The sequence below is a fragment of the Hemibagrus wyckioides genome, linkage group LG02 (assembly GCF_019097595.1).
Source record: "Hemibagrus wyckioides isolate EC202008001 linkage group LG02, SWU_Hwy_1.0, whole genome shotgun sequence".
In the NCBI taxonomy this organism is placed as follows: domain Eukaryota; kingdom Metazoa; phylum Chordata; class Actinopteri; order Siluriformes; family Bagridae; genus Hemibagrus; species Hemibagrus wyckioides.
In genome coordinates, this window is record NC_080711.1 from 9,947,432 (window position 1) to 10,091,610 (window position 144,179).

The 144,179-nt window shown below is 37.1% G+C and overlaps 7 protein-coding genes and 1 pseudogene across 8 annotated transcripts in view; 6 read left to right on the plus strand and 2 right to left on the minus strand.

The window, feature by feature from the left end:
• The first annotated feature begins 25,511 nt into the window (after positions 1–25,511).
• On the plus strand, positions 25,512–27,976 carry LOC131344099 (uncharacterized). Its single transcript, XM_058376069.1, has 2 exons — positions 25,512–25,824; positions 26,426–27,976. Exons 1-2 carry the CDS (start codon positions 25,537–25,539, stop codon positions 27,779–27,781), a joined length of 1,644 nt encoding a protein of 547 aa, XP_058232052.1. The 5' UTR covers positions 25,512–25,536; the 3' UTR covers positions 27,782–27,976.
• A 4,869-nt stretch (positions 27,977–32,845) lies between these two features.
• Positions 32,846–34,291, plus strand: si:dkey-96g2.1 (uncharacterized protein LOC795315 homolog). The gene is made up of 3 exons (XM_058376083.1): positions 32,846–33,003; positions 33,127–33,239; positions 33,420–34,291. The coding sequence occupies exons 1-3, from the start codon at positions 33,001–33,003 to the stop codon at positions 34,021–34,023; spliced, it is 720 nt and encodes a 239-aa protein (XP_058232066.1). The 5' UTR covers positions 32,846–33,000; the 3' UTR covers positions 34,024–34,291.
• Positions 34,292–41,846: 7,555 nt separating this feature from the next.
• On the minus strand, positions 41,847–47,007 carry LOC131370083 (homeobox protein Hox-B9a-like; annotated as a pseudogene).
• A 13,230-nt stretch (positions 47,008–60,237) lies between these two features.
• hoxb13a (homeobox B13a) lies at positions 60,238–64,062 on the minus strand. The gene is made up of 2 exons (XM_058417746.1): positions 63,309–64,062; positions 60,238–63,012 (listed from the first exon to the last, which is right to left on the minus strand). The coding sequence occupies exons 1-2, from the start codon at positions 63,973–63,975 to the stop codon at positions 62,765–62,767; spliced, it is 915 nt and encodes a 304-aa protein (XP_058273729.1). The 5' UTR covers positions 63,976–64,062; the 3' UTR covers positions 60,238–62,764.
• Positions 64,063–70,982: 6,920 nt separating this feature from the next.
• On the plus strand, positions 70,983–73,159 carry eve1 (even-skipped-like1). The gene is made up of 3 exons (XM_058375075.1): positions 70,983–71,268; positions 71,892–72,136; positions 72,351–73,159. The coding sequence occupies exons 1-3, from the start codon at positions 71,265–71,267 to the stop codon at positions 72,831–72,833; spliced, it is 732 nt and encodes a 243-aa protein (XP_058231058.1). The 5' UTR covers positions 70,983–71,264; the 3' UTR covers positions 72,834–73,159.
• A 19,911-nt stretch (positions 73,160–93,070) lies between these two features.
• Positions 93,071–96,793, plus strand: atp5mc1 (ATP synthase membrane subunit c locus 1). The gene is made up of 5 exons (XM_058375521.1): positions 93,071–93,181; positions 95,120–95,167; positions 95,898–95,975; positions 96,053–96,240; positions 96,487–96,793. The coding sequence occupies exons 2-5, from the start codon at positions 95,129–95,131 to the stop codon at positions 96,599–96,601; spliced, it is 420 nt and encodes a 139-aa protein (XP_058231504.1). The 5' UTR covers positions 93,071–93,181; positions 95,120–95,128; the 3' UTR covers positions 96,602–96,793.
• Positions 96,794–99,925: 3,132 nt separating this feature from the next.
• On the plus strand, positions 99,926–110,463 carry ube2z (ubiquitin-conjugating enzyme E2Z). The gene is made up of 7 exons (XM_058374392.1): positions 99,926–100,675; positions 104,264–104,336; positions 104,570–104,757; positions 105,106–105,217; positions 105,906–106,018; positions 108,104–108,194; positions 109,092–110,463. The coding sequence occupies exons 1-7, from the start codon at positions 100,284–100,286 to the stop codon at positions 109,266–109,268; spliced, it is 1,146 nt and encodes a 381-aa protein (XP_058230375.1). The 5' UTR covers positions 99,926–100,283; the 3' UTR covers positions 109,269–110,463.
• An 11,788-nt stretch (positions 110,464–122,251) lies between these two features.
• Positions 122,252–144,179, plus strand: part of igf2bp1 (insulin-like growth factor 2 mRNA binding protein 1) — a 40,198-nt gene continuing 18,270 nt past the window's right edge. Inside the window, exons 1-2 of one of the 2 annotated variants that reach the window (XM_058418787.1) lie at positions 122,252–122,945; positions 124,128–124,188. In XM_058418787.1, the coding sequence (XP_058274770.1) occupies positions 122,771–122,945; positions 124,128–124,188 (236 nt within the window). In that variant the 5' untranslated portion in view covers positions 122,252–122,770. The remainder of the gene's footprint in view (positions 122,946–124,127; positions 124,189–144,179) is intronic. The other variant, XM_058418778.1, reaches the window with a different exon arrangement.

A 144,179-nucleotide genomic window follows, 5' to 3' on the forward strand; every position in this document is an offset into this window, starting at 1 on the left:
TACAGTGGCCAAATAACTTAAACTTTGTTAACCTGTGCTTACGTAAACTGTGTATATATATTTTTTTTACATAACATCTAACTGCACCGACAATTTTTGAGCTATAAAATAATTCAACTCGTCTGAGGAACTACAAGTAAAATATGCTTAACCCAGAACGGTTCATTAAATATTGTATTAAATTTTATTTAATACCAGAAATGCAGTACAGTGTATCTAACGTTTTTGTCAGTTGTGAGAATTAGTGTCGACATTTGCAATTTATATACTTTTTGTGCTCTTGATTTTAGTGACTATTTTAGTCGAATGCAAACCATGTTTCTGTTTAATTGTTATGTGCTAGTAGAAACTTTGGTTCAGTAAAGCAGTGAAAGTTTTCTTTTATTGCAAGTCAGTATCCCAAGTGCACTATTAGTTGTGGTGGCTCAGGTCCTGAGTCACAGATCAGAAGGTTGTGTGTTCAATCCTACCACCGCCAAGCTGTTATCGTTATGTTTTTGGGCAAGACAGTCAACGTTCTGTTAAGTTGTGCGTCAATTGGCAATTCGTTCTCCCTCTTTTTAATTATTAGTTAAATGAGCAAATGTGTTGGATTTCGTTTTAACTTATGCTAGTCTTTTACTGTAAATATGTTTTACAGCGAGTTACTGTAAATTTATCTCTGCTGCCGGTAAATTTTTATAATAACTGTGTTACAGATTGCTTGCTTTTTAGCCCCTTTTTGCAGTAAGCATCAATTTTACCCATTTGATAGTACGTAAGTGTACTCTAGTTTGGGGTTCAATGTTAGCTAGCATCAGATGGTACAGCTTTGTTGCACCACCAAGTCAATTAACCAGCTAATGAAGATATGGGATAATTATAACACGAATAACAAAATAAAAACAAAAGCCTGGTCATCAAAAGGTACAAAGATTAGCAGCAGATAAGCAGAAAAATCTACTTTAGCTATTACATGCTTTTTCGTGTCCAGGCTTAGGTGTCTACTCATTCTTTAAGGACAAAAAAACGTTAAATTTCAAAGTTTAATATAAACTGAGAGTATCCAGCTCTGAAAAAGGGGGATGTTTGCAACAGCACCCTCTCGTTCACTCATCTGCTGCCCGCTATATGCTCTGCTCACAAGCTCTGATAATAATATTCGAATATTTTTGAATGTTTAGTAAAAAAAAAAACAGCTCTATCTGATTCTGTTGCATAGAACTGAATAAAGATAATATTTTGATAATCACAATTAATATATCTTCTGTGCGATTTTTTTCTACTACTTTCAAAAAAGTGTGGTTATTTTATTGGCCTGTGTTTTTTAAAATCGGTATCATTAAAGTTAAATTAAAAAAGTCTGACATTTCTGTAACTAATTAATAACATATTAAAAAAATATTACAAAGCATTTTTGGTTTCGGATTTCTTCCAAGTGCATCCAGAATTTTCGGTTTTGGCCCTGAATTATCATTTCGGTGCATCCCTATTATTCATATTTTTTATTTTTTTATTCTTGTATTAAGGAATTTTATTTTTGTTCAAACTAGTTTTTCTATTTGTCTCACATCTGCCTTGCCAATAAGACTGTCATATGTTTAATGGTTGCAGTCAGTTTAAATGGCATTTGTTTTATAATTATGTGTTTACTAAACTGCAAGAAAAACAAAATAAATTTCAAGGTTTTGATGCACTCGGATTTTTTTTCTTCAAGTCCTAACTGTCTCTCGCAGTCAAACACAAAAAAAATCTAACACGACTAAACAGCAAACTGGATATAATATAAACATATACTGAATCAGAATTTGTTGAAAAATCATGACTCGTGATTAAAAACCGGAAAATCGTGAATCGATTTCTAATCGAATCGTGAACCCAAGAATCGATATAAATCGAATCGTGAGGTCCCTAAAGATTCCCAACCCTAGTGCTTTACAATGTTTTTTATACATTACTTGGGCTTAACAATAACACAGAATAGTACTACGCGCACAATATCGGACTTGGATCAGTCCTGTCTGACCGATAAACGATCCAAATATCACGCGATAGTAATAGTTCAACTTTTGCCACTGCGCTCTGTGAAATGCGCTGAAACCAGCGGCCAGGGCAGCGCATTCATGAGGCGATGACGCGTCATTCCCGCATTCGCGCTCGCGCCCGCCATCACCTCATGTTTGCGGTTGACTGCTGTGGTGGAAAGTTTGTATTACAACTGAAATGAAAAAATCACACAGACACAAGGGTAAAGGTGAAAGCAAAAAAGATAATAGAGGAATGTTATTTTCCCCGCAGCCAAAATTTATCTCTGCTGCCGGTAAATTTTTATAATAACTGTGTTACAGATTGCTTGCTTTTTAGCCCCTTTTTGCAGTAAGCATCAATTTTACCCATTTGATAGTACGTAAGTGTACTCTAGTTTGGGGTTCAATGTTAGCTAGCATCAGATGGTACAGCTTTGTTGCACCACCAAGTCAATTAACCAGCTAATGAAGATATGGGATAATTATAACACGAATAACAAAATAAAAACAAAAGCCTGGTCATCAAAAGGTACAAAGATTAGCAGCAGATAAGCAGAAAAATCTACTTTAGCTATTACATGCTTTTTCGTGTCCAGGCTTAGGTGTCTACTCATTCTTTAAGGACAGAAATGACACCTGATTCATGCCTTCCTCTCTACGCGCACACACACACACAAACACACACACACACACACACACTATCCCTACCTCTGCTGAATTATTTTATCCCCCACTCGCAACATTTTGCATTAGTCTTTTTGAGTTATGACATCTTCATTTGAAATTATATTGAACCAAAAAACTACATTGCCTTGTGAGAATTAGCTTTTCCTCTTCAGGCAAAGATTATTTTAATTACCCCTAACTTATTAACTGTTAGTCTAAAGGCAAGTTTTTAAGTGGATAACTCATAAAAATTATGTTGCTCCAACTGGCTTTACCATATTATTTTAAAGCAATTTTATATGTTGTCTCGTGAATTACTTCAATAATGTATACAACTCTTTAAATAGCAACCATTTTAAAAATTAAGTTGCTCCAATTAGATTTTTTTTAGGTTTCTTTTTCTTTTTGTAGGGTTTTCTTGTTTTTGTTTATAGTAGCTTTTAAGAAAGACATTAGTTCAACCACTATTTTTGTGCAATTAACTTTTTTTTTTTTTTTGAGCTGCAGTTGAGTATTTGAACAAATTATATTCAAATCTTGCAAAAACAAAATGCAAATAAAAAACAAATTCAAATTTCAACTGCTCCTCAAATTATAAATAAAGAACTTGGCCATACTCCCTTGAGAAATTAAGTATTAAACATAATAAATTATGCCATCACAGCAAAGTTAGGTAGAAGTTTATTGGTAGGCCTGACAATTGCATTAAATATTTAAAACCTTTGTAAACATTAATTATGTGTATAGGAAAGTGCAATACATCAGATTTTGAACACACCCAAATACATCTTATAGAAGTGTGACCACCTCAAATCTCCATAGATATAACAGCCAAAAGCCAAGTAGCATGTCATGGAACTTTCCAAGCTGTATATGAGTAAGCCCACATCAGTCATTTTCAAAACACAAAAAAATACATTCTCTTTGAGCTAAAATATGTATTTTTCTTTAAACATCTTTGTTTTGTCAACTTCAAGATTTGTTGAACATAAAGCATAACAAAACTAACCTGACATAAAAACATTCTCAATTTCTTTTTGTCTTCCATTGACTTCCAAATACAAAACAATGTCAAAAAGTGACATTGTGACACTCATCAATCTCACAACTGTGCTTCCTCAAACAGGATTGTAAAATGTCTTTGATGGTGGGACCTGATGCTGAATGGGAGATGAAGTGTACCTTTTCAATAACTTCATCAATACACCTGTTTGATACGTTAATTATGCTCTCCAGTTTTAGAAACAACAATGCTAATCTTTTTTCATTGAGGTTTGATAGATCTCTCACATCGTCATCATCATCAGTAATAGGAAATTCAACATGTTGAACACCCATATCACTGGAGTCATCTAGATTTGAAGAAAATGCATACCTCTTTAGCAGGTCTTCTTTAAAGCCTTTTAGTGAGTGAGGTGTATGCTTTAGGCTTCTGTGGGAGGCAAATGTTTCATAAATATTAGTGCTGAAATTGCAGTTCTTAAAAACACATGTCACAGTCTCATGGTTTTTTAAATGTCGACCAAGGTGTTCAAAAAACTCTCTCTCTCTGTGGATATTGCACAAGTGCTACAACACTGGCAAGTGAAAGAGAGACTTTCTGCAGATCTGACACTTTCCTGAGCTTCATGAGAGTGCTTTTTTGAAAGATGTGATCAAAGGCTACCCCACGTTTTGAAGGAACAAAAACAGTCTTGATGAATACATGGCAGACGTTCCCCACCATGACCATGCCGTAACCTGTAATGTTTTAGCAACTCTGTCTGTGTAGAAGATTCAAATTTACCCATTTTGCACTCACAGCGCATTATAAAACAATATCGACAAACTTATCAAAACACTAATCTAATTAGATTGATAGTATCTATGTAATAACTATTGATGCAAAATCTAAATTTCAAGTAGATACACGTACGCCTGTGTGATACTGTCAGAATCGCATTAACAACATTTTACACATCCTTTAATGTTAAAAATACCACAAATAGACCAGAAAAAATTAAGTTTACATCATTACAATTACATAACTAAAATCTCTTTCAGCAGATTTTATACAGGCAGACAAAATAAAAGAAACACTCTGCTTCTACTACTTTGATTCCTCTCACAGAAATATCAAACTACAATTTGCCTACAGTGGAAGTATACAGCCATCTATGTAAATGAACAAAAGATTTTTTAAAAATTGTGGCTGTGACTGAAATTAGATTTACCTTATGTAGCTTATGGTCACATGGTCAAACGAGCAAAACTTAAATAATGCTTTTCTTATTAGCTCTCTTGCTGAGCACATATCTCAATGAAACTCAAAAACAAGTGCAAATTCATTACTTTAGTAGAACTATTAGATGTAAATTAAATGTTACTCACCATGAAATATTGTTTTTATTGAGTTTGTTCAGCCTACAAGTCTGCTATCACACAATCTTACCACTGGAACATGTCCAGGCGTGTTATGTGGGTAGGAGACGGAACTTGTAATCCTGAAGTCAATGTGGAGAAAATTTAAGTTATCATGCCAACTTTGTTAAGTTAAGACAACTTGAATTTTGTTTGAAACCCATTAACAATGAAATCTGAGTTTAAATTACATGCAAAATTAAGTTGACATAATTACCAACATTATTATTTGATCACAACTTATAAAAAAAAAAGTTTGCAACTTAGAAGGTTCATCTAAATCAATTTTTAACTTGCATCCATGTATTAAATCAAGTGGTGGTAACACATCAGCTGAGTCATTTTTTAGAGTGCCGGTGGGAAGAAAATCCCCCCCCCCAGTCCACATAGTCATTAATGCTTATTCAAAAACAGATTACATAAAATGCCTAAAAATAAACTATGCAAATATTTAAAAATATATATATCTAAGTGAAACGCTTTTAGCGCAAACAATAATAAACCCAGAAATGGACTTTCACCATCAACACTCCCGCTCCGTGTCTAGGACAATACCGCAATCCTCTTACAGTGGCCCTCCATGCACGTCTTTTCGAAGCACCAACTAACAGTCAATGTCAGTGTGAAAAATACAATTAACAAAATAAGCGAAAAATGAAGAGAGTTCAGAGCAGCATATCAGCTTATTTTACAGGACCATCAAGAAAAAAAACTAGAAATTCTGAGAATGAGACTACAGGAGGTACTGTTATAAACCAAGAGAGAAGCTCCCAGGCTGAGGGGAACCCCAATGATGACGCTAATGTGACAAACGATCATGCTAATGATGTGTCTTCTCATGACGACGGAATTATTTCTGCTGCGGCTACGCTAAATCCGTCAAATTGGCCTTCCGATGAAAACGAGCGCACCCTATTTGGGGATGACAGACTTCTCACGTTACACAAGACTCTTGCTGTTGAGGCCACATCAAGTGCCATACTCCTCAAGGAATTCCAGGAATTTAAATGTCATGGTGTCATCGGAGACAATCTGCACAAAGTGCTCACTACTTTCAACAGCTGAGTGTGATCGAGGATTCAGTGCAATGAACCATATTCTTAACGACCGAAGAAACAGAACAAACGTCTCCATGCTGAACAGCCTACTGTTCATTTCAGTAAACGACCAGGGGTTGCCTCAAAGGGGGTGAATTAGGGAGCCTAATTAAAAAAGGATTACATTTTTTTGTTCCACTGTGCTTTGTGATCTGTTCATGAATCTATATATATATATAAAACACAGTAGTTTTCATCATCTGTCAACTCAGGGTCATAGTCTGTCTGTGTAGCATCGGGTAGAAAGTCAAAGTCTTGGAACTGTTCTCTCTATTTATCAAACTGTCCTCCGTTCGTTGTAGGAGCTGATATGCTGTATTCTCAATGAGTGTTGGAGCCATCAGTCATTGCAGGGTGGCAGACATCAACTGACAGATGCATGGAATACACATCAACGCCAATCACAATTTCCTTCGCATTTTGTCTGGCGTTCCTGCTTCAACAGAGGTGTGCTCTCGTCTTCTTTAGGGGAAATAGGTTTACATATGCTGCACCGCTTGAAGTGTCCAAACAGTGTACACAGGAGTGATTTCTTTTCAAATTACACCTTTCTGTGTCTCAGTAGCAGGATACTTAGGATGTCTCTCGGGTGGTTCATGTGAACAGCACCGAACTTTAAGTGAACCTTCACCCTTCTTGATGTATATTGGTGCTCAGAGTGCAGGCATTGCCCTTACGCACTCATCCCACCTCACCAGGGCTTCGGCACACTATCAGTTCAGGTTGTTTTGTGAGTTAATTTCTTGTGGCTAATTGTGGGTCAATTGTTAGGCCACCTGAAATGAAAATTCTTTTTAACCTGGAGCCTTGTCCCAGCTGCCAAATGTTAATCCAGACTTCGAGCCCTAAAGGTTGTAGGCCACGATAAGTTAACCTTTACCAGGAGTTTTCCCGAGCTATTCTTCAATTATTCTCTCTTGAACTTATTTGGAAATTTATATGTGAGTGGTTGGAAGGACTGTGGGTCATACAGGTGTAGTCTTAAGCCATGTTTCTCTGCTTTCGTAGTGATGATGTTAGAGACCTTTCCACTTTCCACTAAAGTAGGCACTAATGAAATTTCTTCCTGTACAAGCAGAGACAAACAGCTCCACCATTCAGAGGTGGTGGGGCTGCTTATCCAACTGATTTTGCGATCATTGTCAATTATATCGGTGACGTCAGTGTGATGGTGTGTGAATTCAGTAACTACCTTTCTAGTTCCTCTCAGGTGATCTTCGACTGGTCTGTTGGTTATTATGGAGACTTCAGCCACTAGCATGTACTTCTGATTCAGATTTCTGTTATCAGTGTTCTGTAGCCTCCTGACAATGACAATTCTTTCCACTACAATGGGGTCTTTTCCAAAAATATAATTTTCCTTTACCGCTGTCAATGATCTCTGACAGAGTAGGATTTCTTCTAAAGGTGGGTGTAGATGCAAGGCTGCTTCTTCTCGAAGTTCACTATGAATCTGTTGCCATAGACTCATGCTCCTTTTCCATAGGTGTCAGCTGATTCGTTCTCTAGATCCTGGCTTGGTACTGGTACTCGTTTGCAGTGGCTGGTGTGGATCCACGTTGCTCTCTCTGCTATTTTCACAGCGGTGGGTGTAGTCAGCAGAATCTGGAATGGTCCCAGCCAGCGCTTGGCCTTCCAATTCTTTCTCCTGAAATCGGACCACAATCCACTCACCAGGCTTCAAATCATGCAGTGTGTCTGAATGTGGTTTTGGAAAAGTGTCCCTCACCAGCCTGTGAATATCAGATAACACAGAGGAAAAGTTTTGCTATAATTTAACATTTCATCTTCACATTCACCAATACTGGGTCTCTGGTTCCTGGGGGACCCACTCCTGTGATTAACGACCTGCCAAAAAGGATTTCAAATGGACTCAAGTTAGACTCTACCTCTACCTCTTGTCTTGCTCATGCTCGCATGTGCATCAACACTATTGGGAGGGCTTTGACCCATGACAAGCCTGTTTCAGTGCAACATTTTGCCACTTTTTTTTTTTTTTTTTTTTTTTAGTGTGCCATTCTCCCTTTCTACTGCTCCACCACTAGCTAGGTGATAGGCACCGTGTTGTTTTAGGTCTTTCCATAAATATTCACTTTTGTAAAGTCTGATTCACGAATGGGGAGCCATTATCACTGCCAATTCTTTCAGGAATTCCCTATTGTGGAATAATTTCAGTGAGTAGCGCTTTTGCTACTGTACTAGTATTTTGCTTAGACGTAGGGAAAGCCTCTAACCATTTAGAGAACATATCTACTATAACCAGACAATACTTCTTACTTTTACTAGGTGAGCTCAATAAAGTCCATTTGTAAGTGTTCAAATGGCCTTTGCAGTGGCGGATGCACGTTCTGAGTAATTGGAATGCCTCTCCCAATGTTTGCTGCACATATCACGCAGCGTTCACAAAATGTTTGGAAGTAATTAGTAAATTGACATATGGTCTTTGAAAAGAAAAAAAGCCCAAGAAGAAGCCTTTGCGTCACTTTCAGGTACATTCATAATCCTGTGAATCTTTTTTGGCTATTGACATTTATAATGTGTTTTAATGTCTGTAATAATTTCTCCACCACTAATGCATCTAACTTAACATACTGAGTTTCCATGTTCCCTCATGAAAATTAACCATGGTTTTATGAATAAAACCAAAAATAAATAAATAAATTCATGGTTCTTGTACCATGGTTTTGTTACTTGAAATATTAACTTAACACTTAATTAATACTTTACAAAAAATAAATAATAACAACAAGAAAGAAAGAAAGAAAGAAAGAAAGAAAATAACAATAGACAGGAAAGAAAGAAAGAAAGAAAGAAAGAGAGAGAGAGAGAGAGAGAGAGAGAGAGATAATTGCAGGGCAGCAATACAGTACAATCAATTGAAATGCACATCATGGCTGCATTCACAGTTACTGTTTGGGACTGACAGCAAACATCTGCTTGAATACATATTTGTATGAATGAACAGCTTAAGTCACAACAGCATTCTGAACACCAGAGCGAAAAAATCAAAAATGGCATCATAACACTGGTAAGTTTTATCACAGTTGACAGCATGTCTTTAAATACATGAGCCCAGTCGAGGCTTGTCCAATCCATCACACAGTTAAACAAGTAACAATGACTTAAGGCTTTCTTTGCAAATGCAGAGAGCGCATTTGGTTCATGGATCTCAGAGCTCATGCGATCTCATTCACAGCACTGCCAGCAGCTCCGGTGGATCTTATGATGAACGTGAATAATTTCTCCTTCTCCGTCTCTGTTGGTGAATTAAACCTGTCATGATAATATAGGCAACTCTAGGTCCCATGCTGTTCCATTCATTCAGCGCGGCTTTGAATGCGAGAATGCGGTTGCGGTTTACAATATAAAGGCATCAGTTCGGCTATCTGAGGCAGTTGTGATGGTTGTATAATAATAAATGCTATATGAATGAAACCGGATTAAGTGATGTTGCTATACTAGCCTTTAGCTTCTGCTCTAGAGTCTTGTTATGTTTTAAACATGACAGAAAAACAGTTTTAAGTAGGGATAACTGCAGGCTCTACAATAATGATTGGTTAATAAATAACAGTCATAAGGTTTCATTGAATAACACTGTTAAAATACATAATGTAATACAAAATAAACAGTTTATGTATGTTACATATTATTGCAAATGCCTGCAAAGGGCACCAAAGTATAGCTCGCATACTATACATTCTAACTGCATACTAACTACCATTGAAAAAGCACGCATTATCCAACACTAAATATCTTAATCAGTGACGCTTTCTGTCACATGATCTCTGCATGATGCTTTCTGGTTACCATCTTTTTACATTTTAACCCATATTTTTAATTCCATATACAGTATTGGATGAATGGATGGATGGATGGATGGATGGATGAATGGAAGGACAGAATGATAGAATGACAGAATGATGGGTAGATGGTGGAATGGAAGCAACCCTAGGATGATGAGGATGGATGGATGGAAGGATGAAAGGATAGAATGATAAAACGATGGATGGATGGATGGATGGATGGATGGATAGGATTATATATAGAATGATGGAAGGATGGAACGACAGAATGATAGAAGGATGGATGGATGGAAGAATAGAATAATAGATAGAATGATGGATGGATGGATGGATGGATGGATGGATGGATAGATAGAACAATGGATGGATGGAAGGACATAATGATAGATAGATAGCTAGTTAGCTAGATAGATAGATAGATAGATAGATAGATAGATAGATAGATAGATAGATAGATAGATAGATAGATAGATAGATAGATAGATGAAACTGTCAGACCATACAAAATCCCTGATGTATACTGGTTTCTTGTGAATGAAAAAATCAGAAAAAGAGATGTAGGCCTCTTATTCCTCACATATAAATAATTCACATTGCCCTTATGTCCTCACCCTCATAAAATTCACAGCTTGGATATAGCAGTTGATGGAATATTCATCTGTGTTGCATAGAGATGCTGTCACTCTTCCTCAATGCCACTGACAATTAAATCATCCCCTCATGTGTATATTTACAAGACCTCTCAGTGTGTGAAAATGATTTCATTCTCAGGGGACAGGATTGATGCCTGTACTATAGTATCTACACTAGGCGCATGCAAAAGAATGATATCTGCAATTAAGCCCAGGACAGCATGCAGGCTGAAGCTCCAGTGTGTGTGTGGTGAAGAGATTTAGAGTCACAACAGGAGATGTGTGAGTGAAGTGCACTGCCTATTACATCTTGTTTTTGTTTTTCCCCATCGAGGCAAATATATCAGGACAACTCCCACTAGTGGGAGAACCACACAAATGAGTAAATTAAGAATGTGAAACATTCATTTCCCAACAGAGGATGTTCTAGTCGCTTAAATAGACTTCTCGAACCCATGCCAAAGGTACAGGTCAAATTCCCATCGACTGAGCAGTATGGAAGCAAGTGCATCTCACAGTTTCAACTCCTAATACAACTAACTTGGCAGTTATAATATATTTTCACTGATGTTGTTGATGACTGTGGAAACATTGTGAATACTGTGATATTTAATGCCATCTCTTATTTAAACACATGTAAAATTGCTTTACTGTTGGTAAGTCGGATTTATGATTTGTTTGTGTCTCTGATTCTGAGTTTAAACTCTCCACTTCATCGAACTGATTCAAAACTTTTCATCAATTATTTAGTTAAATTATTTGAATACTATTTGAATTGATTCAAAACTCAAAGAAGCTCAAATTAGTTCAAAATGTCTGATTCAATTAATCAATTCAATAATCAATGAATCAAATCAATGATTCACTTCAGTTCAAACTGTCCGCTTCAATGAACTGACCTAAAACTCAATGACTTGTTTACATTGATGATTTAATTAAATAATCGGAATAGGTTTGAATTGTCCACTTCAATGAAGTGATACAAAATTAAATTATTTATTTGCCTCAGTGACCCCATTTAATGATTCAAACCAGTTTAAACTGTCTGCTTTAAAAAATTGACTGAAAAGTCATTTTGTTTGCACCAATGATACTGTTCAATGAGTCAAATAAGTTCAAACTGTCTACTTCAATGAATTGATTTAATACTCAAAGATTCATTCATTAAATATTTTGAACCTACTAGGACAAATGGCTGTTTCTTTGATACAATGGGTCCTGATTTAGAAATAAATAAATAACCATTCCAACCCATTTCAGAGTACATGTTCTGAATTATGTCGAAAGGCTGAAAGATGTGACTTAAGCTACATCACCCAGCCTATTCCTATTTACAACATCTGTGAATTTGTGTACAAAATTGTATAACTGGCCTAGGGCCCTTTCCATTTTTGTCTACTGTACTGCATATATTCAAGTATGAGTAGAACACATCCTATTCAACAGTTTTCTCAAGGTCGAGCTTCCTCTTGCGTTTTCTCTGCTCCAATCTCACCTCTCAGAGGGAAGACAACTTGACCCGAGCCCTCACTTGGCACCATCATGCCGTAGATGAATATGGCACTCAGGGCTCCATGCCAAGACAGAAAAACAACAACATCTGTAAGATTGCCAGGAACATAAGCATGGCAGGCAAAGAGGCTTGGGGAAAAAAAGCTGAATGCCTTGTAAATATCATTCAGAAGAAGGCAGATGAGATTGCAGTGTAATGGAAGTTGGTTAACATATCAGAGTTTATCTGATGGCTTATGGCTTATAGCGGTTTTCAGGAGACCGTACATAACAGGGACATGGGATGCCGGAGGAGTGCATCAGGGTTCAACCCTGTAAAGGAGACTTTGCAAGAATGATTGCTCAAACCTGATGTTTAACAGCTGATAGGACCGGGGAATTACACCTAGTACAACAGTACAACAGTACCTAGTACAGTCCCTCTCCAGGTGCCTGAGAACACATAAAAAAGCAGGAACGCATTTACAACACGCAACTTCCTGTCTACCTGTAATTACTCGGGAGCTCCTGTGAATGTCATTCGTCCCCTGAGGATGCCACTTCAACATGGCTGACATTTCTACTCTCAATTAAAATCCCTCTTTTATGCCACATATAAATATTTGTGTGCAGCAGACTAAATTCTGCCAATCATCACTGCGAATGCACAAGCTATTCTATAGAGCGTGCATCAAAAACCTCACATAAGCAGTTTGTTACTGTGCACACCAAGCAGACATGTTTCACATTAAGATCACTGGAACGAGATGCAGCTAAAATGCTGCTAAATGCAGCGGGATGCAAGCCTAATGGCTGGTTTATTTTTAGAAATATATTGCAGGGCCCACAGAGCTTAAAAAGTGTCTGGGTTGACTCATTGCTTACGGTAGAGAAATATGGCAACCATGCAAAGTTAACATTTGGGTCTTTCCACCAAGGACGAGTAGCATGAGAAAGTGATTATTGATACAATAATTATTATCATCAAGACTAAAAGAAGGGGAGGAAAACAGAAATCAAGATTCTCCCTGTGTTAACACGTCTGAATGCATCAGGAAATCACAGCATTTTAGATGCCATGGAGAACTAGAAAAAATGTGATGGAATTAAAGCTTTTGTCTTCAAGAATTTCTGGACGTATGACATAAATAAAAGTCTTCAGACAGAATTCAAGCAGATTGTGGATCATGTTCCGCTGTGAGAGTGTGAATGTGCGTTATACTTGTAAAGGAGAGGGAAACACCCCCACAGACACACACTGTCTGCCTCCACAACAGAATATTACATCTGTTAATTCCAAAACATAATTAATAACAGTAACATGACAGTTCATTTCTTCATTTCTTTCCTTTGTGAGACTGAACTAACATTGACTAAAGATCTTTTTGTTTTGAAATTCAATATGCATAGATAAACTTGAAAATAATCTTTCTTCTCAAATAAAATACTTTGTGCAACTACTTTGGTAAGCTTTGTGTTTAATTTCAATAAAAGAATTCACTAATGCATACACACACACACACACACACACACACACTGATGTGGCTCATAGAAAGTCAAAAGGATGGATATAAGGAGGCTTTGCAGGTAATAATATAAAAGGAGCTTTAATGTGAACAAGACAGATGTAAGGGGTGCTTGTACCGAAAGCATGCTAAAAATACAGTACATGAAACAATTTGCCACACATTTAACATTATGGACTATTACAATAAAGAAAACAGGCTTTAGCAATACAACACATTCTCACTTCCAATTGGGTACCCCTTTGGCGGCATTTTCAATATGCAGTGTACTCCATTAGTTTCAGTGAGAAACCTATGGTTGTCAAAACAAGACACCATAGACAAGAAGAGCATGGGAAATAGGGGAGCATGCCCATAAATTATATTTTGGGGTACAACACTGTCATTGGGACCTATACTGTATGTTGTAGAATGATTTTCAATTTAAACAACCACAATAATTTTATTTACATTACGCTATTACGTAATTTTTGAGCACCTAACCCAAGCAAATACAATTACTGTCATAGTTTAATCAAAAACTCTCACCCAACAGCAAGCGGCAAATCTTGCAGATGGGTTATATCCAGAAGCAGCCAAAGTCGAACACACCTATTCAAAAATGGTCTTTATCCTGAACATCACATGAACAAACAAGACACCAGGTCGAAGTGATACACTATATTGCCAAAAGTATTCGCTCACCCATCCAAACAATCAGAATCAGGTGTTCCAATCACTTCCATGGCCACAGGTGTATAAAATCAATCACCTAGGCATGCAGACTGTTTTTACAAACATTTGTGAAAGAATGGGTCGCTCTCAGGAGCTCAGTGAATTCCAGCGTGGAACTGTGATAGGATGCCACCTGTGCAACAAATCCAGTCGTGAAATTTCCTCACTCCTAAATATTCCACAGTCAACTGTCAGCTGTATTATAAGAACGTGGAAGTGTTCTTATACGACAGCAACTCAGCCACGAAGTGGTAGGCCACGTAACCTGACAGAGCGGGGTCAGCGGATGCTGAGGCGCATAGTGCTAAGAGGTCGCCAACTTTCTGCAGAGTCAATCACTACAGACCTCCAAACTTCATGTGGCCTTCAGATTAGCTCAAGAACAGTGCGCAGAGAGCTTCATGGAATGGGTTTCCATGGCCGAGCAGCTGCATCCAAGCCATACATCACCAAGTGCAATGCAAAGCATCGGATGCAGTGGTGTAAAGAACGCCGCCACTGAACTCTAGAGCAGTGGAGACGCGTTCTCTGGAGTTACGAATCGCGCTTCTCCATCTGGCAATCTGATGGACGAGTCTGGGTTTGGCGGTTGCCAGGAGAACGATACTTGTCTGACTGCATTGTGCCAAGTGTAAAGTTTGGTGGAGGGGGGATTATGGTGTGGGGATGTTTTTCAGGAGCTGGGCTTGGCCCCTTAGTTCCAGTGAAAGGAACTCTGAATGCTTCAGCATACCAAGACATTTTGGACAATTCCATGCTCCCAACTTTGTGGGAACAGTTTGGAGCTGGTCCCTTCCTCTTCCAACATGACTGTGCACCAGTGCACAAAGCAAGGTCCATAAAGACATGGATGACAGAGTCTGGTGTGGATGAACTTGACTGGCCTGCACAGAGTCCTGACCTCAACGCGATAGAACACCTTTGGGATGAATTAGAGCGGAGACTGAGAGCCAGGCCTTCTCATCCAACATCAGTGTGTGACCTCACAAATGCACTTCTGGATGAATGGTCAAAAATTCCCATAAACACACTCCTAAACCTTGTGGACAGCCTTCCCAGAAGAGTTGAAGCTGTTATAGCTGCAAAGGGTGGACCGACGTCATATTGAACCCTATGGATTAGGAATGGGATGTCACTTAAGTTCATATGCGAGTCAAGGCAGGTGAGTGAATACTTTTGGCAATATAGTGTATCTCCAACAGTCCTTCAATTTCCACCACCAGCCAGAGTTTGCTAGCATTTCAGAACCAGGCACAAAGACCATAATGGTGGACAAAACACATCTTTTTGGTGGCAAAGACGGCTGACCCAGGGTCTCTGGTTATATTGTGGTGCAAAGGGACATATTATCTTTGTATGTCCCATCTATGCACCTCGACCTGTGGTGTGTTTCATTCACACTCAAGCTCACATTCCACTTCACTCACCACTGTTGTCAAACTTACTGCCTGTAAATTATTTGTTTCGGTACTTGCCCTCCTTGTCAGCCGACAATTTAATTTTGAGAGAACTGTCATCAACTCCAACTCCAAAACCCACTGAAATCGGTAACTGAAAAGCCACTCAGCCAAAGTCATGTGCGCTGTGTCACCAAGAAACCATGGACTTCCTGGTTCTGGAGCAATCCATGACTGGCATCATATTTGGGCACCCGTGTATCATCAGACACAACCCAGTGCAATCCTGGTCAACAGGAGAGGTCCTGAAGTAGGGCAAGGTTTGCTTTCCTGAATGTTTTTCCAATCTTCCAATGATGCTCCATTTTCTACTTCCATTGAAAGCCCCAGTGAACAACAATCCATGGATAATCCTCCATGTTATGCCCACTTCAATGGGCATTCTGTCCTAAACAGGCTTCAGAACTGCCTCCACACAAGCCATGGGACTGTGCAACTGACCTTCTTCCTGATGAGTCAGTGCCTTGTGGTAAGATTTATTCACTCACCATTCCTGAACAGAAGGCCATGGAGGAGTACATTGAGGAGGCTCTACAACAAGAATGTAGCCATCCCTGAATGTCCCCAGCTGCTTCAAGCTTCTTCGTGGTCAAGAAGGACAGAGGCTTGCAGCCTTATAGTGATTATCAATCCCTCAACAAGACCACTGTGAAGTTCTTTTATCCACTTACCCTCATCCCAACTAACTTAGAACAATTTAGAGGAGCCCCAGTCTTCACAAAGTTGGATCTTCGCAGCGCCTATAACCTCACATGAGGGGGATGAGTGGAAGACTGCTTTTGTGACCCCTACTGGCCACTATGAATACTTGGACATGCCTTATGGACTGGTCAACGCCCCCTTCATATTCCCTCCTTGTGTCAACTGTGTTTTTGTCTACCCTTCCTGAGAAGCGTGTGCTATCCAAGTTTCCCATAGTTTAAAGTAACTGTGAATAAACTATGTTTCTTCTCACCTGAATTCCAGTCTCTGAGTCTGGCATTCCGTAACATCCTGACCAAGAGTTGGGAGTAAGAACATGTTGGCTTTATGCAGTTGGGGTCAGGGGTGTAAAATACTTGAATAATTTTACTTGATTACTGTACTTAATTTATTTTTGGGAATTTAATTTTTGTACTTAATTATTTTATGGGATTTGTACTTTATTCAAGTACAGTTTAAACTGACTACTTGTACTTTTACTTGACTACATTTCTGAAGAAAAAACAGTACTTTTTACTCCTTACAATTTTTATTCGACTTGAAAAATACTGCATTTTTATTTTATCTCATGCACATCAAATATGCTAAATGGATGTTTATATATGTGCACTTGTGCAAGAACCAATGATGTTTGTTTTCATGCATTTCAGCTTCAGTTATAACTTTCATAAGGGAAATTTCTGGCTTCAAATGTTTGAAGTTACAAGATTGAGTGCAAATAAAAGGATTAGAATTTAAATGCAATTCATGTTTTGGTGGGAACGATTGCTATTTTTAAATTAAATGTTTTTAAATCCAAAAAAAGTGTTTAAATGAACATTGTATGTTAAATTAATTGTAAATCACATTTAGTGATGCTCTTACCAGGGAGTGGATCAGTGATATTATGATATATTGAGTAACAATTATAACTGTCAATGAATTATTTTTAATCTAAATAATTACATGATTTGCTCATTAATTAATCTAATTAGTCGCAAATATTTTATATTTGCTGGGAAAAACTCTAAATGCCCCAAATAATCAATTAAAAGATTAATTGTTGTGTGTTTTAATTCTGTCACTTGTTCATCACTAATCATTATTAATTCATCACAAGTTCTTGTATTCTGTCGGCATGTTTCTAGACTCTGCATCAGATCTTGCTTTGCAAACCTACAGCAAAAAACAGTCAGTAGAAGCAACATGACTGAGAGCGAGAGAATGCCAGTGTTCAGCTGTACATATGATCCAGAGTCAGACACAGATGAAGTAGAGACTCTGGCAGAAGAAACAGCTATGAGAATGAACCAGGACATCTTGGGATGGTTATCTGACACATTTATGTACTTGTAGAGTTTTCACAGCCCATTTGCAATGATAGATGAGCAACAAACATACACATAAATATTGTGATAAGGTTCGCTATGCACTTTAACGAAACAGCACGCACACAAATATGGTTAAAACATTAGCTGTTGCATCATGTTCAAATATTACTTCTCGGAAACTATGGTAATGCCGGACTGTCAGCCAGCAGCCGTGGGCAATGCTTTTGCAGTGTGAAGTCACACTGCTCAGAGAATAAAAACGGCATGTACAGTACAATGAGACTGCTTTGGTTTAATAGGGATTAAACAATATGGAGTGGGTTGATTTTTATCATTGTAGGGTGGTTGTGTTCACAACACTGCCAACACACATTTATGTCCAAACACCATGTAATACTGGATTTTTGCATAATAGGTGAAATTATCTCATCATTTCCTCACCCTCATGTTGTCCCAGCTGTATATGACTTTCTTTCTTCGCATGAACACAAAGATGGTGTAAATGATGGTTTTTTTTGTGCACTCTACTGTGCTGCATTTTAATTGTTGTTAAAATAATTGTTGTAAACAATGTTTGACCAGTGTCATTTTGCTCTCTCCCTTTAACTAAACCTGCATGTGTCTGACAAAACATTTTATGCAGTTTATTTGCAAGCAATTTCACTTTGTACTGATGGTGCAATTTGACCTTTTTTCTAGGCTACTTGTACTTTTTAATACTTGAGTACTATTTATAAGCTGTACTTTTTTACTTTTACTTGGGTATATTTTGGGGCAGATACTTATAATTTTAATTGAGTAAAAATTTCAATGAGTATCTGTACTTTCACTTGAGCATAATTTTTGTGTACTGTTTACACCTCTGGGAAAGAATCATTTCGCCAAGTACTTCTATCCAAAGAAAAAAGTGCAGATTCTAGAAAAGAGGAGTGACAGTGAGGATGAAGAAGCACCAATCTTCGTGGACTCACTTGTAGGTGGAAAAACTGCACATATGGATGTAAATATTACTGATGTTTCATTGAAACTAGACACAGGGGCACAGGTAAACATCCTGCCCATAAATGACAATGCAAGACATGGGTAAGGATGCAACTACAAAAGAAGCTATGCACAGTGACTGGGTAAAGGAATATCAGGAAGTGTTCAAAGAAATAGGATGTTTACCAGGAGAACACAAGATAAAGTTGAGGGAAAATGCAGAACCGGTTATTCACCCAGCAAGAAAGGTGCCAGTTGCTTTAAAGAAAAGACTGAGAGAGAAACTGGACACTGATAAAAGAAGAAATCATCAGGAAAATAGAAGAACCCACGGAATGGTGAACCCCCTCGTAATAGTTGAGAAAACTGATGGGGATCTAAGACTGTGTATAGATCCGAAGGACTTAAACAAAGCAATCTAATGAGACCACTACATATTTCCAACTAAATGAGATATAACTAGTGCAATGAGTGGAGCATGTTTCTTTTCTAAATTGGATGCCTGGGGCCGCACTAAGGAAGGTCCTGAATCAAGCACAAAGAACAGGGTTAAAACTGAATAAAAACAAGTGTCATTTCAGTATGAGAGGAATTACATACCTGGGAGAGAGACAAACTGAAAAAGGGGAACAGCCAGACAGAGAAAAAAATCCAGGCCTTAGTGTTAGTAAATTACCTGGGAAAGTTTGTTCAAAAGCACTTAGTGGCAAACACCCTGAGCAGGGCTAGCTTGCTTAATAACACAAGCACTGCAGAAGAAGATGTGCAGATTCACGTGGACTCACATATGCCAGTGTCACCTGCAAAGTGGGCCAATATAGCTATCGAAACAGAAATATGAACATTTGAAGAGAGTGATAGAAATAATTCACATGCCTGGGGAAGGAATGTTGGATAACCAATACCAACACTTTAAAGATGAACTGTCAGTGCTAGATGGAGTTCTGCTAAAAGGAACTTGTGCATGAGAACATGCAGAAGTGAATGTTATGCAGTAATACTGTATTTATAAATACAAACCAACACACACACACACACACACACACAAAACCAAACAAAACAGGTCATTTTAAAAGTATTGAGCTATTAAACAAATAAAAAATTGAGCCAAATAGTGTGCTTTACAGCTGTCAGTAATGTGCAGATAAATGCAAATATGTATGGCATGTTTTCACACACACACACACACACATACAAAATCAATCCAGTGCAAAACAGTGCAAAAGGTGCAAAAAAGTACAAAAAGGTAAAAAGGTGCTAGTAACCTAAAGAATAGTGTGCAAAATGTGAATTATGTGGTAACGCAGACAGCCTACTTTTGCTGGAGAAGTGCTGCGGCTAAATTTGAAAAGACAGAAGCAAAAGCATTAGCTTCCTTTTTCTTTGAGCCATCTGCTGCCATCTCAGTTTTGCTTCTGTTCTGCTCTGTTCTTCCCTTCTCAGTTCCCGCTCTTCCTCAGTTTGCTGTTGGACCATTTCATGCATAAACAGCAAAAAGTCCTTGGATGCAGAGTTCGATGCTTTGCGTTTGTTGACTCTCTGTAAAAACAAACCAAAACAAATACATTCATAAAAAATAAGCAGTTTTTTTTAAATTGCAGTTAAGACCTATGTGTTACTGTATAATCTGATGTATTGTTTGTAAGAGAACTATTTATATAGCAGGTGAATTATGCAGCAACAATACCTGATCTGGTCCTTGTGGGATGTGATGAGACCCCCCTCTAATTCCTGCTATGTTCTGGGAATTGCTGTTCCTCTCTGTAATAAATATACACTATATTGCCAAAAGTATTCGCTCACCCATCCAAATAATCAGAATCAGGTGTTCCAATCACTTCCATGGCCACAGGTGTTTAAAATCAAGCACCTAGGCATGCAGACTGTTTTTACAAACATTTGTGAAAGAATGGGTCACTTTCAGGAGTTCAGTGAATTCCAGCGTGGTACTGTGATAGGATGCCACCTGTGCAACAAATCCAGTCGTGAAATTTCCTCGCTCCTAAATATTCCACAGTCAACTGTCAGCTGTATTATAAGAACGTGGAAGTGTTTGGGAATGACAGCAACTCATCCACGAAGTGGTAGGCCACGTAAACTGACGGAGCGGGGTCAGCGGATGCTGAGGCGCATAGTGCGAAGAGGTCGCCAACTTCCTGTAGAGTCGATCGCTACAGACCTCCAAACTTCATGTGGCCTTAAGATTAGCTCAAGAACAGTGCGCAGAGAGCTTCATGGAATGGGTTTCCATGGCCGAGCAGCTGCATCCAAGCCATACATCACCAAGTGCAATGCAAAGCATCGGATGCAGTGGTGTAAAGCACGCCGCCACTGGACTCTAGAGCAGTGGAGACGCGTTCTCTGGAGTGACCAATTGCGCTTCTCCATCTGGCAATCTGCTGGACGAGTCTGGGTTTGGCGGTTGCCAGGAGAACGGTACTTGTCTGACTGCATTGTGCCAAGTGTAAAGTTTCGTGGAGGGGGGATTATGGTGTGGGGTTGTTTTTCAGGAGCTGGGCTTGGTCCCTTAGTTCCAGTGAAAGGAACACTGAATGCTTCAGCATACCGAGACATTTTGGACAATTCCATGCTCCCAACTTTGTGGGAACAGTTTGGAGCTGGCCCCTTCCTCTTCCAACATGACTGTGCACCAGTGCACAAAGCAAGGTCCATAAAGACATGGATGACAGAGTCTGGTGTGGATGAACTTGACTGGCCTGACCTCAACCCGATAGAACACCTTTGGGATGAATTAGAGTGGAGACTGAGAGCCAGGCCTTCGCGTCCAACATCAGTGTGTGACCTCACAAATGCGCTTCTGGAAGAATGGTCAAAAATTCCCATAAACACACTCCTAAACCTTGTGGACAGCCTTCCCAGAAGAGTTGAAGCTGTTATAGCTGCAAAGGGTGGACCAACGTCATATTGAACCCTATGGATTAGGAATGGGATGTCACTTAAGTTCATATGCGAGTCAAGGCAAGTGAGCGAATACTTTTGGCAATATAGTGTATATTCAGTCTTGGGCTCATACAAAACACACACTGCAGTGGTGGACCATCAGGGCCTTCAGAATCAATAGTGCAGGTGCCCGTAGCTTAAAATAAGTGGCAAGGTTCCATTAACCAATCAGATTTCAAGTTGGCGTCACTGGGGCCATCTAGCAGGCATACGATTACGTCAGCAATTTCACGTCTTTTTATTGGATAATTGGAGTAGTCCGAGGCAGCAAACCGCACAAACTAAATAAAATATATGTATATTTTAACTCACAATGGCTGACAGAGGAGAAGAAATCGATTTGGTCGCGGACATCCTTACAAATGTATTTTCAAGACGGACTTTTCAAGAAAATCCTTTTGATTCTTCCAAATAGTTGGTAAGCTTTTTCAAGAACCATTTATGCTTTGGGGTTTTCTTTTGCACAAAACAGTTTGCCTTCATTCCAAATCCTGGGGTGGACTGTGGTTTTTTTTTTTTTTTGCTGCAGTGAAAGGAGACTTGTGAGACTGAATTTTGTTAATTTGTTTTTTTGCTATATGTAATGTAATTTTATTCATGTTTGCTACAAGAGCCTGTGACATGACGCACTGTTATACATTGTTTTTATATTCCAGTGGCGAACCGTCAGGGCCAGCAAGGCCTTCTCTGCTGGCCTAAACAGCAGTGATCTGAATCACTGACTTGCATTTTAAAATATTTAATATATTTTTCCATGATTGTGTATTAAATTATTCCCAATAATTTATTCTCTACATTTCATAGCTTTTCCCTTGGTTGCGCTGCTTCCAATAGTGTATATTTATGATGAGTATTTATCCAGTCATATTTCAGCCAGTGGCTGACATCATGTGTCGCCAGAGTGAAAATCTGTCTTAGGGCTTCAGAATCAATAGTGCAGGCGCCCGTAGCTTAAAATAACTGGCAATCAAATTGTTACCTTAACCAGTCAGACTTCAAGTTGGCTTCACTGGGGCCATCTAGCAGGTTATGTCAGCAATTTCCCGTCCTTTGACTGGATAATTGGAGTAGTCAGAGGCAGCGACCCGCCCATATATATTGTTTCTATATTCGCTGTGTCTCATTTCGGATGCTGCATCCTCCGGAGATTGCAGTTTGCTGCATACGTCATCAAGAATGTCTTTTTTGAGAAAAGTAGCTGTAATAAAATTGGCTATTCCTTGTGAGGTATGAAATACTGTAGCCTAATTTCTTTTTTACTTTGCTATTTAATGGTTGATTAGGATCTATTGCCATGGCATCCAGGGGCGATTCTAGAATTTTCATTTAAGGGCAGCTCAGCCCCCAATGAAGGCATAATAGTAAAAAATAAATAAATTAATTAAATAAAATAAAGGTTTGACTAACAGGGTAGGATGGTAAACTTATTGCAGCATTCCACTGTATTGCATAGATGTGTATAACATTTGAGTACTGAACATGCCAAATACGAGTCTTCCTGATCACACACACACACACACTTGTCCTCTGATCCTTGCTCTGTGACACTGTCTTCTGCGGATTGAAGAACGACGGGGTCAGAGGCAGCGAGCCGCCCATATACATGGTTTCTATATTCACTGCATCTCATTTCGGATGCTGCATCCTCCAGAGATTGCAGTTTGCTGCATACGTCATCAAGAATGTCTTTTTTGAGAAAAGTAACTGTAATAAAATTGACTATTCCTTGTGAGGTGTGAAATACTGTAGCCTAATTTCTTTTTTACTTTGTTATTTAATGGTTGATTAGTATCTATTGTAAGAAACTACAGACTGCCTCAACCCAGATTCTACTCCACAGTGCACATCTGAAAGAGCTCATTCCCAAAAAGGCTTACATATCATATAGAAATATGTTTAATTCAATTCAGTTATCTTTATGGTATTTTTACATAGGCTTAAAGCAGCTTTACCAAACTTTAACAACACTTAATCCAATCAATTATTAGTCTAGGAGTGGCAGCAAGACATCAAAAACCACCACTGAACAAAGGGTATACGTGACTGTGATTACCATTTAGTACTGCCCGACCATTTGGGTGATAACATCTATAACAATACCTAGCCAAGGTGTATGTGACCGTGATTACCATTTATGGACATCCGGCTAGACGATAGTATTACCCAGTTATTTGGGGAATACTGTATTTCCTTCGCCAGCTGAGGAACTTCAACCTGCCACAGGAGCTGCTGAAACAGTTCTACTCCACCATCATTGAATCCATCCTCTGCACAGCAATAACTGTCTGGTTCAGCTCAGCTACCAAATCTGACCTCAGAAGACTACAGAGGATAGTCCAGACTGCTGAGCGAATCATTGACAATACATCTTATGAACAGTTAACTTCAATAAACGTGTAATACAAAACACTATTTATACACTTATTTATTTAACACACATACTTATTTACATTTCCTTGCATTTGTACCTAACATACCTGTACACACATCTAATACCATCCATTGTCTATTTTGTATATTATATAATTTTATTTAAATATTTTTGTATATTGTTATTCCCTATTTACTTATTCTATTTTTATTATTTTTTATTATCTGTGTCTTGTCTTGTTACTGTCATTCTGTTGTGCTGTGGAAGCTTCATTAAAACAAATTCCTCGTATGTGTAAACATACCTGATTCTGATTTTGATTCTGAATCAATCATAAAAACACACACACATTTTCCTCTACTTCTGATGCTAGCGCTGTGAACTGAAGAACATGCTGAATAAAGCTTTCCACCATTTTCAAATGAGTTTTAAAGGGGACTGAGGTAATCTTGAAATTTGTGTACTGGTCAGGGAGCTAATCAGGGGGCCTGAGCAGAAATAATGGCTGATGAGTGCTTGAAGGAGGCTACGTAAATCCCCCCTAAAAAGGGCCTAGAGATGCCCCTGGAGTCTTATTTCTGTAATGTTTCCACTCCAGGGCTTACAGCTCCAGCTTCACACTCACTTGTGAGAGAAACACTCTCTGAGGCCTTGTCCATACTGAGACAGCATTTTTGTCAAGAGAAACAGAGCTTTTTGAGTGTGGCTTTTGAAAATGATGGCACATGTTTAGTCAAGTGATGCGTATTGTACCGATAGATATCTATGTTTATACCAGTATTGGGCCTGTTTTGTGCTATTCACTTTATTCACTATTCACTTCATATTACAGGCCTGAAAATTACTCACAGTTGTGGTCCTGCATCAAAACATGAGCGGGGCAGTTGCATTTTAGGTCAAACATGAGTGAGATCAAACATGAGAATGTTGAGATACTTTCCTAAAATTATTCTGCCAGAAGAATTGCTTGAAAACTTATGTCTGTTTCATCTGTGTCATCTCAGTGAGCTTTTATGAGGTTTCACACATGCGCAGTTAGGCAAATTTAACATTTTATGGCACTTTTAAGTGTGGATGAGAAACTTGGAAAACGCTAATGTGGACGGACAGAGTGTTGAAAAAAAACCCTGCTCCAAATGCTTAGAAAACCGAAGTGGAAACTGCAAACACTGCATTAATACTACTGAGCAACATTTGTATATTCCTCTACTTGCTTTATTTTAAATCCATGTTAATGTACATGTGATAGCTCTAAAATTAGTCCCATAACCATGATGAAGAAAGGTCCCATCACATACCGCATTTCTATTCATTAGTTAATTTCAGTCACACCCACAACAGCATCACTGACAGTGACTGTACTTAAAGCAGCCAAGCTCCTGGTGCCTCTTCTCTATAACACACGAGCAGCTTCACACCATGTTTGTTCTGGGTCTGCTCACCTGTGTCGTGCTAAGAGCATTCAGTGCTCAAGCAAAAGTGGTGGATAGCTTTGATGAGTGTAAAGAGTTTTTCTACCAAGGCAAAGAACCAAGCGGAATGGATCAGAATGCCATGAAAATCTGTCAGAAGCTGGAAAATAGAGGCTTTTATTATGCTTCTCTGTACTCGGTTCATCACAAGATCCCTCTCTACAGCGCCTACACATTGGACCCTGCATGCACAACCGACAATCAAAGGGCAAACACCTGGCACCTCGAGCCACAGGTGACTATGAGCTTAAGAGAAAAGACTTTCATTAGCAGTTTGAAGCTCTGCATTCCATAAGAATCAGTTCAGTTAATTAAACTATTGGTCTTCATTTTGTTTTGTTATTGCAACCAGTATGATAAATACATTTAAAAAAATAAAAATGTTCAAATGAAATTACATTGGATGCTTCAGTCAAACCAATGCTTACATGTTTTTTTAAGCGTTTAGCTAATGTGAGCTTTTTACATCATAGACTGAACAAAATTAAGCATTGCCTTTGGTTGAGCTAAATTAGTATTATATAATTGCATACTTAAATTTAACAGCTGACAGCTATTCAACCGAATTCATTACATACCTTTCTATCAAAGTTATCCGACATTATCAAGATGAATTTGTTCTGACACAGTTTAACTCTGACTTCTTGTTTGACTATACTTTATTGAATATTCTTTTTACCATAATTGTATTAAAAATGTCCAATAAAAGACAATGTAGACAGTAAGAACAAAGCCTTTACCCCTATGAAATTTAAAAGGAAAATCACCACTCAAAAGTCTTTTCTTACAAGCAATGAAACATCAAATGACCATTTAACATAATATTTCTTCTTTAGATTTCCCAATCTACATCCACAATTGATCATATGGTCCGTGAGGATCGAAATACTGAAAATATTTATAAAGGGAATCAAGCCATCAGCAGCGACTACAGTGGCACCGGATATGATCGTGGACACCTGAACCCCAACAGCTTCCAATGTGGTGTCGGCCGTACAGCAACGTTCACACTGACCAATGCTGCACCTATGATTGGGCGTTTCAACCGTGCCCACTGGAGAGGATGCGAGAGAACGCTGAGGAGTTATTTAATACAGAGGCTTGTCATGGATGCTGGCTTAGCAACAGCTTTCATTGTCACAGGTACAGTACCTGATCTCAATGTACGGATACCAGAAGACCGTAAAAAGGTCACGGTGCCCTCTCACATCTGGACGGCCGTCTGTTATAAACATCTCCTTTCTGACCATAAATCCTTTTCCTTCGGCTATATTGTGAGAAACCAGGAGGAAGAGCCTGTCATACACGTCATGAGTGTCTCAAAGCTGAATAATGAGCTTCAGTGGTACTTTGGAACCCATCAGCCAATTGGAATTTTTGCTGATGATTGTTTTAGTGACGAAAATAAATTAGTTGAGATTCAGGCTGTGTTTCAGAAATTATCTAATCTACCAGTGAGCCAAGCAGGCATGCAAGGCACGTCTCTTGCGGTAAAAAGGACCTTCAGCAGTGACAGCACACCTGGAAAAAAAGTCAAGGTGGATGAGAACACAGGAAAGATAGCCTTTGACAGCATGAGCACTTACTACAGTCTGGCAGAGGAGCTGAAGGTTTTTGCTCTAAGTGCTTGTCTTATAACTTATGTCAAATCACAAGTGAGGGAAATTCATGATGAGCTCAGAAAAAGGGAGGTATCCGCAGGGTCAGATGCTGTTGAATGCCTGCTGGTTCCAGAGGAGCAGAAGACAGCAGCTGACGGCTCAGTCTGCATAAGTGTCACAGAATCTGATTACAGCTGTCAATGCAACACAGGAGGTGAAACCAAGCCCTGCTGCTCCTCTCCCTGCTTGTACCAGAACAAATTCAATGGCTACAGGTGTTACGCAGACCAGAAGCTGATAGAGTGCTCACCCCCATACTCACGCATCACTGTTAATGGAAAGAGGTGCTTGGATAATCACCCCTGTGCCACATATGGTAAGGACTACTACTGGTGCTGGACCAATTATAGTCCCTTCTTTTTAGACTTGGAGTGGGACTACTGCAGCCCTCCGCTGTGGAACAGTAAGGCTAATAATGGGAAGTACTGCCGCAGCAACCATGCCTGTGCAAAATATGGTTCAAGATATACATGGTGCTACACAGATGATAAAGGCAACTGGGATTACTGTTGCACAAACTGTAGCCAGTAGATGGCTTACAGTGCTAATTACAATTAATACTAAAGCATGACGTTGCAAAGTTGATTGTGATTGTACTTGCATTTCTTACAAACATATAGTCTCTCATATGTGCATCTGAAATTAACATCTGCTTAAAATGTACTTTTCCCTGATGATTTGTATGCAAAAACAAAAGGATCAATAAAAACATCTATGAACCTTTAATATGATTGCAAATTCTTACACAAAGTAGTAGGATTTGTTTCAGGTAAAAACAAATCTCTGACATGTATGAGTGTAGACTCACATAAACACACACACACACATCTGCACTAAGCTTGAAGAACAATAATGTTATTCATGGTATTCAGCCCAAGAAATTGTCATTCAAATTTCAACTCATATTTATTTGTGTAGCACTTTACAGAATACTCTTTTTTTTTTTTTTTTACAAAAACTATGTCTTAATTACTAGATATTATGTCATTTAAAAGATATATGCTTTTGTAACAATAAAACATTGTTAAAACATTTTTTTCTCAAAATAATGGCATTTGTCATAACAGTATGTCTTTCCTGTTATAACAAGACATAGTATGTAATTTATATTATATGGTTAAATAACATTTACACATGACGTGCCATAGATCTATCTATCTGTCTCAAAAGTTAAACACAAACAAACCCCTGCAGGTTTTTGTAAATGTTTTATGAAGTCCTCTATTCTTTGGCATAAAATATTACAACACATAATTTATCTTAATTAAAATATAATATGCATGCACATTAAACTTGTAAGTAAGCACTCGCAGGAGGCGTGTTGGAATCCATATGCAGATCAGTTTATTCACAAAAACAGCAGGCAAAATCGTAAACAAAGTGGAAAGGCAAAATATAGTGGATATAAGTCAGATAAAGTCACCATTATTAATATAGTGCTTTATACAATACAGATTGTATCAAAGCAGCTTTACAGTATTAAACATATTAACAAAATTAAATTTAGCTCTAATGCAGCTCTAAAATGAGGACAGTCATAAACAGTTGATTTTAAGTCTATCACTGATTCAGTTCATCATTGATTCATTTCAGTTTAATAACTGTGATGTTAATCAATTAAGGAATTTGTTTAATTATTCTATAAAGCAGCTCCAGAGAAAACAGTGAGGAATCAGTAGTTCAGTTCAAATAGTATCTGTGCAATCAAGTCGAGGTTATCACTGGAAATTAAAGTGCCACTATTATGGATTTTTGAAAATTACCTTTCATACAATGTGTAACACAGCTGTGAATTAAAACATCCTGCAAAGTTTTAAATCTGAAAGTGCACCATGTAAAAAGTTATTGTCTCTCAAAAGATTGAGAGATAGATTGAGAGAGTTGATTCTGAGTCAAGAAAACGAGTCGTTTTTAAAATGAATCTTAAGCCGTTTTATGTTAACATCAACATAAAACATTGGCTGCGTCCAAAAGCCTAGGCAGCTGACTTGTTGCCTTGCTGCCCTATCAGGCAATGACTTCTTTCCTCTTTGTGGTTTAAAACAATGACTTCTTTCCTCTTTGTGGTTTAAAACAACTGTCATTGGGAGCCTGTGCCTATCTCAGGCATCATCGGGCATCAAGGCAGGATACACCCTGGACGGAGTGCCAACCCATGCCAACCCATCACAGGGCACACACACTCATTCACTCACGCAATCACACACTACGGGCTAGAGACTCCAGTCAGCCTAGAAGCATGTCTTTGGACTGTGGGAGGAAACCGGAGCACCCGGGGGAAACCCACCAAGCACAGGGAGAACATGCAAACTCCACACACACAGTGAACGTGCTAACCACTAAGCCACCGTGCCACCGGTTAAAAAAAAGTTTATAAATATAATTTTTTTTAAGAAAATGACAGATCATTTCGTAAGTTAAGACCCTAATTCCTCAGCTGGGATTGCTGAGCTGCATTGAAACTGCATTTTTAACCTTCAGTCTGTTGATCCCTATTAAAGTCCACTATATGGTGAAAATCCTGGAATGTTTTCCTCCAAAAACTTAGTTACCTTTGCTACCGAAAAAAGAAAGACAAATATCTTGGATGACATGGGGGTGAATAAATCATCAGGATTTTTTTTATTCTCAAAGTGGAATAATCCTTTGGTTGTGCTTGTGTACTGTCGCATGCAAAATACATATTTAGTTGTGTGTTGTGTTCATCTCTGGATAACAGGCTAAGAGCAATATCTGTTCGCTCGCAATTGTCTGGAAATGTGCCGATGATTAGAGAATGTTTGTCGTTGTTATTATTTGGAGTTATGATAAAGAATAGGCAGATCAGACTGGGTCTTCGGAGATTAGCATCACGCAAAGGAGGGGTTTGGAAAATGAATCATTGAGTAAATCATTTGGGAGTCGTTGAGCAAATAAGGTAAAAATAAATGCATATTATAAGACAATGAAAGTGTTTTTTGACCTTGCATGCATGTCAACCTGTTGTTGGGGACTCCCAAAATATGAACCTTTCATAATCCACAATAGGGGTGCTTTAAGTGTCCCCAACTAAGCAATTCTAAGTTAGCAATGCTAAGCAATGCTAAGTAACCAAAACTCCATTGACAGAATGAAGAAAAAACCTTGGGAGAAACCAGGCTCAGTCAGGGGGCCAGTTCTCCTCTGGCCAGATGAGCCAGCCAGTTGATCCAAGCTGCAGCAAAGTCAGTCAGATTGTGCAGAGGATTCATTTAGTTCCTGTGGTCTTGTCCCGATGGCTGTCTAGGAGACAAGGTCTTCACTGGGGATCTGTCTCTGGGACTCATCTAGTTGTCCTGATCTCCGCTGACATTCAGAGCTGTCGAGGTTGTCTGTAGGTCCTGATCCACCATCTGGGCTGGATACAGACTGGATCTGGGTGACCGCAGTGACCATTTGATCTGGATACAGACTGGATCTGGTGGCTACGGTGACCTCGGAATAAGAAAGAAATAGACTAATATTAGCATATATGCCATTCTTCTTACACAATTAAACAAGTACATGGGGTGTTATTGGAAGTGTTCCCGGTTCCGGTTGACCTAATTAATGCATCCTAACAATCCTTTAACAGATTGGAATTATAGAAATGTGTTAGTGTGTTATGTGTAAGCCAGGTTAAAGAGAAGGGTCTTTAATCTAGATTTAAACTGACAAAGTGTGTCTACCCCCCAAACAATGTTAGGTAGATTATTCCAGAGTTTGGGCGCAAAATAGGAAAAGGATCTGCGGCCCACAGTTGATTTTGATATTCTAGATATTATCAAATGGCCAGAGTTTTGAGATCGTAGCAGACAGGAAGGACAATAATTTGATAAGAGCTTGATAAGAGCCCATTGTGTAGTGAGCTAGGATCTTTATTAGTGACCGAATCTCAGTACATGTTATACTGATTCAGTCAAGAGCTGCAGACCAGGGAAAATATTCCATTTATTCATGTAGTCCACCAGAACCTAAAGTGCAAGCCAAACAAAAGACATTTAAAACAAGTACAAAATTGCGAAATGCTTCAAGCTCATGTAGTTCTTCCCTCTTTGGATCAAACTTGGAACCGATGAAGAAGTGAAACAACACAAAAACTAGAACTTGAGAAATATTTCTTAACAGTTTCTTAGAGTTTCACAAAAACACTGTGGTTCACAAAAGTTCATTGTCACCAGGGTGGAGAAATGCAATTGAAGAAAGCCATTTGATTCATATGTTGCATTCATATGTCACAGCAGGAACACATACATTTACAGGGACAATCTAATGTGTTTTATTTCAGAAATCTATTAAAACCTCTTTAGTTTCACTTGCACTAAGCTCAAGGAAATCCAACTTGCACAAATCCAAAAAATTCTTAATCACCTCTCTTTATTAATCTTCATAATTATAAGTATTGCATCTGGCAACTGCAGTGGCATCAGAGTATTTTTAAAAATGGCAAGTTGTGGAATTCTAATGAAAGTCAGATGTATATAGAGTAAACAAAAAGGGAGCTAGAATGGTCCCTTGTGGGACTCCTGCACTGACTGCAGGTTGCACCACCTAGACATAGGTTTGGTCTTGAATTTCATATAAGGTGGTATTAAAAAGTCTTAAAAAGCCTTAAATTTAACATTATCTGTAGACACCTTGCTGTGTGAGAGCCCAAAGAATCAAACAAAAGTGTTGATTCATTGTCTGAAGTATGATTGCAACATCTGTTGTAAAGGATACTGTCTGAATAAATGTTTTTGCCTTAGTAATGTTGGCCTAAAACACAAACATGGACAAACATGGATCTCCTCCACCACCCCTGGAAGGTAGATGCATAACAACATTTTCTGCACAGTAAGATAGGGAGATAAGTGATAGGGACACTCTCTGGTTTTGAGACATTAACATATATCTTTTTATCCATTCTGATCCTGCTAAGGTGGCAATGTACAGATTTGCTCAACCATTTTCCCTCAGCCAAGAAGAACATCCCCAGACATGGCACCATTTCCCTTTTTGCAGACTGGAAAGGTCACAGCACCCTAGGAAGAAATAGCCATAGCAGGGGTGAGGGATCAGATAAATCAGTATATACAGTCAGCTTGTTAATCAGATCTATTGTATTTGATCTTTGATTAAAATGAATGATTTGCATGCACTGTCATGTCAGTCAGGGCTGACAGGATCCCTGGAGATATGTCAATCAGTCAGAGGGCATCATAGAGCAGAAAACCCATAAATCTCTGTGTTACAGGGTGACAGAGATGATACGGATCCATTTGCAAAAGCTTTATTACACAAGACGTGGACTGAAACAGGCAATGAGTCAGACAGATATGGTCCAGGTAAGACACAGAGTATACAGGGACAGGCAAGGGTCAACGATCGGCAAACTTAATCCAGTGGGTAAGGCAAGGGGGAAATGCAGATAAACAAGCTAAAGTAAAGGCAAGGAGCGATTAGTATCCGAAGCAGGGCGTTAATCCAATACAGGCAAAGGTCCTGGCTGGCAGCAAATAAACAAGACGAAATATACAGGCTATGATCAGGAACACTGTCAACAGAACTTTGATCCTTTAAACAAAATTGAGAAGCACAAAATTCCACCCACTGTAGTTAAAGACTGATCGAATTTGTAAATTATAAACTTACAGTAGGGTTTTTATAAATGCTTCATTTCCTCCTAATCATAAGCACTATCAAAAGAGAAACAACAGCACTTCAGCTCTGGAAATACAAGCGTCTTTGCTGTCATAATTCAAGCAGTCACCATGGTAAGTTCCAATTCAATGAGTAAACTTTCTTTTCTGTTTTCAAACACTCTGGTTTTTCACATCATTTCCTGCATGAATTTTACTCATGTTTCATGCTGAAATAAGTGGTTTTTATGGTTTTAGGGATCACTGAAGGGTCTCATTGTCCTCTGCCTGCTTGATCTGTGTGTTCAAAGCATTCAGGGTGACGTGAAACCTGCTGCCATTGCTAAAATTATCCAATATTTTGCAGACAAGTAAGTCCTTTTGTACACGTTATAGTCAAATAAATTAAAACCAGCCTATTTACTTTTAAATGATCAAAATGCATGTTCAAACTGTTGAGTTACGCTGATGGTAAAAAAAAAGCACAAGAAACAAGGCAAATACAATATATTTTGAAAATTGATAATCTTATGCTATTTTATGTCTTCCAGTGTCCAGCCACAGACTGATAAAGGTCAACCTTCACAGTATGCATTTGCAATTACTGTCCCCAATGCTCAGTGTACATCAGAACAATCTGATATCCAGACTGTGTTCAGCAAGAAAGAGGCAGAATACGTAAAAAGTGTGATCTCTAAAGGAGACACATGTATACTCTGCTCACAGTCAGGCTTGGAGTTAGGCATTGTCATTGCTACTAGGCCAAATAGAATAACTAAGGAACATTCTGAGCATATTCTGCTCTATCCTCTAGGTAATTCTCCCATGGACAAACTTCTAGCGAAGGCAGATCAGAATAGCTGTATAGTTTTCTATTCATACAACTCACCTTGTGTAAAGAAATGCATTAAGAGCGAAGACAATATTCTGGATGGCCTTTCAAACTGGAAGAATATCCGGAAAGATGCAATGAATGTTTTTGTCTTTGAAAAGATCTGGCCAAAAGATGCCCGGAAGAAGGACATGGCCGAAAATCTCATGAAGATTCACGACCAAGTGCCTCTTTATCGGTGTAACAACACTAATGGGATGGAATGCCGGAACTGTGTGGAAAAAAACACTAGAAATGTGATTCCTTTCTGTCTGTCTGTCTGAAAAGTAAAATTTTTGTATTTCCTGGAAATGCTGTTCAATGATCAAAAGCTGACATGTTAATGAATAATTCCCACCTAATGAATAACTCCCACTTCATTTAAAAAAAAAAAAACCCTCTCATAAAAATATTTTTGCATGACACAGGTTAGGAAGTCTGTTATTATTTACCAAACAGATATTTCTTTCTAAGTATTATGCTTATTATGCTTTATTTCTAAGTATTATGCTTAAACACCTATTCTGTGCCCAGTAAAATATTTTAATCTGTGTCCTTTGTTGATTTCCACGATATTTATTATAAATATGTTAACTTTGCAGACATAAAAATAATATCTGTTCATGCTAGTTTAATTGTTACCGAGTACTTCAAGTTAAACTGTTGTAAGAAAACAGTATTTTGTGCTTGTATTCCTAAAAGGCATTGTGTTAATCTCCAAGTTATGCAATCCTTAATGTTATGATGCTTTATGAAAGCCTTCTTCTTCTTTCGGCTTTTCCGCTTCAGGGGTCGCCTCAGCGAATCGTCTCTCTCTCCACCTATCCCTATCTTCGGCATCCTCAACACTTGCACCCACTAGCTTCATATCCTCATTTAATGCTTTATGAAAGCCTGATGTATCAAATACGATACTCAAAAAAGTATCATATTTACTAATTTGATTATTCAGTACGTCTGGCCTAACATTGTTCAGCACAGGGAGTCAGTAATTGAAGTATTTTAATTGGTCTTTTCATGGTGTTGAAGACGAGGGCTGGTTGATTGTCAGAATAAATACAATCTGCTTCCTCATCCTCATCACTCCTGCTTCTCTGCAGACTCACACAGTATCACTGAACCGTCTGATTTTGAGCAACAGTGAAAAATGGTAAGTTATACTTTATCACTTATAGAATGTAGGCTATGCACATGACATCGCCGTCAGCTGGAGTGAGTGCGGCTCCAGCCACTGAGTGGCAGCATTAGTTTTCAGCATGAATGCTGCAAAAGAACACAAAAAACCCATCTAAAATGTGAAAGAGCTTTGGAATTGGCTGTACTAATAACAAAAACTATATGTTTTTGGTCTGGACGATATGAGGATATACAGTATCTCACAAAAGTGAGTAGACCCCTCACATTTTTGTAAATATTTTATTATATCTTTTCATGTGACAACACAGAAGAAATGACACTCTGCTACAATGTAAAGTAGTGAGTGTACAGCCTGTATAACAGTGTAAATTTGCTGTCCCTTCAAAACAACTCAACACACAGCCATTAATGTCTAAACTGTTGACGACAAAAGTGAGTACACCCCTAAGTGGAAATGTTCAAATTGGGCACAATTACCCATTTACCCTCCCCGGTGCTATGTGACTTGTTAGTGTTACAAGGTCTCAGGTGTGAATGGGGAGCAGGTGTGTTAAATTTGGTGTTTGCTTTGGATTTGCTCTCACACCCTCTCATACTGGTCACTGGAAGTTCAACATGGCACCTCATTGCAAATAACTCTCTGAGGATCTGAAAAAAAGAATTGTTGCTCTACATAAAGATGGCCTAGGCTATAAGAAGATTGCCAAGACCCTGAAACTGAGCTGCAGCATGGTGGGCAAGACCATACAGCTGTTTTACAGGACAGGTTCCACTCAGAACAGGCCTCGCCATGGTTGACCAAAGAAGTTGAGTGCACGTGCTCAGCGTCACAACAAGAGGTTGTCTTTGGGAAATAGACGTATGAGTGCTGCCAGCATTGCTGCAGAGGTTGAAGGGGTGGGGGGGTCAGCCTGTCAGTGCTCAGACCATACGCCGCATACTGCATCAAATTGGTCCAAGATATTTGGTCCTTGATTTAGACCAAGATAAACTTATTTGGTTCAGATGGTGTCAAGCGTGTGTGGCAGCAACCAGGTGAAGAGTACAAAGACAAGTGTGCCTTGCCTACAGTCAAGCATGGTGGTGGGAGTGTCATGGTCTGGGCCTGCATGAGTGCTGCCGGCACTGGGGAGCTACAGTTCATTGAGGGAACCATGAATGGCAACATGTACTGTGACATACTGAAGCAGACCATGATCCCCTCCCTTCGGAGACTGGGCTGCAGGGCAGTATTCCAACATGATAACAACCCCAAACACACCTCCAAGATGACCACTGCCTTGCTAAAGAAGCTGAGGGTAAAGGTGATGGACTAGCCAAGCATGTCTCCAGACCTAAAACCTAAGGTGGGGGAGCACAAGGTCCCTAACATCCACCAGCTCTGTGATGTCATCATGGAGGAGTGGAAGAGGACTCCAGTGGCAACCTGTGAAGCTCTGGTGAACTCCATGCCCAAGAGGGTTAAGGCAGTGCTGAAAAAATAATGGTGGCCACACAAAATATTGACACTTTGGGCCCAATTTGGACATTTCCACTTAGGGGTGTACTCACTTTTGTTGTCAACGACAACGGCAACATTAATGGCTGTGTGTTGAGTTATTTTGAGGGGACAGCAAATTTACACTGTTATACAGGCTGTACACTCACTACTTTACATTGTAGCAGAGTGTCATTTCTTCAGTATTGTCACATGAAAAGATACACTATATTGCCAAAAGTATTCGCTCACCCATCCAAATAATCAGAATCAGGTGTTCCAATCACTTCCATGGCCACAGGTGTATAAAATCAAGCACCTAGGCACGCAGACTGTTTTTACAAACATTTGTGAAAGAATGGGTCGCTCTCAGGAGCTCAGTGAATTCCAGCATGGAACTGTGATAGGATGCCACCTGTGCAACAAATCCAGTCGTGAAATTTCCTCGCTCCTAAATATTCCACAGTCAACTGTAAGCTGTATTATAAGAACGTGGAAGTGTTTGGGAATGACAGCAACTCAGCCACGAAGTGGAAGGCCACGTAAACTGACGGAGCGGGGTCAGCGGATGCTGAGGCGCATAGTGCTAAGAGGTCGCCAACTTCCTGCAGAGTCAATTGCTACAGACCTCCAAACTTCATGTGGCCTTCAGATTAGCTCAAGAACAGCGCACAGAGAGCTTCATGGAATGGGTTTCCATGGCCGAGCAGCTGCATCCAAGCCATACATCACCAAGTGCAATGCAAAGCGTCGGATGCAGTGGTGTAAAGCACGCCGCCACTGGACTCTAGAGCAGTGGAGACGCGTTCTCTGGAGTGACCAATCGCGCTTCTCCATCTGGCAATCTGATGGACGAGTCTGGGTTTGGCGGTTGCCAGGAGAACGGTACTTGTCTGACTGCATTGTGCCAAGTGTAAAGTTTGGTGGAGGGGGGATTATGGTGTGGGGGATTAAGGAGCTGGGCTTGGCCCCTTAGTTCCAGTGAAAGGAACTCTGAATGCTTCAGCATACCAAGACATTTTGGACAATTCCATGCTCCCAACTTTGTGGGAACAGTTTGGAGCTGGCCCCTTCCTCTTCCAACATGACTGTGCACCAGTGCACAAAGCAAGGTCCATAAAGACATGGATGACAGGCACATCAGAAATCAGGCACATAAAAATGTCAGGAAACACGATGCCTGGCTGCATATCAGTATTCATAGACCACTGGATATTTGGTAAGTTGTAAAGAACACTATCGAGTTCAGCGCAGATTCCCTATTAAATACATTCATGCAGCAGCTCTTTTTGCCACTCAGTCCAGGCTGAGCGGGCATGTTCACGTGGGAAAGTGACATCAATGCATACCCTCTACAGCACCTTTCCAGGCTTTCTTCCTCTCTCACTCTATTATACAGTGCCTGAATTATACAATGAATACAATGAATTTCCTCACTGCTCCAACATTAAGATGTCTCAGCATTATACAACCTTCTAGTGATCCTTCACTAAAGTTGGGCAAGTATTGTCTGATTTCAGGAGCATAGCCATAATTTCAGAAGTGAGGGGGCAGTTCATGGTTCAGGAGAGAAATAAAAAGTCACTCAAACCACATATTGAGCGGAACTGAACAAACATGCCACAGTAAGAAGACGTTATATCAATGATAACATGCAATAAACATTTAGTATAAGCTAACAATAACAGTCACCATTTCTATTCTAATTTGAAGGGCTCAGTGAAAGCTCAACATTTTAAACAAAAAAATATATAAACTCTGACAAAAGTAGTCTTAAATCATGTTTAAATATATATCCAAATTATATCCTAATAAAAGTATTCTATCTGAAAAGGATTTTCTCAGCAACTTTTGCACATTCACAACCCTGTTTGTGTAAATACCGATAAAGATGAAGAATAAAATATACTTATTAATATTGCTATCATTATATAATTTAAATATTGTTATTAATGTTGATACTATTTCAATATTATTATATTTCGTATAATAATAATAATAATTATTATTATTATATATTTAATTATTATTATTGGGAATAGTAAGAGTATTATAATGAATAATAGCAATTCATTGTAGCCTATGTATTTATATTTTATCAATTGATTAGAAATATTTTCAAAAATTATTTTAAAATTCTGTCCGCGCCTACAGTGTGTAGAAATGCGGCATTGCGTCGTGCCGCTTATTTAAAGACATTCCACGTAATCAGCGGTCCAAGAAGTACAGCTACATCTCACAGCATCACGGACCTCTCTTTCCACAGTACAGTCACTGCCTCCACGAGCTAAAGTCAAGCATGTCTGATTTTACATCACACGTCTAATGGAAATTCTCGAATATCACTTAAAGCATGCCTGTAAAAGTACATTTAAAAAAAACGTTAAAAGTAAAAATAAATAAATAAATAAATAAATAAAATATAAATATAAAACATACATTAAAAAATTATGGCATGTGTAGAGTTATTTTTGTTACTTTCTATTCTTCTTTTTCCTTCTCCTCCTCAGAGTTTTCACAGGGAAAGACACATACATGTTGAAGTTTCACGTGTTTTTTATCACGACTGAAAACAAGGAAGTAGGAAGAAAACAGAACTGTAGCGACACCCAATGTCGTCAGTACAGCAGTGACACCTATTGGCAAATTACTATATTACAACACTCCCACTTAATTTTCCAATAGCATTAAGCAATTTTATGGTAAACTATTTTACTTTTAACAAAAATACTATTTTTTTTTACTATTTACTATAGTAAAACTATTACTATTTAAAATAGTAATACTATTACTATTTTTACAGATTTTGCATCGTAACACACTTAACACTAAACAGTCTAGTAGTCTATTTACTGTTAAGCAAAAATTAAACGAAACAAAGTCCAATCTTACTCCTAAGATACTCAGACATCTGTCTTACTAATGGCTTGGTCAAGATATCTGCCTTCATGTCATCTGTAGGGCAGTATTGGAGTTGGATTTGTCCATTCTGCACACACTCACAAATGTAATGATATGGAATGTCTATGTGCTTAGTCCGTGAATGGTCAACTGGATTCTTTGTGATTGTAATAGCTCCTTGTTTGTCCTCCAGAATCACCACAGGTGAAACATCCATTCCAAGATCACTCAGTAGTCTTCTAAGCCAGGCATATTCCTGAGCTGCTTGACTAAGTGCAACGTACTCAGCCCCGGTGTTGAAAGAGCAACAGTTGACTGTTTCTTGCTGAGCCAGCTCACTGCTCCTCCACCCAGTAAGAACACATTGCCAGTTGTCGAGTGACGATCGTCCTGTTCACCAGCTCAGTCAGCATCTGAGCATCCGATCAAAGTTCCAGAATCTGACAGCTCATACTTGATGTGCAGCACTTGGATTAGTGTTGAACTTTGATACAACACTCACTGCTTGTGCTATGTCAGGTCATGTGACCATTACAGCATACAGTAGGCTTTCTACCATGGACTGATAAGTACTTGAGTTCACAGGCTTGCTTACACCATCATTCTTTTTTAGCTTCACATTTGCATCACTTGGAGTTGCAACAGGATTGGCATCATGCATGCCATATTTTTGAAGAATGGCTTCAATGTAATGTTTCTGATGAAGAAACACACAGTTTTTTTCCTTGTCTTGGATGACAGAGATCTCCCATGTCCTTCATCTTGTAGCGCTTTAGAGCAAGTTTCAGCTCTTCCATGCTTTCCATCGTCTCTGTGACCAGGATCAGATCATCAAAAGATACAGCCAATATCTCCAGCTCCTGTTGAAATGTTTGAAACCAATGTTCTTCATGAACTCTGTGAAAGTTTTGCTCCAGCAGCGAGGGGACTGCTTCAGCCCATATATTGACTGTTTCAGTTTGCATACTGTGGAAAATAATTTATACTACTCAATTAATACTTTGGTGTTATCTGACTCAACTCCACATTGACCCAACAGCTCAGCTGAGCAAGACTCTAACTAAAGAAAGCCAAACTGCGATGAATACAGAGACAAGGTTTTATTTGCAATCAGCACTGGTTACAACTGAGCTGCTCACGCATGAACATCCCAATAACCTCGCAAATAACATCCCAAACCGTAGTCCTTTTATTCTTTTCTATTATCTTTTCATAATATTCAAACCAACCCCTCTTTGCTGGGAAAGTCAGTCAGTTTTTTTTGGAATATCAGGTTCTTTTTTGGACACCATTATCTTTTACTTTTTAACTTTTCGCATTCCATTATAATTGGATTTTCGAGGTCAGTCATAAAAAAATAATGGGCGTCTTTGCCCTTATCAGTGGGATCTTTCCAGCTTGTTTTCATCAAACATTTCATTTTGACCTCCGAGGACAGCATGGGTAAGTTCCAGGGCCACTGCTCTGTCTTTGATTGGTTGGTTTTAATTGATTAATTGCTCTTTTTTCTTTTACTTTTGCACCTGCTGCAGTTTTAATTGCGTTTTTCTTCCCACTTACTCCCAGTTCTATCTCCTTCAACCCTTGACTCCCTACAACGCACTGTGCACCTGCTCCGGGCCCAGCTCTATTCTTCTTGGGGCACCAATAAGCCTATGACAGTGCACACTGACCCTGGGCACAGTTCCAACCCCGGATGTACCAGGATTGATGCTTCTGTCCAAGCTCCATCCACCATCAAGAAAGCCTGTCAGACTGATGTTACTAACACTGTTACTCACTCTACACAGGCCTTGAGTCTCAGTACAAAGTCAACAAACATACCCAAACCTCTCGTCCCACATGTCATGTTAAACTCTACATTGTCAAACCTGTAAAGAGAGGTGGTCAATAAACTGAAGTGGTGCCTGACAACACAATCATGCTGTCCGCTAATTCTTATTGTTTTATACAAACACAAAAAAGAATATATTCATATACACTCTAAACACTCTAAACCACAAAAAAAATACTCCCACATTACCAAATGTTCCTCCCCTAGTTTGACAAATCCCTCTGGTTGCTCCATGTAGATTTCCTCGTCCAGGTGTCCATTCAGAAATGCAGTTACTACATCTATCTGAGGCACATGTAGATTATTCGGGACAGCGAAGAACAGCAACGTACGAATTGAGCTAAGTCCTACCACAGGTGAAAAAGTTTCATCGTAGTCAGCACCATACTTCTGTGGGTAACCCTTAGCAACGAGTCTGCACTTGTATCTCTTCCCTCGTCCATCACTCTGATGCTTGATTTTGAACACCCATCTTGACCCTATGGCCTTCCAATTCTTTGGTAGTTCCACTAAATTCCACGTCTCATTTTCCAGGAGCGACTCATATTCCAAGTCAACCACCTCCTGTCATTCCTTTGCGTTGGGACTCATCATTGCCTCCTTCAGTGTGCCTGGTTCTGCAACACGACAAACACTAGCATAATGATCAACAGTCACTACGTCAGCAAACTCGTCATATTCATATTTTGGGTGGTTTTCTGATTCTGCCGCCATCTTTAGCAGTTTCATCGACAGTAACATCAACTGATGTTCTCTCATCAGTTTTCATTTGTTCCCAGAGCAAGAAATGGAACTTCTTTCTCTGTAGGAAGGTCCACTCCATTCACCAGATTTTTAAGTTCCCTCAATTTGGTGGTGTGTCCCAGTCGCTGGTGCCACAACCTGGCTGTTACTAAAGCACTTGACGCACAGTGACAGTCAGGTGAACTTCCCTCAATATCCAGCTGATACAACCCCTCAGATCTTTGTGTTCCCATTCCTTGGAGATCTCCATCTTTACTACGGATGTAATAGCGACACTTCTTGAATTGCACCATATTTCCTCTTCTGACAGCAGCTCCCACTGAGAAGAGATTGCTGGATAACTTACGAACATACAGAATATCAAGCATTGTGACATTTTTTACATCACAGACCTTGAATGTCATTGTCAGTTTAACATTACCAAATCCTAGGGCATCAACCACTCTGCCATCACTGAGCTTCATAGACTGTGGTCTTGGAAATTGCTGATAGTTTTGGAGGATTTCTTCATGACATGTCAAGTGCTTTGAGGCTCCAGAGTCGATCAACCACTCATTTTGTTGCATCATTTTTTCCTGGTTCACCTATTTAGCTATAAAAGCACTCTCAGATGAGTCTTCTGCTTTTTCACATGTTAAGTTTTTGGCCTTGTGGGTTTTATTCCTTCTTTTTTTACTTGGACAGTCACGCTTGATATGTCCCTCTTTGCCACACTTGTATCATCTCCATGAGCTGGATCTGTCTGCTTTCACTGCCTTAGAGTTGGACTGTATATCACCGCGAACTTGCATTCAGATCGCTAATGCGCCACCAGACAGAGCACCACTGGACATACCACTGCCATAGTTAACATCAGCAGACACTCGCTTTTGTTCTTCATTTACTAATGCTTGCTGAACAAATTGTAGTGTTAAATTGTTCAACTTAGTTTCCAGTGCAGTGACAATTGTAGTATAGGTTGATGACAAACTACCCAGCAGTGTTACAATTTGATCATCCACTTCAATTACAGCACCTATTGCCCCTGGCTGGTCAGTCAGTTCTTTCATTCGTTTCAAATGTTCAGTTATGCTTTTTCCTTCCTTCATTACACATCTGAACTATTTTTTCTTCAGAAGCAACTTGTTTGCAAGAGTGTCTCTCTCAAAATGTCCTTTCACCATGTCCCACGCTTCTTTAAGGGTCTTACAGCTTGTTAGCAGATACAACTGGGTGTACTCACATTCAGCACAAACACAGAAAACGCTTTTTCTTTCCGTTTTTCCGAATTCTGTCCTTGCCTGTGCATTTGCTCCCTCTGTCACGTAGTCAGTCTCCACCACCATGCCCCATAGTTGTAGCGGCTGCTATGTCGTTACCAAAGGCCACCAAGAAGCTAAAACAGGGAATTGATGCATTTGTGATGCATAATAATATAGAAGAATAATAAGTATAGAATAAGAATAAAATATCAGTGAGGCAAAACTTCATCTTGATTCTTCTTCTTTATTGCACAGACTGGTATTTCCCGATGTTATAAAGTTTTTGTATGTTTGTGGTCAACAGAATACATCATCCCTGCTCACCCCCTCTCTGCCCTTCACTAAGTGCACAGGTGACTAATATTTCCATTCCCACCTAATCCCGTGACCGACCACCATGATCACGTGACATAAGCAAAACTATTTACTCTTTCCTGTCTACTTCAATAGTCATTTTGCTTTCATCAAATGTTCCATTTGAAATTTCCACGTTGTCCAGTTCTTTGGCCCGCTCAGCTTTTCAATAAACAGTCTATCCTCCATTGTGAGTTCCACAACACTGTCTATATCACAAAAAATCCTGTGTAAAAAGCACCTTTTAGTGAAAATCTGGGCCCATAACCTGTTGAATTTTCATGTTTGTTTATTATCTCGACTGAAAACAAGGAAGTAGGAAGAAAACAGAACTGCAGCGACACTCAATGTCGTCAGTACAGCAGTGACACCTATTGGCAAATTACTATATTACATCAATACATACATACATGCATACATGCATGCCTATTATCGCAAGTCTCACATTTACATACCTATTTTTTTTAATAATGAGATGTAATGAAAGTCAATACTAAATGCGGAATTGTGACGCATATGACACAAAGGCGTTGGCCTACAAACAATCAATAAAGAAATCATAACCATTTTTCATTTATTCTCTCTGTGTTGAGACAGTGGAGTTTTCTCTTGTATCCGTTTTGGTAAGACGCATATTTAGGAACATGGGACAAGAACATCTTCCGAGTGTGTTTCTGTGTCCCGCCAATATGAACCAGACGGCTTTCTCCCGTTTCCGTTGTGAGCAAATGGAGCCTGTTTTACGTTTGCGTGCTTTTGAACTTTTTTTTATTGCTGTCCTTAGTCAGTTTGGTATTTATTTCCGTCTCTGTGTTTTCCGTGTCATATTTTACGTTATAAACCTTCTAGCTTGAGGTAAACAAAGTGAAATCAGAGAGAACAAGAAAGAGAAAAAAAAACAAGAAATAGAAGATAAAGGAAAAACAGGCCCATAAAAATAAGGGTTCCTTATAAGCAAATTGTACTGCAGTAGTCACATATATTACTATGTTTAGTATTTGTTTCGCTCCGGCATGTGTTCATAGAAAAAAGTTCGTTGTCCTTCTTTGTATGGTTGTACTTTTGTGTTTCAAAAATTACACAGTGTGTGTGTGTGTGTGTGTGTGTGAGGAGAGAGAGAGGATCATGAAGAACCATTACCATCAACATCACTACAAAACTATCACCACCATTGCAATGCAGATCATCGCTAGTTCTCGCTATTTGATCAAATAGATTGTTTTCCATAGTATCAAACGATAATGCGTTGAAATTGCTCTAAAAAGGAGAACTTAAAAACACGCATCCTCATATTTTAAGTGTTAAGTGAGTAAAATCATATAATATATAACTAAATATACAAAGTATATTTGGTGTCATTTCCTTATTTATATTTTTTTTCTCATTTTTTATGTAGCTATTTGTAGGTGTGTAGATGTCTAGATTTCGACATAACCAACATTTGATTTATCAAAAATAATCTAATTTCTGTATGTTGTAGCTGTGCAGTAGAGTTACACACGGCTGATTAATGCAAAGTCATGCTTTAAACTGAAACTTGATTATTAAGTAAAATAGTTGCTCACTTTATTTGCAGGTCCGCTACAAAAGATGTGGGATTCCTTTGCGGAAGTTGAAGTATACCTTCAACTGTTAAATACTTCTCAACTGTTGAGTCATCAAACTATATTAACAACATTCATATAATTTACAAGGTAAATTTTGGAAATAAATAATATGCTTGACCCCTAAATATCATGGAACCCGTAAAGGTGAAAATACCAGATTTTCTATAGGGAAAACAATGTAAATATAACAGTAAAATATTTAACTCACTTGAAATTGAACCGTGTGAAGCCTTTATAGTCTTGGTCGTGGAATCTCATAAAAACTAACAGCTTTTTTGACGCATGATGTAAACAATAAACCGACGAGGTGTTTATTGCATTGTATAGTTTGTTCAGCCATTTACAGACACATTACTCCTACTGTGTACTTTATTTTCGCGGTTTTATCGTATATAAAAATGTGTTTGAAAAAAAAAAAATAGGATTTTTCAAATGGCTACGTCTTTGATTTCAATAAAAGCCAGTGCTGTCGGTCAAGAAGCTTCGTGGAGCTGTTTAAAATTTATTGTAGACTACTTGTTAAAACTGGTACTAATTAAATTACCTTTTCTCCCTGCTACTGAAAATATTCTGATATTTTTATGAAAGAGAACAATAACTCGTTAGGCATTCAGATAGTGATGCTTTTAGCCATTTATGCTATCTCTGGTCAACATACAAAAAGTAGTCAAGTTGGGTAGAGGAGGGGTGAAAGATTTGTATTTGAAGTGATGGTAAAACAGCAGATTTCCCATTAACTTACCCGCTTGAATATATTAATGGGCATATTCTCCCATCCTCTGCCATAGCCGGTTTACAGCCTAATTGACGAATTAAATTGAATAATGAATGTTAGTTCCATGTTAGTTCCAGTAAGGGCACTTACATTCATCGATCAAATAGGCATTCAAATATTATTCGTTTTGGGTGGCATCTCTCTTTACAACAGTTTTCGTGTTTATGCCGATTTGCTCTTTTGATAGATGACCAACATTCGTGAAATAACAATTTTAACCGCAAATAGCAAGCCCTTTATCTCTTTCTCTTTTTATACACAGACACAGAATGACGTAATATAAAATTACACAATTTCATCAATAAGGTCACATTTCCTAACCATTGCTCACACTTTATACGAGGTTTACGAACAACACAAAATCAGACCAAAAATACGCCCTTCTGTGACGATGTATTATATAAATGCAACACTGTGTATAGGGTAGTTGACATACAAACATACTGTATATCGAACTCTGTTCTCATCATAGGTGGAAAGGCTGAGCCTTGGTTGCTTTGTTAGCGTTTTATGACTGCATTAAAAGCTTTACAGACTGTTCACTTCCTCGTTTTATAACTTACTTTGATCCGGTCCCTCTTTGTCTTCTCTACCGTCACAAATATCCTTGCTGTCTTCAAATCCAAATCTGCTGTCTTCAAATCCAAATCTCTCGAGCTGAGGAGGATTCCAAAACATACTCGTGCTGTACTCCAATTTTGGGCGGCTCCTCGAGGTGCCCCAGGGATGGCTCTATCTTGACTTGGCTCTGGCCGTCCAGTGGCTCGGATCTTGGTGCACAGTCGAGCCATGTGCGAAAGGTGTCCTGGTGTCCGCTGAAGGCACGGGCTGCGCTGGGATACAGGGATGGTAGACCGCCGGTAAGCTATTGGGTGTGTGGGGACTGAAAGGACATCGTGAATTAAACACAGGAGGCTTGGGCTGAAAGCTACACGAAGGGAATTCATGATGTTCCCCGGGTCCTGCTTACCTAGTGTTGGAATACTGTACATTGGAGAATCGGGCTGCGCTCGGATCTTCCCCCTCATGCCTTATGATGGAATCGACATAGTAGTTGCTTAGAGGTCCAGAAATGGACATTCTCGGACATTATACTATGTGCGGTTCATTGAAGGGAAACCATACACCATAGAACTGGGCTTTCCCCTATCCAAGATGCTCTCTGTATTCGCTCACCAACAAAGTGGAGTCGAGCTGTTATGTGTGCTAAGAGCAAAATGATTGGTCAGTCTTTTTCCGCGAGCCTGATAAAGAGTCAATGGGGCGTAAATGAACCCTCCAAAGGTCTGCGGGAAGCACCCTCTTGCACTATTCATATTTTCCCCACTAAATAAATCGGCTTGTGTATGTAATATGGAATAGGGAGTGTGTCTATATATTCTACGATATGTGCAACCTGTCGATGGAATATCCATTTAAATTATGGAAGCTTTTGACACTACAGTTAAAAATGCACGCGACGCAGTCGGACAGTAGTAAGAAACTGAATAAATTAAAAATAAATTAAAGGTTACCTGCATGTATGAAAAAATCAAGAAATCTCAGAAAAAATACGCATACATAAAGACAGTTACGCTCATATACCGTTAGAAAGCGTTTGCTATGTTTTACCGATCTTCTGAAACATTTTACAGTGCTAATATACTCCTTAAAATTATAATGAACTTGACTGGGCATGTAGAAGACAATGAAATATTTTACTAGGGAATTAACCATTTTTTACAATTGTTTTAACAGTATACAACTACAACCCTTTTTAATTTATGAAACTACTACTAAATATCAGATGGCTTAATGCTGCAATAAAATACTACATGAAGTAATTTAAATTTTTTATAGACCTGATATAGTGCCTGTTGGGACTACCGTATACGAGCCCATAGCATTCCACTCATAGCACATCCACTCTCTCGAGAAAACATACCCAGAATGTAGACTTTTGATTAATCGAGAAGCATGTGAGATATATTAAGATAGAGAAACCATAACACCCTAGATGAAAGGCCTAACGTCAACGTCAAACATACAAAACATACAAAAATATTAACTGCAGACTGATCTATAATTACAACCTGGCCTATTTCCAGAATGGATTATATCAGCAGTGTACGATGAATGCTGTATTTGTATTAGGCCGTAATTTCGTGACGAAATATTAAAAAAAAAAAAAAATTCTTTTAGTTAATACTTTGCTATTTAGTGTACGGATTTATAATGTTTATAATGTGGGTTTTACAATATATACAATATATCTCTGATTTATGAAACCATAGATATTCATGAGCATAGTCATTTTAGGTATATATTAGGTATATGTGATGTCAAGAATGGCATTTAAGAGAGCCCTCTGAATAGATATGCCAGTTTTTGCTTAGCCTTTAAACAATAACATAGTCTGTAGGTGTTGTATGACACGAATTACAGAACGACTTTTTGTAATTTGAACAGCACTGAACTTGAGAAGCTGTCTGAGTGTTTAATAAAGGTTTCAAGACCCATTAAAGAAAGACAATATTTTTTATTTGTATACATGCGAGAAAGAGTGTATTATATTTGTTCTCCATGCTATTACAATTTAGGTATCATTACATTTTGTTTGATTATTTCACAGGTTGCTTGTGTCGTCTTTAACTTGTGATTCTCTTCTCATTTCTGTGATAGGATGTGCAAAATGATGATGATGATGATTTTTATTATTATTATTATTATTGTTGTTGTTGTTGTTGTTTCATGACTGTGTAGCAATGCACAGTTCTAACCATATCATAGTACTAGTAGTAGTAGTAGTAGTAGTAGTAATAATAATAATAATAAGAAGAAGAAGAAGAAGAAGAGTTGACTAGATTTCATTTGCTTTTATATTATTCAATAAAAACGACGACTGTGATAAATTCGCTGCAGGACTTTCCATAAGAAGAAAAATCATGCAATCATATTGCCATGTTTTGTCGAATTCAACCCTAACAGCGTTCAATACTGGTGATGATTTCTAGATGGCAGTCTAGAGAGAAAAAAAGAAATTCTGAAATTGAAAAAGAAATTATTTTATATTTCCAGGATTTTGCGACGATTATTATTATTATTATTATTATTATTATTATTATTATTATTATATAAATGATTGTTTAGTGTATTTTAATCACTTGCCAATTCAGGGTTTAAGTGAAAAAATACCAGAGGAACATGTAAAAGAAGATTCTGGAAAGAAGTGTCACAAACTCATTTTGTCAGTAAGAGATGTAACCTTGTCCCAGAAGGCCATACAGTGTCTTGAAACCCCTTGAACCTAATAATATACACAAATAACCTGTAGTTCATATAGATAATTTCGTATGTACACACAAAGAATACACACAAAAACAGTACAAATACAATAAAATGCTGAAATTTGTAAATAAATAAGGTCGATCAATAGTAATTATAGGCTTATACTAAAGAAGTTTGCTTCTAATTTAGAAAATAAATCCATCATTTTTTTTCACTCATTCCCAAAATTAATGAATTTGCTAATAATTTAAATTTGGGCTTATGTACAGTATATTTAGTTTATATATGGAGTAACAATAATCGGACACTATTTCTACTTGAATATTCAAAATTCCTGTGTAAGTTTGAAAAGATAAAAACAAGAAAAATCTGTATATGCACTGTGACTGTAGAGGAATTCGTGTGCATCATGGTGTTAATGGGAATGCAGTGCAGTCGTTTGTTCAAAGGTGTGTCTGACTCCGAGAAAGTCTGCACGCATTGAAAAGATGGGAGTAAATTTGGGAAAGTACCTGTGACATAAGCAGATAAGCAGAAATATCCCGTTAGGCTGCAAAAGCCTTTCATAAAGCCCTTCTTGAGCTTCAAGGCTGATACTGGAAGCGGAGTCTGGAGTCTAGGGTAAAATTGGAGGTGTCTTGCTTTCGACTTCCGGTGAAGGCAAACATGCTAATCATGAACACCAGGCAGGAAAGAAGCTCTTCCCACGCTCAGATCCACTTTGTGAGGCGAAAGAGACAAAACTTTCTTACCAGTGACAGATAATGTGATTTTCCTTTCCGGAGTGCTAGCAACTCTGACACGATTCATCACTTGAAACACCGTTATACAAGGCCCAACGGTCCTTGACTCTTTGGCAACAAAAGAGGTGAAGAAGTGGGGCAAAAGCCGATCTTGAGAGCATGGCATGGCTGTGACATATTTTTGAGAAGCCGAAAAGGCTGGCTCTGGTTTGTTTTTTAGGAAGCTGGGGGCTCAAAAAAAGGCCAATAGCAGGGTCGGTTCACGGGGAAACCCCTCCCATTGAACAAGTACATGATCTAAACTACGTTTCCCTCTCAGACTTTCACTAAAGTAAACATACAAAACCATAATATTGTAGGAAATATCATGCCTTTTTTTTACAGAGGTTTTAAAAATGTAAGATCGCATACGCTTGTGAGTGTGTGATCTGCTTTACAATGTGGGTGATAACATAGTAAACACAGTTCAGGTCAAGGGTCCATTTTTGGCTTCTCTGAAAACGCTATAATAAAAACACTGTGCTCATTTATGCTGATCACTGTTCGCTAAAAAATGACGTATCACAAAACGTACCACTTAGGCCATTTTACTTCTGGTAATCAAGCTGTAGACACAATGACAAAAATCCAGATAAACTCGGGTGTAAAACCTTATTACATTTTTTTCAGAAAAAAAACGTTTAATTTCAGCACTTCTTAATGAAACCTGCTTGATTGTACCATGACGTCTATAGTAAATTAGCTAGTATTGTGAATAGCGCATCTAAAATTGTAACGTGCATTTGATGCATTTCTGTACATCAACGAGCCGCACACTCAAATAGCCAGTTGTTCTGTGTGTCACTGTTGCATCTTTGGTGGGTGCGGTGAATAATGGGTTAGAGCCTCTAAACTGCTTATAAGGCGTAAAAAAAAATTTCTAAAATTGCATTTGTCATTTTTAAGCAATTACATTCTAAGCTCTCATCATAATATTTACACTCTTTTCAAATTGTTACATTTATGCTGATATAGACCTAATTTACATGAAATGATGCGACTTGTTTTTGAGTAAAACTCAGTTAGGAGAGTACAGGGACATAAGGGCAGGCAGCAAAATATGCATCAGCATGAAACAATCCTACGAACAATTCCTAAGAATTCTTTTTAATTAACGAGCGCTTTTCTAAACCCTTTATATCTAACGTAGTAGTATTCGTAAATTAAATGGACTCATACTGAACTTCTTTATTTGGAGCTTGAGTGCAGTTCAACTTCAAAACGCCAGAGGCCGCAAATTTCAACCGAAAATCTTGTCTGTTTTAATTGCCTGAGTTGGCAAATTATTATTATTATTATTATTATTATTATTATTATTATTATTATTATTCTTGTTGTTGTTGTTGTTTTTGTTGTTTCATGACTGTGTCTGTGTAGCAATGCACAGTTCTAACCATATCATCAAGTTTGCTGATGACATGGTGGGTCTCACCAGCAAAGAACAATGAGTTAGCATAAAGAGAGGGAGTGCAACAGCTAACAGTCGGGTGTAGAGACAACAACTGTCTTTGAACGTTGACAAAATTAAAGAGATGGTTGTTCACTTTAGAAGAGCACAGAGTGACCATTCTCCAATGAATATTGATGGATCCTCCATGGAGATCGTCAAGAGCACTAAATTTCTTGGTGTTCAACTGGCGGAGAACCTCACCTGGTCCCTCAACACCAGCTTCATCATTAAGAAAGCCCAGCAGCATCTCTACTTCCTACAAAGGCTGAGGAAAGCCCATCTCCCTCCACCCATCCTGACCATATTCTACAATTAGACCATTGAAAGCGTCCTAAGCAGCTGCATCACTGCCTGGTTTAGGAATTGCACCATCTCGGATCACAAGACCCTGCAGCACATAGTGCGGACTGCTGAGAAGATCATTGGAGTCTCTCTCCCCCTATCATGGACATTTACACCACATGCTGCATCCGCAATGTCAACAGCATTGTGGATGACTTTCTTCTCTCAAGCCATCAGGCTCCTCAACACCCAGAATTGAACTGTAACACACACTCAAACACTCAATCAATATACATCCATGTCTATAGCACCACCCATATTAAAACTGTTTACATGCTGTTTATTATACATCCTGTCTTTGCACATGGACTCAGTTGTTGTTGTTGCCCACCAAAGTTCAATACTGCCACAAACTTGTGCTACTGTATAAGTGTATATATGTTTACAAGACCCCTCTTTGTTTCCAATCTTATTTTTGCACAATCTACTGTATAATATACTGAATGTACACTGGATGGCGCTATTTTGTCTATCTTTCCTGTAGTGTATTGTATTGTCTGTCCCTTGTCTTGTGTTGTTTGCACTAGGTTGCACAAGATGCACTTTATGTGGCTAAGATAACTTATTTTAAATCCTTAGCTCTGTGCTGTTTTATGTTGCTCTGTGTTTGTTTTTATGTAGCACCATGGTCCGGGAGAAATGTTGTTTTATTTACTATGTACTGCGTCAGCTATATATGGTTAAAATAATAATAAAAAAGCTTCTTGTCTCTTGCCTGGACTACCTGAAGAGTGTTTCTTTTCAGGAGGCACATAAGCAAAAATATATCTACACATAAGTAAGCCAGAGGCCTTTGTGAGAGCACAAGAATTGAGAAAACTAACACCCCTGCCTAATGGACAAGAGGATAAAAGCCTTTTTTTTTACACTTTCTCTGTTTATTGAGCTAAATATAGGTACATTAAGTTTAGTATGTTATGTGTTCCCTTTTGTACCTTTATGAAAAATGATATGATAACATTATGATAACATTTGATATGATAACATTATTGCTTATCACTGTAACTGGTCAACAGAGGACACCATCTCCACAGCCCTTCATTCTGCTCTAACTCACCTGGACATTCCCAACACTTATATCAGGATGCTGTTCATTGACTTTAGTTCAGCATTTAACACAGTCTGCTCGTCCAAGCTAATCTTGAAGCTTAAACAGCTTGGAATTAGTACTACCCTCTGGAAGTGCACACACCGACCACAGTCTGTCAGACTGGACAACCTAACATTGCCCAGTCTCATCCTCAACACTGGAGTTCCCCAAGGATGTGTATTGTCCCCTCTCCTATATTCCCTCTTCACCCATGACTGCATACCTGTACATGCCTGTACATACCACGGTGATAGGCCTGATCAGAGGTAACAATAAAATGGCTTACAGGGAGGAGATCCTCCTTCCTGTTTAAAAAGGCACAACCGTGCCTTTATTTTCTGAAGAGACTGAAAAAGGCCCACAGTTGCTCCAAGATTCTTGTGAACATTTACCGCTGTACCATTGATCGTATTATCACCAACTGCATCTCATTCTGGTACGGCAACTGCATAGCTACAGACCGTACCACCCAACGTATCACTGGCACTCAGCTACCCACCATCAATATGTATATAACATACACATAACCATCTGTATATCTTGTTTAGAATGTTAATTTTTAACATATCTTCATTACTATACATTGGTAGTATATACATATATAGATATTTTTTTTATACTTATTTATAATTCCTACTACACCTGTACATAAGACATCCATTCTCCTGTACATATCACCCCTATAGTTGTATATCTTTATTGTAATTTATTGTAAATATGCCACTTATGCACTTCTGATTAGATCCTAGCTGCATTTCACTGGCTCTGTACATGTATTCTGAACAATGACAATAAAGTTGAATCTAACCTAAAAAAAATTTCAAGGTACAATCTCTCTGTCTCCTGTGTTTTATTTATTGTTTTTTCTGCATGCTCTCCCATTACCAATACAATCTGATATAATAAATTATAGAAAAGAATAAATGCATCATTACATTACCTCCACCCATACTTCCACAAAAAAATGGAACCCAACGTGGTCTGTTTCGACCTCAAATTTCTAAATCTTTAGCCTTAATCTATGTACACATTTACTCTCAGCTTTAAGAGAGCATAGAGCATTGATTTGTTCCATGACAAAGTATTTCTATGTAAGATGTAAACAATGCTGACAAGCATCACAATACACTCATAATTCACCCTAACATGACCTTCAGTGACAGCCCTAGTCTTAGGTCTACTCTGTATAAGCACTTAAATTACTTGCCATAAGTTAATGAATGAAAATATGGAAAATAAATAAAATAATGACTTACTGACAAACTATGTGCTACATTCATTATTATTTGTTATTAATATTTATTTAATCTGGTTTTATATATACACAGAAGTAATCTCTCTTCTTACATTCTTTTCCAGTTCAAAATTAATTTTGCAATTTTTAAAAAGCCAGACTAAGGGTGTATTTATGCTGCTGTATGTGCGGTGGAAAGGAGCAAAATGTTAATTTAAAAAGCAGTATATGCTATAAAACAATAATAACAAAATACAATCCAAGGAAATAGTTTGCTTGTGTTTAAGGGTCCTTTTAATCTTGTAAAATGTTAATGATCATGATCATGATAAAGAAAAGTGAAATGATCAAAATAATGATGATGGTGATGTGTTCTAAGTGTATGTACTATATGCATAATATTTAGTTCCTCGAGATAAGGTATGAATAGACAGCAAGCCCTTTGAATTGTGTTATACTTTGTATTTGTCAGAAGATGGCGGTGTTGTTCAAGATACACAAGCAACATGAACGCGCGAAAGGAAAGCTCTGATATCTTTGCTGTTTTAGCACAGCTACTAACGCCAATATTTATAATACTGTGAACCAGTCAGAATTGTTGCTTATTCTTACCCTTATTCTAATCATTATTATCACTGTTGTTGTCGTCGTCGTCAATATCATCATCAATTTACATTACGTTGCTAATTTTGTCAGACGTTGAAAAAAAAATGGTAAAAGTTCTTTTTCTTTTTCTTTGCTTTTCAATGTTCGTTGTGTCTTCCTGTGCCGTATCGTGCCATATGAAGTCAAACTATTCGAGCTTTGCGACTCCCAGGCACTGGGAATTATAATAATACAATTACAATAAAATAAACAGTAAAATAAAATTTTAAAATAGTTTTAGATTTTACATGTTTTATGCGAAATGCACAGCCAACTTTATCACTGGACATGGGTGAATTATTTTATTATTGTATATTTCAGTGACACTTTACAGCCATCCAACAGACAATTAAGTCAAATAATACGCACAATGTCCTGGGTGACTATCAGAGCGAGAACAATTCAATAAAGTGGCTTCCTGTAAAACCCCCAGCCAGTGCCGTCACTGATAGGCTAACCGTGTTCAAATCAGAAGATAATTCTAAAATTTGACCTTGTTTATCTGTGAAGGTCGAAAACACAAGAATCACGTCTCTGACAGACATAATAGTGTTTTGAGGAAGGACTGAGCGACATTTTTTTAATCAAATACAAAGCACCATGGTAAATAATAGGTTTTAGTAACTCCTTGTTAAAAGAAAACAGAGCTTCTAAATGACAATATATATCTTAATGCTACCACATAGTACAGATAGTTAGATAAGTTATAAAAATAAGTTATTAAATAAAGCTAAATAAGCTAACCCAGGCACTGATATATTGATATTGTATCACAAAAAAAGTTATTTAAAATATTATCTATAGTCCAATATTTGCACAATTGCTTACTCAGATCAAACCATCAAAGGCTATAGCTTATATAAATTCACATTTCTAATATCTTAGTCATCCTATGCAATTACTTTGTGGCACCATTTTGGTGATTTTGATGGTCAGGTGTCCACAAACTTTTGGTCCTATAATGTACTAAATACATTATAGGGGAAAAAAAGAAACTGCAGCTAACAATGCTTCTACTCAAACTGTCAAAATGTTTATACAAATTGAGTCCTGTGGGGGTTTTTTTGTTTGTTTGTTTTTTAAAAAGCTAGTGACAGTTTTTCATATACACTGGGCAAGTTTTTACCACTCAAGTGCACTTTTACTCCCACTACAAATAAAGTACACTTTACATGAAATTTACCATGTACAATGTACAACACCTAATTCCCAGGAGCTCAGTGATAGCTCAAAATAGTCAAAATGTAGCTACATTACAATTAAACACTACTATTACATTTTGATGCTCTGAATTAGTCTAGCGCCACACAATTTCACAGTCATAATATGCTAATAAATGTAAAAAAAAAAAAAATTAACGAATAATAAATAAACTGTAATTAATTTATATGTTAATGTTCAGTGTGACTGTGATAGTGTTTAAGATTAAAGACTCTTTATGTCAACATTTTCAGATAAGATTAAAAACATGAAGTGTTTTGTTTTCTTTTTTTAAATCCTAATGTCTATGTTTTGCCTGCCAACAAGGAATTCTGTAGTTACCATATCAGGTCAAATGGTCCTAAAACAATGCCACTGGCACATTGCTGCACACCAGTTTGAGACATCTGGAGAGGAGATTTTCTTACATGAATGTTGTTTATTAGTTAGAGTTAAGCATTACAATTACCATCCATGTCACCAAATTGCAGGATTAGGGTCTAAGTTAACAACTTAATACCAGACATCTTGACAGGCAGGTCACAGGTAGCCAGAGTAGTAGCACAGGTGCAAACTCAACCCCCTGCTCTAACGCTTTGTTCAACAATGGTGTAACATAGCACAGATAGCAGCTCTAATACCATATTCACCTTTCAAATGAAACTATTAGTGTGTATCTTATATCATACACAGACAGAACGATCAAAATAGAGTAGGTAAGAGCACTGACTGCATGGTACAAAAATGTGCCTAAATCATCAGCAAAAAAAGAGATGACAGGACTACAGAAAGACACAATTAGAAGGTCAAGTAACCATTGAAAGAACAAAGAGAGCATCTCCAATTTTTAAATGGCTTGTTTTTTCCAGTGAAAACTTCTCTTCTTCCTGCACAAAGCTGAAGTTCTGCATGACTCTGGAGATACTCATTAACTTTTATCAATGCACCATGGAGAGCATCCTGAGTGGTTGCATCATCATCTGGTATGCAGGTTGTTAATGTAATGTCATCATATGCAAGAAACCTCTACCTTTACAACACTTCTGTATCAAAGAGTGAAAAAATGTATAGAAAACCATGCATCCAGAACTCCATGTTTCACTTGCAGCTATCTGGGACATTCAGTACAAGATTATGTACTTTGAATAAATAATAACATTGATATTGAACAAATAAGACTTAAATTAATACATATTAAATTAAATATATATTTGGAAAATTATGAAAATAAATGTTCATACATCACCCATCTTCCCCTATTAACAGACTCAAGTGTGTGTGTGTGTGTGTGTAAATTACATCAAAATCCTGCTGGCAAATCTGTGTCAACGAGATGGCTTAATATGTCTGTCCAACGCAGTTTTACAGTCATTATCATTACTTACTTTACTAAAAACAGGAAATGATGAAAAACTAAGAGTCGGTATATCACAGAAGTCAAATTCATTCCAAAAACAATTCAATTTTATAAGGTCAACATAAATGTAGCGCCCTGTAAAATTTCACACATGACTTGAGTGCTGCATACCAATACATTTTTTATTGCAATGCCCTAAAGTTATGTTGATGTCGTTTGAAGCTGGCTGCTATTTAGTTGAATCACGTGATAGCATTATTCATGGGTGGTCTATAGTTCTCACTAGCTCCAGGACTTTTACCCCGTCAAGGACTCTCATTCTGCTCTTTATGTTTGTCATATTACACCTACTCTTAAGAGACTATATGAACTATTAAAGAGTTGTCATTTGTTATTATTATTATTAGTAGTAGTAGTAGTATTAGTAGTAGTAGTAGTAGTTGTTGTAGTAAGTGGTGATGGTGGCGGTGGCTGTGGTGGTGATGGAAAAAAACAAAAACGTGGCTCTTAGCCATAATTGACTTAATGTACACGGTTATATTAATGCATAATCAATATAAAGAGATGTTTGTAAATAGTTCCCTATTTTATAATCTTCCCTATTACAGCATTGGTTAAGAAACAAAACTGGACACGTGATTCGAAGAGTTAACGATTACGCCATTGGCATGGTCTGTCTTAACGTATTAATACAGATGTAAAACAGCACACATAAATATGCTAAATAACTTCTTAAGTTTAATATATAAAACACTAAATAGTTCTAGTATGAATTGCATTTAATAATTTGTTCTGTCTGTTACACAATGGTTTCACGCTCACCAAGAAGTAAAAGCTATAGAATACAATGATGGACATATTTGATACTTTAAGGAAACCTCGAAGGTCTCATAAGTGCATTTTCGGTAACGCTATAAACTCTACCGTGGCCCAAACTCATAACTGTAAAGGAACCACATTCTTGCGTCAGTAAGGTCAACTCTGGCTGTGGACAGACTTTTCTCCACGCGTCGTTGGGGGCCTTCCATGTAAAACCTTTTCTTCTCTACCTACGTATGTTGCTTGATCTCTCTGGCCACTTCTGTCCAGACAGGGGCCAGACTACTTATTGTTTACAAGATGTCTCAAGTTCAACTGCAAAGTCCGTAACAAAAGCCAGTCTCACAGGCAGACGAGGCTAAAGTAAAGGGTAATACATAGAGGGGGTTTGGGTGAGACTGATGCGTTACATGGGGGAGGGAAGTTGGACATGAACTTGAGAGCGCTGTCCTCAGCATTCCTGATACTACAAATGAAAAGGTTTGGAGTGCCAGTGAAGTGGCCTACTCCCTAAAAATCAATCAATCCCAGTTTGTTTGTTTTATTTTTGTTTGTTTTTTAATGACAGTGACCCACATTCATGCGTCTACTATGATGGGTAATTGTTTTTTCTATCCTAGAACCTGGCAAAGTATCCAGGATAGTGAATAAAAGTGTTTCACTTTCACGAAAAAAAATCTCCACAAGATAACTAGCGTAGGTAATATACGCCCTACGAACAGATAAACTCTTTTCTGTGTCGTTTTTAGAAAACAGTCCTGATGCGCATACACACATGCCTTGTCGATGAAATTTAGGAATGTACATTCGTCCGTAATATTAACACAAGCATTTAATTATTTTTGGTCAGCGCCAGTCACTCACTGATAAAGTCTAAAGTCAGTCACAGAGTCAAACTCATCTGGTTAAACAAAATCAGTAAATGAAAAAAATTGACGCACGTGCTTGCCATATCTGTAGACCTACTATAGTGGCCAAAATAACTTAAACTATTAACCTGTGTTTACGTAAACTGTGTATATAATTTTTTTTTACATAACATCTAACTACACCGATAGTTTTTGAGCTATAAAATAATTGAACTCGTTTGAGGAACTACAAGTAAAATATGAAGCTCTTAACCCTGAACGGTTCATTAAACACTGTATTAAATTTTATTTGTATTATGTGTACAAATGTAAAAATCGATCGGGGTTCAAAAAAATTATATATACATATATATGTATTCCGTTTAACTTTGGTTCAGTAAAGCACTGAAAGTTTTCTTTCATTGCAAGCCAGTATTGCAAGTGCACTATTATTTGTGGTGGCTCAGGTCCTGAGTCACAGATCAGAAGGTTGTGTGTTCAATCCTACCACCGCCAAGCTGTTATCGTTATGTTTTTGGGCAAGACAGTCAACGTTCTGTTTAGTTGTGCGTCAATTGTCATTCGTTCTACCTCTTTTTAATTATTAGTTAAATGACCAAATGTGTTGGATTACGTTTTAACTTATGCTAGTCTTTTACTGTAAATATGTTTTAAGCGAGTTACTGTAAATTTAAAAAGAACTTTACTGACAGCTCTGCTGCCGGTAAACATTTATAATAACTGTTTTACAGATTGCTTGTTTTTAGCCCCTTTTTGCAGTAAGCATCAATTTTACCTATTTGATAGTACGTAAGTGTACTCTAGTTTGGGGTTTAATGTTAGCTAGCATCAGATAGTACAGCTTTGTTGCACCACCAACTTAATTAACCAGCTAATGAAGATATGGGATAATTATAACACGTACAGTAACAAAATGAAAACAAAAGGCTGGTCTTCAAAAGGTACAAAGATTAGCAGCAGATAAGCAGTATAACCTACTTAACTTTAGCTATTAAATGCTTCTTCGTGTCCAGCCTTAGGTCTCTACCCATTCTTTAAGGACAGAGAAACGTTAAATTACAAAGTTTAACATAAATTTAAGAGTACCAATCTGTGAAAAAAGGGGATGTCTGCAACAGCACCTACCACCTACCTACAACGTCGGCCATACAGGTTTACATCTGTGGTTTCGCTCCAACTCACATCTGCACCCCGGTGTAAGGTGATTCTCGTGATTCCAAATGTATGTCACACACTGCGGTAAACTCAAGTGTAATTGAATGTAGAACTGAAAAGGTCCACATTGGTGACAAACATCATCGCTGAATAACAACTCGTAACAAAAACTATTTGTTTTCTTATATTTAATCAATTGCAGTCAAAAACACTGGAAGTAGAACGTAGAACCATTCGTAACTAATGCATTATGTTACATTCATGAGTAATCTAACCCATTCGTTATTCACAAAATGCCTCATTATTCGGCACTGGCGTGCAGTTCTTATGTTAAAAAGACAGAGGCCGCCAATTTCTACTGAAAATGCGCACAAGTACATAGAGTGAGTGTTAAACGTTTTGATAAAAAAATAAATTAATTAAAAAAAAAGACCTACTATTTGTACGGAACTATACGGAATATATTCCCTTTTTAGTGTAAATTAGATTTTTTTTTGTTTAAATTAAATTTAGTGTAAACCGTGAAATCAAGGTTGGATGAGTAGGTCTAACTTTTTTGTGCATTATAGTTCGTCTTAAATCTCACGCAACACGTTTTCTTTTTCAGTGTAGCTCTCCCAAACAAACGTAATTTCTGCAGATTGTTGAGTACACTTGCGTCTATCGTCCTCTGTTTGTAAATACTGCCTACCTGCGTCTATTTTTGTTGTGTAAGTAGTTGATTGAGTCATTGAATTTAATACTGGACTGTGAATCGATTGTTTAGCTATAGACTCGTGCGGTTTTTCCAACAAAGAACTATTCACAACTCGTTTGTTAAATATCTGATAAAGAAGGTTATATGGAAACGATTGCATAACAGGTTCGGCCTTCTTTAAGATTTTCGTGGTTCATCGTTATTGGGAAACTCACCCAGGTTAATTATCAGCTGAAGACGGACGACTAGAGTTGAATCGAATCTTGCTAGATTTTCCCTGTAACTTATTCCCTGCACTTATTGCATATATTTGGTCGACCTAAAAAAATCGGTGGAATATAACTGTAATATAGCAATTAAATTTACGTGATATCTGAGTATCAGAAAGGACAAGAACCACCGTTAAATCCCTGCTCAAACATAAGAACAACATTGTTTTAATGTAAGCTAGAAATTGATGCATTTTATATCGCATTCTGTTGTCTCTTGCATGTCTCTTGTAGTACTTTTGTGTGGTAAAATTAGTGGTGACAAAAATTAACGATTTGTGTATATTAACAGCCAAATGAATCATATATATATAAATGGACGGCAATAGGAAATTACTAACATCTTGTTAATTAATTCAGTTAATGTCAGGATTTGGCAATTATTAATAAACACAGTTTAGGTGATCTGTTTATAATCAAGCTATTTTAACTCTAGTGGCAAACTATAAGATACGTTTGAGGCACTTTCAGTATTTGTTTTGATTTGATTTATGACAGTGCCTCAAATAAACTGGTTAGTTTTGGTTAACCTACATTATGTACCAAAAGAGAATGTAAATTATATTTTTTAATGCTATCCACGTCATAATGTTAATGCCCATTATTGCTGGATATTTAAACAGACCACACATATTTTTTTACCTGAATGCGATAAGCAGAGGTAAGATATTTAAGTTTTCGCGCAGTAGCTCTCTACAAGTAGGCTTCTCTCTACAAACAAATAATCAGGTGTGCTCTTAAATCCCACGACCTACTACAGCCACGAACAAAATGAGGAACATTTAGTTTAATGGAAAACACATGGATTAAAAATGCTTTTCAACAAGTGCAACATTGTGGTAAAAAAACGGCCAGGAGAAAAGATTAGAATCTAAGCTTGAGAGAGTTATGTTAACGCTATTGGTTTCGTGATCCACGTTCATCTTAAGTACACGTGAATTCCAAGGTCAAGGTTAAGCGCTGATTTAATGGCTCTGTCTACAAGTCCCTCTCTCCCCCATCTGTCTCCATCAAAACATCTCTAGCCTCACCCGCAAAAGGACAAGGAAACACTCAGTTCTTTATCTATCAGTTCTTTTCTTGTTTATTTACGCATTGCAAAGCACGATACGTTTACACAAGTTTCTATTTTAAATGGTTCAAAGTAAATTTGTATCATATTTACAGTATGGTGTATTATAAAGAAAAGTAAGTCCCGTGTCTAGGATTGTCAAAAAAGATAAAATAAAAAAAAAACTTAGAAGTGCTCATAAACTCGTTGCAAGTTGACAAGTTGACAACCTGACACCCCAACAAGATTGTAATTTGTTTGAAATTAACATGGGACGTTTACGGGACAACACTTGGCGTACCCACTAGCACAATTTACAAATTAGGTAATTGGGGAAAATTAGCTAAAGCAGTAAAGTACTTTAATGTGATTAACGTGATTTTTAATTGTTACATATATACATTTAATATATGTCACATAAGTATGTTAAAGAATATTATTGAGTATATAGTTTAATAAGCTATATTTCTACTGCAGTAACAACATCGACATGCCTAACATTCTAACATTTATCTTGTCTGTAAAATCCCACAAATGCATATTTTGGCATATTTGTTTTATTTTATTTTATTTTATTTTATAACATAAATTGTCTATCCTAGGTCATTTAATTTCGAGAATCAAATACGCAGGCAAGAGAGCACAAACAATCCCAGTAAAAGTCAAGTCGACTTTTTTTCTGTAATATGAGTCACAGATATAAAAATGTCTTGTTGCTCAAATGCCCATTATGGACCGCTGTTCTTAACTTTGGCGACAAATTTCTTTTCCTTTACCCTCCTGTTCTGAAACCAGATTGTGATCTGCCTCTCGGACAAGTTGGTTACCGCAGAAATCTTTCTCCTCTTGTCTTTGGTGATGAATTTGTTGGCTGCATACTCTTTCTCCAGTTCCTTTAGCTGCACTTTGGTGTACGGTATCCTTTTCTTTCTACCTCTACGAAAAGATCCCCCGTCATGTTGGTGGGCAACAACATCTGGAACGAATAACAAACAGGGTTAATACTGACTGGTTGTCTTTTTCTCTATAACTCATGGACAGTCCGAACATGCTCTAAAAATCTTTTCCCACATTCGTGGATTAAATCTGTGTGATTTTCTTTTTTCTTTTCTTTTTTTTGCACCATTGGAATATCGATATGGAAAAACGAGCCTTCCATAGTAACTTCCCAAAATGGCAACAACTTTACCGATATCTGTAAACAAATTAATAAAAATTGCAATATATTATTTAGGCAAAAATTTAATAGGGTGCTGCACATAATATGCATACCTGCTAATGCAGATTTCCACAAATGGCCGGCTTGGCTCTGTTCTTTGGAACAATACATTTGACCTCCCCATCCATTAGCCAGAGACCAAGGCTGGTAACTGTCCATATGGAGGAGACTATCGTGCCGTGGCTCGCTGGTCCCTAATGTCTGTACTACGGACACGTCCAAATAGCTGGCCATGGATTGATAAGGACCATGGTAGCCATGATAAAAAGCGAACTCTTTGGCTCTGGTGGGATATTCTTCAGATGTGACCGGGGTGTCCATGTATTTCTCCGCAGAGTAGCCAAGTGCGCTCGGTTGCGTGCAAGTCTTGAGTGAACCCCGCCCCATCCTGCAGGGATAATAGCTGTTGCCAAAGTAACCATAAGGTATAGGACCCGTAGATGAAGCCTGAGGTACCGATGCACACGGAGTGCATTGCTTACTAGTTTCTCCTGAACTCGAGGTACTCACGTCCACAGAGGAATAGCTGGAACCATGCACAAGGCTGGAAGGGTGACCGCTTAGGGCTGAGTGAGCTATCAGATTTCTGCACTGGTTGGCCGCGAAATTGCTGCTACCAACCAGACCTTCCATGTTCTTGTTAAGCTCATCCAAGTTATTTTCATACACAAACATTACAGCATCTGCCCAACGAGGATTCAGGACCAGGGAGGTGGTCATAGCACGCGTACCATTCGGACGGAGAAATATCGCTCAAAGACCTTTCTCCAGAGCAGGACACAAGGTTACATCGCCGTAGCTGCATTGACGCAATGGAGTAAAGTCAGGATTGGAGCTCATTCATTGGACGATAGACATGTCACGTGATTGACAACTGACCCTGACGAATAAACAACAGATTTCTTTTGTCGCCTTACTGTCCTTAAGAACTGGAGAATATATCCCACATTCAGTGCGAGCCAAAGAATGAATATTAAGTGATATGTAAAGTGATAATTATGATAATTTCGCATTGCTTTTACCATGTGATATGCTCTGTTCAAAAGATAAAATAAACTTTTCTAAAAGCATGCTTAAAAACTAGACTATTTAAGTAACCCCTGTAGTGTTGAAATAAATATTTAAGGACTGTGGTTTATCTGGACTGTTTATCAGCATTAGTGCTCAAAAATGCTCATAAGTTTGATACGGCTCTTACTGAATAACATTCCAAATGATTATACCTGTTGTTTTGCTTGCCTTTTCTCTGTGTGGATGTTCTGTATTTTGTTGTGACTTAAAACAAACTCACAATGTTGTAAGAAAATGGGTTTCCATTTTGAGTTTGTCGTGTTTATGAGTTTTTCGATGCCATTGTTACTTCTGTCTTCCTCATTAGGAATCTAGATGTAAATCTTAATTTCCGCAAAATTAATTTAACAATCTATTATTAAAAGTGAAAGACAAACAACAGTGAGATATTCTATTTTTGAATAAACCAGGTTATGTAAAGGATTTCGTCAAAATAATTTTTTTCATGTGTTCATGTGAGAGACTGGGACTCTGAATATTTTAAAAGAGCTGAGCAGCATATTTTAAAAGAGATGAGCATTGCTCATCCCTCTACCCCCCACCCTCTTCATCCCACAAACACACACACACACACACGCACAAACACACACAAACACACACACACACACACACAAACACACACACACACTTTTACAGATCAGGCGGGGCCTTCAAGGTCAAGGCCAAGTTTAAACCGACGAGACTGGCCCTCCCTGAAGGGCCTATTCAGAAGGCAACGATAGACGCAATCCCTCCTTAAACAAACTTCCCAAGTTCAAGGCCTTTGCTCTGCGCCTGTCATCACAAACATATGCATTGAAGCCAGCAATATAGCCTAAATGCAATTGAATTTAATGGGTTAAGATAACAGAAAATGAACACAATTCACAATGTTTTAATCCATACCTACTATTCTTTACAGAAGAAAAGTATTTCTTTACTTTCTGCTCAGACCTGAAGCACAATCCTCTGTCTCTACAGCTGCCACTGACCCGTTTGGCTCGCGCAAATCAGCTACTGTACACAAGAAACGCCTTAATGCTCGTATTGTCCAACTTCCTGCTTTTTCGGAAATATAGGGCTGTATCTCACTGACTTCCCAAATCGAATAATGAAGTAATTTTCTTAATGAAAAATCAGTGTTAACGAAGCTCTGAAAGGTATAGGAAGGCTTGTTATCTGCCTACGGAGGACTAAATTTGCTGTTTGAATAGCTTTGGAGCACAGATTATACCAAAAGCCAAGACTCATTAAGGTACAAAAACCTTACACTGGACTTACAGTTCCAACATAATTTTCTATACATGGCGTAATGGCGTTATTATTATTATTATTATTATTATTATTATTATTATTATAAGAACAAGAAGAAGAAGAAGAAGAAGAAGAAGAAGAAGAAGAAGAAGAAGAAGAAGAAGGAGAAGAAACTTCAATTTAAAAAAAAGAAAGAGTGGTAATATCTTGGTTCAATCACTCAGGTGATCCATCCATCAATGTCTGTAGCTCAGAATCAGTTTTTAGTAATGCACTATATGTACAGTCGAAGCGTGTTTGTCGAGGGGGAGTGGGGTGGTAAAAGAGACATCAGATTATAGTACATATGCATAGTTGCAGGCAATGTGTGTGTGTGTGTCGAAGGTGGGGTGAGAATGATACATGAAGGCCCGTATTTGTCACTGCAATGATTCTTTCAGCTCTCTAGGCGCATTCACATAGAAAAAAATGGATAATCGATAATAAAGAGCTACTTTAAACGTATTCAGCGTGTGAAAACTCACTAGCACTAATCATGCCTAACGTATACATTTGGGTCGTGGAATAAGAAAGAATGAGCTTTCTAATTCTTTGAATATTTAATGTCACTAATGCACTTGACAGCATGTGATACTTGACAGTGTAACATGTAACGCGTCTGAAACCTTTGCAGTATCGGTTTCGACAGTTATTTAGCCATTTAGTGTTTCCCAAAAACTTTCAGGACCGCTTATGTTTATGAATGACCGTCATAACTGTAGACGAGTTCACTTAGGAAAAGTTTTAAGCGAACCCCATAAATATTTATGATATGCAAGAACATTTTAATTTACAGTAAATGAGATATTACTGTTATTTGAAAACTGCACTGAATAAAATTCAATGAAAAAAGTTAACTTCTGAAAAAAAAAAATCACGATGCTTTTCAGTTACCTGAACGAGTGTCAGAACACACAGAATAATCGACCGATAGTCTCTTAGTCTGTTCGGCGAGTGAAATTATGGCTCAAATTATGGCAGGCAACGCTCGGAATAATATGAGAAAAAAACAACTACTGAATTAAGGCATAATAACAATTAACGTCCCCTTATTAATTGTCATTTTTAACGTTGAAAGAGTAACTAAGCTTGCAACACGTAGGAAGAACTTTGATGCATATTACCAGGAGAGGGGCTAATTAGAGACTCATTAGCAAACCAGCAATTCGTTGTGCCTCAACGAGATGGCCAATTTAGTGTTTAGTTAGCTTGCTTCGTTAACGTCATTTTAAGCATGCTCTATAATTAGCGACCATTTTCGAAAGCCGTTTTACCAAAATTGGTAAATTTTGCAAACTAATTCGTAAATTGCAGAAAATTAGATACATTCGTGATTCTCGAAGTCTGAAGATATAATAATAATTATAACAATAGTATATGAGATCTAAAATAACATACAATACAGGATTATTATTATTATTATTATTATTATTATTATTATTATTATTATTATTATTATTATTATATTCATATATTCACATAGTCTTTGTGAACATGATTATTTTATTCTCTCTTTAATTCACTGAATTCACTTGTTCAGTTCAGCTTTCCCAATTACATTCACATGGTCTTTAAAATAATCCTAGTTAATTATATATATGTGTGTGTGTGTCTGTGTGTGTGTGTGTCAGGGTTTTCAGATGGCAGCTGTTACTCAGTGCCAAGTACGTGCTTGCATGTTAATCTTAGTAAACAGAATGCCAAACGCATGAAATAATAGAATAAAATTAAACATCTATTTGATCCCGTCTACAGCTGCCATTGTGCAGGTGTCACCGCTACTGCTATTATTTATGACGAATAATATATAAACTCACTTTTTACTGCCACGATTAGTCAAGTTTTTTATTCGCTTAGCACTGTTTTATAATATTTGTCTCAAGTATGTCTATTGCCTTGTAGAGATCAAATAAATTACAATACAAAGAAGTAACAAAATGTCTTGCATTGTCGTTTGTGTATTTAAATAAATAATTAAAGCAAACTGTCGATATTACTATATGTATTACATTTGATTGAGTAGACCAGTCAAAGCACGGAAATGGCAGTTTCTCTCTCTCTGTCTCTCTCTCTCTCTCTCTCAAAATATGAAAATTTTCTCACTGCAAAATCAAAATTTCTACAATCACGTATCAAACACATTAGAACTGAGTAATAAAGAAAAAATAACGTAAGCGTGTTTCTGTGAAATTTCTTTTTTGTGGAGATTTTAGCGTATAGAATAAAATATCGGGGTGATGATAGAGCCCTTTGTTCCCGAATTCTTTCCACATCTGGAAAAACTTGCAGGTAGATGGTCTGGCTTCTCAAAATAGTCCACAGGTGTTAAAGAGGGTGCATGGAGCATTGTGATAAACTGGTGTCCCTCCACGGTGTGAAGGAAGGAAGGAAGGAAGGAAGGAAGGAAGGAAGGAAGGAAGGAAGGAAGGAACGAACGAATGAATGAATGAATGATAAAATGAAGTTGATGCATGCTTTTTTCCCTCCAATTAACATCCTGTTATCAGTTAATTAGTGGTGTACATTTATGTATAAATAATTTCAAGGATCCAGTTTTACAGAGTGACGATAAAGAGCATGAAGTATATCATGGCACTTAGTAATAGATAGATCTGTTTATAAGCATTCTTTACAAAATACTTGGATGAATGATCTTATATAGTAATAGAATTATCTAATATAGTAATAGATAGAGCTATAAGCATTCTTTACAGAATACTTGGATGAATTATCTAATATAGTTATTAGAAATCAGCAAGCAACAAATATTATTCTTTTCCATATTCCACTGATGGCAATTTTTACACTTTTGAATATTCAGATAAGACTATAAACGATATGAAAGTTTTTTCCGATTGCAATTCAGATTTCAATTTTATCACTTAGACTTAAGTGTATTACCTTTTTTAATACAATATATATATATATATATATATATATATATATATATATATATATATATATATATATATATATATATATATATATATATATATATATATATATATATATATTGCACACACGAAGAGCATTATTAAAATACTTTAACCAACACCCCCATTCTTTTTTTATGTGTTTACATGCATTAAGTTATAGTTCATGTGCATATTTGTGCCTAGTAACATTTATAAACATCTACGTTCTTTGAGTGTACTAATTCTTGAATTGTTTTGCCTACAAATTAAAATAATGCAATTATTATAGAACCGGAAATAATTGAGCTTTCTTGGAGTTTCTTTTGCTTCATGTTTAATTTAAAAAATTTGATATTGATATTGATATTGATATTGATATTGATATTGACATTGATATTAGCGCCAAGGTTATTACCACAGGGTGGTCAGAAAGAGTGGACAAAAGGGGTAAGTGGGAGAAGGTCAGTGGCCTTACACATTGGCAGAGGGGTAGGTTTGGGGGGTGATGACACACTGATGAAAACCGTGAAAAAAAGCAACAACAAGAAAATAAAGAGGAAAATGAAATAGATTTTCATTAATTATAGATCGAAGACTAATGATTGTCGTAGTGCGGTTTATCAGAAGACAAATCAAATCAAATCAAACAATTATCATTTTGCTTTAGGAAGAGGCAATTATAATCGATGAGGGTGGCGTGACTAATGGAGAAAATAGTTTTTATTGTAGGCAGGCTGGAGCAGCATTAAATAAACATTTGGCAGATCTGTCAGATCATACAAACTTCATTTTTTTTAAATAAGCTTGGATTGTGGGCACCAATATTTGCTTAGTCCGCATGTTTGAATTTTCCCTGTGGAAAGAGTTTACTTTTAATGTTGTCGGTGAATCTGAGGGGATGATCAAGGCTTAGATGGTTCTTGATAGGTGTGCACTACTGGTTCTTTTCTGTTTTGTATGCATAACTCACATGTCACGCTTCCTCGGCCATAGCACGCCACTTGAAACGTTTAATCTTAAATCATAAAACACACAGAGCAATATATAGCTATAAATATATACCTGGTTTGGCTGATCAAATGAGACGTCTCCTATCGTTAATGCGCCAGCGCCATTTTATCACCAATGCGCGACGTCTGTTTCAATCTTGCGAGAATGTCTGAAAAGAACAATGCAAGCATCTGATAAAGAATCATGAGCTGGGGGTGACATCGCTCCTGTATTTCTTAATGAGGAAAAAAATAAATGATAACTATTAAATGTGTAAAACCATACATGGAATATCTATTGTTGCTGCGTGGCACAATAGATTAAATGAAGCCAGAGGAGGAGATATACTGCCATTTAGAAACGGAACTTAATGTAGGCTATAATAAAACATAATTTTCTAAGACAAGAGCACTTCCTATATTATAATTAGTCTGTATGGTTGCTCTTATTCAGTCTTTCCAGAGTGAATAGTTAATTTAATAATTTAATCTTAACAATTCAGACGTCAGTGAACAACTAAGAACACGTATGGTTGCAGCAAAAAGCATGAGAGAAACATTAAAGTATTTCTAAAATAATTAATCCTGTATGTGTAGATTGTAATGATGGGGGTCTATTTGTCTTAATTATTAGCATAATTATTAGAACCTCATAAGAAACGTGAGGGCATTTAGTGAGCTTCAGTATAAGGAAGAACCATTTCAGCAAACACTGATGATAATAACCATGCCAATTTTTAAATATAGTGTTTCTTGCAATGCAGAGTGCAATATCTTATGTGTAAGAAAGGCTACATATTATTATAAATGTATATTAAGTTTTATTTCCATTCGTATTTTATTGCATTGGTATTGTATTGAGAAATGAAAAAGCAAAACGATCATCCAAGGATTCTACATAAGAGATTTTTTTTTTTGTAATGGACTAGGCTTCTAAAAAAAATTAAATAAAAAAAATCAACATTAGTGTCTGAGAGTTGACGTTGTCAACTGGAAAACTCAGTTCCCAAATTTGAATCTCCTAAAAACTTCACATGAGCTCCAAGACCGAATTTGCTGTCTAAAAAACTATTACACATAAATTATCCTTTTTAATATAATGGATTGTTCAATTTAAATTATGCTTTTATGTTAAAAGTGAGGAGTGTCTTTTGCACAGCTTTATGAATTACAGTTCACACATCCCTACGTACATTTCATGACATATTCATGTCCCCTATCCGTCATGCAAAACACACAGAATTTGTCTCCCCAGCCACGCGGACATTAGGATTCTAATGACTGACTTCCAAAATTATAAACATCAAAAGCTGCGAACAATTACGGTTGGCCTCTCTCTCCGGGGAAGCAACTGTGATAGTAAGCAAAGGGAGGTCGAACGTAATTCTCCATAACAAAAGTACAAAGGCAGGTCGGAGACCAAAGAAAATGTTACACCTCCTCTTGTCCGCGCGCCCGAGCGGCGCCGCGGCGGATTGAGCGCGTCTCTCATTAGGTGGAAGACCGGACAGGCGGAGAGAGAGCACAGATAAAGGGAGGGGTGGGCACACGATACAAAACAACTCAATCGTTCACCCTTTTAAAACAAACTTGGCTCGGTTCTACAAGGGTACTTTCCGTGATGTGGAGCGTGAAGTCCTACTTGCTACAATAGGCATTGTAATGACAAAAAATAAATTTGGAACCACTTCGGAATTGAGCTATTTGGATTAATATCTCCTCAGTTGTGTACAGAATTTCAGACAAGAATCGATCGAAGACAATGTGTAAGTGAACTCTTCCACTTGGTTTGCACCTCATTAGCCAAGGACAGTTTGTTGTTGTTGCTGTTTTGTTTTGTTTTGGTTGCCAAAAATCTTTGCTGGTTTGTTTGCCACCGGGTCTAAATAGTTGAAATGTACTGTAAAACTACAGATGCACTTCGGATATAACACCCCTGCTGAACAAATCCAGATCCAAGTCAAAACACAGACCGTGCTGATCAATAGGCAGTTTTTGTCATGTTTTCTTTTCTAGTTTCGTTCAAAACTTGACTAAAGATAAGCAACAAATAATTTTCCAATAGTTTGTTTCTTTCTTAAATATGTTGTAGTGGTAGTAGTGGTCATTCAGACACTACCTTTTCGACTTCTACTTATAAGATGGCAAAAGTGCGCTACCCGTTTGACCAGCTTTGCTTTGTTTTGGCAGCTGGTAATCGGTGAGACCAAGCTGGATTTTTCAGCAGAGACTATGTCATGTTTGCGTCCATGCAACGTCTCTTACATTAAAAACTAATAAAACCTCAACTTTTTACTCGTTACAGACCAAAACTCTGACCAAAACTCATTTATAGCTCAAAATATAATAATTTCATTATTACAATTCACTTTACTTGTTTACTTTTCAGTGGCAGAGGGCAGAGAGTCCCCAGTCTCTTCCATTTCTCATGCTGATAGTGACAATGGGGAGGAGGAATCGTGCACGCGCATGGCCCTGCTAAACGGCGTAGACCAGAGTCGCCGACACCGGACAGCGTTCACGCGGGAGCAGCTCGCGAGCCTCGAACAGGAGTATTGCAAAGAGAGTTATGTGTCACGGGCTAGACGGTGCGAACTGGGGGCGACCCTTAACCTGCCAGAGACAACCATAAAGGTATTCGTTACTGAAAATACAGTCACACAAATGGACAATTTGTTTTGTATTCTAAAGGACTGGTTCAATAAAAACGACAACTATATGACCTATTAGTTAGGTACAAGATCAGAAAAAATCTAAAATTACGAATTCATGTGCATTATACTTTAGAGACCACAGAAGTGATATACACTCTTCTTCTGATGATCTTCTTTCCTCTATGTAATTGCAGGTCTGGTTCCAGAACAGAAGAATGAAGGATAAGCGACAGCGCCATAGTCTTAGCTGGCCTCACCCACTGGACCCAAATCTGTGTGCCTTTATGGTGAGCCAGGCAGTGACAGGGCTGCCATACCCACTGTTTCCCCACATTCCCCTGCAACTGTACTCTCAACTGGGTGTGGCAGGTTTGCCAAGTCTCCCCGGTCTGTCTAGTCCCTACAGTGCTGGCTGTGTGAGACCAATGAACACTGTATTACTTCCACACTCACCCTACACCAGGATTGCTGGGCTTCATTCTCCGGTCCTCTACCCTCCATTGCCCACAATGCAGCATCCTAAAACCTGTCCCTGCCCTTACTGCCTCCACTGGTCTCCACCAGAACAAGTACACAAAGCTAGGGTTGGAGCAGGTTTTGGGATGAATCTACCCAGTAGCTCAGAACCCTCAGTTGCGCTATTAGATTGTCGGGAAGAAATACATTTGCCCCAGTGAAGAAATTGTCTTATTTAACAGAAGGCCTTATGTATTACTCATTCTTGAGTAGACATGTATTAGTTTAAGGTTAAAACTAAATTCTACAAAAAGGCTCATTTTCAGGGGGAAAGATAATTCATCCATCTCAAAAAAGGAGAACTGCAAGAGCACAATAAATGGATCTATGAAATGTAAATGAAAGAACACTGATTTACCTGTGATGCACAAATGTTATAGTGTATTTTTTTAGTTTTAATGACGAATGTTTTTAGATCTAAAAAAGTAATGATTTGGTATTTTCTTGTCATTTAAAACTTTGCTGCTCCAAATTGCTGTCATAAAATAACTAGTGTAAATATATTAATTTCATAAAAGTTTCTATGACAAACAAGATAATTAAAATATTTATGAAACTATTTCCTAATTTCTTTTTTTAAAATGTAAAATCTCAAATATAAAATGTATAAAGTAAAAGGGCAAAAACGATAGATTATCTTGAGGTGAGTACAGTGGCATAATACAGTGGCTCTCAGCTCCACAGTCCTGTTTCTGATCCTGAGCTCGGGTTACAATGTTGTCTGGGTGTAGGCTTTTGGCAAGTTTTTCCGTGTAGATCTGGTTTTCCTCAGCATTCTTTGTTTTCGTCTACCAAAAACACTCCACCAATTAAATTGGTGGCTCTAATTGTCCCCTTGGTGTGTTTGAGTGAATGGGTGGACTAGCAACCTATCCTGGTTGAGTTCCTGCCTTGTGGACAGTGTTGGCAGGATAGACTCCAGCTCCATTATAATTTTGCTCAGGATAAAGCAGTTACTGAAGTCAAAATAGATAAATGAACATAGACATTTTGATCAAATAAGATGTCAACGTCATATATTTCTTTAATTGTATATTTCTCTAAAAAATCTATTGGAAATTCTATAGAAAATAGAACATTTTAATGTATCCTTCATTCTAGCCCATCAACTCAGAATGAAGAGAGACACTTTTCAAAATTACAGACACTGCAGCACACGAATCCTGTCATTATAGCTCATGCTAGACATAATCCAATATAGCACTGTGCAACATGCCTTAACACAGGGACCAACCAGACAAAACAGGAGGTGGACAGTCTGAGACCTCTAATCCCCAAAGATAGGTTCTGTGCTTTATTTAATGATAAGTCAAAATCATATGTCAAGAGCTTTATGTATTTAAACACAAATATATTTCAACTCTGACATGTTTGCAAAGCCCCAATATGGAACTACACATACAATGCCATAGTCATTCCAGCATGGAGACACATTTCATGATAAAATGAAGATAAGGTGGTTCAAACTGTAGTACTTAGGTATCAGGCTACTGACACATCACACAGAAGGTAATATGGATTAGACCACCTGTCATAGTCCAGGTGTTTTTTCTTAGTTGAGCTGCACCTGTTACAGGTGAGCTATAATACAAAGGAGCCAATTCTTCTGTAGCTAGACTAAAACGAACCTCTTTGGTTGGTTGTGTTTGATTTAAATATTCCCTTTAATGGTCACCAACTTTAGCTGTTCGTAGAGATTTATAAAATAAGATACATGATTTAATCCAAGCTCATGTGGGTTAAATGCTTAATATCTGAAGTCCATTACTCATTAAAAGAGAAACGTTTGTCAGGATGTTAGACAAGAAAAGAGTGACAGCCAGAAGAAGTAAAAAGTAAAGAGAAAAATTTAATTCACCAAGCTAGAAAATAAATCCATAATGTTAAATGTTCCACACTTATTAGTAATGTTTTGCTACACATGCATAGATAGATACATGTTGTCATTTGCAGTTTTTATTCAGACTTAAAAGATAAAAAAAAATAAAATAATGATGATAATAATAATAATAATAATAATAAGGAGAAGAAGAAGAAGAAGAAGAAGAAGAAGAAGAAGAAGAAGAAGAAGAAGAATAGGAGAATTGTTAGCTTGGGAGCATTTGATAGACGGAAACACCCATGTGATGTCTTTGATTACCTGTTATAGTATGTTTATAAAATACGGTCCTAAACAGCATTCTCCCTATCCAAGTTAAACAATAGCTCAACAGGTGACATGTGCAGTAACAGCTAATGGGTGGGAACTGACAGTAAAAGAGAGACAGTTTTCTTCATGTATGTTGTGAGAATTTTGACTATTGTTACTGACTGTAAAAAGTGGTAGTGGTAGTGAGAGGGTGAAATAAATGCAGTAAAAGCTTCTCTTTTGTCTAGATAACACCACTGTGTGATATTTACAACATCCTGCTGCTAAGGCAGCCCTGGCCCTGAGGGACATAAGAGATGGTCCTGTTGACATTACTCCTAAATCAGCCACGTGTCTTCACTGTGAAAACTTTTTCTTGATATAACACAGTCAGAATGTATTTGCAGGGTATATTTTACACGAATATTATATTTAATGTTTTGTGCATTGATATATATATACATTGTTTATTTTGAAGTGATAAACAATTTGTCTAGAAATGTCACTCAAGGTTATTGTTAAGCTTGAAAATTTGGGAGGAAGAAACTTGACCAATGACTGTATGGTGTTTGACTTTATTCTAAGAATTAATAAACAGGAAGTTATCAAGAAGATAAGACATTTGATATGAAAGCCTTCAAACACAGAATTCACTGTTATAGTTTTGTTGGTCTTTTTATATGGGTACCTGTTTATGGAGGTGTTGAAAGACATGAGATAGTAGACCAATTAGAGAAGAAAGCTGATTAAAAGTGCATATATCCCACTTTGTGGAAAAGAAACAAAAGACAAAATAATGAATGGCAGGAGATAAGGGACAATAAACAAGGGGAGAAACTAATTTAGTACGGCAAACAAGTTTAAAGAGGTCACTTCTCATAACTGGCAAACATGTATCTGGTAGCTACACTCACAGCCTGCTTTCATAGAAATACCTATACACCTGCTCTACACCTGTGACTTTATTTGCGGCACAGTTGTTGATGCAAGATCAGCTGGTTTGAGTATTCCATAAATTGCAGATCTCCTCGAAATTTCATAAACACAACCATCTCTACAGATTACACAGAATGGTGTAAAAACATAAAATATCCTGTGTGTGGATGGGCTGCAGGCTGAAACTCCTTGTTAATAAGAGACATCAGACTGATTTGATCTGACAGGACAACTATAGTAGCTTAAAGAAGCACTCTTCACAACCATGGTGAGCAGAAAGGTATCTCACAATGCACAACACATGTATCCACATCACAAAACCTTGAGGTGAGGTGGATGGGCTTCAACTGCTAAAGACCCCATCAGGTTCCAATTCTGCCAAACAAGAACAGAAATTAGAAGCATGGGCACAGGCTCATCAAAACTGGACAAAATAATAAGTGTTCCTATTAAAATAATCTCTCTCTTATCAACAAGGTCTTTCAAACCACTCACTCACCAAACCATTTCACCATTCTGTGTAAACTCTAGAGAATGTTGTGTGTTAAAATCCCAGGAAATCAGCATTCTCTGAAATACTCAAACCAGCTCCAACAACCATGCAACTGATAGACCACACTTTTTCAAATTTTGATGTTTTATGTGAACATTAACTGCAGTGCTTGACCTATATCTGCATGTTTTTGTGCACTGTGCTACTGCCACAACATGGGCTGGATAACTACATAAACGATCTGGTGTACAGGTGTTCCTTGTAAAGTAGACAGTCATTGTATATTCATTGCACACAGCCAGAAAAAACAGCCTTAGGTCAAATTAGAGTGTACAGTGTTAATTATAATATTTTGTAAAAACAGCACGATTTACTAGCATCACATTCACTATATGGTGAAAAGAACATGGACACCATGCTATCACACCATATTTGGGCACAAAACTGCTGCCACAATGTGGGAGGCACACAGTTGTCTAGAAGGTCTTTGTATGTTATAGAATTACTAAGCAGCCTAGGCCAAAAATGTTCCAGCATTCCAATACCCCATTCACAAACTTAAATTCATAAAGACATTGTATACCTACAGTAGGTTGGTATGGAAGAAGTTGAGTGACCTGCACCGAGCTCAGACCTCGGCTCTACTAAACATTTTTGGAATGAACCAAAACATAGATTGTATTCCATTGTGACCAACATCACTAATGTTCTTGTGGTTGAATGTTCAAATCACCAGAGCCACATGCAAAATCTAGTGGAAAGCCTTTCCAGAAGAGGGGAGAAGCACATATGGAGATGGCTATATAAGTCTGAGCAGTGACCTTTCTCAGTATATCTGTTCTCTTTTTTTTGTCCTAGCGTTTGTCCCGCACAATTGCAGGGTCCGCTGTCTGTAGCATATCATTCGATCTGCATGATTTGGCACAGGTTTTATGCCAGATGCCCTTCCTGTTGCAACCCTCCCTTTTTTTTTTTATCCGGTACTGAGAGTTAACTCTTCAGTGGTTGGGATGATGTCCTGCCCAGGAATCGAACCCGGGCCCTGGCAATTAGAGCACGAGATCCTGCCGCTGGACCACCAGGAGGCCCTCTCAGTATATCTGTTCTCTTTTAGAATAATGCTAAAGCCTGTTTTGTACAAAATATATATCCTCTCTGGTCTGGCACTAGGCATGGGCTCCAGATTGACTAAAGGTGGCATTTTTGCAGCTCATCCTTTATTCTTCATTTCATTAGGTCTGTGGTAAAAGTTGGTGAGTTGTTCACAAGGTTTCTCACCTACCATGCAGAAGACCCAGGTTCTATTCCCAGCCAGTGCCTAAACCCCAGCCACTGGATGCAGTGCCGGCCCCAAGCTTGGATAAAAATGGGAGGGTTGCTTCAGGAAGGGCATCCGGCATAAAACCTGTGCCAAGTTGTTGTGCAGACTAGTTGGTCCGCTGTGGCGACCCCTCACACATGTAGGGAGGAGCCGAAAGATCAACACTTAAACTTGGATTTTACAATTTACATTTACATTAAAGGTCAAACGCTTGAAGCAGAATCTGCCAACCTATCAACCTATCAAACTTTTACTGGACTGCTCTGTAGGTTAAGTTTAACATCAATGTAAATTAACCACGCCCATATCACCACTCCTCTATTTAAAGAAGACAAAATTTTTATATCGTTGCCATAACACCTACAGCTATACTCAGAATCCTTGTCACTTTCCAGTCAATAAAACTGGTTGAGAACAAAAGATTCAGGCTTTATGAATTCAAGTATTTTAAATATGTGGAAAAGTGGCAATAATGCTTAGCCAAAGGTTTTGGCTAGGGTTTCCTATTTAGGCCTCATCACATCCCAGCCAAGTTATGTTAATTCCCATTTAAAATACTTGTGGTTGACCAGTGGTCTGTGCTTATAAAAAATGTAACAGTTTGTGGCTTCTCTTCATTTGATCTTAGTGCAGTAATTATTTGTTAGAAGTTAATATATGAAATCTGGCCAGTAACAAATGTGTGCATATTGTGATGTGTACTGAATTGCTACAACATGGCTTGTTATGTGGTTTACTACTGCTGTAGTATCCTCCATTTGATTCCACTCAATCTCAAGAGCATCAGTGAGTTTGGGTACTGATATTAGGTAATAAGGCATGACTCATTATACTTGTATTGTGGAGGTCAGGTTCTCCAAAAACAAATTCTACAAACCATTTCTTTACAAACTTCACATTATGCACAGGAGCACTGACATGCTGAAACAATAGAGGACCTTCACCAGACTGTTGCTGTAAAGTCAGAAGCAAATGATTTATTATAACATGAATAAGATGTGTTTACATTAATTCATCATTCAAGCATTAGTAAATGCTATAACCACCTTTAGCAGAGTTACATTCAATGTTACAGTAGTTGTTGATAATGCTTGCACAACAGAGGACAAATTTTAAACCCCTTCTTTATTCCAGTTGTACCGAATTCAATATTCCTACCCACAATGATACATCAAATGTATTAAATTCAATATTTTTGTAATTTCTTGCATTAATAGCATTACTGATACCATGTCATTGCATCTCAGTTGCTGACAATAACACTATTATATGCAGTATTTATAATTCTACTTTGGGCTGTTGTCTGAGCTAATTTTTAATTCAATTAACAGTACACTCGCACACACACACACACAAACGTGTGTGTGTGTGTGTGTGTGTGTGTGTGCACATGTGTGTGCACATGTGTGTGTAAAAACAAAGCAGGGCCAGATATTGCTTTGTTCAGGTACATATGTCTTCTGACTGAAATCAGGAGATCTCTTATTGTAATTTAGCTTTCTATAGCAAAAGGTGATTCTAAATGTTATTGTTAATGTTATGTTAGAAGCATTAATAAGTGGTGTGTATTTGTGTAGCTTAAAGTACAATGCCTAGCATGTTATTACCACATGCAGTTAAATAGCAGGGGAGCTCAATTGTCTATGTGGCACATTAAGTTATGCATGCTACTGGCCCTGAATACAGAGCAGCCAGTCTGCACACTTACCCTGCCAATGAGACATGCTATACTTTTATTGGCCTCCACATCCACAGAGTCTGCACAGGTCCTAAAGGCTACTGATTCACCCTCCCTTCATGCTTCCCTTGCCTCTGCATATAACTGTGCTTTATAATGAAGCCTATAAGGATCTATTACACACTGGCTGTAAGAAAGTAGCCGACTGTAGGAGAGATGCAGATTCAGTAATAAGCTGTTCAGAAGCATTCACAATCATCATGTTTAATATTGCCTCGTCAATTTTTACAGAGTGCTGTAATTAAAGCAATACTGTGTGTCAGTATACACAAATCTCATTTGTGAATATGGGCCTACATTCATAAAGGATACCAAATGACCTTTAAGCAACTGTCTTAGCGGTCATTAATAAGCGGCCACATTAATAGGAATGCCTGTACACTGACTGGCAGTTCTGCTGCTGCTGCTGTTGTTGTTGTTGTTTGCTTTTCTTTTAGCCATGGTTGTAAAGAGTAATTTGATCGTTTGCACTCGAGTATATAGCTCTGCACTGTGATGCTGAGCAGCACGAGAAGCAATTTGAAAAGATGTGGTTGCTGGCTTTACGTGTCTTGGAGGAAATACATGCTAGTCTTCAACCTCATTGATGAAACAGTTTCCGGGGAGTTTATAAACCGTTTTAGCTCTAAAGTAACATCTGGGGATTTTGATACCTTTCTAGTAATAATATGTTATTGCTAGCAACATCTGGATGAACATGACTGTTAAAATTATAGAGTACTTGGGAGAATGTTGTGGCATAATTTTAGATATGAGAGTAGCACGTCAAACTAATAACTGACTAAGCAATTACAATACACTATAACACAGTGGGGGAAAAAATCATGTGGCGTATTCAGGATTAAATTTTCTAAACACCTCTTAATCTTTACTTAAGTTTGTACACGGCTTTAGACACTTAATTTAATTTTAATTTCAATACATGTTAATGCTCTTACATTTAAACAACAAAACATTACGCACACAATGAATGCTTCAGTGTTGTGATAAGTACTATATATATATATATATATATATATATATATATATATATATATATATATATATATATATATATATATGATATTTAATTGCATTTAATTATTCTGTGTTTCCTGCCCTTAGGTAAATGTAAGTAGTGCCCAAATTTTCACTTGACAAGTACGTATAACAATGTTTATTAGTGTCGTGTAATATACTTTTTTAATAAGATAAATAAAGGGATGTACTGAGCATCTAACCAACATTCGCTAATTAAGTCCGTCTATTCAGGCATGCATGGCTGAAATGTGCACCATATGAAACCTACAGCATTAGAATGGTATTGCTCAATGCTCATGTCTCTCATGCCACCTACTGGCCAATATCACATTTGTTATTGAAACTGCTTCCATGAGAGAGTTTTCCAACAAATCTGGGTTGAGGGACCTCATATTTAAAATTTTCTGACGATTATTTTGTATCTTAAAATTCATAGAAATGCGCTTGTATTAAAAGTGATGTGGAAATAAGGGATTTATAATAGGAAATTTATTTCTGGAAATATTCTTATTTGTACGCAAACCAAAAGGGACAAACCAGTATTATCAGAGTATTTTAGTATTGTATAACGTATTATATACTATTGTAAGGATTATAAGTATTATAGTAAAGCAAATAGATAGATAGATAGATAGATAGATAGATAGATAGATAGATAGATAGATAGATAGATAGATAGATAGATAGTACACAATGTTTTCAGCGAAACAAAGTTTTGGGGAAAAATATTTTAATTTAATTAAATACATTTTTCAAATAGTTTATATTATTTATTTAACTATTTATTAATATATGTTTATTTGTTATTTATATTTTGTTATCATATTTTCTTACTACTTAATTATTACTAATTAGGATAATAAGTTTGCGTAACGCGCTGTCTCCTTTCTGCGTCATGTGCGTCACAATTTCCTCTAACAAATCTAGCACACCCTTGGTACTTTACGATCCCCAGATTTCTGCCTAATTTTTTTTTTTTTGCTTTTAACTCCAGTGTCAGACTTCACTTGCCATTTAGAAAGAAATCACCATGACTAATTACTTAACACATTTACATACGTGTATCCCACCATATAAGGTTATTTTGGGGCGTTCTCAGGCGTGAGTCTATGGGCTTGCTCATGAGTGCATGATTTTAAGATTATTTGCGATTAACATTCTGCTATTAAAATTTTGGACGCTTTATAAATAATTTGTCAAAAGGTTTAGAAAACACATTTGTCCACATTTAGAATTTCTTGTACTCACGTATTTATAAATGAAGCCCCAGGATCACAATCAGTGCAGAATTAATCCCCAGCATGGCTTTTTCTATAAAGTTAAAGGATCCAGCCCACATTCAAGTAATACACAAAGGAAAAGACATTTCTGAATACTTGATGGTTGTAAACATATAAACATTAAATAATGGAATGTGCAGAGAGGGAAGTTTAGATGAAGTTCTTCAAGGAAGAATGACAACACTTAACTCCCAGTAGTCAATGGTGAGTCCATACCTGCATTCCATATTCTTGTATGCACCTTTACATACCTTGGGTTTCAGTGTGGTTAATGAATCATTCATAGAGGTTACTAAATGATATGATTTAAGATGACCAATTGAATTATAAGACAGACTTTATGGCAGTTAAGGAAAGTTAAAGGCACATAAGAATATTCCATACTCAGAAACAAGCCAACATAAAATTGTTCAGTGTATTAAATTATGATCAAGACATTGTAAAAATCATGCACCCTGACAATAATTAAGCAGAGGGCATTCTGACTTCCTGCGGTTAGGGAAGCAACTCTTTAAAAGGCCTGCCTCTTGTAAACAACATCAGAGGAAGCTCATTCAGAAGGACCTGCATCTTTCATATGGCGCTTTATACTTATTCCCTGACTGTTAAAACTTCTCTCTGCACAGTAAAAAAAGGCGTGCACCACACCATGCAGTAAAGAAATCGCAATAAAACAGCCTTTGCTGGAGCTACATAAGAGCCTGGACTTTACTTCCTCTGAGTCCTTCAGCAGCCCCTGAATGTCATATAGTGTGTCTGAAATTTTAAAAGGTAGTTACAATTCAGTCAGCGTAATGAGGTGCAGTCCTTACAAGACTGGCACCACCGATTAGAAATCTGTATTGTCCACGTTAGAATAGATGTAATGTTAATTAACAGTTTTTTTAGATATAATACTTCGGTATGGCATTTCTTGGGCATGAACTAATCTTAATACACAGCATTGCTTACCAAAAAATTGTTTACTAAGCTGATTGCTGCAATGTTTTTGTTCTTCCTCAAGCGAACACCTCTCAGGTAAAATCTTCATGTGCCACCCTGTAGCTGTCCAGTCTGTTTTGGGTGAGTTAGCCATTAACTGGGTCCAGACATCAAAAGTGAGCTAATAAGTGAAGCAGACCCCAGATCTTTCACACGGTTCTGGAGACCCTGGGAGGTCAACTGCAAGAAAGATGCTTGCTGCAGGAGTGGTTTTTATAGACAGGTACTGTAATCGGAGAGCCATGGTGCTGCCTGCCACGTTGTTTCCCCACTGTCTTTACAGACACACAGCTGCCCATAACCTGTGTCTGCCTTCAGGCATGAGAGCCCACCACCCTCTGCTCCTGACCTCCCTCATGCTGTGGCCCTCAGACTGAAGATTATGTAGATACCCGTTCATGGTGTTGATGCAGGTGCTGGAGCCAATGCTGGTTCAGGGATGAAAGAACCCTTGTTAACAACTGATCCTCAGTTGAACTGGATTTAGAGCCATGCCATTATGTAATCGGATGTGAGTTGGTTTATGAACAGCAGACAAATAGTGACAACAAAAAACAGAGCTTTTTAAGACAATATTTACAGAAACTCAATCTCATAATACATACATGACAAGTATAGCTTAAAACGATATTCAAGAAATTGAACAGGACAAACATATTGTATGTTATCTAAGATATCAAAAATTATGTCAGGGAAGACAACCATGTTTTATGGAAAGTCTGGTGCCATTATGGGTTAATCTTTAACTCACAAAGACACAAAACTCTTATATTACTGCACAGAACAGGGGACTTCATGTGAGATATTTCATCCAATGAATAAGAGAAACATGGCATAATGTCATTCATAGGCCAAGATTTGAACATGCCATTAAATATTTTTTCTTTACAATAAAGTAATGTAATATTACTGACAAACTGCTGTCTTTTATTTTAATTGGAATATCAGACATACCTTTAAAAAAGCCCAAGTTACAAGCTATATAATGTGCAATTTTATACAATATAATGTGCAATTATATACAAAACAAGATGCAAGCAGTTGCTGACACAGTACATAGTGAAATGAGACAACGTTTCTCCAGGACCCTAGTGCTACAGAAGGACAGAAGCTAAGGACAGAAAGTTATCCTAGCTACATAAAGTGCAACGTGTGCAACCTAACAAAAGACAGTGCAAACAGACAATACCATAACAACACAAAACAGTACAGGACACATAGCACCGAAAAATATGCAAAATAGAGGAACATGTGGTACTTATTTGCCGTAGTCTTGAGTATTTAAACCTTAGCATTTGGACAGCAGGGAAGTCAAACTTTTTTCTACATTGCACAACAACTCTTAATATGGATGAAACAAATACATCAACAGTTGGGAATGCTTACCAAAGGTACACAAAATTATCATGGTTGTACAATAGGTATGTGCCTCCCTAGCAGTGGGTAAATTGATTTTTTACCTTTTTAATTGCACCAAAATTACCAAAATCCTTGTTCAAAAATGTCCAAGTAAAAATGAGAAAGCAAAGAAAAATATTACTGAGATATATTGAAATTATATTTAAACATATACTCTCATGTTTTACAGTAATGAAGGAACTAATATTATATAGGATATAGACTACAGGAAAACATATGCATTGTAATAGTGAGTGCAATCACAAGCAGCTACATGAACTGTAATTTGACTTAATTAGCAAATTAATTTTGTTATTTGTAGTAGTATTTCTTAAATATTCAGAGTCTCCAATCCAAGGTCATGGTCCTCACCCAGAAAAGACTGTGATGCTCACTTCAGGTGAGAAGAGAAACCTTTCCCTTGGTGGGGTTTAAGTAACTCATGAGCTCATTTACATGTGATGGAAAAACTGAGTGTTAGATTCATAAACAGATGAGTAACACAACAACATCAGTGTTACAGTAACTGTACTGTGTTGGTGAGGAAGAAGCTCATTTTTTGGGCAGTGTTCTTTGTTTACTGGTCAGTCTGATCTTGATCACCGATGGTATGGTGGAAACAAGCCCCCTAATGTTTGCTGGACTTATTCTCTTTGATAAGGTAAATAGGCTAGAGTAGAGTCACTGCTTCTCCAAAGAGAGGACAGTCAGCTGGAGTTTTTTGGGTAGCATGTAAAGATTCCCCCAGTCAGCTCTTGCTAGAGTTGTGTCAGATAAATCCCACTGAGCAGAGACCCCAGACCTGCTGGATAGATTATATCTTACTGTTGGCTTAGGAACATCTGGGGATCTGAGCTGAAATCTTTGGTCAGGGATAGACAAGTCTGGAAGGATGGGTACTTTTTTACTTTTTTGACTATGGTTCCTCTTAAGGTTTCTTCCTCATGTCATTTCAGATAGTTTTCCTTACTACTATGGCATCTGGCTTACTCTTTAAAAATCTAAACATTCATTGCAAGTTATCTAGGTTTACTCACTATGATTTTTGTTTTCATTTTGAGATGTCTAAGTCATGTTTGCAATTGTTCTAATAAGTAATCTCAATACAATCTTGTATAAAAAATCTCACAGTATACTCTATAAGGCAACACATTTAATTATTTAATTCAGAAAAGAAAGACTATGAAATACCCTATAATCACTTTTTGTCATTTGTTTTGTCATTTGTATGAAGCGTGCCAGTAATTCTGGAGGGCATTAAAGTTTTTGTGAAGTTCAGATAATGTAGCTTTCTGTTACAGTTCAAGCATGTGTCAAAATGTGCATTGGTAATGTTTAAGACTTTTAAAAAACAGTTGTATAGGGTATAGCTTATATCTGTTTAGTTTCTCTAATCCTTAATCATGCATATTTCCTTTGTGTTATCTTCATCATATCAAATTGAGTTGTTTGACTGCTGCATATCATGATTTGTTGTTGTTTTGGAAGTTGAGAGGAAACTAAATCATAAGGTCTTTATTATGAGACCTTTAAACATTGTCTAAACATAAGGCTAATGCTAAATGTTTAATCTTCATCAACAGTGCAGTGCCGATTAAATTACTTTTGGTGAACAAATGGGTAAAATTAATTACAAAACATTTAGTGGGAAATTAATTTAATACAATACTTAGGAGTATAGTCCTTGAGGGTCTGTAAATAGCCCTGGTTAAAAATATATTGTTGTTTATTCAGAGTTTGCACTATTCAGTTTTAGGGATATGTCTTTATTGGAATTCTATTGAAAAAAAAACATGTATGGCAGAAAGTTGTGGTCTACTTTAATATTCTTATCATGTAATTTTCAAATCATTTACATTTTATGCAATATTATCAATCATGGTATGATTTTCTGGTTCACAGTTTAGTTAACTATGTATCTTAAACAATTATTAAGGATAATCCGATAATACGCATTATTTTATTGGATGGATTATGTTGTTCCTTTAATAATGACCATCATTATGTGATTTATTATTTCACAGTGCTCTTTTTTTATTCTAAGGCCGTGAGATTGTCTGCCTGCCAATACTAACTGTAGGGGCAATAAGTATGGTTGAATGACATTCAGGGTGAGACCCGCCCCCTCATGTCTCCAGCTGTAAGGTTGCCATTTTGTCTTCCTCTTGGAGCAGGGCCTATAAATCATGGGTCTCCCAATTTCCCTCCTCCCTGCTTTCTCCTCCCCATGCTTTCAATTAATCTGAATGATTTCTACAGAAAATCCAATGGACCAATCAATTCACCTGCACATTTTAATACAGCGACTGATCTGTCCACAGCTTCTGTGTGCCTCCATTGCTCTTGTAAAAACATTATTAATTGCTGCTCCACCGTGCCATTCATCTCTGCCAGCCTCAGCACCAGGGTCTGTGTAACCCAGGAGTGTAATAACACTTTGAATGCCTGCTGACAATCCTCATGTCCTTTCTAGCCTATTAAAAAGCAGCAGCTTCTCAAGCTTCACAAAACTGACACTGGGACTGGATGGGGGCTGGTAGTGCTATATCCATTCAATGCTGATTACTCTTCTAGCAACTGAAAATCTGTTGAATGCTGAAGTGGTCCAGAGAATAATACAATAACTAACTGTATATACCTAGTTACGGTAATTGACCTCTATGTGTTAAGCTCCGACACCACCAAAATTACCTCATGAGTCCACTTTTTTCTAAAAAAAGAATAGGAATTTGCCATGTTTATTATTAACCTTATAACAAACATCATCTCACCTCTCTCTCTGTCTCTCTGTCTCTCTCTCTGTCTCTCTCTCTTTCTCTTAAAAATTAAGAAATTAGCAGTCGGTCTGCAAGAGATGGGCACAACACTGAAAATGACATTGTTTTGTCAGTATAACATAAAAATTAATGCAATATAATTAATATAACATAATTCATAAGTTATGAAATGGGTGGGTCTGAGAATGAAAAACAAATATCTTGCAGTTACACTCCATAACTAAGGAAGGAACCCTAGGGTTTTGTTAAAGCCCTAACCATTTTAACTTGGCAAAAGACACCTCATCATGAGAGTGAAATTTTAGTTGGATTCATATTTACAGCATTTTAGTGCTAATTGGGTAAATAAAAATGAATAAAAATGGTGTTCAAAAGAGAGTTGTTTCATGGACTGGTCTCAAAAAACAGCTTTTCTGTTTCTTTCCTATAAAATCATTTTATTATAGTTTCCCTATCATTTTATTGTAATTTAGCATTTTATCATAAAACACTACATTTAAGGAAAGTACATTTGATCAACAATATATATCTTATCCAACAATCCACAGATATTCTAACCAAAGCCTCAGATATTTACAAACCCTAGACATGCTTCAGTTAATTATTTGACCCTAGAACAGCAATAAAGGTACTTCCATGAGAAATTGTCATCAGTTATCAGTAGGAAGACATGTGACTCTGTAATTGACACCTGCTCTCTCTTCCCCTTCCCCCACACACACTGCAACACCCCCAACCTCTGTGTCTTTTGGGTCCCCATTATACATTTATTGGTGACTGCATTTCACTTGCAAAGGGGCAACTGAAGGCAATTTACAAGGTCCAGTCTGGTATCCCTTCTGCCACAGGCATTTGTGAGTGTACTGGAAAACTGTGTAAACATATTTATATTTTTGTGTAATTCTATGAAAAAGAATGCAAAAAAATATGTAAAATGTTTTCCTAAACACATGTGTTTGTACATATATGAAAACATCAAACCAATTCTGGCAAATTGTAAAAAGTTTACATTTAAAAACCAATTATTATTATTATTATTATTATTATTATTATTATTATTATTGTTGTTGTTGTTGTTGTTGGTGGTGGTGGTGGTGGTGGTGGTGGTGGTGGTGTTGTTGGTGTTGTTGTTGTTGCACTAAATATGTAATGTACATTTGAATTACAGTGTTGTTAGTGCAATTTGCTATACAATTTTCTCCTAGTAATTTTCAATAGATAGATAGATAGATGCTTGCTATCGTTGAATGTAGGTCCCTGAATTATGCATTTTATTTTTTTTCTTTTGCTATGTTCATCTGCACTGTGGACCACAAATAGATATTTTTGCTATTTTTTTTTTTAATTAAAGTGATACTGAAAAGGTGGGAAGCTTTTAGTTTAGTTATACTTCTATATCAAGTAGCAAGTGAAGACTTCCTTCGCTTCTATTTTTTCTGTTTATTCTCTTTATATTTGAATGACTCTGGGGACCCAATTGGAAAAGTTGGACACCTTCAATACCATTTCCTATTAAGTATAATTTTAGGTTGAAACACAAAATGTCAATTAAAATGTCTTGTAAATGTCTAATAACAACTTCTTCTAAAACATTTACATATAATGCATACAAGAAGAATAGCCTACAAAAACATCATATGCCATCCATAACAAAAAAAATGTTTTATATATATATATATATATATATATATATATATATATATATATATATATATATATATATATATATATATATATATATATAAACTGATTTCTTAATGAATATTTCTACTGTTTTTTGAGGTTATTACATACATAATTTGTAAACCTCTATAGACACAGGGTGCAAAGTATTTTCATTTCAAATGAAACTTAACTGTGACCTGTATCTGTATATTTGCCTTTTCAGAAGAAGTCTAGCTTTTTCAAGAACAACACAAGCTACCTGACATGTGCCTTGTAACTCTGCAGTATAAAGATCTCTCTCTTCAAAGCTGTGCTGAATCATAGAATATTAAAATGATTCCTCTTGTCTTGAATTATAGATGGATGGTTCTAAATAAAATGCTCTACATTTTAAAGAAATGTCAATCTTATAATTTAATGTGTCATGAAGCAAACTATAAATCTACTTTACTATACATACCATAACACTGAAGGTGCCTAGGTTAAAGGTGTAAAAGTAAAAAAAAAAAGAGGGAGGTGATTGTTTACACTGAATACATTACAATAACTACCAACTACCTTACAGACTGTGCCTTTCCCATGTTCTGACATCATTGCAAATTAATTGAAAGGTGTCAGGTTTCCCAGTTGCCTACCATGGCTATGATTAATGTGACTAGTGGTTTAAGCAAACAAGGGAAAAATGTATGTAAGGTTTCGATCTATTACAGACACATCAGACCATTTAAAGTCTGTATTTCAATTGTCTTTGTAGGCTGTGTAAGGTGAAATCCTCTATGCAAAATCAGGTGCCTACCTGATACAGTAATGCTACACAAAGAAACATCATTATTGAGATCAACAACAGCTATTGGTGAGAAGGCTCTGAAAAGTCGGTTTATTTAATTTAGCCTGTGCAATCTTATTAAACTAACTAAGGTCAGCAGGTCAAAAATATAAAACACAATGGTTACTTTGCTATATAAGATAATATTATAATAGCCACCCCATAGTCCAAGAGTTTTGTTTGTCTGTTTGTTTGTTAGGTTTGAGTTTGATGTAAGTCAAGTTGATGTACAGCACTAACATCTCATTATGTAATGTGCTTTTTAAAAAATCTGCATTATCAATAAGATTGATCAAAGTCTGACATATTTGTAGTTGTACAATTCTGTTAAGTTATAGAGATGTAAAATTTGGTGCATTAGCCCATTGGCCCCTATTCAAACAGAGAAAGAATCTTGCTTGTTCCAGGTCTTTAAAGCATCATAATTTATTGCCCCTGTCATCTGTAAAACTTATCAAATGTACCTCCTGCTGAGAGTGCAGTTGCACACTGCTTAACACCGCCTCTGAGCTACTCTTCAAGATTATAATAAAATTTGAAATCCTTTGTCTTAATTGTAAGCTTGCTGATAATGGATTTTCTTCACTGGTCATGGAAAATTCATAATATTTTGATGTGTTACTTAATATGAGCAAACTGGATACACTTGTACATTAGTGATTCTCGTTAATATGGTTATATGTATATTGCATGCAACTGCAAACTATGACTATGCCGTATTACACCATACTATACTGTACTGCGCTATACTATATTATAGGATTATAGGATACTATACTATGACTATATAAATACTACATCTATGTCTAATCTACACTATAAAATACCTCCAGCACTCACAAGAAATTGCTACACATTTTGTTTATATATGGAAACAGTTTTCTCTTACTTATATTTGCTTTCATTCTATTGCCTATATTTGCTTTCATTAGTTTCTTTTTTTTTCTCTCATTGCTTCCACATGCAACCTAAAGCAGCTTAACACACACTGGACACATTTGATAAATGGTTAACTTCAACTACAGACTTCAAAGCATAATCTAATCTAGTAACAATAAATCATGTTTTATTTGTCCATCTTGAGAAACTAAAATACGCGATGATGCATTCTAACTTATTATATGTCCATGACATATTCTGCATTGCTGGCTTTAGGAAATATGCCACTAATGCAGCTTTGCACTATTGCAACAATTTTGCTATTAGTTGCAACTCATACTAAGCTTTAAAAAAGAACAGAACACATATTCAAGTTTAAATGGTGTCTTGGACTATTCAGAAATTGATTACTGGAGGGTCAAGCATGGGTGCTTGAAATGTTAGCGTGTATGCAAAAGAGTTTGAAGTATCAATCATTGTTAAAACATGCTGAGAATTGTAAACAATATGGCTGACACATACCAATCAATTATACTTGGTGGAACTTAATTTACTTAAGATGCTGTAACACATGATGTGTTTTTTTTAGCTGACAATCTGTGTGCTAATCTCTAAAGGGATTTCTAAGGATGACTTGATCATCCTTGGAAAAAAAAAAAAAAGATCCTCCTTTAGCCAGTCAACATTCGGCAGGCATTTAACAAGGTTCACACTGAGCTATCTTGAATGGAATGTTCATCTGTGGCCTCTTTAGTGTTCTGCGCAGCTTGACAAGAACTTGCCAGTGTGAGTGTTACCTGAAAAGGGTGCTTGGGCCCAGCAGATATTATATATTTTTACTTAGAATTGTTTGAATGTTGCAGGGTTATGGTTAGCCCAGGGTTAGAGCTTAATCTTCAAATAACTTTGTCCTGGAACTGCATTGGGGATTTGTAGATTAATGGATATACACCACTAACTTTTATGTACAAATACTTTACGTATTACATTTTTTAAAGAAATTGTATTATTTATCCGTCAAATATGAATATCACTACGCAACATTTCAACCAGCTATCTCGCGATATTATATTGGTTAAAGAAAGGGATCAAGAGGCCTATTTTTATTTACTTAATGCCAGCACTGAGAAATAATTTTTAACTTATACCTATTGTGTTCATTTAGGTCAATCATTTCAGTTTTATATAAATTCTTCTGCAATAAAATGTCTTACTATGTATAGCACAGCTGATTAACTTAAGGTATGTATGGTTGCAGAGTTTGTTTGTTTTTTTTTACTTACATACAATTTTGATTTTCCTTCCTCAAGTTAAATGGAACAGTAACAAAAATGAGAGTTTGATTTAAAAAAGCAGAGAATATTTCACATTACATTGAATTGTATTCTAATAATTAGATATGTTATAAAACAGCACTGTAATCCTTCAGTCTATATGTGTGTATATAGACAGTTGACTAATCTTTAGGACAATCTTGATGTCCTACACTGTATTAAATTTTTAATATTAAAAGATAAAAGGGGGAAAACATTTTTAGTGAATATATAAATACATAATATTTATTATTAACATTCATTTACAGACAAAAGCCTTTTTTTAACTTGGTGTCCCACCTTGCTGACATTATTTATTATCAGCTTGCGCTTTTTTTATCATTGTTCACTCATCCAATGTATCTTTCCTTGTCACTGGAGTGGTTTTCTTCTAGAGTACACCTTTTGTACAATTATCTTGAAAGGATTTAAAGTTCATCACTGCTCCTTAAGGACTGCACTTGTATCTTTAATTAGTTTCTACAGTAACAAGTTAATAGCATATTTCATGCAACTTTGCAGATATATATTTAATACTAATAGTACAAAAGATGTACCCTTGACCCTTATACACTAAATGACAAGGAAATGCACCTCTGAGAATGTAAAAGAAAAATAAAATTAAATTAAATTTGTTTTGCAACACCCAGTAACGTGAAGGAAAAGAACATAATTACATAAAATATAGGTAGACATAGGTTCTCAGATACAATGGCAGTAAAGCATATTAGAGGTATTTATGGACAGTTAGGTCAGTACATAGTACATAGTGACATTGCAAATTTCATCGAAGTGGGACGAATAAACGATCTTATCTTATTCAGTGGTTGAGTTCCAAAATTTAATTGAAAATTGATTGAATTCAAATTGATTGAAAAGTTTGTAGGGTCAGCGTGGTTAGCACTGTTGCCACACAGCAAGAAGGTCCTGGGTTTGAACAGGCAGGGGCCTTTCTGTGTGGAGTTTGCATGTTCTCCCTGTGCCTGCATGGGTTTACTCTGGGTACTCTGGTTTCCTCCCATAGTCCAAAAACATGTACATTAGGTTGATTGGAAATTCTAAATTGCCCATAGGAGTGAGTGTGAGTGTGTGTGGTTGTCTGTCTATATGTGTCCCTGTGATGGACTGGCGACCTGTCCAGGGTGTACCCCTGCCTTTCGCCCAATGTGTGCTGGGATAGGCTTGAGCAGATCCCCGTGAGCCTAATTATGAATGTATGGATGAGAAGTTCGTTTGTTACAAGAAAGAAAGAAAGAAAGAAAGAAAGAAAGAAAGAAAGAAAGGTGATGAATGGCTTACGTGTCAATTATAAAGTATTATTACAATATTACAGACTAGCCTTATGTGTATGTCGCCCCCTACAGCCCCATAGTATGTACTGCATGTATTCTTCTTCTCTTTTACCAGGGGCGGGACTTCCGGCAGCGTGTCCAGTGTTCCTCATGGGAAAGGGTGTATGTTCGCGTGTTCCCGGCAATATCATCCAATTAAAACGAGAGTTGTAAAACGGTCCCGCCTCATATAATGATTCTAGCCAACCAGCAAGCTCGTGCCTGCCTCTGACGCTGTTTAATTTGTACTTTCATAGTCTCTTGACATGACTTACAGCCAATCACAGATCGAGATTGAGTCTGTCTGTCCAATGGTGGCTGAGGACGTAGTTCATAAGCTTATAAATGACAAGGTGACAGTTTTACACGGCGCTCATTCACTGTAGCTTCGTGTTTGTCTCCTGGTCCTTGTGTATTAAATAGGTGAGTTGAACGTTGTGGGTAATGGCTAGACGCATGGGACAAAAGGGACAAAATGTTCTTCTGGCTTTGGTGTTTTCTCTTTTTTTTTTTTTCGAGCATGAATATCTGTTAGTGCGATTCAATTCTGTAGCTAGCCTGAGCACGTAAGGACTTCTGCAGCCATTCATAGGCGGCTAACCGGCTAGCTGTGAAGCTCACTAAAGTCGCTGAACAACTTGAAATCTTTCGTGTCAAATAAACAAGTGTTTGCAGATAGTTTTCCAGGCTGTGTGTAGAGGAGTTTAGTCGTGATCACGTATTTATATACTCTTTCATCTGACACCTGTATAATGTGTAACTGCTAGGCTCTCAGGCCTAGTGTCGAGCCCTGCTGCTTCACAGGCTATAGTTAACCAACAAAGTCGGGTTAAAGATGGTCAAGGACAAAACGACCTCCTCTATTCCTTTTAAGCAGCTTGTGTATAATTTGTTAATCTCAGTGGAAAACTAGATGTAAGTATTGATGACCTTCACTCGTTGTTATCGGCGTCTCTGAGCGCCTAAATAACGGGCCATTTTGAGCTCTCCTAAGTAAGGCTTGGCCTCTCTGATTTAATATACTGTTTTGGTGTTTTTCTCTAGACTCAAGGTGATCAAAGAGGTCTCTGAACGACTAACATGAAGTCTGATTTATCTCATTTTGTTCCAATGTTGGAAACCCCTGGCTATCCTTCAGGATCCCTTGAGGGTCACCAGATCCCACTTTGATAACTAGAGGATCACCAGATCTAGAGGATCTAGAGAGAGAAAATCTGATCACAGCAACACTGCATATTACACACCTCACTATTGAGTTATAATAACTTTTAATTAAATAAATAAATGTCAACTGGTTAAATTGGAATAAAAAAATAGTGGAAAGTTCAGAAACTATGGCTCCAATAAATAAATATCTGAAATATTAGTGCATACACTACTTAAATGTGACTTATTTATTTTAATAGATTGAAAGTATTGGTGCAAAGGGTGATTATGGCCTTTTCATTTTTTTAAGCAGTTAAAGTAATCTGTCTAGATATTGTTTTCATTCTGTTGTAATGTTAATCTTTTAAAATCAGTGTACCCTTATGTTCAGGTAACCAGCACATGGTGATTATAACTGCTGAGACATCTGATCTTTTTTTGTAGAATGTTGTTCTAGCAGTGTTTTTCTTATAGCCGCAGTGATTAATTGTTTCATATTGATCTGACTGCTTGAATAATGTTAATGTATTAACCCGCATGGCTTAATTTGTCAGCTCTTTGACATTTGCTCAATGTTTGAAATAGTTAACTGTGGCAGTTAAGCAATTTCTGCATCCAGCTATTATTTGTCCACCTGGACCCTCATTTATCTTGGGTGATCCCGTCACAAGTGAAGAGTGTGACACGAAGTACAGGAGTGAACAGGGTCAAAAGTCTTAGATACTCATTGTGAGTCTGTCGCTTTGACTTATTTGGCCAAATATCACCTAATGGCTCCTGGTGCATCCTTGACACCCAGGGGTGAAGTATCTAATGAGGACTACCCAAGTAGTGTATGTCTGTATTAATGTGCCAGTTATTGAATTGTAGTAATTGGCACAGTGAAACTACATTATTAGTAACACTACATTATAGCAATGATCATGAATTTGTGTTTTAGGAGGGTAGTATAATAGTAGCTAAATTAGCGTGCAGGTCTGATGAAATAGATCAGTTTATTATTCTGATGTACACTGCCAATGTATGCAACACACTTTAATTTGTTGCTGATGTGATCTTTAAAAATATGCATTGACACACAGTCTTAAAACAGATACTCGTTTTATCATTCTGGATTCTCTCTGCTACTGTATACCTTGGTTTCTTCATATTCTTGACTATTTGACCACAGTGCAATCATCTGTTTCTCTCTCTCTCTCTAAATCAACTCTTCAGGCTTCAGACATGTATGCCTGCGCCAAGTTTGTCACTGCCCCCTCTGTGGTATGTATTCAGTGTAATCTTTAGTTTCCTTAAGGTTCCTCAATGTTTAGTCATGTAAAATGTATGTGCCTGTGTTCTGACTGGTCTGGAGAATGCAACGGGGTGCCATGTGTGTTCTTGTGACCGTCACTACAAAATATGCAAGAAATTGTATAAAATGGCATTATGCAAGAAATCAAATGACTTTCAACTGAGGAAACTCCTGTACCTTTCCTCTTTAAATAGTATATTCTCATCTATATAGAAAGTGGACGCAACTAATGAAAATGTAAAATGCAAACAATGTGATCCTTTAAACAACCTAGAGATGTTTGTGTACAGAAACACTAAGTACATCTGGGATTAGAGACCATTCCAGCTCAGGGACCCATGCACACTTTCTTGCATATGAGGACAATTTCATGTAGACAGTCCCACCTACTTCTGTGTTTTTAGAGTTGTTCCACAGTGTCCCTTAAGTGGGAGAATATTTTGTAGTTGGCTTGTTGGCAAACTATAATGAAGCCAAACATAAGCAGAGGTTGCCTAAATACATCACTGTTTGAAATGCCATCTTTGTCTCATCATTTAAAATGAGTGGCCTTTAATACAGTTCAAACATATATGTCAACTACATGAATTTCCTTGCTTGGTACCTAAAAATTTAAGTCCTATATGCAAGATCATGCATGTTTAGATGGAATTGACTTTCTTTTAACCCTATTCTTACTCGCCTCTTGTCTCCTCTCAGCTTCGTGGAGGCTCCAGAGTACTGGCCCGGCCTGCCTCCGTGTCTGTCTTTAACCGAGCTGAAGCCAGAACTGAACAGGTAAGGTTGCTGATGCTGAATGAATTGCATACACTAAATGAGTTCAAACTTAGTCACTAAGCTTGTTCATTCCTTAGGCACCCCTCTTGCCTGTGAATGGGGCATCTTTTCTGAACATGAGCCGGAGCTTTCAGACCAGTGCTGTTTCCAGAGACATCGACACTGCGGCCAAGTTCATCGGTGCTGGTGCTGCTACAGTGGGAGTCGCTGGATCAGGAGCTGGGATTGGGACAGTATTCGGTAGCCTGATCATTGGCTATGCCAGGTATGTGTTACTGGAGGAAAAAAATGAAAGTTAATATTTTGTGTTCCTAATGCTAATTAGTTTGATGTCTACAAAATGCTCTTTATGTAATTTAGTAAACTTCAAGTTATTATGGAAATTGTACAATTCTTGTAGTCAGTTGAGTCAGCTAGTCTGATTTCCCCGCCCCTTAACATTGAATTGTTTGGGACTCCTCATAACCATATTAACCATTATGTCTGCTTCTTTTTGCTGTCCTCCTGACAGGAATCCCTCCCTGAAACAACAGCTTTTCTCATATGCCATCTTGGGTTTTGCCTTGTCTGAGGCCATGGGGCTTTTCTGTCTGATGGTGGCATTTCTTATCCTGTTTGCCATGTAATTTAGACTGCTGTTATCCTGTTCTTCGCCATGACCGTCCATCCAGGGATCAGAAGCAAAGCTCACAAGGCCATGGCCATGCCATTCCAACAAACTACTAGATCTTTTCTGTTTCTCCCCTTCCTTCCCTCCATGAGGTTTTTATGTAATTTCTCACTACAGTCTGTCTAAATAAATGGGTGGGATAACTTTATTTGCCTTTTGCCTTTTTTCTTCATCCTAAGTTAAAGCTATTTAAATGGCCTGTAAATCTTTATTCTTGGATTAATGGCATCTGATTAATATGCAGATTTATGTTCAAGTCAGTGCTGAAACTAAATCACTGACTATGAACCAAATAACACTCAGGCTTTCAAAATGAACAGGCATCTTATTTTGACAGCAAAGTTGTGGTCACTGGCCATCTACCTGAATAAATAGGTGGCTAAAAAGTACCACTTTACAACCTTGAATAATGCAGTCTCACGGAAATAAGGTGTCTTTTGAACTCTGCTGTAAATTGACAAACACAATACAACTATAGCTAGGGTTTAATCCATTGCTAGCAACAATAATTACTTTGAAAATGTTATGCCCATACACCTACAAATTTCTGCAGTTCTCTAATCCGCCAACAACACTTGCCTGCAGACATGCTTTTTTAAGTTCACCACGGTGGTAAATTATTGCAATACTGCTAGTTTCTTCTAACCTCTCTTACCAAGGTGTTTCCACCAGAAGGACTGACACAGAATTGTCAATATATTTTTGAGAAAATCACAGAAGCACAGTCAGAGCACAGTTTATTCATTTAGATGTTTAACGTGAACATTATCTACAGATCTTGACACTATCTGCAGAATTTTTTGCCTTGTGCTCCTGCCATATAATTGGCTGATTATATTACTGTATGCATGCACATACTGTATGTTCCCAATAAAGTGGACACTGGGTTTAAGTATATTTACCAGTATGAAGAATTTAATCTTTCCCTGATATAAAGAAAATAGTTTCCTGACATAGATGCTTTAGGCTTGTATTTTGGATCATTTGTGTATTTCATGGGAGCAGTTTGACTAATCAAACCTGTTATTGTGTAAAAGCCCTCATTTGCATAATTAACTATTAAAGTAAAATAGATTTTGATGGTAATTTAAAGGTCATAGTAAACTGTGTTTAATGTTGCATGTCAGACATGCCTTGAAGTCAGAACCATTTCAAGCTATTAAGGGTATAACTAGTTGCTTGGGGAATGCAGATGAGTACTTTTGCTATGTAATTTAATCAAAATGCTTCCATGGAAACCTATTTCCAGCTTCTGAGCTGTTCATTAGTACAAATGGTGAGACATGTACCTGACTCTGAATGTGAGGCAGTGTGCCCGGGAGAATTCATTGTGCTGCTGCATTGTTGAAGATTGTACTTTAAACTATTATCAGGATACATGTAAATGAATCTGCTTATTGAAGCATAGACACAGAAATCAAACCATCATTAATGTAGAAATGCTTACTGTGCTTCTGAGTGCACATTTTATTGCCATGCTGCTTTAATAGTTTGATTATAAAGTTAAACACATTAAGCATTCTGATCATTAGATGGTGGAGTTCATTTCTGAAACAATGAGACAAAAAATATGAGCAGCAGTATCATCACGAACATTTGTGGATCAGGGGGAAGTAGGGTTAGGAATCATTTAGGGATCCAAAAGAGCTGGTTGTTGTTAATAAGCTGAGCCACATGAACTGAATGGGAAAAGAGCCAGAAATCCCATCACCGGAACACATTACTCTTCATATCCATCAGGGAATGTGATTGGGTCTTGAGGAAATTCCCAAATTCTTACTTAAGCCATGCTAGCTCAATACTATGCATGGACCTCATGTTGGAGAAGGAACAAATGGATTGAGGTTTCATATAGGATATACACTGACCAGGCATAACTTCAATTCAATTCCATTTTATTTTTATAGCGCTTTTAACAAAGAGCATTGTCTCAATAACATTATGACCATCTGCCTAATATTGTGTTGGTTCCTCTTTTGCTGCCAAAACAGCCCTGACCCATTATGCACTGTGTATTCTGACACCTTTCTATCAGAACCAGCATTAACTTCTTCAGCAATTTGAGCAACAGTAGCTCGTCTGTTGGATCGGATCACACGGGCCAGCCTTCGGTCCCCACTTGCATCAGTGAGCCTTGGCTGCCCATAACCCTCTCGCCGGTTCACCACTGTTCCTTCCTTGGACCACTTTTAATAAATACTGACCACTGCAGACTGGGAACACCCCACAAGAGCTGCAGTTTTGGAGATGCTCTGATCCGTGATCCTGGCCATCACAATTTGGCCCTTCATCAAACTCGCTCAAATCCTTACGCTTGCTCATTTTCCCTGCTTCTAACACATCAACTTTGAGGACAAAGTTCACTTGTTCCCTAATATATCCCATCCACTAACAGGTGCCATGACGAGGAGATAATCAGTGTTATTCACTTCACCTGTCAGTGACCATAATGTTATGCTTGATTGGGTGTATTATTAATGCTCTTTAGGTCCATTCTATCAAAGTCAATCATCTTAACTTGGACTACACCTAATAAAGAAACATCACACAGTACTACTGCAAGGAATCAGCAACATATACTATTACATTATGAAGATTATATACGAAATATTTATAAGAAAGATTACATAAGGAATGTTTCATAAGCCACATAAAAATCAATTCAAGCTATTAACAAATTCTAATTCCGAAAGTTTGACTCCACCTTCCGGATCGCTAGGTGGCGGTAAAGCACATCAAGTCAAACCGCCGAAGAAGATCGTCTTGGCTCGCTGCCCTCGCCAAGATGGTGGTATTTTTTGCCTGGCTTAACCTAAATTCTACATCTTCCGGTAGATAAACTTTATAGAAAAAAATAAAATTTTCCAGAATGATACCTTTACATATTTCGTTCATATACACTGATCTATGGAATTGCATATCTTCATTAACAAATTTACAATTTCAACAGATTTAAGCACTTTAACTTGAAATTAAAATTTCCATGTTTGTTCGTTTAGTTTCTTTATTATTGTTGTTTTTTTTTTGTCAAAAAAATCGTATGTGACTTGCAACTACTGAAAGTTGTCTCTTCAGGATGTGCGATTATTCAACATTTTTTCATGTAGAAATTACCCAGAAGACTTCGTGTGTGCGTTTTGTAGTGGCTGCATCCCTAATGGCCCTCTACACTTTACTGTGAGTGCACTACATAGGGTGCGAATTGAAAGCATTGACGCAAGCTTTGAAGTACACTAGACAGTGTATGTCAGTAGGTGGCGTTGTTCTTATTATGATTTCTCCTTACTAGAAGGAAGTAAACGACAACAGCTACGAGGAGACTACTCATAGCTGAGCACAGGGCGACGCTGGAGTCTTTAGTTGCAAAGGTGTGGCTTTTCCCATATGTTTTGTACGTGGGTTAAAAAAATATTTGCTTGAACACCAAGAGTGATCATTTTGTTACACACTGTAATCAGAGAGACGGTATGCAAAAAGGAAGTGAAACTAGGGATGATGCCATAGAAATGGTTTCTCCTCGTGCCGTTGTACAGTAGCGCCAGGTTCCTGACTGAAGAGAAATTATAAAGTATAAGAGGAAATAGGGTTGAACTGACAGCTCAAAATCCCAGAGCCATACACAGCAAAACCGAGACACCATGGCGGACGACGCTGGAGAAGAAGCCGTGGCGTCCAGTCACGGTAACGGAGCTCAGGTGTTACCGAGTTTAGGTCACTTTTTACCGTCCTCCCCCCCTCCCGCAGTGGCTGCAGAGACCGGCCTGGCCGCAGCGTCCCCCGGCGTAGCGCACCACATCACCACGGACATGGAAAGCCAGGAGAGCGGCGTTGTGAGCTCGACCGGCCCGGTGCTAGCAACCGTGCCGCCATCTCTGCCGCCGAGCATCGGCCTGGGGCTAACCGGGGCCCCGGCGAATCTGGCTGGAGCGGGTCTTCTGTCTCAGATTCACGCCACGTCCTGGGACCCTACACTGAGCACCGATTGGGACAACGAGAAAGCGTCGCAACAGTGCATCCTGCGGATAAAGAGGTATCATAACGCTAGCATGCTAACTTAGCTAGCCCAGCCGGGATGCTTATAATTAACCTCAAATTCTGCTTACTAACGTTACTCAGTAATGAATTATCCCATTACCTTATTTGTTTTTATCGCAGTACATTTGCACTATTTTCCTTAAAACACCATTTATCTCTAAACTCTGCCTCAGTTACTACCAATGTTTATATAAAGTAAGACCTGAATGCCATTCAGATTCTCGTATCCTCCTGATGATACCTGAGTGTAAATATGAGAGAGAGGGAATCCGTTAAAATGAAGTCTTTTACAATTTTCTTTCACGATTCGTTAACCGTCTCTTTCATATTACGCTTTTTTTAAGTTTCTTCCTAACAAATAGTAAAAAGAAGGATATAAGACTTTGTTTGTGCTTTGCTTTTCATAAATGTTTACAACGGAACAGAATATAAAAGTAATGTGTCATGTTTGGTGAACTTTTGGTTCCCAGCTAGCCTCTTAGCCGCCTAGCTCGCTAGCTAAGACGTGTATTTGAAATCATATTTCGGTTGCTTGTATTGTCTTATCTTATCTATCTGGCAGGCAAACTTCGACAAACTGTGTGCTTAAGTCAAATTATGTCGGTTTATGTTGATAAACTCGCTTAAACGGTAGAAGCAAGTTAACACGCAGTTTAAATGAAGATATTGTCGTAGCTAACAGTGAGTCATTTAGTGAGACTGGGAGTCGATTCAAAAAAGGAGCCGACTCCACACGATGAATTTGATTCATCAAGCTGATAGTGTTTTACTTTGGAAAGAGAAGTAAATAAATAAAGTCTCTTGAGGTTACCTACCTGAAGAGTAAGGGTATTGTAATTCATACTGTTAATTACAACAGTGTATTATGTACTTATTGGTATTTTTAGATGCCATATCCGGTTATGTCATAAAATGTTTTGAATTGATTCACCAAACCTGAAATTTGAACAAGAATGTTACTTTCTTGCATTTAGCTGCTACTGTGCACAATTTGTGGCCAGGTTTTGTAACCCTTAAGAAATTCGTGTTGCTACATCACAGCTTCAGGATCCCCCGTTAAGTCCTTAAGGTTTGTTTAGATTTTTGCGTTTTTCCCATGCCCCTATGGGTTTTCTCCTGGTTCTTTGGTTTCCTCCCATTTACTGCTCCCAAATCCTTACTTAATTTACTTTATTTGCTTACTTATTTCAGTTATTTAGAGCATAATTTTTAAAAGTAGATAAAACACTAACAACAGAAAAGAACATCTTAATTTAGTGCGGAGACTTTGAGCTAGACCTTCTCGTCCAGCATCAGTGCATGACCTCACGAATGTGCTTCTAGAGGAATGGTCAAAAATCCTAAACCTTATGGAAAGCCTTCCCTGAAGAGTTGAAGATGTTATAGCTGTAAAGGGCAGACCAGCTCCATGTTAAATTCATTTGCATGTAAAAGCAGACTTCCCAGTTTTGGCCTGACTCACAGTCTCCGCACTAATTCATCCCAAAGGTGTTCTATAGGGTTGAGGTCAGGACTCCAGGTCAGTCAAGTTCCTCCACACCAAACTCGCTCATCCATATCTTTATGGACCTTGCTTTGTGGACTGGTGTACAGTCTTGCTGGAACATTAAGGGGTCATCCCCAAACTGTTCCCACAAAGTTAGGAGCATGAAATTGTCTAAAATATCTTGCTATGCTGAAGCATTAAAAGTTCCTTTCACTAGAACTAAGGGGCCAAGCTCAACCCCTGAAAAACAACCCCTGAATTCAATGATTTGGAGGGGTGTCCCAAAACTTTTGGCAATATAGTGTATTAACATGCATGCTATAATTTGCATGCATATATTTAGAGCATTATCTAAATAAAGAGACCAAGGTCATTCAGGTTCAGGTTGGATTTGCCAATAAAAAGTGTTGAGAGGTTAAACATGATTTATATATTTTCTGCCCATAAATCTGTAAATATTGTGAACATTTGAATGGTATTTTAACAGTGAATTTTGTCCTGACAACTCACCTGGAAATATATTAAGCATGATGCTTTACATTTTGGATGAAACTGATGAGTATGTTTTAAAAGTAGCAAGCAGTCTTGCAGCTGTAATTGTAAAAATACAATGTAATGTAGGCTTTAGGAAAAATTCCATAGCGAGAAACTGAATTAAATTGTGACCAAACTACACTAGATGTGATAGATAGGCTGTAGTGCTTTAGGCAAATTCTGCTTCTGCAACTGATCTAGCAGTCCACTTTCCAACGCCCTGGGGTGTAAATTTGTATGGCAGCTGATAATATTTTTTTTTCTAGTAACCAGAAGGTATTGAGTTTAAACAACAGTCTGTATGTTCTGATCACCTTGGATTCCACCAAATGAAAAATATCTTGTATTGATACACTCCAGTCTCAAATTGGTTTAATTCGTGATTCTGGCTTTTTTAAGCGAAAAATTGTGACTGAACAGACAATTTCTTATATTAACGTTATATTATTATTTTAGTTTTTTTAGTTTTGAATTATAAACGATGCAAAACAATGTGCATTTATGTCTGTGCAAAGCTGTTAAATAAACAAAATGTAAGCAATTTTTTTTTTTCAAGCTTTGGTTTACTTTATGGGTTGCACAATTTGGGGGTTCAATCATGGCAATAACTTTACATGCATATTTAATAGAATGATATGGAGTGATGATTTCTACAATGTGAATCACACATTTTAGTGAGGCATATAGTCAATTTTTGATGCACCGTTACACACTGAATAAATGTAAATGTAAAATTCTAATCCTAGAACCTGGGTGCATTTCTTTTGCTTTATTTGTAGACTTGGTAAAAGTAGAGCAGATTGCACTATATTTTCGCTTTGCCAGAGATAAGCCTTTTCCAAGGAAAGCAATCAGGTCCCCCGAGAGAAATCCTCTTGATGCTGACTTCAGGCAGAGTTACAGTAAATGTGAGGCTGTAGCCAACGATTCTGTCAGTAGACTTGGCAAAATTCCTCGGATTTGTAGTAGAGTGGGCAGAGTGATATACAGTTTTGCCAGTTGGCAATGAAGTATACATGTTAAAGACTAGTATGCTTTCCAAATGGAGATGATGTGTGAACTACTGAGTATGGAGTCACTTAAAATAAGCCAGATACGGTTCATATGTGTTCATTTAGGAAGTATTTGTTTATTTGCTTTTTTTAGTTGTAGTCACTGTAGGTCCCTGGTTTTATCCTGAACTCAGGTTACTGTCTGTATTTATCTGAATGTTCTCTATGTATGTGGGTTAACTCCCAGTTCCCAAAGATATTGCATTAGGCGGATTGGTACAATAACATGCCCTAGGTGAGCGTCTCATATCCAGTGTATTTGGGATATGTAGGATCTAGATCCATCACAATGCTGAACTGGATACAGAATCTATTGAAGATATTAAAAAAAAAAAAAAAATTAAAGGCATTCATTGTTGAACACTGCCACATGACCCTGGAGGTGCATATCTATTAGGGACACCTAAAACAGAAAAAAAATAGGACAATGGACCATTTGCCACAAGGAGAATGATTATTTTCATATTGACTTTCTTTTATTTCACTGATCTCTGTTTTTATCCACATGCAGAGACATTATGTCCATCTATAAGGAACCGCCCCCTGGCATGTTTGTGGTTCCTGATCCTCATGATATGACCAAGGTGAGCTTTGAATAACTAATAACCCTCAGCTCAGTGTTGAATTGCTTAAAATGCCATTTTGAAAGGCAGTAGGGTTTTTGACCGTTTCAAAACTTCAAATATCAACTTCAATATCAAAATCATAAATTCTATACTGATTTTTTTGTCTCCATATGTGTTTGAAATGTATATTCTATGAATTGGGAAAAGCATTGTTAATAACATTATTGCACTGACATTTCTGTCTTCCGCAGATCCATGCACTAATCACAGGTCCTTTCGACACACCATATGAAGGTGGCTTCTTCCTTTTCCTGTTTCGTTGCCCCCCTGACTATCCCATCCACCCACCACGAGTCAAACTCATCACCACTGGACACAACACAGTCCGTTTCAACCCGAACTTCTACCGCAATGGCAAAGTTTGCCTGAGCATTCTTGGGTAAACGTTTACACTCCACCACATAGCACAATATTCAAGTGATGTTGGCACAGTTGTAGTAAAGTTTTGGTATTGTGTTGTTGTTGTTGTTTTGTTTTTTTTGCTTCAATAAAGAAAGAAAACACTTTAGGATACAGCTCTGATTTAAAAGAACAGTATCTATATAGGATTAATTAAAGTATGTTTAAAATCACAAGAAATCTTTGTTCAGGAATTGCACAGATGGATGAATTGTTGATTTGAGGGGAAAATACATAAAGAAATTTTGCTGTGAAAACAGACCAGTCTTGGAACCAGGTTGTCTGAAACTTAAATACGACTTCTCTGTGCCATGCATTTGATATTCAGGACATGGACTGGGCCAGCCTGGAGCCCTGCTCAGAGCATCTCCTCAGTCCTTATCTCTATCCAGTCCCTGATGACAGAGAACCCATACCACAATGAGCCAGGCTTTGAGCAGGTATTTATGTCTCAACCCCACTGGAGTATATGTTTAATAATTTTGGATTTTGTTTACTAGACTAATTAAACCTATGGAAGCTGTTTCTATTAATCACTGACCTTGACATATTCCCATGTTTTTCAACCCCCATCCTGGAGTACTGCAGTTTTGTAGATTTTGTTTTCTACCTGCTCCCAGATTAACCAGTTAAGCTCACTAGTTAATTAAAAAGCCTGAGATAGGGGGAACAGAGAAGAGAAAACGCCAAGATGTGTAGTACAGGGAAATACCGCTCTTTTAAAATCATCATCATTGCCACAATTTCCTGCCTATAAGATTCAGTTTCATTATGCAGACACTTTGACTGAATCGAACAGGACAGTAGTATAAATAGGGAAACATAGCAATCCTGAAGAAAAGTCTTATCCAAATATTATTTCATCTGATATCTAATTTTGGTTATAATGGGTTTTTTTTAAAACTTTCTTTTATCACCATCACATAATGGTTACCAAATGGGAAGGGTTAAGTCTAGCACAGACAATTATTGGTTTCTTGGGCTCCCAGCAACAGATGGCTGTGACATCTTCAGGATGCAAGCACACCAACTCCCAGCAATAGGGTTAACGGTTTCCTGTGCACCTTTATGTAATAAAGTTAAAAAAATTGTTAGTTTTGCTGATTTAATGGTTTTTGTATTTGTTAGGAGAGGCACCCAGGAGACAGCAAGAACTACAATGAGTGCATCCGCCATGAGACAATGCGTGTGGCTGTTTGTGATATGTTGGAAGGAAAGGTGCCCTGTCCAGAGGCCTTGTGGTTAGTAACAATGCATTTTAGTATTTTAATTTTAATGTAAAAAAAAAAATGTAACTGTGTAAAAAAAATAAATAATGAAACTAAGATCAATCATGTCGGAGCCTTTTCCACTCTCACTGTGAAATGACAAATTAACTGAAAAACAATCACCTGGGTACAAACGTGTACACCCTTTTATAATTGGGTATGTGGCTGTTTTCAAAATAAACAAATCACAATCAAGCTAATGTTCAAAAATGTCTAATAAAGATCAGCTGTTTTTGTAGGATTTTCTCCAAAAATGCATTTCTCCACATTCAACCGACCGCTTCTAGCCATGGTCCTCAAAGATCTTACAAATCATGTGTGGCATCTAACGTGTTGAAAGGTATCAGTCAGGAGAGAGATATGAAATAATTTCCAAAACATTAGCAGGACCATAACCTTAAAGCCAGTCATCAACAAATAGAGAATATGGAGCATCACAGTGACATCACCAAGAACAGGCTATTCCTCCAAAATAAGAACAAGAAAAAACTTACCAGGAAGTCTACCAAGGGACCTACAGCAACACTAAAAGAGCTACAGGAATATCTGGCAAGTAATAATTAGTCTGTGCATGTGACAACAATCTCTCAAGTCTTCAGATGGATGGGCTATGGGGTAGAGTGGCTAGACAGAAGCCCTTTTTTAAAAAAAAAAAAAAAATCTATAAATAAATCATGTGGCAAAACGTTTTATTGTCTAATGAGACTAATTAAAAAAGGTAAAACAATTTCACATAGTATGTTAAAAATAGTACATCACTAACCACATGGTGTAGCATGGTGGTGGTAGCATCATGCTTTAGGGCTGCTTTTCTTCACCTAAAGCTGGGGTTTTTATCAAGGTGGAAGGAATCATGAACAGTTACAGATACCAGTCAATTTCAGTGCTCAACCTTCAGGTGTCAGCTAATAAGCTGAAGATAAAAGGGAATTTCACCCTTCAGCAAGACAGACACCCAAATAAATACAACCAAATCAACTTTCAGCGTAACCAAAAGAAGCTTAAATGTTTTTGGATGACCCATCCAGAGCCCAATTTGATGGCGCTCTGTTTGACAAGAGAGAATGGGAAATTATTGACAAGAAGGATAGAAAAGAAACAACAGAAAAATGTAGCTTGGTCTGGTAGAACCAGAAATTGGTGACGACATGAATCAGCCAATTGTGTGTCTACAGTCCAGGCTGGTGGAGGTGGTATGATGGGTGTGGGGAATGTTTTCTTGGCAGACTTTGAGCCTTTTAATAGCAATCATCGCTTGAATGCCACAGCGTATTTAAGTATTGTTGCTCACTTTGTGCATACTTTCAATTTGCTATCTTCTAATGGCTCCTTCCTACATGATAATGCACCGTGTCACGAAATAAAAATCGCCTCAAACTGGATTTATGAAGTTCATTTTCAGTCGCCTTCCAAGTCACCAGATCTGAATCCACTAGAACACCTTTGGGATGCTGAAGAACAGAAGATTCACATTATGAAAGTGCACTTCAAAAAAATCTGCAGGAATTGTGTAGAAATCATGTCAACTTAGACTAGAATCTCAAAGCAATGTTTCCAGTATTATGTCAAATCCATGCAATGAAGGATTGAGACGGTTTTGAGAGTAAACAAAGGCCCTAACCTGTATTATATAGTGCTCTTAATAAAGTGCTCTGTGTGTGAATATTGCTAAAGATTTATAGTGCTGTCATAAGCTTTCTAAGAGGAAGTGTTAATGCTCTGGGCTACTTATCAGAAGGTCTGGGGTTCAAAGCCCAGCAAAGCCACGCTCCCACTTTTGGGCCCTTAAACAAGCCCTTTAACCCTCTGTACTCAATTGTATCATAGCTGAGCATGCAGTCTGACTTCATCTTCCTAGCAAGATGAAATATGCAAAGAAAAGAATTACCCTAAGCTGTAATGTATAAATGACAAAATAAAGGCTTGCTGCTGCTGATACATAAACATATTTTGATGTTTTGCTGAAGAAAACTTTAGTAAGACAGAATAGGAATATCTTCTTTTTGGTTAGAAAAATTGGTTATAAAAACCACTAATTTCTATTCCTCTGTTTTTCAGGAGTGTGATGGAAAAGTCTTTTTTGCAGTACTATGACTTCTACGAAGGTGTTTGCAAAGAACGTCTTCACCTACAAGGACAAAACATGCAGGTACTGGTATATGAGTGAATACAATTACTAAGACATTTTAAAACAAAGGGAATGAAAATGAAGCACATCTTGGCAGATATTTAAAGAGGTAGATTTATCGCAACTCACCTATAATCTTTTGCATAAAGATTTTGTCATTTCCTTTAAATATACACTCTAAACAATAGTTATATGTTGAATTTAGGAGAAATATTGTCAGCAGTTCACAAAAAACTTAACAAAACTGTTCATCTCACCAATACATGCACCTGTAAGAAAAAAAACATAAGAAACTGATTATTTTGCAGTGGTCTCTCTATTTATTTATTTATTTATTTTCCAGAGCTGTGTATATTACAATTTGTTCACATCTCACTATATTTTTTACAAAATAAGAGCTTGTCATGTTACAGAGAAACCCCAAAGTTTTTAAATCTGTTTATGTGGAACATCCACCATAAAGATAACACTGTGTTGTTGGACCACATTACTTTACTGGATAAGTTGCATCCTAAAAACTTGAAGATAAATTAATGTTAAATCAATGTTTGCATCTCCTGTAGTGTTCAGGTGAAAACCTTTTTTAGTTTACAAGCTACAAAATAAATCATTGTACAAGATAAATGTTATCTTTCAACAACACAACAGTGAAAAAAGCAAGGCCAATAAATAAACAGATTGTAAAGATATTTTGCTCTGATTTGGACTAAATCAGATTTGGACTGATTTGGAGATGAGACAAAAAAAAAAACCAATATCATAGCATACTCTAATCATTTCATTTAATCATTGATTTGTGAGAGTTAAAGAATATTTACAAAACCAAAACGAAATGTTTTCTTGGTATAAGCATCTTCATTTTGTCTTAAAAGTATGCAGACATTTGCATATTACGTTTCTGTGTTTTGCTCTTCCCAGGATCCTTTCGGAGAGAAGAGAGGCCGTTTTGACTACCAGGGTCTGTTGGCGCGTCTCAGTGCCACACAGAGGCGATTGCGGGAAAAATGCTCTCCTGAGGACAATGACGGTGACTCAGATTCTGACACCAGCTCATCTGGAACAGACCCAGACAGCCAGGGCAGCTCCCAGCCGTAGAGTGGCACAACGGAAATATGAGAAAGCATTTGTCTTTCCCGCACCTCGGACGCTTTTTAACAAGCAAAACGCACAGAGATTGAGAGACGTTTTGGAGTCTGATGATTAGCACAGGATTAGTCTAGTTCCTGGTTCTTTTGAACGGTTTGTTTTTCCTCTCCTTCTCTGCTAGCCAGTGGTTGCCTCTTTTCTTCGCTGAGGGAGAGATGTCGAGTCATTTATGGGAATGGGACTAGAAGATGCAATGTGTATATGTGTGTGAGAGAGATGCTATGAGTGTCAGCAGTTCAGCTCCGCTTATCGGAGCACATATTTACGTACCCCATTTTTCACGTCATCTGGTGGTCATTCACACACACTAGAATAAGAGCTACTTCCACCTCAGTCCTGAATAGGACACCATACATTGTAGTGCTCTGGTACCACTCCAGCACTCTGTTTCCTGGTCTTATTTCTGTTCACTTAATGTCTTCATGGTAATCTCAACATTTATCCATTACATCATTACAAATATTTTGAATATTATGAATGGAGTTGGTTAATTTTGACAGGAGTTCATAATAAATTGCTTTACCTGATCTAAGAAAAAAGGCTGATGCAACTAAATGTAAATACTTAAATATTGTGCATAGAAAAATCTTTATTTTACTGTCAATTGTGCATTAAATGCTATTGAAGAGACTTTGTGTGTTGGTATATTTTGGTCAGTAAGCTCATCAGCTCTTAATTTGGGTTATGTGTTGTTGGGGAGAGTTGTCCTATTTGTATTTTGTTTGTACAGTCAAAGAACCTTATTCCTGTTTAGCCTGATTAAATATGTTGGTTGAATAAGAACATAAGGGCTCTCCTTTCTTTGTATAAAATGTTTGAACTCGCACGTTTTTGAGACCTAGTACATAATCTGTCTTATTGACCTCTAATGTATTTACTTTATTGGTAAAATCTAACTCTATCCTTGTTCAAAGTTGTCTGTGGTCTTTTGTCTTTGCACTATACAATATTTTCTACTACAAATTTATAATGTATAGAAATTCCTCTGAAGGGCTCATGTGACTCCTTTGCCTCCCAATGTTACAGAAATGCAAGATCTTCAGGATCTTTTCTGCATGTAGCCTTATATCGGGATTGTGATTTTGAGCCCAAGAGATCAGTTTTTTTTTAAATATTCAATGATTGTTTAAAAATGAACAGTTTGGTTTGAGAGTGATGGAAACAAGAACAATAAACGTTGACAATTAAATCTGTCCAGCAGATGGTGCTACTAAACAACTGTTCCGTAACTGCTCACTTTATTAAGAACACTACACTAAAACTGTAAAGGATCTTCCTAACCTCTGGTTTTTGTCGCATGGAATTCTTACGCATGATTTTGGAATTGCAGATTTGAGAATCTCCATACGAACATGACTTAAAAAGGGGCCAAATGTGTACCAAGAAAACATTCCCCACACCGTTACACCACCAGCAGTGAGCCAGAACTGTTAACACAAAGCAGATGGGGTCCATGGATTCATGGATTGGAGTTATGCCAAATTCTGACACTACCATCTGCATGTCGCAGCAGAAATCAACATTCATCAGACCAGGTGATGTTTTTCTAATCTTCACCTGTCCATGTTCAGAAATCCTGTGCCCACTGTAGCCTCTGATTCCTCTCAGATTCCTCTTCCTGGCTGACAGTGTGGTCTTCTGCTGTTGTAGCCCATTTACCTCAAACTTTCATATGTGTTTCGCCCTTCTGCTAACCATGGTTATACAGACAGGTTGTTTGAGCTGCCATAGCCGTCTTGTCAGCTCAAATTAGTCTGGCTATTCTCCTGTGTCCTCTCTCATCAGCAAAACATTTCTGCCTGCAGAGCTGCCTCTAACTGGATTTTTGTGTTTGTTTTGTTTTGTTTTATTCTATGTATTCTATGCCTCATTCTATGTAAACTCTAGAGAATGGGTTTTTTTTTTTTTTAATATATTCAAGCCAACCCATCTGGCACAAGCAACCATGCTACCTTCAAAGTCACTGACATCACAGTTTTAAATAAATGTACAGGTTTTCTTAATAATGTAGCCATGGACTTGCCTATGGGGATTGATCACAAACTTAGAAAAGAAAATGAAGGTTAATGGTTGTTTTTGGTGGAGCTTAAGCTGAAACCTCTGTGGTTTTGCACGTGTTAGTGTTTGTTGAATCCAGTTTTGACCAGACAACACTTTTTTTTCACCAAATGGATATCTTTTTCTGTCATAGAGAGCAGGCATTAAAATATCTTTAAACAGGAATTGGTTGTCTAATTGTAAGTACTAAGTTTCCCGTGTTTGCTAAATGAGACAACAAATGTGTAAATAATTTAATGCATGCACTAATTACATCTATAAATATATATTTATATATATAAATATAAATATACTGACTTTCTGTTCATGGCAGATAGCAGAATGTCTTTGTAAAAAAAATTTTTACTTAGAATACATGAGTAGAACCAAGACAAGTATTTTAATAAATTCAAAAATAAAACATGTTCTGCTTAACATGTTTTATTAATTGCATATACATTTATGTATGTGAATACTGAAGTACATATAGGAAGATATAAAAATCAATCACATTTTAGTTAATAAGTATTGCATATTATGATTTTCTGAGGCGCCTAAAACCTTAATATTCAAACAGGATACTGAATTCTTTCTTCTTCTTCTTCTTCTTCTTCTTCTTCTATTTTTTATTATTATTATTATTATTATTATTATTATTATTATTTAACAGCTATAATAAGGCAAAAAGCAAAGTCCAATAAGAAGTTAGTTTTGGAAAGAACTGTAATTATGCATAATTCTTCATAATCCTTCATTTTAAAAGATTTTAAAGACTCATGTCAAATGTAAGGTATTTGCTCTAATGATAGTGTACAACTGATAACATTTCACAGGTCTAAAGATTATTTAGATCCAAATTGGATCCCACTTTCCTAATAGAAACCCGGCTCTAATTAATTAAATTGCCTTCTTGTGCATTATTCCTATTTGTATTCAGTATTCATAAACCAGAACACTAGAATACTAGTTTTAATCAGTCACTGTGAAATTTATGTGGAAATTCATTACCATTTATTTAAAACAATTTAAAGTGATCTAACAGTTTTGTTAAACTATTAGATTCACTTCACAGGAGATTCCCAAATAATAATCTACATTATTTACATACACATGCCAAATAAAAGTAAACAAACAAATAATTAAATGATTGCTCATTTTAAACATTAAAGGTACAAACATACATAAAACATATTGTTCTAACGACAGAATAATGTGCGCAGAAACAAAGTTAAGTAGAATTGTAGTACTATGTGAATTAGACAACAACAGAATCTCAAAATAGTTGATACTCTACCATTTTGTAAACATGTCTAGACTTTAGTCCTAAATCCCTCTGTCAAAAACATGAATCTGTGCTTTCTTTGTTGGTATTGGGACAGAGCTTGGATCCCCTTCAATCACTATACTTTATGAATGCCATGATCTTAAACATGATCAAAAGAAGAAGAAGAAGAAGAAGAAGAAGAGTGAGAAGAGGGAAGAGGAGAAGGATTGTAAAACACCACTAAAGAAGGTTAACATAATTTTATGTATACTCAGATCAATCTAACAAATTAGCAGATACCAAAAAATCAATATAGACAATCTAGTACTAGATATTACAGATTGATGTTTGGTATCTCTTCATCTCTCTTTGAAAGCAAGGCTGAATGTGTTCTTCACTGTTATGATGTCAGATTACTCTGAGCATCCTTACTGCAACAAAAGGAAAAATGATTTATATTACACATTATTATGTTTTTGTTAACCATGGCAGTGTTTCTTTTGTCTACTAACACTCTACACGTTTCAGTTTAATGGCAGAGCTCTTCAGGTTGCATTTGGGTTTCGTTTTGCTCCAAAATGGAGAGTTTGGATGGAGGAGATGATAATGTTCCGGGTTACAATAAACGACAGTGAACAGTGTTTTATATCTCGATGGTATTCTTGGATCAAACTTCTATCAAACGTGCTCTATTTCTGTAAAGTTGGTCGCACTTGTTTGTTTGAGGCTCAGGTCTTTCATCCCATAATAGAAAACAATACCAGGTCAAAATCTTGACGCATCACCTTTAAGCAGTGGAAATGTTCACTTGTGATTATGAAGTAGTGAGAATTGCGCTCAGTGAGGAGGCGGAGCTTCCGGCCAATCGATCAGAACAGTGGAACTTATCCTGTTTATGCAGTTTTACTGCAGATTAACTCACTGTGAAGAGGGAGAAAACACTGAGAAGAAAACAACCTTACAGACACGCGATCACAATCGTTTACAAGCCAAAAAGCAGAGGTTCGATTATAAATAAATTAAGAGTTTTACAGATGAACTCTGAACGCTGAATAAGCTTACCCTAGAGCAAAACAAAAGACCATTTTACTCAAACAAGCATGGATAACAAGCTGAGCTCTTTATAAGTGGTAGTAGTGTTTACGATTTCTATATTTATAAAACTTTAACTACTCTCATTTGTGTTTTTTAACATATATATATATATATATATATATATATATATATATATATATATATATATATATATATATACACACAACTGCGTAGTCAAATAACGCGCCTTAATTACACTGAATAGTCGTTTTAATAGAATTCTTAAACATTTGTCTTAATTTAATTCATCGCGTCGTTAAACTACGATCATTGTGTATGGGTAATTAAGTGCTTCATGTCTTCGTGTAACTAGTGAACCTGTTAGTTCTGCGTCTTTCGAATAAGAAATGACGTAACGACCCCTTTTTACGTCTTACACTTAAGGTTTATGTCATATACAAAACGACGCTATCGCTTAATTGTTTTTGAATAGCAGGCGAAAAGGTATAATGTTGCTATTTTTAAGATATTCGAGCCACCTTCATTTCCAAACGAAATGAAAATAATGAACCCGTTTCCAGCCAGGGGTGTTATTTCTATGGTCCATTGCAAAAGGTTTAACTAGGACAAACGAAATGCAAAACCAAGGCGTGAAGAGATGTGTGGTTTAGACAGATTAACCTTTTACAGAATTAGAAATGAACAGCATAATTTGAAGAGAAGGCTTTTCCCGAAACTTGTGTTTTGGTATGTGCTTTACTTTCGAACAAACTAGTACTATTAACAGATATAAAATGCGACTGGGAAGAACCCGATTAGCAGCATGTGGAATTTGGTGTGTGTTCATGTATGTAGGCTTTTGTATGTTCTTTTTCCTCTCTTGCTTGAGCTGCTGAAGTTGCATTATCTTCGCACGCCCGCTTGGTGGGAGCAGCTACTTCACTTTCTCCAGGTTACCAGCGCGTGCTACAAATTAGCAATATACTACCCCAAAACTCTCCAAGTATTTGACGCGTGCACTGGAGATGTAGGTGCATTTTGAACGACCCTTCAATACAAAACAATGCAACAATATTTCAGAACTCTGGTCAGTTTTGAACAGCTTTAAAAACTAAAATCACCGCGTTTCTCTTACACTGAAATAATCAGTATATAAATCTGTTTATAATGTATGGTAAGATAAAAGTGTGTGATGGTATGACGTCATCCGTTATACACTGAAATGCTAGATACAGACAAGCACAAAAGTTTCTAGTAAGATAATTATAGCAAGGTGATGTTTCTCAGATGTTTCTTGGCTATCATGTACACCAAATAGTGTATGTTATGGCTACTAATAAATAATGTAACAAATATTCTCTGTAAGTAGGAGATGGGTTAGTTGTAGATACAGACACAAACTCCCAACATTAAAGTACAACAATATTTCAGAGCACTAGACATGTTTAAACAGAAATTTCAATTAGACTAAATTTATCAATTTATAAATGTGTTCATATTTTATGGTAATCTGTTCAAGTGTGTGTTTGAGTGCAGATGTTTTGACATTAGCACATGCACAATAATGCATATTAAGCTATTATTATTGTAAATAAATAACAAATACTATTAGTTCTCCGTAATATTTTTTTTTTTAACAAACTGTCAATACATTTCAGAATACTGGAGTGTAGTAAATGTAGACATACACTAAAATTAGCAATTAATAAATTTGTTGATAATCTACAGTACTATGTAGAGGTGGGGCATTTAAATGTTAAATGGGGTTAACAGGTCCTTATCACATATAACATCTAATGCTATAAATAACTTCTCCAACAAATATTATTGAAGTTCTACAAATACAGGACATCACAACACTTTACACAGCCTGAAAATGCATTAAACATTTTTCCAAAACTCAATTTATCAATTTATCTATAAATCTGTCAGTTTAAAATGCCAGACTCAATATGTATACATGTGATTGGGGGTGCAAAAAGCAAGTGCAAAAGTTAAAGCTTTTTCAACAAAATTTGGTGTGTTGGGATTTTTTTATTTATTTAATTCCTGATTAGACTGTGTAACAATGTAGAAGGGAGAGATAAGAGGTAAGCTGTAAATATAAAGTTTTCTAAACGAAACTTCAACAATACAGCATTGGGACAATACACTAAAGAGTTTGAACAGTCAAGCACAAATGTTTGATTTTACAAAAAATAGGACATTTGGTGTGTAAGATTACACAAATCATTGTCACATAAATGATTCAGTTGTGTATATTAAGATTCTAATAATGAAAACAAACTAAGGATATCAGTTCCGTTTGTATTTAGTTCCCTGTATTGCATGCTCTAATAACTTATATGCCCACCTTCATAAATGACTCCAACTTTTTAGATCCTCTGAGCAGCTTTTGGAAGCCCTGGTTTTAATATTCAGCCCTTCATTAGTCCAAAACTCTGCCACATTTGCTTTCCCAATCAGGAAACCCATTCTTCCTGACATTTGTTATAAATGTTGCCAGATGTCATAATCTGCCTTCTTCAGATAAACACTGCAGACCAAGAGGATCAAAATTTCATTTCTAACATTTTTGAAATCTCGTTTTCTTGAATATTTTAAAACATTTCCGTTTGTTTGTTTGTTTTCTTCACACAAAAGTGCAAACATTTGTACTTGAATGTTTGGTGTAAAGCCTAAAAATGCAGAGCAGCACATAAGCAATATACTAGAGTGCTCCTATGCAGCAAAGGATGTTGTGTTGAGCTGAATCAATACTGTATCGTTTATTGTATGGTTTATATTTTTTTATTGTGTGTCTATTATCTGTATTAATTGGATGCTTTCCATTTTGCATCTGCCTGTGTTAGGTATCCCTTTTGTCTGACATTGTTTCGTGTTAAGTGTAGCACCATGATTTTGGGTGGAACTACATTTCGTTCCTCACGTTTCATCTGTCTGTGCTGAGAGGAACAACAATAAAGCCAACCTGGCTTGACATGGGCAAGCTTAGACACAAAATGTTGTTATTCTTTATCGAAAAGCCTAATCGCCGATCTTTGGTGGTACATATCTACTTAAACAGTTCTCTTTACGAATTCATAATAATTACTGCAAAAACGTTGATGAAGAAGAGTCACAGCTGAAGGATTTCACCTCTTCAAATCAAAATGGGGGAAAGAGACTTTTAAATGGGAGGCGAGCCGTGTGTGCGGGGGTGTGTTCATTGCGTCATAAGATTTTAAAGGAGCGAGCGTTTCTGATTGGCTCCTGCACACCACGCCCCCCTCCCCCCAACCTCTCTCCATTTTGGGAGCAGTAAATGGGAGATAAAACAGTTTTGCGGTTGATCGTCGAAAAAGCTGCATCGTTTATGATTGCAAATTAATTAACTTTATGCAACACTGGACCAGAGGAATTGGTCTGGACTGGTCAGGTAGTGCAGAATTACCGCGTGTACACCATTGCATCAAATTATTTCTTCTTCTTTCCTTCCTCAATGCTTTCTATCTAAAATGGTAATAACTTAAAGCTTAATTAAATTGAAATGCTGTTCAGGGTTCGAAGAGGGGTTTTTTCATGTGTCATATGCATGTTATCTTTTCCTGCTTTCTTGTTTATCACTTAAAACTTTTTTTTATTTTCATTTGGTCCAAACTTCTCTTTTAATAAACTTGTTATTTTGGAAGGCTTTGTGAATTGTACATCAACAGTTGTGTTTTACTGAGCTAGACTTATTTTACAAGAGCTGAGCTTATTGTGCATGCTTACAGGTTTAAAAGTGTTCAGCGTGGTGTGGTGTGGTTAAATATCTGAATGTATTTGCACAGTCATGTCAATTCTGATTTTATTTGAGTATTTTAAAGATTGTTTTTTCCTGTATTCTTATTTCTGAACCACATGCATGCTTCTGTAATTGTACTGATGCAAGAAGTATGACATTAAACTTTTGTTTTACGCCATTCTTTGTAGTAAAATTATAGATATCAAATTGTTGTAGGATTTGTTCGCGTTTCTGTTGTGAAAAGGTGTGTTTGCTTGTGTTAAATCAATGCAAAGTACTGGTTTAAACTAAAACTAAAGGCTATATAGGGAAATAATTTACACTGCACATGTCACCAAAGGAAGGTTATTTCTAATAATTTTCAACATGTTTAAATGTAGTACAGGATTAAACAATTGGACATTATTTCAATTATTTCTGTATCAATAAAACATTATTATGTCAGTATATGTGCAATTCAAAACTTTAGACTAAATGTCTCTGAAATTTACAATAGAAAATTAAGACAACAATTAATATGTTCATTGTTAAAAAAAATTGTTTATATTGAAAAAAAGGTGTAAATATGAATGATTTTTCCCACTTCTTAGTCAATTATACTCTATACTACTGCACTAAGCTGCATTTGTTTCATCTGCTGTTAGTCCTCTAATGTCACGAGTACTAAATATCAGCATTTCCCTTTTACCATAGGCAGCCTAATTGAAATAAATTTAGCTGTTTAATGTAAACACTCCTGTCTTTGGTATCTGTAACCTGTGTCATGCTCTCTGGACGTTTCATTAAGTGAATATTAGATGTAAATTATTTTACACAATTAAATTTAATAGCAAAACACAGATTTAGTTTTGCAACTGAGCAGAAGTGCTTCCCTAAAATAAAATAAGTGACTGGACATTATATAAACTTTTCTGAACACTTTGCAAGTGTATACTAGGTCCGAATTTTTACATTTTGGCTCAATAAATCAATAAAATGCATTCATATTTTGTTTGGAATTTTTACTGAAATATTTATTCCTATACTGCAGAAAATTAAACCAAAGCATTGTCATCATTGTATGTATTGTATTTCCAAGTCTTTAAAATTACAGAGGGCTAAAATGTTACATATGCACGCTAACACTAAATGTAATAATGTTAACAGCCTTGTTTTTTTTCCTAAGCAAAGTTGGGTTTTTTGTTAATATTTTTATTAGTCCTGCATTTTAGTTTTGTTGCATTAATGTTTACTCAAAGCAGAAAGCTCTATAAATTGTAAGATCTATATACTCTCTCACCCAAGAAAAAGGAGACATTCCCTTTCCCATTCAGTTATGCTATCCCCAACCCCCTCCCAGTATGTGGTCAGGTCACACCCACAAAGCTAATAAGAGCTGTTTTGGATCTCTGGGGGCTGTATTGGCATGGTGATTCCTTCAATATATTAAATAACTATGTTAATTTAGTTGTTCACATTACAAAACGCTATTCTTCAAAAAAGAAGCTTTTTAAGTTCATGTGACTTTATATAAAATAGTCATGATTGTGTATATATATGCCTTAGTAATTTCAATTATGTCCATGTGATCTTTTCTGAAGTGTTTATATCAAGTTTTCATATCAGTTCTTATCAGTCTTGTGATGTTACTCTGATATAAATGAAAGAAACCCTAACAATTAGATTATACATTACTGTAACAACTATACCACTTGCATGTACATTGAAATTTGGCCTTCTGCCCCAGTGGTCCAAGTCCACCAGTGCTTGCACTGTGATTTGAACTATGAAACCAAAATCTATATGTATATTGGAGAAAGAACACACATATACACGAGTAAACCATGCAACAGATGTATAAAGTAAAACAATTGTACTACTGATCAATTTATTTTGTACATGTACAGTATATCTCACCATAAATCTTGCACTTGATTTTTGAAGGATTTTTCAGTTTGTCAATTTGGAAGAAACCCATAAAATAAATAAATAAATAAATAAATGTTTCCAGCAGAACATTGCAGCACATGGTCCTCTACCCTTTCAATGAGTAGAACCCTTAATTATCCAAAGAACCTTTTTAATAGGCTTTCAACTAATTTACGTTTGAGAGCAAGGTGAAAATACAGAAAACATCCTTGTATGAGTAGGTTCTAAACACAGTATCTAAACTTCCATTTAACCTACAGGCCAAAGTTTATGCATTTAATTTTTTTTTACACACAGTTATTCATACAAGTACTCAGTGTTCAAAAAACCTAAAACTATGTCAATGGGGTGTTCCTCCACTGCCATTTTCACCTTTTAATTTTCAGCTGAAAACTCTGAGACTAATACTGAAGCACAGGTGACAGAATCCATTCCTGGAGGCCCTGTAGGGAAGTTTAGTATTCCACCTCATTTATCATGCCTAATTCAATTCAGTGTCTTGATTTGCTCAATATGTTGTGTCAGAGCAGAAAGAATCGTTGTCCATGGCCATAATTTTACACCTCTGTTTTAAAGCAAAAAAAAAAAAAGCTTTATCTGCTAGTAAAGTGATCACCAACCCATTAATAGCCAAAGTTGCTTTGTTACAGAATTGACTTCCACCCCTAATCCATCAGATCTGATCAGACTAATAAAGTATAATGATTATCTGGAGCAGGTGTGCTATATTAGGTTTGGAAAGTCAATCTGTAACAAGGTGTGTCCAGGAACATTGCTGGAGATATTGTTAAATCATATACTTTACACTGTTCCTACAAGTAGTGCTTACATACTTCGAAAGTCAACAGTGTGAAATGCACTAGCAGATACAGTCTGCTATGTAGTGGAAGGGGCAGAGGCATCAAAAGGTGCTGTGGTGCTAACTTTTCCATATGACACCAAGACACAAAGCTATCACTGCTACACTGCAAATACAATAAGTAGCAAAAAGTTAAGGGTCAACATTTTGGTGGTGTTCCCGGTTTAGGGTAAGACAGCCATTTGTCACTTCTGTTTATAGTACAAAGCGTCTGTATTTGGTATGAGACATTACTACCCACAAGAAATCCAGGCAGCCAAGTACACTGTGTGTGATTTGATACAGTGTTGACTTTATTTGTAATCTACTAAGTAAATCACAGTAGTAAGTTTAGTCAAAACAGAATACAGACTAGTTTAATTAAGTATCCATGCATTTACAAAACTTGATTATAGACAGTTGTGTATTAAATCCTCTTGACAAGCCTAATAAATATGTATTTGTTTATTTGTTTATATACACAGCCATCCACCTGTCCATAGATAACCATCTGCTAAAGGGGTGGGGCAGGCATGAAAGTAATGCACCTGGGCATTTTGGATATGTTAATTGTTAATGAATCCATATTTAAAGACACTAAAGTTGTGTAAAGTTGTAGAGTTATATATATATATATATATATATATATATATATATATATATATATATATATATATATATATATATATATATATATACACATACATAGAGACAGAAAGAGAGCATGATCATGTACGTTTAATGCAAAGTAATATTCTTATGATATTCTGTTTAACAACGCCTTACAGTATGTATACGAGTGAAAACTGGAGGTAAAATACGCGCTGTTGCAAAACAGGATCACTTCGGTAGCAATGTCATTTTAAAAGCAAGTAAGCAAGTATTTTGCTTTTAGTAAATAAGATTTTTCGGCTGCATCACTACACAAAACGGGGTGGGGGGGTGGGGTGGCAACTACAGCGGACTATGAACATGTAAGAAGCTCGTGTTTTCATAGTATGTACAAGCGGTGAAGCCAGCGCGCTTCATGGAGCCCAAGAGAGGCCATTTTCTTTCAAACAAGGCTGGGGTGCTGCCGCCACGTGTACAAGTCCTCCAAGAACTATATTAAAGCTTCCCAGTGTTGTTTACTGACTCATGGCTTTGCCACGTGAGTTAATGATCACTTTTTGTGTCATATCACGAAAAGTAGCATAGAGAATCTACAGAACACACAGTTCGTATGTAGAAGGTCTTGTGCAACAGTTGATTCGCTCACTTCCTGATGGTAGGCGGGATGCAGCAGCCGCAGCAGGCCGTGCACTTTCACAGCCCTCCATTTTGTCTCGATTGTCAAAGCCTATGGGCTATGCTATGGTGCTGTAAATCTCCAGCAGAGCCGCTCAAACTCTCAATGTAACGCAGAAAGCACGTTGAATTATGTAGTACAGCGATAATAGCCGAATGTTACTTGTGTATCATATTTAACAGTAGCGCGAGATACATTGTTTCCGTTTATTGTTTCAGTGAAAGTTCAAAAATCTTACACAGATTTCCGCCGACAGAGAAACTTTAACTACTTCAGTAGACTTTTACTACTTAAATGTGGGGATTAAAAAAATACCGTAAATTCCTAATTTATAAAACGACATATAGCCTACAAAAGATGACAGACGGCTCGTGGAGCGCGCTCACGACCAAATCTTGAAAGAAATCACATATATAAAGGTATAGGCTATATGAAATATGAATGGGGGGAAATATTTTAGTATCAGAATTCATTGATAGTAATTTAACACATTATGGCCTCGTGACCCTGCACATCAGCTTGCGTTTTGCTGGAAACCGAAAGAGTGTAAACAGCGAATGGGCTATAAGAAAGAAATTTAAAATTCACCCATAACGCTACATGCAAATGTAATACCTAAAGATATGTTGACTCCGTGATAGGGCACAAGCTTACTACTGCACGGTAGTGAAGAAAGCCCATTGCACAGAAGGACTAGCTGGCCCAACACACGCCCATCTGCTGCTGTGCTCTATACACACACACACACACACGTCGATGAGGGCCGGCCCCTTCTCCAGCTACTCCGACAGACCACGTGGTTTCCTCTTTGCAAACAAAAAATTAGTAAATTCGAGTCGCTTTAGAGGCGGTGCCGTCGCCAGGCAGTAGGATCTGTATGACAGTGCAAGGGTACAGCTCTACGCTGAGGGGCAGATAGAGAGAAAAGAAATTCTCGCGATCCCGCCATACTTCTCTACCACTATTCCACCATAACCACCATCACATTAATACGGAGCAATACCGTTTGCTACACGGTGCAGGAAATTCGCCAGGATTGCTACAATCAAGGATTCTCCACTCGCCACCGGACTTCATCGGGCTGCAACGTTACAGTTGGGCGAACTTTCCCCGTATTATTTTAAGATTCTTCTTCGAAATTCTTTCGTTTTCAGTTGCAACTCGTTGAAATTTACACGTGCTTTTCGTTTTTTTAGCAGTCTCAATATATATTTATATATATTTTGACAAATAGCCCCCGGTTTGTAGAAAAGTTTTTTTTTTAGTTCTGATTTTTTTTTTTTTACGGGAGGAAGCATTGCATTGTTTTTCCACAATGAACAAGCTATATATTGGAAATCTGAATGAAAATGTGACCGCAGAAGACTTGGTTAAAACCTTTGAAGACTACAAGATTCCTTACTCTGGGCAGTTTCTAGTGAAAACGGGATACGCGTTTGTTGATTGCCCGGACGACCAATGGGCTATGAAAGCAATTGAAACCTTTTCTGGTAAGTAATTCACTCTAATAGAATTACTCTTACAGTTTTACTTCACTCGTTTTGCTCCACACACAAACTATTTCTAAATCTTCTAAAGTGCTATTCACAGAAGTCAAGTGAAATTTGCTAACCGATATGGGCTGTGACTCGTTAACCTATACATCTCGGCTCTTTGCGGTGTAAAGGAATGAAGTGTGCATTTCTTTGAGCCAAGGAGTGCAAAATAACTTTTATACTCGTAGGCTAGCCCAAACTGTCTAATATGTGCTACATCAACGTACTTTTCTTTGCTCTGCTATCCTTTCAGTGTTGTCTGAGTAGCAGCCTGACATTAATACCAACACTGATATGAATTTAGATGTGCTTGCAAGAAGCCCTGAAACCTGTCCCCATATTCAGTAGAATCCACCAAGTCCAGCTACACAGCATACAAATCCCACCCCTCCCCCTTTTGGCTAATAGGCCGCTATAGTAAGATAAACCACGTTTCATGTAGCCTATAGGCCTGTTGTAGAAACACGTAAAAAGAAATGGCCATGGAGTCCCCCTTCGAAGATAGCAATGCTATATGTAACACTGATTTATACATGTTTACGTCTTGTCCATGTATAAAATATCTCACTGCTTGTCCACATATGTTGCTTGTGATATCTGGGCTCTCTATAGTACGAAGATCGCCATGCTTGTGCAGTGTTACAATCCGTAGACTAAGAAGGCTTATTTACACTATAGTCTTCAATGTCTAAAGTTTCTGTATACACATACAATAAACAGCGTATAAAGTCTAAAGTCCCAGACTTCCATAACACGAATGGCGAGAATAGCCTATAGAGCCTGTGTGTCCAGTGAAATGTGGACGTATAACAAAAATGTTGCAGGTTTGAATGTGCTGTAACAGAGCAACTCTGTCGAAACTGTTTATCACTAACTTTTTTTTCCCTAGTTCACAGAAAAGCCTATACCAGCATATAAGCCCTTCATTGGTTATGTAGAGTAGTTCTGTTTTTTTTTTCTTTCTTTAAATAATTCATTGACACTGAAAGTAAACTAGCTCGTAATGCGTCAAATTACTAGCATTAAAAATGTTGAATATAGCCAACATATGCAGTGAGGTCCATTGAATGGATTCGGTGGCCTCATTTTGTGATTTTTTTTTTTTTTAAATTTATTTATTTATTTATTTTTTTTTAGGCAAAGTGGAACTTCACGGCAAACGAATTGAAGTAGAACATTCTGTCCCTAAGAAACAAAGGTATTTGGTTTTACTTTAAATCCTTGCTCTGTTGCTGCAAACATGAATGTATGCATTGTACTATATGTGGTTTACACACGAGGGAGGTGTACATACGTTTCGCCCGTTAGCTTTATTCTTAATGGCTGTCAAATTTGTGGATATATTGGATTAATATAAATACAATATAGCTCACTGCCTTTAACTTTGCTTCCAAACACCTTTAGTATTTTTTTCCCCCATATCGAGAAAAAATTATTTATCTCCTTAGTGACATTGCAGCGTTTGATAGTTAAAGCACAAAAGACGGTGGGCTCTAAAAGGAGCATCACGTGCTTTTACAGGAATATTTTCTTTTAAGTTCGGGTGCTATTTTTGGGTTAGTATTTATGTTGCATAAAATAATCACGATGTTGTTTCTGCCGTTTACTGCAGTGCTTTCATTTACTCCGTTTCATACATGAAGAAAGGCCTTGCTCTAAAGTAAGGCCTAGGCTTCGAAGGATCTTTTGTTGAGTCATAAACTCTGATCTGTTGTGCATAAAGGATCGATTGACTAATAGCCTAACGTTTTGTTTAAAAAAAAAAAAAAGCAGTCATGGAGTTGATAAAGCTCAAATATTGCATTGTGCTTATAAAAGTTCACATTACTTCGCATTGTGCCTAATATTTAGGATGGCATATAATTCGCAGTTTATGTTTACTACGAGAATCTGGAAATGTGTTAAGTGAACGGTTTTTTGTTTTAACGTGTTGTGTCCAGTGCTCGCAGAATGAGGGTAATGTGTGGCTAAGTTAATATGGTGGCAGGGTTTGTGAAGATACCTAGTTGGGATCTCTTAGAAGGTAGAACTGGGTCTACCTTGGATCTAGAAGTAAGCGAAAGAGCGTTCAAACAGCCTAGCGGACTGTTTATTTAAAAAAAAAAAAAGTCCACCCTGCCCACTTTTTTCTCACCCCACTCACAACCCGTTAAAAATTAGCATAGCCATTAAAAAAAAAATTGATTCACTTATCAAATGAAGCCAAAGTGACTCGTGCAGTGCTACAGTTATGTGGTCAAATAGGCGAATGTGACGTGTGCAAGCATATCGTTTATAAGATGTGAGTATCACGACAGGTTAAATTTTGTTGCGTTATTATTCAATCAACCCCAATGGGTGCCACTGAACAGGTAGGCTTATAGCTTAAATGCGGATGCCTCCTCGATTTAATCGTGGCCCCTGAAATATTAATTTATTTGCATGCTGTTGAAGGTCTGCTATAAGCACGCGCCCACAATTTTCAAACACGGTCAGTTCATTTAATCAGTTTGTTCCTGAATATACGTGTAATGCTCCGTTTCCTAGGAATATAAACGTTGATGGCAAATAGTTACATGTGGTGCTACATAAAGTGATTTTGGTTTGCGAAACTACTTTTTGTCGTCGTGCTTTGTCTTTGCTTCAGTGTGTGTGTGTGTGTGTGTGTGTATATATATATATTATTTTTTTATTTAATTAAAAGCCAGATTGAAAGGGCACGTGGTCGCCATCATTGCGAATGAGCAATCCAACGTCAGCAAATAAGAAAATGGCGGCCAATGCAGCCCTGTGTGGCGAAACCCACATGAAGGGCTCATGCCTGGCTAGAGAGGACTATGTGGGAATGTCTAGAAATCCATTTATATTAATGCACGTACAATGTTAAGGAAAAAAATAAGGTCGAATGAATCTTATTTTTCATAATAATAATGATGATGATGATGATGATAATTAATAATAATAATAATAATAATACTAGTAGTAGTAGTAAAAGAGGCATTTGCTGTGCTCGCTATTTGATATACCCTTTAAATTATAACTGAAGGGGGAAAAAATCAGATTCCTTGTTTCCGTCCTTTATGGATTCCTTCTAAATACCTACATTGCGAGCATTCATACGAAATGTGTTTCATCCCTAATATTTGAAATACACGTAGAATGGTCAAAAAAAAAGACACAAGAAACTCATATAAGGCAGACGTGGAATGCTAATTAGGTCAAAGGTATCGTCGCTGTTCGCCGCCATTTTGGCTCTCCTAGGTCTGCGCCTCTAATTCGCATGAAAGGAAATTTTCATATAAAAATTAGCATTAAAACGTACTTCTACGTGCTTGTGAATACGATCTAGTATGTTCCTTGTATGTTCTTCTTCTTCTTTTTTTTTTACGTGCGAGGTCAAAAAATAATCTAAATTATAACAAATATTTATCCTGCTTGGTAATGCAAATAAAACAACAAAAAAGGGGAAATTGGACCCAGCCTTCGTACAACCATTGGCATATTATCCTGTTAGCTGTGTGATGTTTATGTATGTGTGTGTGTGTATGTGTGTGTATATGTGTATATGTATATATATATATATATATATATATATATATATATATATATATATATATATATATGTATATATATATATATATATATATATATATATATATATATATCCATCCCTCTCTCTGTGTATGACTGAGATTGTGTGCCTTTTCTGTATGCAAACATGGGTCTTCTATATGAGTATTCGGAAGTGGAAAGAGAAATAAGCATGGCCATGGGTCTGGGACAAGAAAGCCTTTAACATTCAAATGATTGCACTGACACATGTTCAATTGGACCAAGACGTTGAGCCCATTAATGTTTCTGTCCCTTACAGCGAAAAGTAAACTAGAAAAAATATTTTGAGAAAAATATGTGGATATGTACGCTATGTGCAGGAGTGTAAGGCGGCAGGCCCATGCTCCTACATGGTGCCTTCCTATGCTTCATGTTTGATGTTGAATTTGCATGAGCTGTTGTGAACATTTAAGGCTTTTAAAATTAAATGGAAGATAAGGGAATGTCCCACTTCACCTGTTGAGAGCCAGTTGCTTAGAAGTGCATTAAGATCCAGCCCATACAGTAGCACCCTGTTAATACATTTAAGTCTACTGATTGTGACAAATTAATTGGCCTGTCATAAGTATTATAAGAGTATGTCTTCTTTGGGTTGTGAATTGAACATTAGTAATTGAACCACTTCTCACGTGTTTGGATTCATAAGTAGCAGACTTGTATTCTTTGTGTGTTCATTCATTTTCTCATTTTTATTAATTAAAGCATGATTATTATTAGTTAATGGTACTGTGATTACTTATGTTTTCCCTAGTGATATTGCTGAGAGTTGAAAGTTATGTTTATTGATTGATTTGATTACAACAATCAAGCAAAAAAATCTGCTCTACAAGTAGGATGTGCGGTTAGGACTACTTTTACTTTGTCTGTACTGAACTTAAAAAAAAACACACAATAGGGAGGAAAAAACTGCATATTACTTCATGACTTCCATACTTGGATATGTGCAGAATTGGTAATATTTGGAAAAGCATAGAAAACGTCTTTGTGAAAGTACTGCTTCAGTGCTTATAGAGAGGAAAAAATTTAATCAATAATGCTTTGAATGTTAAGCGGTGCAGGAGTGTGGAATTTGGTATGTTGCTTCATAGACGTTTCTATATGGCGGTTTTTCATGAATTATACTGTAATTGTTTATTTTGTAAAGCCATTTTGTACTTGTGACCATTTCATTCCTAGGTCTCCATTATGTGTGACCTGTCTTTCAGCATTTGGAGACATTCAAGACAGCCCTTTATGATGGAGAGTAGCAGGGAAGGTGTTTTGGGTGCAAAAACTTTTTTTTTTTTAAGATTGTAATTGGTCTGTTATCTTTAGAGAGGTATTTAATGTTTAGGTGACAGTTTTGTGTGCAGTAAAAAGAAAGCTTGCATTACAGGGTAACTGGTTATTTTGGGCTATCTTGACTTTGTAAGTCATTCCAATAAACAGTCTACATGAAAAGAGCCATGACTGCTGTGATATAAATAATTTGCTTGCATATTATGCCCATGTTGTACTTTCCTATGTACTGCATAATATTTCATATTTTGTTTGATTAGCTGAAAAATGTGCAGTGAACATGGGTAATGGCAGTCTTAAACCATAGCAGTTGCCCATTTGCTCCCCCTCCCTCTTTTTCTCTCTTCTCTTCTCACTCGATCACCCTCCTTCCTCTCCATCTCCATTCGTGATCATAGTACTACAGAAGGCAGGGGGAGGAGCTACAGCAAGAGGGGGAGCGACCAATCAGGAGCCACGAACACCTGTGTGCACATTCTGAGAAGCAGTTGACTGTGTTGCATGAGAGGCCACCTCTCTTTTGCTCACACACACACACACACACACACACACGTGCATTCTTCTTTTCCTCCCCTGGTTCTCTTGCTTTTATACAATGAAGCTAGAACATCAGACACCCACCCACCCACCCACATGTAAAAGAACTGTATTTAGTTTTCTAGCATTTGTAGTTTTTATTATTTCTAGCATTTAGTTCCATATGGTAGTTCTAAGTGTACCAGGCTAGTAGAATGTACATGTAGGCGTGTTTTTTTAGCTGGGTCATTTGACCAGCGTGACTCTCAGTGGGCTTGCTTGTTCAGGAGAGGAGAAGAACTGCAAGAACAAGGGAAGAGGAGAGGAGAGGGGGAGGGGGATAGGGATTGTAGGGGCGTTGTACAATGACACTTCCTCCAGGGCTTCCCTTCTCCGCCATTGTAGATTGTCTCAAAATGAGGACTGGAGCTTTGGGTGTGGATAAGAAAAGCAATTAAAGATTGGAAGCGCAAAAGACATGTCTGTTCCATGCTTGTTTGTAGATGCTAGCAGTGTGGTAGGGTTAAAATATGTGCTTCTGACTGTCCTCCCTGTCAACCCCTTCCCCATTTTAACCATCTGTCCTGGTTTGTATGTGGGGTGAAGCCATATATAATGTGGGTGCTGTTTTGTTTAAGCAGCCTTAACATTGCACCAGCATGTAGCCTATAAACAAGCACGCGTTTTAGGAAGGGGAAAAATGCATGAAACAAGGTAAAAAATAAAGTGAAATAATATATAAAAAGGAGTGTAGAGAAAGCATTGATGGTGGGGGAAAAAATAGTGTGGTGATTGCTTTTTAGGCATTTGTTCGTGTCAAAACATTAGGGAAGCAGTAAGAACCAGCAGTGAGAACTTTTCACTTCTCTAAATCTTTGGATTAGTTAAGTTAAAGTGCCTACTTAAATGTGCATTGCACATATGCAAGCACCACAATGACTGAATAATAATCTGAACGCTATCTGTAATCCTTAACTAGAGCTTTAAGTCATATATAAACTAGAACACTAGATGTGGTATATAATGTGGTCAAAGCTGTTTTTGTGAAATAAAATTTCCAGCTTCTCTGCCTCCTAAGATGGCAGGCTGGTGAAGAATGACCATAGAGAATTTTTCACAGACATGTCCAACAGGTGGTCCTGGGGGGAAAAAAAAAGATTTATTTTTGTCTCAGAAATTAGCAAACGGCAAAGATATTCACCTTTTGTGTAAATGTTTTATTAAACAGACATAAGTGAGCATTTGTGGAAAATTCATACAAACATCACTGGTACTTTGTGCATGTTGCCACAAATATGAGGATACATGTCCTACAGTATCTGTTGGTAAGCACACGGACAAAGCATTGTGAAAGTAACAGGCCATAAACCTTTCAGAGTTTTAGATAAAGCTTGTTGAAAATGACAATGGACTATGATGGGGTTTTTTTTTTTGGTAAATTAATTGTTTACTTTTTAAAAAAAAAATCTGTTTCTGTTTTATTGTTGTTTACTATGTTTTGCTGCAGGTAGGAAATTGGTGAAATACATTTTGGAGATCAAAACACTGTTAGAAAATATCTGGAAATTAAATGCTGTTAGTTAGATTTCTGTAGCTGTTACATTCCATAATTGATTTTGGTTTTGTGTCATTTTGTAAATTGTAAAGAAACGGTTAGAGGGGATCATGTCCTAATGATAACAAAAAAAAATTCCTGTTGATTTCCCCTCTGATGCAAGTTCCTCAGCATCTTGCTAGGACCCCGCCCCTACCCCACCCTCACCCTCCCACACGCACACGCACGCGCACACACATACACACACACACACACACACACACACACACCCCAGCTCTCATTGTGTTGCTGCTGAACAGGGTTCTCTGAAAGCATAGACACCATAAATACTTGCCAAGGAGGGGGAGGGCAAACACTGAACTTAAAATTCTGTAACTTCTATTTCTCAAACTGAGTGGCTGACAGTTTTACCATGTACCTATAGGTGAGACAAAAGAAGATACTGGCAGAAAGTCCCTGAAGGGTACAGCAACAGGGTAGATGGGTCGCTTATTTTTTTTAAAAATATTATTATTATTGTTACCAGACAGTGCTGCTTTGCAATGTTCTACATATTCTAGTATTCAGGTTTCATGTCCTAGTATGTGCTACGTTTCACTACTAGCTAAATGAGTTCCTCCCATCTGAGAATGCAAACTTGGCATTCTGGATAACAAATCAAAGCATCTACTATTCCAACATTCAACAAAGCAGCATTTGGCTGTGCAGATAGTGAAGCTAAAATGAGGTGACTTCATTTAGAACAAATAAATGTGAGTCTTGGCAGCATAGGGTTAAAATGACACAACCCTAACATGATTTCTTGGTTAATTTGTTTGGCATGGAGTGAACATTTAGTAATGTAGATAGCAGAACTTGTCCTCTCTGCTGCTCTGGGTTTATCTTTGCCGCTTTGGAAATTTGAGCTCAATGTAGAACATTTACGGATTAATCCAATAGATCTAAACATTGCAGTCTCATTTATATAGATAGTGTTTGTGTGATTTGTACTTACAGTAGACATGGATCAAATAAACATAGTTTGCTGAATTCTTGGAGTTTGAGCAGGCTGTTTCTCCCATCATGGATTAAGGTTAGTGGTCTGCATATGGTGAAATATTGAGTGTGTCGTCACACTGATGTCTCGGTGGTAAATAATTATTTTGGGGAAAAAAGTTTAATTAATGTTTTGCGGATTCGGTAGTACTAGTTAGTCACTTGCATGAAAGTAGTACTCCCAGCATAACTGTATATTTTATACTCTCATATGACCCTTAACAAAAATTGTTGAAATTGTTATGATGCTGACACAAGATTAGAAATTCAGACTGTATTCTGAAATTAGAGCTGGAGCTTTTGTTTACAGACAAAACCAGTCAGGATAAAAGTTTGCAAACAGTCCAGTTTGAACACGCCTCAGGTGTCTTTGTGGTATGTGATGGCTGATTTATCAAGACTACGGTTCAAATAACATTTTTACTTTGCCTTTTTTTTTTTTTTTTAATTATCTTTCTTAAATCTCAGCTTCTCTTATTTTCTTCTCCTGCAATGTGTTTTTATCGATGCAGCTTCATGTCATATATTCCAGTTATAACATTTGCCTTTGTGCCATGCCATAAAAAGAGTCAGCGTACTTGATATATTTTATTCGCCTAATACATTGTTCATAATACATAATGCCCTATATTTCAACGCTTAATACATTCTGTCAAGCACAAACAGTTTATCAATCAAGCCATACGTGGATATAACCAAGCAAATAGTTGTTAGATGCTGTGACTAATAATAGCAATCTTGATGTGTTTGACCCGAACATTCAGCTGTGCATCTTTTGAGAATGTATCATCACAGTCTGACATCCTTATTGTTAGCTGTGAATTGCTATGTGTTGTGTTACACCGTGATTTTTAATAAATAGAATTATAATTAAGAAAAATAAATCATATATGCATAGCATTATGCATACATAATTTCAGCACCAGTGCAATTTGAATACATAACCGTACATGTAACGTCAGTGTACAGTGTTTATTTTTTTATTTATTTATTTAATAGTTATAAACCATTTTGTATTTTGAAATGTATGTGCAACTGCAAATTATCTCTACTTTGTGTGAGACAGGATATAATAGTAGGACATGGGTTTATTCAGCATGTGTTGCAACTGTGGCATCATAAGATGGTGGAATGCTTGCCATATATGAACTGAAACATAGAAGATGAATGCTAATTCAAAGCGTCTTCATTCGCACTAAGAACTACACGTACAGCTTCATGCTGGTTTTGTTTTTGCTATTGCATGTATGCTGTTGTCTCTTGATGAAACTAATTGTTATATGAAGTATCACAGGAAAAGATGATAGTTTTCTAAGGATAGTTTGAGCATTCATGATGGACACTAGAAAGATAGAAGGGCTAAGTATTTATTTAATCTTGATGAACGCATCCTTTTTCCCTTACTTTGACATGTGAGGTACACATTCAGAGAAAAAAAAAAAAAGATAATGGACTCATTTTCAGCTTTTAATACAAGTACCCTCAAGGCTGTTTGGTGTCTTTAGTACATAAAGTACACCGTTAAAATACACTTAAGAGACCTTTTTAATGTGCATTGTTTGTATCTTGTGGAACAAATCATGTACCTGTACAGGAAATGACCTCTATGTGTGTGGAGAGTTAGATTTTTGAATTGTGAGGTTCGATTTGTTGATTTCAAGTCAAGTGGATTTTCCGTACTTAACTCAAACATTGGAAGAAAATATAATTTTTTCAAGACCATGGTGCAACACATGGAAATACAGTAGCTAAGCACACACAAAAATATGTGACGGATGTGATAACTACGTGACAGTCTAAACTAGGTGCAAAATGTACAATACAGAGGACAGTGTATGCTAACTTGACAAGACAACAGAACAGTTGTTAGTACAAGCTTATTTCTATATACAGTATACAGTATTTATAATTGGATGATATCATCCAGTTAATTAGGAAAAAAGCTGGGGAAATGTACAAACATTGCTGCTGTAAAGCCAAGCTGATTTATACATTTGTTTGAAGATATAAGGCAAACATTGCCATTAAAACATATTTACATATGAATTTTATGTTTGAGGATGGTTTGGTCATATCACATGTAAAAACCATTTGAGGAGGGAAGGGAAATTGAAGTAGAAGCCCAATGTTCTAATTCTAAATAGGTTTATTTGTATATGTATTTTTTTTTTTTTTAATTGATATCAGATCAAATTGATCTGGAATTTTTTTTTTTCTTATTCTTTACTGATATGAAGCTATGAAGTAGCATAGTGTTATATTTAATTGCTGTGATTTATATAAATGTTTTGGTTTTATTTCTTGCAATGCTATTATATAATTCTTTTGAGAAGTATTTAATTAGGCTTCATAATTTTTCGTTTATTTGCCAGAGAATATCTACATACACACCTATATACATGTGTGTGTGCATGTGTGATTTTTATTTTGATAGATAGATAGATAGATAGATAGATAGATAGATAGATAGATAGATAGATAGATAGATAGATAGATACACACATTATACATAGATACAAAGACACAAACACACATTTTTTTACTGTATTTGCTCAACAGCTACTGCACTTATTCATTTGTGTCACAGTTATACTATTTGCACTTATTGTGGATTAGATAAATGGATGGTTAGATGGATGGATGGATAGATAGATAGATAGATAGAACTTTGTCATTGCAAAGTACAGGTACATGGCAACGAAATGCTGTTTAGCATCTACCAGAAGTGCAAATAGTAGAAATTGTGCAAATGAACAAGTGGAGATAAATATGTACATCGATAGATAAATAAATAAATAAGGGAATAATGTCAGTGTGTATATAGAAAAGTATGTGCAGGTAGTATTTACAGCAGATAAAGTGACAGGTATAATTATAATTGTGCTAAAAATGTGTGCATTATGTACAATGTATGTACAACAGTAACAGATAATATACAGTGAATATACAGATAGTATATGGTATGTATAAATAAAGTATATATAAATGTTTATAAATAGATAGACAGATAGATAAAAAATACTAGGTGTATCTATGAAATGGACAATATGTACAATTAATTATATTACACAGTGAGAAAATATTATACCAGCATTTCATTGCTGTGTAGATATCTATCTATCTCTCTCTCTGTCTATCAAAAATGGTTAGCTCAGTCAACTAATCATTGTTAAACTATAAGAAATTGTATTTTTGTTGTTTTGTATATTTTGTTTTTTTTAATTCCTCCAAGTTGTATTCAGTCATTAGTGATATGTGGGATGATTTCAGTGTTTAGCAAAACTTGAGAAGTAATATAAGTTACTTTAGACCCTACTATAGCTTTGAAAGCTTGAAACTCAAGGTTCAGTCATTTATTCGATTTTAAATATATATTTTTTGAAATATGCATGGTGGTTTAAAATATGTTGTTTTAGTTCAGATATATTATTTTTGTTCCCTTATGCTTTAAAATGTTCCTATTTACATAAGCCATAGGACCTAAACTATAGGACCATATAACCCCAACGGAAAGCGGTTATTTTTCTTCCTTCTGCAATTCTTCTTTTTGCCCTTACATCTTGCAGCACCCTCCCACTCGGCCTCAATCAGTTAAAATGGAGCCCTTGTGTCACATGGCTTCCAAACAGGCATGTGCTGGTCTGATCATGCTATGTCCTCCTTCTGCACACACACTCGATCATGCTAAACCCACAGAGAGAGGGGGAAGGGCCAGCAAACCTCCACCCATGCTGCAAATCTCCCTCCTTCCAGCCTAAACCTATATGAAATCATGAGTTCCCCTCACATGATCACTGCATGAGCTGAAAACATGGCGCCTGCTAAGTTACAGGACCCTTTTGCATGTGCATAGGAATTTGATGCCTGTAATGTGAAATAATGGTGCTTGGAGAATACGACTGATGATATTCCTTATACAAATTTCTCTATACTACTTTAAATAAAAAAAAATCAATGCCCTACAATTGTTTAAAAATTTCCAAGAAACGATTATAGATTTTTTTTTATTTATTTAAAGTTTTATAAGGAATTTTGTTATCTGCTTTATACATACCTAGATTCTCATGTTGACCAAAGGATGATTTAAGTAATATCCCATGTTAATGTCACTTTGTGATCTCCTTTGTGAGCCCCTGATTTTTTTATTTTGTTTTAAAGACAGTCCAAGGTTCACTTTCCTTTTCGACGTTTTCAGATTTATTACACGTCATTCATTTTAACAGTTAAACACATCACAACCGGTTCAACAGTATACCTGTTTAACCAGTGTATTTGTGAGTAGACACATTGCCAGACAGTGCTAGACAGTGATCTTTAGCATGGAGGAATGAGTTGTAATATGAGCATTAAAAAAGAGAGATGTTGTTAGTGCTGTAGAGGCATGGTTGGTGTTCCCTAGCACTCGGCTACATATAACAGGGTTTACTCCATGCTGTCAAGATGATTCACACTGAAGACGCTGAGAAGACCCTGAGATTTGCATATTTGTTTGTTTATTTATTTATTTTCAATAAATTTCTTTAACCTAAGAATGTATGTATATCTTTAGGGACGATTGTTTGTGTGCATTTGAAGTGAACATGAATTTTTTTTTTTTAAATATATATATTTTTCCCTTTCTGATTACTTCCACTTAAATGTTTAAATGTTAGTGTGCTCAAAAAGTCTGTTTTTTGTTTTTTTTTAATCTAATTAAATCAGTGTTAATTTTGTTTGGCTAATGCTAGAAATAACATATATTATGGATTTGTTGGAGGTTTTTTTACAACATGTACCTGTGACACATATATGCTATATAAAGTAAAGATGGCTGTTTGAGTCTTTAAGTACGTCTTTACCCCGTTACCTTTATTTTAAACAGAATGTAGAAATGTGATTGAAGATTTCCAAGTAGTGGTAGTTATATATTTTTGTGATTTAATGTTTTTAAAGGCAAGTGTTTGTGTGGTTTGAGGTTTATCTGTTCTTGTTTTTATCATAATAATTATTGCTACATGGCTTGTCATATATTCTTAAACTTTATTCAGAAGAGGAAAAATACAGCGGATATTTAGTGTGATGGTCCGAATAATCTATAATATTTAAACAGAATAAATCCATTTTTCCCCCCTTTAATTTTTTGTTGGTTTTGTGTGATCACTTGGTATTAAAAAGTTTTATACTTCCATGTCTGTCTTAGTTTTTTGTTGACCCTTCGATCAGGACATTTACTTTTCGTGAAAGAGTTAAGAAAACCTTTATATTGTGTAAACCTTCTGTTTTCATGTCTTACCAAGTTTATGAATATGATAGTCAGGTGGTTCTCTCAGATTTGTAAGCCTTTTTTTTTTTTTAAGTGGGGTAAAAATTTTAATTTAAAGTCTTACTACCCTTTGGAGGAGATTTAATCAGATCTCACCCAATATTTAAATGCCCTCGAGTTTTACTTCATTGTTCTCTTTCATTGAGTCTCTTCACATTGAGGCTGTAACACTGGGTTACCATCTTGGTTGGGAAGAACCTTCTTTCAAATGGTTAGCTGTGATCATACCATTTAATAAAGAGTAGACAAACAGACAAATGTATTTTTTATTTCCAAGAAAGCAAACGAGACGATTTGCTTAAATAACTTTGCATACATGCGCACATATGCGCTGTACTTGTGATGTTTGTTGGGAATCACTCAGGTTTAGAATCTGTAGGGGTGTCTGGCATTTTCACTTCAGCTTCATAATCATTAAAACCACATTGCATTTTTTTTCCCAAAAGCTCCTCGATTTGTCAGACTCGAGAAACGGCGGCATATTTTTATGCAGTAGTACATGGACCGTGGATGCACACGTTTCTATAGCGCTCTACTTTTACACCCCCCCTCCTGTGTAGGGAGTGGGCGGGTCCGTGATTGCGCGCGCCGCCTCTTTCACGCTGCTGTAGTATTCTCGAGTAGCTCTGTGACTTTATGAATGAAGGCAGGTCTCCCCTTCTCCTCTGTGCCTGCACAGCGCTGCGTAAACGGTGGAGCAATGCAGAGACACGGGATTAAACAACACATCTTCCCACTAGCACTCAGTACTGTCTTGTGGCATTTCCCCTAAAATTTAAATCTTCTTGATTTAGCATAACTGGAGCAGTGATTACTAATAAAATATTCCGTCAGTGATCTCGAAACATGCAACGACTAATGTACTAAAAAAATCTTATTCTAGCAGAGTAGTGGTGTTTTGATATTCTTGTGCCTGGACACCATTTTTTTTCCTACTATTGAGAAGTTAAAAATATCTGCATTCAATCATAATATAATGTAGCGTCTATATTTCACATAAATCCAAGGATGTAATGCACACATTCATATGTGGAATGTAATTACAGCAGTACTGACATGGTTGCTAAACAAAGTCCTCATGGTGTATGTGCCTGGAATAGTAGCCTGCGCGCGCACGCTTGTGAGCGCGCTTCATTGTGGGTAATTGGGCGTTGTCATGAGAATATGGCTGCTTACACTCTAAAATGGCTGAGTGGATATTCGCTTGCTGTCATCCACACAGCTTGCAAAACTACTGAACAGAACAGATAATGCATTAACGTAGGTGTAAGATAGGTTGACCATTTAACCCCGAAATTTGGTTCATATTTACTGGAATGCTGGGTTAGTTTGAATTTATACGAGGTGTTTTTTCCCTCGCTTTACAGTAGGCCTTAAAAAAAGAAATTCCCATTTATCCAAATACACCTACTCTACTTATGAAGACTTCCCTCTCTTAGGTTTATTCCTAAATAAATTGTTGCGCTGTTTTCCGAGGGAACTTCATAAACACCTTTAAAGTAACATACTACAGGTAGACGCAACAATTTTCGTCAGTTTTATTTATATATATATATAATATAAATTGTATTTACAAGATATTTTCCCTTAGTGTAACAATGAAAATAAAAATAGCAACTTTAGTTGCTAAAGAAGGCGTAAGCACCGCCCAATTTTCCGGACATGTTTTATAAACAGAAAATACGCGGTTTTCTTTCATGTTAAGTCTACGTGTCATGTGGCATACATGTTAGTTTTATTTATAAATCGCATAAAACACACTCGAGTGGAAACATACGAGATGTATGTCACCTTGTAGTTTAAAACTATTTTCCTCAAATCTCTTTTTTTTTTTCTCCCCTTGGATCAGTTTGCACTGAAGAATTTTTGTACATGTTCATTCACATGTTTATTAATACAAGAATTTTTGTACATGTTCATTCACATGTTTGTACATGTTCATTCACATGTTTATTAATACAAGAATTTTTGTCCATGTTCGCTCAAACAAATCAAAAGGTTAATACAAAGGACCTTATTTTTTTCTTTAAATGTTTAGCAGTGTTGGAATTGCGGTATTTTATTGCTTAAACAAAAAAAAATTATATTTCAATTAACTTTATAGTAGTTCATCTAAAAGTCTTTCTCGTTTGTTGTCACTGTAAATTATTTTGATTTGAACATCAGCTGAAGAGTTTTTTTTTTTGTTTATTAGGCCTGGTTTGATTAAATGTTTAGATTGTGAAATCCTCACTTGCCGAACTGACGAAGGTAGGTGGGTGTGTGTGTGTGTTAGTGTTAATTAGTTTTAATACACTATTCACATGTACTGTCTTGCTTTTAAGGGGAAAAAAAGACTATTTGTATAAAAGCTATCAGTTGCAATTTACTTAACTATAGAATGAATGTTTTAATAAAAAAAAAAATACTTTTTATTATCAAGCACTTTTGCAAATTCATATGAAGTCACGGGGGGGGAATAAAAAGACGGTGGCTGTTTGTTTATTTATTTATTGCTTGCTTGCTTGCTTGCCTGTCGCCTGTCAAGTAAGATATTCTAATTATTTCTTTATTTTATGTAACGTAAGTCAGTGACGCCAATGAGTACATGGCAGATTGAATCATGTTAATTGGCGGCCACTTAACCCTGTAACTGCGGTATTACTCGTTAGCTTGTTGCTCCAGGGCAAAACGAAAACCTGCTCTGGCTGATTAGCCACATTGTTGTTACAAAAAAAAAAATTTTATTAAACATTCCTTTATGAAGGGCGTTATTGCTAGTGGATGGTATGTAGTAAACGTGTTACTGCTATGATCGCTTATTTTTGCTATTGCTGTTTATGTAAGTTTACACAAACCAAAAACGTTACTTTACAAAATGTTACAATACTAAAAAGGGGGGTGGGTCTTATATGTGGTTAAAGCTATGTTCGTTTGCACCTGTGTACACACGAAAGACTGCTCCTGAAAAGACGATTCGGGGAAAAAAGACGTTGTGAAGTCGAAGCGCCCTGTTAACTACCTACCACCTGCACAGTGCATTATGGGTGCTAAGGATTGCCTGGGCTACTTTGGACACTAAACTATTGCAATATATTTTATCACGAGTTTGCTGGATATTTGCCATTATATAATGAAGGGGCGTGGTTTGGAGAAGAAAGGTGGAGCCTATATTCATTTATAGTGAGGAAACAACTGGAACTACACAGCACCGTGAGGAAGAAAAAAAACAAAATGACCTACCGAATTTTATATACAGGGTCTCAGACTTACTCGTTTTCGTTACAATGAAGCAGAAAATCTAGCTTTACACGTGCCGGGTTTGTGAGGCCTAAATGTACAGTGTAAAATCCCCCAGTTTATGTGTTGCATGTGTTACTGCACACTAATATAGTCTAAGGTGAGAGAAATGCAGTATTATAGAAAATGTAGACGTAAATTTGTGGTGCACTGTCTCCTGTTTAACAAATATGCACCGATCGGTATTAATGCCACAGGTTAATCACTGTCATTTTCATTCATTCATCCCAAAACTCCCAGAAAGAGTTAAAGTTGTAATAATTAATAATATTAATAATAATAAAGTAGCTTATGTGGTGAGCTGCAATAAGTTACACTATGTTACAGTAACCCGGGGGACTGATTGTATATTGGAATAAAACTTCTGAAATTCTTTTTTTTTTCTCGTGTGTGTGTGTGTGAGTGAGAGTGAGAGAGAGTGGGTGTTTGGGTGTGTACGGGTGTGTGTGTGCGCGCGTTCGCCTGTAATCAGGAATACAAACAAGAATAAACGATGAGAACTCGTTTTGTTTTATTTTCCATATAGGACAACCTGATTATATTCCCTCATAAAAGCATTGACGCATGGTAGATGTTAAAGATCCTCGATTAATGTTTTTTTTGTTTGTTTATCTCAGGTTTTACACTGTACCGTATGCTTTCATGGTTTTATACTGTATAAATGTATTTATTTGTCAAATTCGACTGAGGTTTACACGTTGCGATAGAGAATTGCAAAACCCTGCCAATAGTAAACCGACTTTGTTAGTAATTTTTGTATTTCGTGGCGACTTGCATGATTTTGCCCGAAAGAATGCAGATCTGGTTAAATAAGCGAGTGGTGCCATTTTAGTTCTCGCGCCACACTCACGAAATGGCGCACGCGAGACAGCGGGCCTGAGAGAAGACTGTGTATTGTTTTAATATGATTCCTAACATTATTGTTGGCTTCAAGTTCACTATATTTCTATTTAATGTTGCATGTATCTCGGTATATTCTATATACCGGCGACTATTGCACCCATTATGGCTGTATGGACCCTCCTCTGGTTTATCTGATTAAAAAATAAAGCCAGTATATTAGTGATTGGTTTAAAAAAAAAAAAAAAAAAAAAAAAGCACATGATATTTTTTGACATGGGGTTGTAAGCAGTCTGTCCTGAATTTTTGTAGCTCGCCTTAGAAAACAGACTATCACACACATCTCCTCAAACAGAGCCGTTTGCAATCTATGCAGCAGAACGTGAACTTTGACCCGAAGCAAGGGCACATCGCCTTTTAACCCAAGAAAGGAATTCGGAGAGTTGTTATTTTCTAACGGCCTGTACTTTACCCAGCGCCCACTACAACCGACCCACCGCCTAAGCAAACGGAAAGCCGAGGAGAGTCATGCGCATGCGCATAAACAGCTTTCCAACTATCCCCCAACCCCCACCCTATGTAACGTGCGCGCACACATAAATATACACACGGTACATTGATCTGTTCATTCCCTGCGATAACGTGCTAGCTGATCAAATCTCGTTTATTCTACTTGCATCACAATTTTGGATTTCTATCGTTTCAAACCTGTATTTACCCTAAGCGGTCACTTCTGCACCATTAAGCACGTGATTGTAACAGTTTAGTCCTTGAACTAAGTCATATCTGGAGTCCTACTGTACACCTGTTTGGGCAACGAAATGAAAGCAAATTTTTATGTCCATAGCTCCCCCATAACATTGTAAAAAGCTCACTTTTTGTTTTTAACCCCAACCCCCTACCTTATCCTGCCCTGGCCTGTTGCTCTTTCAACCTTTGAGTTTCCCCCATTTGGGTTCAAAGGTCAAGATGCAACGCTATGAGTAAACGAATTGGGGACCCCCTCCCTTTCCATACCATGCCAAATTCCACAGTTCCCAAGACAAAAGAGAAAGAGAGGGAGAAGGAGGAGTGTTTCCACATGATAATGCAGCAGAAGGGCCTTAGTCTCCTTTTCCACCCCCTCTAGTTACTATTGCAGTGGCATTCCACAGTTGAGCAAGTTGCACCATGCTCATTGTAATGTGATGGTTGTCGTAAGCATTTGTGACCATAGGTGCTGACATGTTCCACTCATTGGGGGTGCTCATAACCAGCCGGCAAATTTGTGATGTTTGTCAATTTCCTAAAAAATAACAAATCTTATCCCATGTATAAAAATTCTATTGATTCTACAGATATTTCTCATCCCACTGTACTCACATTGTACGTGGCTGTGGATTAGGCATAGGCCATATGACTTTTACTGCACTGTTTAGTATGCTAGTCGGCTCACCCTGAAAATAATTGTCTTCTGGATATTTTAACGTGTCAAATAACTACCAGGGTGAACGGGCAGTTTGAAGGCGAGTGCTGTCTAAAAAGGACACTACAATAATATCAACGGTGTTGTAGTCCAACAGGTATAGTCCTTACCAAAGGGTGTGTGTGTGTGTGTGTGTATGGCCACTACAAGCACCTATGTGTGTGTTCTGAAAATATAGTTTCGCGCATCTTGTAGAGTAATATTTAGGGAAATGTGGGTCATGTTTCATGATGATCGTGATTTTAAGTACATTTATATGAGCCGTTGTGGAAGGTATAGTGTAGTAACTCAATCTTTGTAAGTGTTTTAGATGATTTCCTTCGATAAGAGGACATGGATCTAATTGTGCGAATGATGTAAATACAAAGAGGAGGTAATAAGTATATTTGCATTCATCAGGTTATGGCTCTTGAGTTCAACATTTGCATCTGGAGAACCTTCCTCTGATACATGTTTCAAAATTACACACTCCTTGTGTCCATTTCCTGTGTGTTCAACACACAGCACAACGGTTTTCCCTTGTGAATGTTAGAAAATTGACATGGATGGATAGAAGATATTCTAACAAATCTGTTTAGAAGAAGGAATGCTTCTTATTTCAAATCTTATTCTCATTGGATTTTAGTAGATGGCACTTAAGAAATTAGTGTGCCATGCCAAGAGCATTTGTTTGCAAATAAAGTAGAGCAAGCTAATATAAATAAGTACTATGGAATAATATGCTTTTATTCTATTGGAGTTTGTAAACATCCCATTTAAAGATGGACTGGCTCATTTCCATAGTAGTTGCATGTCATGTACATACCCAAGGTCTCAATTTTCCATGTATCAGTTAAGGGTCACTGCAATTTCCAACTCAATCAAATGGCAAATGGGTTGGACTAACCTTTGGATAATATGGAATTTCTTGGCCTCATTTCTCCAAAAAAAAAAAAAAAAAAAAAGAAAGAAAATTATAATGATGAGCTTCCCCTCCTGTCCCTTTTTGCATGTTTACACTTGTATCTGCAGGGCTGTTGTAGCTACCATCTCTGATTTAGCTTCATGATTTTTAATTAGTTTTGGCTGCAGCCATGATTTTAGAGCAAGCTCTGATTTCCCAAAAGCTTTGTAGTTTGGAGGGACAAAATACTATCTGTCTTTCCAGGTTGTCATGTACCCTGAGGTGAGACGTTGTTGTTGTTGTTGTTGTTGTTACTAGTAGTATTAGTAGTATTAATATAATTAGTAGTATTGTTGAAATGTATAATAGGTTGTTTTTTTATTAATTTAGTACAGCTATCAGTTGATTATTCTTCACAAAGATTTTTCTTTGGCTCTTTATAATTCATAGGATAACTACAGATAAAGTCGGATAAAGTTTTTAGTGCTCCTGAACCTTAAAACACCAGCAGATGGAAGATGAACTTGAGTCTTTTTTCTTCCACGTTAAGCGTATGCATATGTGGATTTTATATGCACAATAGGACAGACTTCCTTAGGCTTCCCTGTCTTGTAGAAAGCAGGCCATTATGGTTAGGCTCCACCTTCTAAGCTTCTAAAGGGTTAATGCTGCATCAGCATGCCCTGATTGCCAAGCTTGTGGAATAACCTTTGACCTCTTAGTAGGGTGGGGTGAAAAAAAAGAAAGCAGAGCTGGGTGGGGGATGGTGGCCTATCAGGTACAACGAATGCAAAAAGAAAAATATGGCGAAGGGGGAGGGGATGCTGCCGAGGCCTAGTAAAGTTCCTTCTTCGCCAATTTGCATGGTTCACCGTTGGCAAGGGAGGATAACCTAAAGCTCTTTAGTGACCATGTTTCTTTGTTCAGGAGAACATAAAATAGCTTTCACAGATTCTGGATTACCGTTCTTGCTGAAGTTTTGACTACTACCTGTGTGCGTGTGTGTGTGTGTGTATGTGGCCCCTTCACCCGCCACTATAATGGACTGTGATCCAATTGCCTAACTAGGCTTCGGGGGAACATTTTCATTGACTTGAGGAACCTCTGGTTAAGCTAGCCTTCTCCACCTAGACAATAATCAGCTTAGAGTTTTCGTCTATGGACTCCTGTTATGAAGCTAGAGGGAAAGGGAGGGTATAAGGCTATGAAGATCACCCCCCCTATGCCACACACAGAATTTTCCAGCATGGACTGGGAAAACTTGCTGGGCTTGTCCACACCACTACAAATTTACATGCTATCTTAAAAGCTGGATTTAATTCAGTCCCAGGTGATTTTGGTTTTGCGTCTCAAAGGACTTCTCACCAACTGCATACCCATATTAAATTCTGTGTGTGTTTTTCTTTATATTGTTTATATCTATTAATTTCTGATTTTCACAGGCT

Coding starts and splice junctions, on each gene's coding strand:
- atp5mc1 (XM_058375521.1), top strand. CDS start 95,129: ATGTATGCCTGCGCCAAGTTTGTCACTGCCCCCTCTGTG. Junction 95,976..96,052: donor CTGAAGCCAGAACTGAACAG/GTAAGGTTGCTG, acceptor TTCATTCCTTAG/GCACCCCTCTTGCCTGTGAA. Junction 96,241..96,486: donor CTGATCATTGGCTATGCCAG/GTATGTGTTACT, acceptor TCCTCCTGACAG/GAATCCCTCCCTGAAACAAC.
- ube2z (XM_058374392.1), top strand. CDS start 100,284: ATGGCGGACGACGCTGGAGAAGAAGCCGTGGCGTCCAGTCACGGTAAC. Junction 105,218..105,905: donor ATGAGCCAGGCTTTGAGCAG/GTATTTATGTCT, acceptor TGTATTTGTTAG/GAGAGGCACCCAGGAGACAG. Junction 106,019..108,103: donor CCCTGTCCAGAGGCCTTGTG/GTTAGTAACAAT, acceptor TCTGTTTTTCAG/GAGTGTGATGGAAAAGTCTT.
- eve1 (XM_058375075.1), top strand. Junction 72,137..72,350: donor TGCCAGAGACAACCATAAAG/GTATTCGTTACT, acceptor ATGTAATTGCAG/GTCTGGTTCCAGAACAGAAG.
- si:dkey-96g2.1 (XM_058376083.1), top strand. Junction 33,240..33,419: donor ATCCAATATTTTGCAGACAA/GTAAGTCCTTTT, acceptor TATGTCTTCCAG/TGTCCAGCCACAGACTGATA.
- hoxb13a (XM_058417746.1), bottom strand. CDS start 63,975: ATGACCACCTCCCTGGTCCTGAATCCTCGTTGGGCAGATGCTGTAATG. Junction 63,013..63,308: donor GTGGAAATCTGCATTAGCAG/GTATGCATATTA, acceptor TATTCGTTCCAG/ATGTTGTTGCCCACCAACAT.
- LOC131344099 (XM_058376069.1), top strand. CDS start 25,537: ATGTTTGTTCTGGGTCTGCTCACCTGTGTCGTGCTAAGAGCATTCAGT. Junction 25,825..26,425: donor CCTGGCACCTCGAGCCACAG/GTGACTATGAGC, acceptor TTTCTTCTTTAG/ATTTCCCAATCTACATCCAC.